Here is a 144179-nt window from a genome sequence, read left to right on the forward strand (position 1 = left end):
TGGTATTGCTAATTGCAAATTATGATGTACTTAACGAGAAATGGATAAAGGCTACTTACTTGCGATCATATCTATATATTATGCAAAAATTAATTATGCATAGGCAATTAGTAACAATCTTTATCTTTAACTTATCTTAGGTCTTTATCTAGCCCTAGAATGTGATTTTGTTGTATAATGAACCTTTACTTTTGCTTTTTGAAAGGTTATTTGAAATATTTATTTTAGAGGGTTGTTATATTCTAGGGCATTTTCAAAGAACGAATTCAGGAAATAGATCATATAACCATAATACATAATGCAATTTTATAAGCTGTGAAGTTCTCACTTATCACAGTATTTTTTATTACGGAATTTTATTTTTTAAATTTCATCTAGTTTATAAGAGCCAGAATAGCGTCAAAATCCATTTCCGGGAATGCAATTTCCTAAAATTTTCCGGCGAGCGCGGCCCCATCATGAGCCCCAACTGAGGGCCACAAATCACCCCTCACCGCCCCTGATTCACGTCAACGGATCACGTCAATCATTAACGTTGATTGTGTCCCGATCGTGTCTACATCTACATGTACGGGGTACCGTGCAAGCCGGCGTGTGTGGCACGGCGTGATTCCACGCCTGGCATGCCGCTCTGATCCTAGTCTTGATCACAAACGAGCTCGCTTGCCGAACACAGGCCAAGCGCTCAGGACAACGACACGCGGTCAGGCAAGAACCTAGGAGAGTACTAAGGACACGAAGATGCCATAACCATGGATATAATTTGGATGCATTCCATAGGCTTCTGGGTTAACTACTAATTTCCCGTGCGGATGTTTACCGTGAGAACCTGTGATCTCCCGATAAGTTCACCAATGGAATTAAATTAATGATAACGGACATGCAGTGGCTTAACATCATTGGCAGAGCTCCTTTTCCTTTACTGCCATTTAGCTGCCGGCCTACCAATTACATCACATTTTTGTATGTTTTTCCGCGGAAGTAATGCTTTTTTCGCATCGCTAAGGATAAAAAACTATGAGTAGGCAGGCGTCAAACAATCAGTTGGTACGTCATTGGTAGTTTTTTTGAAATCTAAAAATATCGCGTCCACTTGCCTTTCTTATCCCAGCCTTTCATCTTAAAGCAGAGCCGAAAAAAAACAGCTACAAAAATTTTTAGCGTATTAGTTTGCTACAGTTCAACGTGTCTTAGAAAATTTCCGGGGGGGAGGGACAGCTCCCATGCTTCAGCAGGGGTCCTCGTCATGGGTCACCGGGATCGCGGGACACAAACACGCTGCCGTTCCGCCTTGAGCGAGCTGCCGCCGCCGCGAGGCAAGGGTTGACCCGGGCGGCTTTCTCGGCGACCCCGAGGGGAGGGAGGGGCTATCTGCTCCGCTCCACCACTATCTCATTGTCACTCTCCGAGGCTGTCACTCCCCCCCTCCCCACATCCACTTCCCTTATCACCCCATGGCGGCCTTTCGCCACCGCCCTTGCTTTTTCGGCGCGATACGCCTCGACTACATCCGAAGCTGTGTGTGCATTTTTCCTTTCGATCGCAAGGAGCAGTAGCGGAATATCAACTAACAATCTCCGTTTCTTCTAGTAATGTTTATAAAATTTTAGGCTGGGTGCATATGTACGTAATTAAACCCGCATTACAGCATAACGTATTTGTATTCCCTTCGAGAACCTGTAATCTCCCGGTAAGTTAACCAATGGAATTAAATTAGTGATAATGGACATTCAGTGGCTTAACATCATAGGCAAAGCTCCTTTTCCTTTATTGCTATTTGGCTGCCGGCCAACCAATTACATCACATTAGTTTATGTTTTCCCCCGGAAGCAATAATTTTTTCGCGTCGCTAAGGATAAAAAACCATGAGTAGGCAGGCGTCAAACAATCAGTTGGTCACCATTATCATCCTCGTCACTGGTCATTTATTGTCTTTCGCATCTTCCTTTACCTGCTCCATATATTTTATTAAAGGTGTCCCTTTTCATTCCATATCGTCTACTTATCCTTCATCTTCATCAGTCTATAATATCTCAAGATAAGGCCAGTTAGGTTGTTTTGCCTTCCCATCAAAATTTTAACGAGTCTTCTCTTCCATCTTTCTCTTCTCATGACTTCCTCATAACCTTCTTGGTCGATCCATTTGATTCTCATCATTATTATTTTGCACCACAGTTTGAAAGCCTCCACCCTTGATTTACCAGTTTGTGCAGTTCTTCCGCAGTTTGTGCCCATGTATAACTTCCGGTGGAGGATCGTACTCTATAGTTGTAAGCTCTGACAGTGGCGTCACTAGGAAGATGCTATGGGATGGTCTTGGGGGGGGGGGGGGGTCCATATTACGGGAGATCGGGGAAAAGTTTTGAAAAATGGCATGCCTGGAAATACATTTTACATCATTTTGGCACTAAAAATTTAACTTTAAGAAAATGCAGTTATAACATGTCAAAGCTAGACCATAGTTTTAAATATTTTTTTAATTCTCGGAGGCCCCAATAGTTGCACCACTAAGCTCTGATACATTGTTTCCTTATTTTAATGCTTAAATTTACCGCTGTAGGTAGATCTTTCGTTTGGTGGAATGCTCTATCGCCTGGGCCATTCTAATAACTGTTTCTTTCTCGCTTCTTCCATCACTCGCTATTCTGATTCCCAAGTAAGAGAATTCATTCGCCTATTCAGGTTTCAGTAGACTCAGGTTTAATTTGGCGCATATTTTTTTTTAAGACGGAAGAAATGTTTCCTTTCAAAATAAAAAAAAGTATATCAGTTACTTTAATTATAATTCAAACATGTAATAATTCGATAACCATTATCAATGTTCAACGAAAAAGTTTAATCGCGAACTTATGTATCGACTCCATTAGTAATAACGCTCACAACCTTTGCGAAAGTATTTATTTTCCGGAGAAGAAATTTAATTTTTGAACAAGAGCATATAAATCCCATCTGAATGCAGAATTTTTCTATTACCTATTTGTGTTCCATAGTACTTACAAATTGCATTTAAGGACTCGTTGAAGTTAAGATCTTATGGTAAATATAAGAGGTCCCTCCACCCGCTAATTCGGCAAAATTATTGAAGTTAGCTCCCCTATCACCTTCTTAAATACCGAACATTCTGTGTGAATCATCCTGAGTAATTACTACTTAGAGCCAATGTTGAGAAATTTTGGTGAATAGACTTAGGAACGGTTGAGTAATAAGTTAATGAAAATTTTAAATGCTTAATGGGCTTCTTATCCCTCCGATTTTTTAGCAATTAGAATAGAAGTTGGTAAATGCCAAAATAAACGGCGATTCCCTGTAATGCTTCATTATATCATCGCGAAATAGGCCAGCGATTACTCTTAATGTCTCAAATGATAAAATGCTGGTTTTTTGTTTCTTTATCGTGGTTTTTCTGGATAAAGGAAAACGGAAGTAACGCCTTTCCAAGAAAAAGCCAGAGGCGCTACAGGAAAATCTGGGAGTTCGGTAGTACTATTTTCCGTACAAGAAGGAAGTGGCGGACGGCATAGTAATTATTTATTAGTGGATAGGTGCAAATTAGGGAATTCCACATATGGAAATAGTCGGTACTTATGCATATGAAGGGGTAGAGCTTTTGTAGTTTATATGCTGAAAGTGGGCGTTTGCAGAAGTTTCATTCAGAGGGCTTGCGCGAATCCTTCACATCGTCTTAAAATTTTAAATTCAATATTCGCTGTTTCAAAAACGGAAAAATAACATTAATATCGATCAGAAAATTAATTTTATCTTTTTTTTGTTAGCACTTTCATGTTTTTCATCAAATTTGGAGTTAAATTACATCGGAAATATTATTTAGCACCTACTGATTATTATTAATCAAAATATATTCTCATGAGTGTAAAATCAATTTTTCCTGCCATTTGCGGAAATCTAAGCCAGTGAACATGCCAGAAAAGCCGAAAATCACTCCATACGATCATCAGTTGTTGACTTGCACCTATTAATACTAACGCCGTAAGTAACAGGGGTATAAACTGTCTTGGAGATCCTAGACTCATTTGTCAGACGTGCCAAATTAGCCTGAATGCCTCCGTAAGGAGGCTCGGGGAATCTGCCAATGCACGTGAAAAAGTCTTATGCATGGTACGGCTTATTACTCCGTGGCAAAAAAAACAATTTAACCAAGGTTATTCACCGAGTGAATGTGGACATCCCATTTTAAATCGTTTAAAAAATCTAATACCACCCAAAAAATATAGCAGGGGTATGAGGTTCTCTCCGTTAAACAAACATCGGCGCCGACTATGTGCGAATAAAGAGGGTTTTTTCATTGCCGCGAGACGTTCGAATTTCCACTCGCTCAGCTCCGCGCATGCGCAGTGATCCCCTCCCTTAAGTCCCTCGCGAGAACCCCCTGCCCGCCCTCGCGTGCCCAGGGCGTCGTCGAGGGCCGGCTGGACGTGTTTCGGGGAATCGCCGCCGGCCGCGCCACAGTCGCCGTCGTCCACACCCCCTTCTTCCAGCCCCTCCCCTTCGCCTCCCCTCTCCGCTCACACCACGTTCTCCCTCGCTCTCTCTCTATTCAATTCTCGTCCCCTCTCTCTATCTCTCTTTGCTTCCCTCTCTCTCGGGGGCGCTCAGTGTCCCTCTGGCCGCGCGACCAGCACGCAACGCTGAAGCCACGACGACTCTCTATGCCCGCCGCACCACCCTCTCCCGGCAGAGGACCCACGCCGTCGCATTTCACCTGTGGCCCCGGGAATTGACCACGCTCCGACGCTGGGACTAGCAGTGAATCGTCCAGCTGAGATATCTCCTCTCCAAATACGAATCTGCTGCGGGGTTTCGCTCACCTCCCTCCTGGAAAATAACCTTCAAGCACGATATGATACCTCGATCGCTCCGCAAGGAATCGTAGAGCTTATTTGATGCGGCGTGGACAGTGCAGTTGACTGTGATTTATATCGGCGAAAGCCATTTCCCGCACACGCCAGGACCCTCCCCCAATCGCCAATACTGTAGTGTGTGCCCAGTGATTTGATCAAGTGAGTGTTGATCCGAGAGTTGACCGAGGGCTCCCGTCTTCTTTGCCGGCCGAGGACGCGGGGGATCGCCCGGTCAGCCGTCGCCCTCGCCGCCGGCCTCCTCCTCCTTCCGAAGACCTCCCCGGCGGAGGGCCGGGCGGCCGCCGCCGCCGGGTGCTGGATCGGCCGAGGGGACGCAGCGAGTGGGGCGGGGGGCCGTGGGGGGGCTGTGGGGGCGTCGTGGGGTTGGGTGGGGCGGGGGCGGGTGTGGGGGGCCGAGGCGTGTCCCTTGACGCGCCCCCCGCCTCTCTGATGGGCGTGTGCGCCGAGAACGAGGCTCCGCTCCGCCACTGCGGTATGCCGTGGGTGAGTGTATGCGCGACCCGCAGATCTTCTTCCTCCCGTCTTTGCATGGAATGTCTCCCTCTGCACCCATCCCCCCCGCTCCCCGGAACTGCCCGCACCCGCGCCCTTCAACTCCCATCACTTAACCCCCTCCCACATCCACCCCATCCCCTTGAAACGGTGCCGGACAATAATGCTGATAAAAGATTATAGGTTAATCTGAGTATGCAGAGACCAGCCGCGGTGGAAACTATACAGAGTCACCCGCAATGCACAAATTGTGCGGAAATGAAAACTGAGATGAAAAAAAATCATTCGCCTTTACCAGGCTTCGAACCCGTATCTCTCGATTGCCGGTCGAGTGCTTTTGCTAGTTTAGATTCAGAGTACAACAATGAGATTTTTAGATAGTAATGCGGTACTGTGCCGCGCACTATTATATATGAGTTTGAATTATGACGTTGATCGCTGGCTATTGACGGTGAATGGGAATTCTGTTCTTCCGTTTTTCCTTTCTTCCTAGTGGGAAGAACCATTACTGGCGTCGACGAATGTTTATTCCACCAAATCGAGAGAGCCATGGCGTGACTATCCGCTTCTATAGCTTGAGTTCTTTGTAAGTCGAAACCATTCCTAATGGATCGAAATGGTCATCACTGTTAAGAAATTGTTGCGATGCAGCTCCACTCCATCCTCATGTCTTTTCACACTTACGTCTTTCTTCTCTTTCGCATTCTCTATTACCTGTTCCATGTGTTGTATTCGTGGTCATCCTCGCCATTCTTCCCATCTACCTACTCCTCAAAAATTGCTTTCATTTTCCAGCATGTCTCAAATTATGGCCTGTTAGGTTACGCTGTAATCATATTAAAGTTTTCGCGAGGGTTCTCTTCTCACCCACTCTTCATCAGACTTCTTCATTACTTTCTCGGTCGAAGGGGATTGAACTTTGAGTTGTACTGAAAATCCGTACGAAGTTTTACCGGCGTAAATAACAGCAAGGAATATATTTCTGGTTTACAGTTTTATTCTTTTCGGATTGCATTTCTGTCATTGTTTCGAGGAATGTCTCTTTATCATCTTCAGAACATGATGAATGGAACCTTCTGAAAAAGTGCGGTGCGGCGAACCCGTAGAGACTTCCTAGGATAAGCAATCTGAAGGCCATCAGGGGTATAGAAACGTAATGTTGTCATTGAAATGGCTATCGAATTCGCGAACATAACTGCCGGCAGTGGAAGGACTGTACTATGTACAAACGTAGATATAGAGAAAGAAATAATTCTCTCCAAGAGATGTCTCGGGATTGTATGAGGAAAAAGTTTACTCTGGAAGGAAAACTTTTTCTTCGATTAATTTGGTGACACTTCGGTCGTACCGGTCAATCTAGGGAAACATTATATTTTGCGATGTTTATTTATAACTTACGACGGCGCATTCAAGATTGACAAGCGATGCAAATGTTAAACGAATACCTGAAATATACTGTACGAGCATATCAAGAAATTTTTTTGTCGTTTCTACCCGTATTACACTTGCATAGATTGCCTTGGATTCATATGTTGCTCCTCTTCTCGCAACCTGATCTTGCTCTTCGACACTCAGTATTTATATTTCTTAACTTCATCGTTGCTCAATCACTTAGGATGGTCATTTTTCGAAATTTGATACATGCAGGCTTTTTTTTCAATTCTAGATCATTTTTAGTTGTTTTGAAGTAAAAAAATGTTACACATTTACAAATGACTAGGAGATAAGACGTTTTCTTTGCCAAAAATATGATGAATTATAGAAATTGATTTTCGCGCTGTTCTCTTTGGTTTACACCGAATTCAGTCTTCAATTACCGGTACTTGGTTGCGTCCACGATGAAGAGGAATTCTAAACGGTAACTGTTGTGATCTCGGTTCTGTAGTGAAAGATAATATAGATTTCAACAGAAAATCTTGGCTATTACCAAATAAGTGGCTTAGTTGTAAATAAGCGTTCATTATGTCTCATTGATTGTATAATATTTTTGTCTGGTGAAAGGCCAGTGTTGCGCGTTTCTTTTCACGTTTTTGAAAATATAATGAATGCGGAATCCTTGAAAATATTTTTGAGAATTTGAATTGGCAAGTGACGTAAGAGCTTTTTCATATACATGGGTGATGGGTCGCCGCTGTTTACGGCATCGGGGGAGATGATATTTCGTTGCAGTCGTATCACGAGTTCACAAGGGCGTTGGGTACTTTCTTAGGGTTAAATTTGATAATGCTTGTGATAGCTAGTCCCAAATCGTGAAAATGAGGCTTAATGAACACTGTAAATGAATATAGCATATTAATGAAGTAACGTGTACCTACCTTGTGAAAGGTGTTTCTTATCACACTTGCTAGAAGTGCGATTTTACCTGGTTGAACTCAGTAATCGCTTTGAAGTGCTAGATATATTAAGTATCAGTATTCTAAATAGTTTAATAACGGCTCTTTTATTTAAATTACTGTTCGTGTGAGCCAAGGTTGAGTTTGAATGTATGTAAAATCCACATTCATATGGGTCGTACATAGCATTTTGGGAGAAATTATTCATAGGGTTGCTCATTGAAAGTGATAGTAGATAAAGCAACCCCATCGGGTTGAATTGTCAGCGTTAAATTCTATTAACTTTGGCATACTTTTCGTGGTTTCATTCCCGGGAAAACTCGATGAGAGGTTCAAGTGTTATCGAAATCAGACGTGTGCGCGCAGCACAAGTTTCCGACCAACGGGAAGCGAAATATTTTCGTATCGAGGTTCATATATCTGGTCGTCATCCAGCAAAGGTCACGAGCTCTCATATCACAGTCAGTGACTGCTGCTTTCCCTAAAATATTCGAGGCGGGTTCAGCGCAACGTATTATTATTTTAGGAAACATTTTTTTATGAAAGAAATGTAGTAGCAATATTAAGAGATGGGATAGTGAAGGTTTACTCGCCTAGTTTATGTCAATAAGATCCTTGATTCATGGGATATTAAATAAGTCAATACCATTCTGGTTATATCCTTAAAATTCAGCGGATATTAAATTCCGGATTACGGGGTGGTGGGTGAAAAACATTTTTAGCCCCAAATCTGAGAATTTAAATGAGGCTCTGGTCAGAATATTTCCTTGTAGTCAATAAATTGGATTTGTAGTTTGTCAGTTTCAACCGTCGTCAATGAGGGATGAATCTGTGAATGAATTTCTAATACCATGAAATATGAAGATCGAAGAAGAAGAGAGATAAATTTCAGTGGTGGAATGGAAATCATTGGTGGCATGTTAAAATTATTTTTGTAAGATGTCAGAAATGGAATTTCGACAGCCTTTTTTACACCCGAAATTACCGGAAAAGAAACCTTTTCGTCGATTTTTGGCGACTCATTTCATTTTGATTCGTAGTAAACATTCAAATTCAGAACCTCGCGGAAGGGTCGAAAGATCACACATTCACGTTCAGCATAACATGCAGTGAGAATCTTTGGGATCACAATCCTGTAACTACTAATAAAACGATAAAAGTCCTTAACGTTTACCACAGAATGGAAGAAGTGTTGAGTTTAAGTCCAGCCCGTGCGATGTGTTTTAGTGGCTTGAAATATTGGGTGAGAAAGGGTGATGGTCTTGGAGCGAGAGAGATGGCATAAGGTGAGCCGGCATCTCCCCAGAAAACGCTCTTCGGAACTGACTTGATGAGTTGGATTACGGACTGGCGGAACAGTCGTGTGATACTCCTTTGCGGAGTCACTCTTCTATGACGCATCGCAGACATGAGGTCTAATTTAATGAAAAATGCTTGTGTCGTACAATTCAATTTTAAAAATAGCTAATGAGGCCAACTAAATCCTATCCGCGTGAATCACTTAAAATTATTAAGGAACAAGAAAAAGTTTTTTTTGTAGTGAAATTAGCGGAAATTGATCGAAACTTCTCAGAAGAATCCCATATCAGTTTGTGGTCCATAGTTATATTAGTTCCTTCAAGGGTGAAGGAAACAGTTCCTTACTTTTAAATAATAATCTATGCTTTCTAAGAATCTCACTCATTTTCCTCCTCCTTATCCCTATCCCATTTTGGCACCTCGAGGAAGTAAGGGTTTCCCCCTCTTAAGCTATCTGACAAACTTCTCAGAAAAGATTAGGCATCTCAGCGAAATTAGAAGTCATTGGCCACGCAGGAAACTGCCATCTATGGAAAGGGTTGATGTACTTTGTGAACTGGGAGATCTCCTCTTTTAATTTTGAAATGATTGCTGGGAAACTATGTTTCGGGTTACCAAAGCCGCAAAAAGCGCATCTAAATTCATCGTACCGGAATGTAACTGCACTTTAGATCATTATCATCAGTTAATGGCATTGAACTGGAGTTGTAAGCGTGATTTTACTGGATTTAAATTGCCGTGAATCTATCGTCAACAAAGGACCGCGTGGCATCTTGGAAGCACCATAAAAATTCTCCATATCATAAGTGTAACCTAAGTAGATCGCAAAGAGTGTTTGAGGGAGAAACGGAGCAATGTAAAAAATAATACACGATAATAAACCACGATATTAAATTCTGAAAGAGTTTAAGTGGAGGAGAAACCAAATTTTGCCACGTAATATTGATGGTCAACACTGGGTTATGTGCGCGTGTTATGAAATCTTTCTACCCGATATTTCAACTTTTCTCTGTGGTGATGCTCCTTGCCACTGTTGAGATGGCTATGTTCGAAATTTTGTTCTCTTCAGCGAGGCACATCCTGTCCCTCTGTTCATGGGTACTTCACTCCTTCGAGCATTAACGCCGCGCCCGACACTGTGGGCGCGCGCTGCCAATGCCTTGCGGTATCGTCCGCCGTCGAAGCCGGGAGGCGCCGCTGAGAGGTCGCCGCTTCCACCGCATGAATCACAATTCCTCGCTCTTGATCCGAAGACCTAGGAAGGTTAAACGTGCTCTTGACGAAGGTCTTACGTTGATTTCTGCTGAAGAGTTCGCGTATTTTAAGCAGTTTTTAAGGTAATTACGTTTTATTTATTGAAAGAAAAATAGGTAAAAATCGTAATTGATTTTATAGATGTTAAGCTTTCACAAGCAGGGGACAGAAATTTACCGAGTCACCCGTAGGTAGACGCGAAGTGTGTAAAATTCTTTTAGGAATAAATCACTTCATGTTACGTGAGATTATAAAGAAGGCAAAACCGCTGTGAAGTACGAAATAGTGCTGTATTATTTTCTTCGTAGTTACCGATTATATATACCTAATTTTTAGTTACGGTGATTCCACATATATTTTGAGACATTTTATAATGTAAATTAACTCTTTTAATTTTCCACTAAACTGCGATTTGAAACCTATTTGCGGAAAATTTTATACGGACATCGTAAATAAATAATTATTTTCGACCATAATTTAAATGTTATTTGCATATAGTTAATCGCTATCAATGTTAACGCGATTGAAATAATGAAATTTAGCGTTTTATTTATTCGTGAGCGGAATTCTGTTGCTGTTAAGTGTAGAGAGCAACTTTGGGAAAAAATTCATTCAAGGAAATTATGAAGTCGTGGAATAAGTATAGTTGAGAAGGGTTATGCATAAAAAGTTGTATTGCTCAATGAAATGGCCCAGAGAGCACACTGGTAATTATTAAATGCAAAGGGGTATCTAGTTCATATGGAATTCACTCATTGATGCCTTCGAAATGTATAAAAAAAATTCTCCGTGTGAGCTTCCCTTATCATCACACCAACCGTAAAATTTTCATCTTCTTTTGAATTCTAAAATGTTTATTGGATGAATATCAGGCTTGGATTCTGTAGTAATGCAGAAATACTTCAACATATTACTAACTCTTTGTAATTTTATGATGCGATGAAACCTTTCGTGTTACGTTGAGCTAAGCTTATCTTGCCTAATAATTATTGTATTAAAATTGACAGCAGCTCATGTTATGCTTTTAAAAGAACTGCTCCATTTAAAATATTTCATTTTTCGTTGAAATTACAATCATGAGCCAGCATTTTATTCATTATGATGACTCCTCAAATCATAACTCTTCAGTATTGCTACATACCCTTGCCTTGTGTGTCATATGATCTTCATGTCTTCAACTTCTTCGCATAGTACGAAAAATCGCATGCTTTATTCCATTTCCCTGACGTTAGTGAAGTTACACTTGGACGTGCGAGGCCAGTTTCTCGAAGATCCCAGATGTGAGGAGGCCTAATCAAATAATGAATTTAAGTCCAATATGAAGATCCCTCGTTTACTCAAGCACTTGGTTGTCTACATAAATTATTTTCTGGTTGTCAACCGGGTGAATGGCTCCATTTCCTGAAGACGGTGGCAGAGTGAGCTGTCGAAACGTCGAGGGATTTATCCATATTATCTACCGAGAAAAATTAAAATATTTAAACTTGATAGTCAATAAATGACTGATACAGAGGGTTTACTTCCGAAATGTCAAGTTTCGGAATTAGGTCCAGGAGTAGACAACATCATATTGAAAGAAACACATGCAATTTTCCACGATTATAAAGTTTTACTCCCGACCTAGTGTTCGAAGCTACTCCATATCTCCAAGGTACAAAATAGTTGTTAATAGGTACTATTTTATACCTTGAAGATGATGTAGTAACATCGAACCCCAGGTCGGGAGTAATAGTCTAAAATCGTGGAAAATTGGAAGTGTTTCTTTCAATATGGAAAAATTCCATTCCATCACGCCAAGTTCTTCTGCTTATAGGCAGCATGAGGCTGAGACTGTGTTCTCCACAATTCTCACATCCGAGATGGCTTTTCATATTGCAACCCCGTTCCATTCTTTTTCCTCCTCGTCCACTTCTCTCCCTCTCTTCGCATCCCCGCGAGTGCTCTCCTATCCTCTTCCGCCGTCCACTCTTCTTCCTCTCATGCTCCCACCTTCTCCATCATGCACCCCTCTGCACAGCCCCCGGCTCTCCCCTGCCTTCCCTCTTTCGCATCCATTTCATCAGTCACATCCGAACTCGCGCACGACTCATCACGAACCTATTTAACTATTATTTTCATCATTTATTTAATTTTTCCAACGATCCTCGCACAAAACATTTGCTAAAAATTTTCTTTTTTGGATTAAAACACTCGATAAACACGAAAACTGCTTTTCTTGTTAAAAGTGCACGAACTTACATAGTTGTTTGACGTTTTTCTTTTCATTTGTGCAATCGCTCACTCTTATTACCTTCTTGTTAGTGACTCTTCTCTCTTCCTCCTTGTGCATGTCTTCACTCCATTCTCTTCTCCCTTTCGAGTCCACTTTCCTCCACCAATAATATTAAAACTCATGCAGGAATCATCACTGGCCCATCTCGTTTCTGTTTGTGAATCCTTCATTATTTTAAAGTTTTCAATGTAATTATTTTCAAGAATTTTAGGTAATATTTCTCTTTTGAATGAAAACACACTTACTAAATATGGAAACTGTTATAATCCTTCATACTACTTATTTGTTTCACCTTATGTTTCTAATCATGACGTCCAATAAATTCACTGTTACTAAACATCTGTTTCCAATTTTCATGGGAAAAGTGGAAAATGTGAATTAGTTACTTCCTCCTCCAGCATTCCTCAAACACTATACACACCAACGGTTGTCCCATCAAGTGCAGTATTTTGATGATGTAAGTGGATATACAAACCGAGGTTTTCGGGCGCCGCGCATAAATGGGATGCCAACCATCCAACATTCGATAGTGTTAATATGATCATTCATGCTATTTTGTTGTTTAAATTTCAGTTCTTATCTTGTATGCTGCTTCACAGCTCACTGCCTACACATTTAGAGCTTCTGTATATTTCTCCGTCACATCATGCCGGCAGCAACGGCAGTTTAAGTTATACCCTTGCTCTCAAACTTAATGTTAGCTCGCTCGAGACGTAGTTGAAAAGAATACCATCATGAAAATCGATGCACGTAATTTTGAAGAAAAGTAAAAGAGAATCTAATCGTCCTAAATGCGGCCTGTGAAAGAAATATTATAGTTATGTAATTATTATGGCAATTACCTAATTGCCTCCGTATAATTATCTGAAATTGAATAAAGAAGTACATGCAGAATAGACTTGGTCCTGTAAAGACCTCAAACGGATTTAAATTAAAGGCGAATTGAAAATAGATTATTATACAAATTATGTGAAATATTATGTGCAGAATAAGTTAATGATCAGGTAGACGCGTACTTTTCCTTCTTTCAAAAAGCAAGATTCACATTTTAAAAATGCAGTAGTTATCCGTCTCGCCTTATCATCAAGAGTAAGTTCCTTGCTCTGGGGTAAGTTTGAGACAGGCTTGTTTCAGCTAATTGATTGGGATAGCCTTTCATGTACAAATTCACAATCGAAAGTTGTGCCTACACTCATTAATTTCATTATGATGGTTTACAATTAAACTCCCTAGCTATATAAATCAAATGAGAAGAAATCATATTACGTAATCAGCGATAATAATGTTTTCGCGTGCAATTATCCTGGTCTCTTTTGCATGAAATTTGCATTACTTGGTACAACCTACTTATAAGAGTAGCGGAGTTACTCATCTTCTCCCATTTAATTCTGCTTGTTATTCCTCCGATTTCATCCCTCATTTCGCTGGTGGTAACATCCCCAACTGAGATGTCGCGAGTTCGAATCCTGCCCGGCTTGATTTACCAGGGCAGGGGTGTATTTGATTTTCAAACAAGTTAGTAACGAGAGAGACCTATCTAGTCCTAAATTCGCTTATAATAAAGACTAAATTATTATTATAATTATTACTACCCCGAAGTTCCGATCACGCAAGGAGTGCGTGGATGTGAGGCGGTGGATGCCTGGCCACTCCATCGGGAGCTTGCGGGCGCGGCCCCGCCCGCCGGCCCCAGTACAATCTGCCGGCGGCGGGGCGCCCGCGAAACGCCTTTGGGGGAATCGCGCGTGGCGGCTGCCGGGACGGGCTGCTTCACCGCGGCGGGATCAAGACTCGACGGCCAGCGCCTCGTGGTCGCGCATGCGAAGGTTTTTCAACGAACCGGGCCGGCCGGGTTGGTGCGGTGGCCAGAGTGTTGGCTGCCCACCCGTAGTTCAGTCCGTAGCCCAGGTTCAAACCCTGGCGGAGATTTTTCAGAGATTACCCGATCCCTATTTGAGTGATTTCTGTAGGGCACCTTAAGTCAAGTACCCCGTCCGTAGAACGGGACATTAACCCGTAGTTCCTCAATTTTTTCTTAAACGCATCCGTTGTCATGCATTGTAGTCTTTCTTTGTTGTACGTGATTTTTCCTATGAATATGCAAACTTTAGTTCAGAATGCTCTGTGAAGGACTCGGAAGAGATTACTTAGGCTGGTGTGGTGGCTATAGAATTAGCTTCCAACCCCGTGCGCCCGGGTTCTAATCCCGGCAGTAGCAGACTTTTTTTCAGAGATCACCCGTTACTTGATTCAGTGCTTCGTTGAGGGCATTTCAAACACAGCACTCCGTCCGTCCTAAGAGGCGTTGTGCCGTTGGTCCCTTTGGCGCCTTGCGCTAAGAGCTGGCTAATGCCGACTCCGGATTACACTCCAAACTTCGTAACCTATTCATCCCTATGGCGCATTTGACCTTTGTTCTCGGTCGCCTCTTCGAAACACCATTGTTCCATACGAAGCGTGTGCCCCAAACGAAACTTACGCCTAGAAAACATGTTGGTTAATATTTTCACTTTGAATGGTTTATGTTGCAGTCACATGCTATAGTTACAATGATGATCCCTACAATCACAAAAAATAATAGACACTAGTTATTTTGTGCGCTGAAATGCTTTCCTATTCAAACTTTCCGTCGTACGTCGTATGCTAATGATAAGACACGAACTCATCACCGACTGGTGGATTTGTTCCTCACAACGCACCTTAGTTGTTTTTATCTGATGACCTACGTTGTCACGCATGAACAACAATTTATAAATTGGCGTGATAATGAATTCACCTAGGCTGGCTATTAAACTACTGTTTTCGACTCTGCGAGCCAATGCGCGTGTGACTAGAACTTAGATGGCGGCGTAGCAAAGCGCTCGACTATAAAGCAAAGGTCGTGGTTTCGTGTCTCGTCGGAGTCGATCAGGATTGCACAGTTTCTTAGCACAGTTTAGCACTTCCTTTCCAAGATGAAATTTTTCAAGATTTTAATGTAGCAATTGACCAAATAACCTGAAATTGGTTATAAATGAAAGAGATCAGGATTCGCTGGGATCCATTGAGGTTTCTCTCGCATTGTTGCTACGATTTCCAATTAATTGGAATTCCATTTATGCTCTCGGCTCCCTCAAACTTTTCTTAGTACGGAGGTGTAATAACTGGCAATTTAAGTAACGGAAAAAACTGATGAGCATTGATCAAGCGATTTTTCTTCTTCTTCTTCTCAACGAAGAGGTTTGAATGGAATTTATAATCAATTCAATGCTTTCGCTGGCTGCCAATGCGTGAAACTAAATAGAACGAAATCCAGTTATGCCGTGCATGCATTGGCGGATTTAGTGGGGGGCACGTCCCCCCCCAGACGCTTAATAAATTGACAAGATTTTTAATAGGGCTGTCATTACATTCGTTGTATTTTGTGTATTACTGAGCTTCTGTACACAATATTTATAACATTCATATTGAAATTAAGAGAACATTTCGTACAGTAATTGTTGCATGTTGTTTATAATCTTAAATATGAGACGACTGACTGACTTTGCCTGACTGACCCTTGTTCCCCCCACACCCAGAAAAAATCCTGGATCCGCCCTTGCGTGCATGTATAGTTGTAATTTCGTTGAACGTCGATTTTGTTTATTGTTTCGCAACTTTAATATTTCTGAAGCCGTGTTTCCTCTATCCATTGAAGGCTAAACTTTCGTAGCGAGGAAAAATATTTGATTGATTAGAAAGGGGTTAACCCAGCATGTGATATGAAAAAGAGGAATCTTATCTTGACTTGGTCAAAAAAAATAAATAAACATCAAGTATTGATCGAGTGCTTTTATTTTTATATTTTGTGAAAGTATCGTGATAATGCGAATGAGAAAGTTACGTTTTACTGTGATCCCGAAAATGTGAACGCTGCTAGTATAACCTAAAAATGACCATTTCACGGTCGGATATCCATTTTGTTCCTATGCTTACATTTTCTATGCGTTGCTGGATATTTTTTGTTAGTAATGAGGCATTTTCCTACTGTTAATAATTTTGACTCATGCGCTTAAAAGGTGGTGCCGGAGGATGAAAACTTGAGAGTAGAATTCGTACCATGGAAATATTTTGTTTGAAGCATTTGCTGCCAAGAGGAAAATATTTGATAGTCCGAAGGGCAAAAGTGTAAATAATAAAAATTTGATATTCATGATTTCCTTGCGTGATAAGACGTTTCCCTCTTCATTATCTCACTGATCTCATCCTTATGCCTGGTCGAGATCTCATCACCAAGCGATTTTGTCTCTCACTAGGTTACCCCAATCGTTGCTCTTTTGTTAAAAGCCATGAATTGGGAAACGCTCTTTCCACAGAAACGTAAAGGATTGTTGGGAAGTGTACCAATGCCCTTTTATTGTTTGCACTTGGGACCAGGTTCTCCCTTGGTTGGATGGTCATGTATAGGCGGTGTTGGCTTCAGGGTTCCAAGACAGATTATAAATTGGCATTGAGGGCGATTGACCTAAGAGGTGGTATGAGATTATTTTTACAGCTAAGTATTACTACACCGTGGATGTTAAAATGTTTTTGAAAACTTTCCGATGCTTTTAAATGCATAAAAGTGGGGACACTAGATGTCAAAGGCTTTATGTTCAGGCCCCTCAGTTACCTTCCCATATCCGTTTATGATTTCTTGGTTAGATAGGCTTAATCACTCTGATCCGCCCCATTCTCCATACTTTGCTATGGTGTAACTACTGTCAATTTCCGGATGAAAATGAAATGTTGACCTTAAATTGAATTATTTGGATACGAAAGGCATCACAATTACGAAACGTTGAATCAAGTACATGTATAAAACACGTTTGATTGTGTGACGGTAAAAATTGAAGAATATGTATTGGAGGACCAGGCATACTGCTTTTTCTCGGATTTAATGGAGCACTTATAAGTTTTCCAAATGTTCTCCCGTATTGGAAAGGCTAGCATGTTCATGCAGGCAATGTGGAATGATGTTATGCAAATGGAACAATATTTTGCTGGAAATGAGGTCGTTTCTATCATTTGGTGAATTTGGTATCCCTTCGTGATTTTGGAGGAATGGTAAAACCTTTTTTGAATACATTATATTAGCGTAGGGGTCGCTAAGACTCCCGTTTAACTATCATCATCATAGGTCAACAATTCTATGATTATTTTTGCCGCAGTTCTCCTTTACCCTGTCCTTTCTGCTAAAATTTTCATAGTGAAGTATTAATTCTCTTTTATATCCTTTACAACCTGTCCTGTGTAATTCATTCGAGGCCTTCCTTTGCTCTCCTTCCTTTCCACCTGTCCTTCTACCAGTGCTTTCAGCAGGCCAGCATCTCACATAATGTGGCCGACTAAGTTGTCCCGTCCTTATCTTATGGTTTTGAGAAGACTTCTTTTTTCTCCCACACTTCTTAGCACTTCCTCATCAATTACTCTGTCCATCCATTTTATCTTCGTCATTATTCGGTTGGACCACATTTCGATTACTTCCAATCTTGTCTTCTCTGCAGCCGTCAATGTCTAATCCTCGCTCCCATTGAGAAACATGCTCCGTGCGTAACATCTGATGAATTACTTCCCCACTTCTATAATTGTATTTTCTGCGTTGAGAAGATTCTTCTTTTTGTGGAATGTCCTCTTTGCCAGTACTATTTTGCTGGCTATTTCTTTCTTGATGCGTCCATCGTTGATTATTTGGCTTCCCAAGTAACAAAACTCTTGAAGATTTAGTATTCCTTTTTAATATGCGGAATGAAAATATCTCTCAACTAGGGATGGTCGGATCAGATACCTCGGATCCAAATATCCGCGGATATTGCCCTTCATCGGATGCATCGGATCCAAAGTCGCGAAAGACATCGGATCTGGATCCGAAGTATTAAATAATAGCTTCAGTGAATGCAACGCCCCATTAGGGTGGAAAGAGTTCCGAATCTCTCTTCGAATGCGCCGTCGCATGCGATTCTTGTCCTACTCATGAACCGTTTTGTTTGAAAGCTCTCGCAGAGGTTACGCAGGAGAATTTCAGCCGTGGAAAATAAAAAAGGCAAAATACGACTGGTACATAGTGTGACTCTTCCCAAGAGATTGAACAATCATCGGGGGAATCTCAGCGTCAGGAATTTGGAAATGCATTTGGATCCGAAAATATCCGATCCGAAAGATCCGGCTCCGAAAATCAAAGATCCGATCCGAATCCGAAAAAATACTGGATCCGTCCATCCCTACTCTCAACCCATTGGTGTACCGGTGCATGTTGCTTTCATGCAGTGTTCATTGCGGCTTGCGTGATGCTCATCGTGTATTAGAAGCGCTCTTTTCGACTCAAAATGCCGTATGCGTAAACATACGCTTCTCTCTTATCGCAGAAGCCGGACGCTGCTGGCGTGAAAAAAAAGGAATTCCACATTATCTTCGTGGAGAACGTTTTGGCACAAAAACACTCGCTTTTCAAGGAACGGTCTCCCTGGAAATATTAATCAAAAACTTGAATGCCTCTCCAGCATGAAAAAAATTATTCTGCCAGTGAAAAAAAAACAACGTTACCAATGGGTAACTACGCGGAACTGAACTGACCAACCAAATTACCTCCTTTTAATTTTTTAAGTTAGTTTAACATACAGTGACGAGGATGCATGCGTCTAATTAATGAATTAGAAGCCTTCTAAATGGAATCTCGAGTTCTCACATTTCAAGCCGAAGATTATACGTGAGTTTTTTTTTGGTGTTGACACGGTTGTTGTTCTACATTAATTGTCCTGAAAGATTTCTCATGAAAAAATGGAGTGTATCGTCTGAAGCCATTTTTCCAAAGATTGCATCTCTCTTCTCAATTCCTTATTGCAGATATAGCGGTTTAATCTCCGCGTAACTCTTCCATTTAACGATGCTCACGATCATTTTTCTCGAGATAAACTCGGCAGTCCTCCGTAATTATTTTCATTCATTCTTCGCTCCACCATTGTTTCAACGAGGCTATTACTACCAAGAATGTGTTAATTGCTTTTTTACTTCTATAATCATCAGTCGTCCTTCCTTTCATCAACTCTCCATCAAGTGAATTTTATTTCCTGCTCTTGATCGGACTTCTTCATTAGCAATTCTCTCCACCACCATGATCTTCATCATCAGCCTTCGCTGACATAATTCTTTGGTCCTCCCATGCTATCGTGAATGTAATGCAGTGGGATGAAACGTTTTGATGAAACCCTTATCCAACTTACAAGCATTTGATCCATTCGCTGTGATGGACTCTCATTCAATTGATTTTTTTCTGCATGTAGATGTTTCGTTCACTCTTCTTTTGTTCAGCCTTGTTTCCCACGTATCTTGTTGAGATTTAACTTCAGTTTTTTGTGATTTTTGCACTCAATGAGAGTACGTCAGTTTGTCTGTCACAGTGTGAATGATTAACCATTTTTATTTCATTAAAGTAGTTAAGTAATGCGGAACGACTATCACTAAAATGTGATTTTATTTTTGCATATTAGGTATTTACAATATTTTATTAACTATATATCTCTGTTTTAAGTTGTAATTAGAGATGCTTTTACTGAAAGCACGAAAAATTCATTTCGTGAGCTGCTTTAAACGGTTGATGAAGTTTCGATCAACATTTAATGGGATAAGTAGAGGAATATATTAAAATCATTGCTTACTTACCTGAGGATTTAATTTTAATCGCGATTCAAATGAGAGACATGAAACATAATTTTCCTTCATTATTAAATATATGTAAGTAAACACCTTGCGAATGAAGAATTTAATTCTTTTATCGTGAAAAAGATGAACAGCTGATGCTTATCTAGCACTAATTTTCATGTCTCCAAACAACCGCATTGTATTTAAATTGCATTTACTTCTAGCATGCTGTCTTTACTCTCCGTTATAATTCCTCGCAAGAACTCAGCGAGCAGAGTCGCAAACAATGATGCACAATATGATTCTGGGGTGGAAAATATTTAATCACCTTTCATCATTTCCTCGAACCTGGAGTTAATTTTACTCCTGTTTATTCATTTGGAGATCTAAACGGTGCCAACCTTACCGGAACACATTTTCTTTTTCTTCATATGGTTAATAATAATTATGGATTTGAATGTTTGGAGCAGTTTATGGATAACTTATTCAAAGATATTAGTGATAAATCTTCGAACGTCTTTCTGAAAACTGCTTGGTGGACGCACATGCATTAACCAGCGAGGAATTCCGTTGGGCTGTTCGATATATTTTCATGAAGTAATGATTTTATAGTGGTTCATTTTATGACTACCAATTGTATACATTTTTTTCCTGGTCTCTGGTCACATAAGAACAATCCGGAGGCGTTATATGGGATTACACTTGGGGCTCAAGAGGTGGTTCGCGATATAAATTTAGAACATTCCGGGCATGTACTTTGAAATAGAATTTCCACGATAGGAAATTGATGCAATAGCATTCTCTGTGAACTCTTATTTAGTTCCCTTCACGATCTTGACAGCTTTTATGCCTCAATTGCTCAGGAGTTTATCATCGTAGTCATAGCACATGTACGTTGGCGCTTTTATCGTATTGCCGGTGTACATACATTCTGGAGTAAGCTCTGTTCTCATATCCCTGTTATTGAAATAGTCCATGGCTGCATCAATGCCGTAATAAATGATAATTATAGTAAATCATGAAAACGGAGTTGAATATGATGCGGATATAGAAATTCCCCGTGAATCAAAGTGGCAATTACCAGCCACCGAACCGTAAGGCTTTCGATTTTCACACATGATTGAGATTATCCGCATGGTATCGTGACAGATTGCATTCTTTTTTATGTGGAAAACGTCGCGGAAAGATTTTTATATTTCTAGCCAGGAAATCCGAGGCCCATCCTCAGTGCCCTTTTCAGAATATTGTTTTAGTCCTTGGAAAAATGTGTGGCAATTTTTATAATGTAGCTGAAATTTGCCTAAATCCTCGCTTTATTTTTTGATTGACCGAAAATGGTCCTTAAAAAAAGTTATTAATCTGCGCCCAGTTTTCATGCCACTAATGAAGAATAAAAATCATCATTTTGGTAGGCAGCAGTAGGTACTAATATTCAGTGCCCTCATATATAGGCTCTGCTTGCCGAAACCAAGTTCCGTGTTTTTGAGTTCTAATAATGACAAAATTTAAAATTAATAGTGGAATTTTATATGTTTATATTTCTGAGTAAGCTTAATGAAGCTACCGATTTTCCTCCATAGTGGATGCAGATGAAAATACTACTACTACAGTAAAAATTCATTCTTCACTAGAGTTAGTAATGGATGACACAGATGAAATAGAGGATGTAGATATGCATGTTCAGTGTTTATACAAATTTGGATTATCTGGAATAAGGGAAATTGTATAAAATCGCGCATGGCCTTATTTATTTCTGCTAATGTTTCATTATTTTCTAGGACTGCCGTGGATGCTGATGGAAATTAAATGCTTTGGGTGGATATATCGTGTCAGGTGTTTGAAACCGAATATTTGATTTAATATCAGTTTTTTTTTCTTTGTCGTATTTGTCTTCTGGATTACCATCGAAACCAATTCTCTCATTGACAGATTTCACCACGTTTATTTATCCCGTTTACAATTCCATTCCTAAATTTCCGTCTGTTATTCGCAGCACTAAGCAACTTCAGATAACTTATTCCATAAAACACCTCTTTTCTTGTTTTATCTTGAGATCATTCTAGTCACTCACCCATCTGTAAAAATCCCATCCCAATCCCAATGCAGGATCCAATTCGGGAGTTTCTTATTGTTTTTCCTGCCTTTTAATAGTGTTCTTACAGAGGATACATTATGTCAGATGTTATTTACTGCCAGAAATATCCCACTCTTCTAGTAGTGCGCTGATTACTGTGATATACAGGGTGATTCAAAAAGAATTTGGAAGCAGGTTGGGTTTGTTCGCTGGTTCCTGCACTGATTTCTCATTGTTGCCGATGCCTTCAGTACTGATGGTTCTACCTGGACGGTTGGTACTTGTCGGGTGTTGGTAATGGATGACTGCTCTGAGGGTCTGCCCTTTCTTCCTACTAGTTCCTGTTAGTTGTGGTATTCTTTTTGAATCACCCTGTATAACGGCGCTGAATTTTATCCTTTGGTCATATTCCTACTCTCAATCTTAGGTTCTATTCAGCTAGCAAAATTTGAAGACAAACTATTATTACTACAAACAACTATTAGTATTACAAAACTTTGACTTAATCTTAAATGTAATCTAGTGTGTAGAATTGATCTAATAATTGTAATATGGATGGATATATGGAGGAAATAGTGAATTTAGGGAATTTTATATAATTAAGGAGTTTCCAATGGTGTCCGTCAGGGTGAGGGTGATACTTGGTACTGAAGTTTCAGTGGCGTTGCCCACCGTTGCATAGAGACTGAATGGCTAACCTCGCCATGGAAGCGTCGGTAACTCATCTCTGAAATTAGCTAGTCATGAAAAAATTGCCAGATTTTTATATACATTTTCATTTTTGGTTTCAGAGTTCTTCTTTGATTGTAGTGGTAGGAAATCTACTTAATAAAAAAGAAGAAAGAATATTTGGTGAAATAATTTTCCCTAGATTTTTTGTTATTTAATTATAAAGACTCCTATACCATTGGTGATATTAATATTTATTCATTTTCACAGTTCATGAAGTGATAGTCTTAAGTGTAGATACTAAACGTCTCATCGCTGTCAATCTTCATGAAATAGTATGGACCATTTGCATAAGGAATGGTACTACCTGAATCTTGATTTTGTGATTATAGTGAATTCGATTTTCCTCCCAAGCACAGAATTAAAAGATGAAGGAGCGTTGAAATTAATTCGAGACATTGTTTTAGTTTAATATCAATTAGCAATGATTAAAAGGTGTGTTACCACATAGCGGAGTGAAATTTTTTGTATAAAGATGCCTTACTCTATTTACTTTTTTCATTCAAAATGGAAATACAGCAATCGAACAGTTCAATTGATAATACGTAATTCAAGCTTAATTATCCTCTATGAGGAAATATTTCTTGTATGAATTATTGGTGGCAATCACTTGAAATTGCATTCCAGAATATTTCACGGTTTTTAATGATGAGGTATGGTTTGAGTGTGTTTTTAACATTACCATGTGTTTTTAACTAAGAAATCAAGCAAATGGGGCTGGTGAAAATACATCGCCCGTTATACTGCAAGTGATATATTAGATGATCGATTGGGAAATGACAGACATTAGGTGCTTTTAGTGTTTTTCTAGTGTGCATTCACAATAACTCAAGCCAGCATGTCTTAAAGTCCCGTCATTTGTTAGACATTTTTATGTGATACCTATTGGAGGGGAAACTTCAGATCAATAGATAGCCACTTACCGGCTGGCCTGCGGGTTGCCTAGGACTTAAAAAAAAAAAAAACGCCAGCCTCTTTCATGGTATCTGATTGCACCATTTCACGAGCGCGCGCGCGTGTCAGTATCTGTAAACGCGGTCGCCTATCAGGTTTTCCATATCCCTTTGAATAGATCAATCGGGTTTGTGACCAAGAAGTCGGCCATGAACACTCGCAACTGGAAGTTTTTAATGTCAATATTGAAGAATGTTTTTCGAACTGTTATGCATCGAGTGATCGATATCTTTGAATGCGACCAAATTCCCGCGGCGTCCAAGCGTTCTGCGTGTTTTTTGCCTCCTTAGCATCGGTGCGAGTTTTCATTTTATTGTTCCACAGTCCGCGATACATTTAGATCATATTATCAATAACTCCTCCTCCTCATTACTCGCGTTCAGAAGCGGTTCCGGTAATAAAATGTTCACTACAAACCAGGCAGTTGACGATATGATAATTTTTTATGCGCATTTGTATGTGTTGTGTGTCATTTAAGCTAGCTGAGGCTTAAAAATTAAAAATTGAAAACATAATTTTGGAGCTTATTTTTCTATCGATAGTGAAAAAAATGTTATTCGCATACTTAGTAAATTATTTTTTAAATTCCTATTCTTTCATATTTTTATCATTACTTGCTATTTTTTACTTTTTGTTGCAAGTAGAATTTTTTAATATGATTTTTACATTTCTTTGTTTTTTTTTCATTTTTCATTTACGATCTACATATTCAACAAATTACATTATTATTTTAACTAAAAGATATAGAAAGGCATATGACAAACACATAGAAGAGTTACTCGGTGAGGTTGAAAGTATGTTGTTTGAACAGTGGAGGTCATAATTCCAAATAACTGTAAGTGGTGAATTATTGGTTGCCGCAAGCCTGGATTTAAATTTATTGACTTGTTTAGTAATGAACTGATTTACTGAACTCACATTCTACGTATTTTCAGGGCTGCTATCATTACTCACATCGCACGAAACATTCTGCTCTGGGTGGATATGGGATTTTTTGCATTTATTCCCTTTCCAATTTACGCTCAGTCTTAAGATAACAAGTTAGTTTGCATGGTATGGAGTATGAACATATCATGTATTTTATTTCATAACAATTATCATAGAGTCGGAGAGCAATTTAGGGTTAGGTTCATTTCGATATAATCTTCTCTATCACTTGATACAATCCCGGTTGCTATGAAAAGTTGATTATGATAGTGACAGTGTGTACTGCCGAAACCTAGGTCGGGATTAAAAACTCTTGTGGAACATACAAAAGTGTATTTCATTATGTTTCCTGCGAACAAGTTCCACCAAATATCGCCATCCAACCTTAAGCTGATCAAATATGCAGCTGTTGAGCTAGTCTTTGGCTGGCACTTAGCGCAGTTGTATGTTATGTCATCATAATTAACGAGATGAAAGGAATGAATCGCCTAAAGAAGTAAAAAAAACCCATTTTTCAAACTCTGTTTCATCGACGAGCTCGCATGAACGGCAATAAAATCCACAGATCAACTCTTTCATTGAGTGAAATAATAAAGTTGCTAACATTGGCCTCTAAATAAGCAAGCAATAATGTCATTCAAATGTAGGCGTTTTCTCACAATGTACAATGGTGACTATTGTTATGATAATCACTCCGGCATTTATGATTTATTATGCTACCGTAATCAGGCAATTCAAAGAGCTTTCTACGTTTATCCTCCAATTATCATGGTTGCCGCAACTTAACGACTCAAATGAATCCAAACCTTGAATTATTATTGTATCGACCATCATTTGAAAAGAGAATTTAATCTTCATCTTAGTCTCCTGCGGTCTGCCTGTGGGAAAAATAAGTTTTTTTTTCCACATCAGCTACTGGTGCATTGGTTCAGGTCGGTATATTGTAAAAAAGTTTGCTATTAATCATTCGAACGGAGTTCTTAGCGTGAGATTCCAGTACCCACATGTCATTGGCGTCATTAATAATAATATAAAAGCGGATCCTGGTGAGGATGGTGCTAGAATTTGCTTGGGGTTATGTTGATTTTGATTTAACGGAAAAATTAGCGTGAAATTTAGGATTGCGAAGTGTTGCATTCAATTTTTTCTTGCGCTTCCCAACCGTGTTTTGTTAGTTCTAACTTTGAATATCGAAAGAAGACGTGTCGAAATGAAAGCTGACGTGAATTTCATGGGAAATTTTTCGTGAAACTTACCAATGTAGGCGTCAAATGGGACTGCATAGAGGAGGCCCAATTCCATCCCTTAGAAGGCTGATTTGTGTTGCCACTTCGGTCGCATTTTAATCGTTTTCCAAAAACGTCCGCGGCGCGGTGATGAGTGCAATGCGATCCACTTTTTTCCTGTATTCTGCAATGTAATGTTTGCCATTGTGGAGAATGGCATTGAAAAGTAATGAATTTGATAGATCACATCATTTTGTACATAAAATTTCGGTTAATACCCGTAATTATGCCTTATTTACCAGTGAAACTCGGATCAATTTGTCCATCAGCGACACGATTGGCGAATTTTGTGAATCCATTTCAATGCGCGGTGGGTGATAACACATTTATAGGTCGACTTGAGGATCCTCTCTTTCGTAATATTCGTGCGGAGAATAGTGGAATGAGACAGCTCAGAATGAAAATTAAACTTGAATATAATATGAAATTGAGAAATGAACTCCGTAAAGGAAATCGATGCTGCTAAGAAACCGCCCAACTCAATTTCTGTGCCTTTTGTGCCGCAGTTTACGGCAATAGTTCTGCAGGAGAATGAAAGATGGCGTCCAGTCCAAGATAATTGTTTTTGAACGTTCCAATGCTGTGAAACTAATTTTATCGTTAATCCTTATTTATATTCATTGATAGTTTGTGTATAAACTGGCCTTTCCTCTCATTGCCACAAAAATTTTCTGTTTGTCTCCAAGCCTTGCCTGTAACGCTTCATGAAACGACCCGAAGTGTACAAGATCCAACCCTATATATATATATGAGTATTTATTAAAGAGATCTAAACCTACCTCTCTCTCAAAATTTACTGATAATTCGAAAACTTGGGTAAAACAAGTCACTACTATTTTATTTTATGACTAAGTAATAATGCTTTGTTCCGAGCTGCATTTTTAGGCATGGGGCATCATGGTTTCTGTGCGTTGGACATGATAGAGTAGATAATAGCAATGAAAGAACGTGAGCGACAGTATAATTGAGTTAGCTTACCCCCTTTCATTACGCTTAACATTCCGTTTCCCTGGAGTTTGCTCGCAGGGTATTACGTAGATGTAGGTGAAACATTTTAATGAAAACGGGACATGGGTTGAGATGAAACAAGAAATTTTTGAGCCACGTAGCAGCATTGATTCCTCGGATATTTCTGCATTGAATTACCACAAGGGTTGCCTAAATGCCGTTTTTATTGTGACCGCATCATTAATATGAGAATTTAAAAAAATGAAATAGCACATTTTATGAAATCTTCATATTCTTATACGATGAATGATAAGTGAAATTCGTTAATATCCGATCAAAACATGTCTAAACAATTGTGTATAAAATGCATTTAAATAGATTTTGGAGGGAAATTACATTTTCAGATGAAAGGGTCCCGTGGGGGATGAAATGCGACTATCTAATTTCTTTAGGACACGAGGCCACTCTGAATGCGGCACTTTGAAAATGAGTCGTAAGGGATTTGGAAAATTAAGCGGCAGAAGCCGCAGGGGCATCTTCGGGGAGCGTGTCGTGTTGTCGCCCGAGATGGAGGTTGGAAGGAAGGACGGAAGGGTTCGCGGAGGAAGTGAAGGTTCGAGTGACGGCCATCGCACGCAACACTCTGCGACGAGAGCCTCCACAAAGCGTCGAGCTCGATTGGAGATATATGCTGGTGGGGGTGCTACAGTGAGGAAACACCACTCCAATTAACTGTCTCCGCTAAACAGACGCGTGAGCGAATATCAATGATGCATTCCTAAATGGAGTCTTCTCATAGCTTTTGCATCATAACAACTAGCGTTATCGACTCTGAGGAGAAATACATTAGCTCCCGAAGTATTTATTTTACATGGTGACCAAGGAGCCTACTGGCTGGAAAAATTAGATAGGATTACCTACCGTGTAGTTATATTTGCACCGGATTTAGATTTAATTTATTCGCCGGCTTACGTGACAAGCAAGACCGTAGACATAAAATAATTCATGAGGGGGAATGTTCATTTGGAGGTGACAAACATCATCACTGGTCCGTAGCAATCCTAAGATTGGCTTGTTGTTGCTCTCCAATTTAAGCTTTGTCTTCAATGACAGACAGTGAAAGTGTGAAAAAATACAGAATTACAGTAACTAGCGTGTATAATGGCGCTTGAAAATGCAGGTAAGTACTCGAGCTGCCTGGCAGGTACTCGAATACCCATGCATTCATGTGGGTACCTTAGAACCCAAACGAATACATAATTGCCCCTGCAAATAGGTACCTCCCGACTTGAGACAGATAATTTAGTATCTCTGTGAACTCCCAACTGCATCGATTAATAAACCACAGGCGTCTAGACGAATAGTGCCGCTTACCCATGCATTCGTCTGGCTACTCAAATACCCCAACGTATGAATTGGATACCGAGTTCCTGGATGGGAACCTGCTCTATTACCGAGCACTCGACTACCATCTGGTGACTCGAATAGCTATACTCCAATCCATTTGAAATGTTTCTAGAGTTCTCTACTCTACTCTGACCGAAGTGGCCAAGAGGAAAAGGAAATTCGGTAGGAGAGGCGAACCGCGGCGCCAACCCTGCTTCGTCGCCGCCTCTTCTCACCCGACCGTTCTTCGGAGTCGCCATTCTCGTTCGCACGAGCGTCGTTCGGCCGTAGTCGGCTCCAGAGCCTCATCTCTCCGCGATGGCCGCCTTCGTGGCCCGGCGAGGGAGAGGGGCTGTGCAAAGCGCGGAGGCTGGACTGAGGGGCCTCCGTTCAAGCCTAGGTGATCTCGACCGCCGCGATGCAACTGCCGGTGACCGACGAACTTCAGCGGCTATAGGCCTCGCTCCATATCTTACGTATTTCAGTAACTTCGTGGTGGTGGAAACTCCTGGGGCTCCATCAGTTATTAAATAAAACATACCGCAAAGGATCTTCGGCGGCGCTGCCCTAAGAATAAAGAAAACGGTGATTATGACTTATTGAAACCGTTAAAACAGAAATTTCTTTGTTCCAAAACACTGATATAAAGTCCGTGGTACGATAAAAGTGAAATAATGCATTTGTTTCGAGCCATGGGTCCCAGGGTTGGCTTCGGGGCTTTGGAATTATGTGCACGAATATTTTACGTCGACTATGCCATTCTCATCATCAAAATTAGCATTGGGGATGTATGTGGCAAGGGAAGCTAGTTTGTACAAATGGACGCCTCAGTAACGTAGCTGTTGAAAATACCTACTCGGTAGAAACTCGAGTGATCCTGCTCTGAGTCCAACTCAACGGTGATGAATACGATTAATTCTTACTATAGGAAGTTTTCACTCTGAAATGCACGCGTCAGGGCGAATTCCTCAGTGTCTACCTTCATTAGGTTTACGGTTTTCTTCCGAAACGTTATGAAGTTTGTTCCTGTACTCCCTCAGAGTCCATTTCTATCTTTGTTGATGATTTTAGCCTGTTGCCCGAGTGAATTAGGATCAGTTATGTTTATCTCCAAATCCTAGTCGGTTACAAATTAGCATTGGGGATGTATGTGGCAAGGGAAGCTAGTTTGTATACTTCCGGGTAGAAATGAGTTTGCAATGATTTAAATCCAATGAATTTTTGCACAATTATTGTTTTTATTTCATATTTTATCTCATCAGCTGTAGTTTGGCTGGTACGTCGTATCCCCTAAAATGCAAACTCGTTATAATGTTACCGGTTAAGCTACCTTTTTAAATCTGTAACAAATTGCCCTACTGTAAATTGTCCAATGGTTTTCAGAAAGAAAAATCAGAAATGATTATTTAATTGTTCAAAGGTATCTCGTGGAAAAAATTGGAATTAATGTAAGGGTTGCAGTTAGACATTTCAATCGCAGCCGCATATATAAAGTAAAAATACATCTTCAGCTATTGGCAAATGTTGGTGAGTACCGCCTAATTTTTTCCAACTACAGCACTGCTCATCAGTAAAGTTTACATATATCTGTAGTAGAGCCCTGTGGTGGGGGAGGATTAATGAAATAAATGAACAAATGGCATCTTCAATTGGCTGAATATTTTTTGTCTTCTTACACACGAAGTAGTTAAAAGACAAATTCTCTCCAAAACACAATTCAAATCGTCGTTTGAGTGGTTTTCGATGTCATTTTGTGGGGTTAAGGTTCAGAAGATAAGAGTTGACACGCACAATGTAAGTCGGGACAAGCAGCGTCGGTAACAATCGTAGAAATCGATCAAGTGTGTGATTGTTTGAAACAGAGTGCATCGTAATAAAAATATGGAGTTAAGAAAAACTTATATCTAGTAAGTACATTTTAAAAAAAATCAACACCTGAAAGGCAATGAATGGAAAGAAGATTTGTATTTTTTTGAAAAAATTGTATTCGCTAATAGATTCTTCGTCTTAAATGATGTATCGACGACCAGTTTCGGAATGCGTTAGTGAGAGTGATCAGGAAAACCAGTATCAATGTTGCGCACGTGACGATATGCTCATCACCTTCAAGACATCACGACTGCCTCGAATCGGAACATCTTAATCACAACGACCTCACTTATGAGTGGAAGATACGCTTGGCAAACTAATGTTGTCTTGGTCGAATAAATTCAAATATTCATATCGGAAGAGGACCATTCACGTGCTCCACAGAAATTATCTTTCGCCTAGTTCGTCACTGTTGGCCTTGTAAAAATCCATTACATTTTTTTAAAAGTATTAATTAATTTTAAAACGAATTTCGCTTCTTTTGGAATCAAAGTTTTTAATATATCAACTTATTCGTGAATGCAAGAGATTATCTTAAAATTCAGTTTAGAAATGTATGCTGTTAGGAAAATTTGGCTTTTGGAGTGTAGTGCCTGGAGTGCAACCATAGGTTGATCATAGTTTGAGGTGATTTCGATTCTGCAATAATTTTCTTCATTACTGAGTTTTCGAATTTGTTTATAGTTGATGATTATTGAGATTTCTGGGTCAATTATTCATCCTAATGTTTTCCACTAGGTATAGAAACGACAAAATATCTGTGCGTATTTCAATATAAATCTTCATTCATGCCGAAATTCAGCAGTCAATTTTCAAGCAGTGAAGATGGCATAAAAAGTTTGAACTCATCTTTTAATATACTCGTCGATAGAATTTTTGTATGAGTGCATCAGTTCCTAGGAAATTAAATTCCTTTGGAAAGACAATTGCTGCTAGGAGAAAGCTTTTGATCAAGTGCCAGGGCTATGTATTACGCACTGACGTTTCTCGCTGACGACCTATCTTTGGTCTGAACAGAGGTTTTTATCGATTAATTATTTATTAATTTATTTGATATTTCTGGCTTACCTTTTTTTTCGAAATCAACCTGTCGTCAATTCCATTGTATTTTCTCGCGAATTTAAAGTTCATTTTCCGTTTCATTTTCATATTTCCCTTTTTTTATCTCACCATTAAATGATATATGCTTTCTGGACGCTCTCAACCTCACATCCTCACGCGGAGTTATCAGATGAAGCCGGAAACGATTTTCGTCCGCCAATTACGTCACTGTTGGTTCGTGAGCGTCAGGAACGCTGCCTTGGACGGCTCTTACTGTTTTCCTCCGCGTCCGTCATCCTAAGCCCCTATTTTGGCCGCTCTACGAAAGTTTTAGTTCCGCACCAAAGTCTCCGAGCCCTTATCACATCACTAATCCGTCTCACATTATGATGGATGCGAACTCGCACGCCGTTCGCTTGTGAAAATTGACGAAAATCAAGTCCAACCGAAAATTTCCCTTATCTAACATCGCACGCTTTATTCGCATATTTGCATGAATATGCCTAATTCCTGTTTTTATTGCGTCAGAGACTGGGAACTTAGTTATTAGGCTATGATCCTATTTCCTTTACATGGCTTTGGCCACGCATGGGTGCCTTTAAACATGCGTTTACGCCGCTGTTCTTAGCGATGGCCATCGCTGTGTCAGCCAAAGGGTGAGGGCAAAAGTTGTTTCCTTCCGTTATCCCATGTTCATAGGGGGCGAATTGACTAGTTGTGCATCTCGGTTGACCTCCGAGGACGTCGAAGGGGATATCTTGAAATCAGTAGAATTTAAAATTAACTTGTGTGAATCGTCGACCATAAATATATATTTATAGTTAACTACAAGAGTCAGAAAAATGTATACCTTACATATTATTGTGATAGTTTGTGGTTATTGCCAAACATTGATGTCATTTGTGCTTAAAAGAAGAGTTCCTTGACTTTTAGTAGCAGATCACGTAAGTGAATGGCTCAGCAAAATATTCGCACAGTAATGGCTATAAAAACTTTTAAACATCATATTTTTCATTTTAAGAGTAGGATGTCAGTTTTAAATTTGAAGGTAGCTAAAGCCTTTCCGAGATATGTATTAGCTCCAAATCTTACGATTGAAATAGCACTTTCCCGGTTTAATGCTGCATATAGCGTTATTTTTTGCTATTAATCTCGATGAGGATTCGCTGTTTATCTTATAGGTACCTAGAGTGAATAATTTTATGATTCCGTTGATGTTAAGTAATGTCATAAGTACATCAAGATAATTCTTACCCAGGGAATGAACGATTTTTCCTCTACGCATAACATTTCGGGCAATTTGGCCTCGTCGAGGCATTTCCATGTTCGAGGAATCTAAACTGTTCCAAGAAGCGGTCATCATACCTTTCAACCCTTCCTGTCTCACACGTGGAACCATACTTCCGGGCCTTCATCAGCATACCAATTTTCCCATTCCCCCTTAATTAATACCCGAACACGTAATGGAAACAGCCGCATCTCCGCTCGGAGAGATAAAGAGATTCGCAACGCCCCTAATCCCTAATCTGAGCGTCGGAGGGTAGGCAAAGGGGTCATATGAATTTATTACGCGAGCACTTTGTCACTGGGCGCTCGTAGTGAGTAATTACGGCGAGATTCCCACGATTAGAACGAGGGGAGGGGGAGAGAGTGTGGAAACCGCAGTCTCTCTCTTTCTCTCTCTCGGGAAATATAAACCGAGACATCGGCGGTGTATTTTAAGAAAGAGTGTGGTTTCCAGTTCCGCGCGGCCGCTGAGCTGGGAGCGCCCGCCCCGCCGCGCCGCGGGCTGTTGCCGCCAGGGACGCCGCTCTCGTGGGCCCAAGGGCTTCAACCGTTTAACGGCCTCGTGGGTCCCCTCCCCTCCCCTCTCCTCTCTTCCCCCTATCTCGCAGAGCGCAGGCGCGCTTTGGAGTGGTGGGGCGGATAATGCACCGTTGGGGTGCTTCTCTCACTCTCTTAGAGATTTGACGGTAAGAGCGGGTTTTTCGGGACCCCCGCGGTTTTGGGGTACCCACCCCTTTTCTCCCATTCTTGGGAGAGAGATCCCTGTACCGATTGTTTAGCTAGACATTCATGGGAGCGGAAATTGAGGAGTTTAATTTTATGAAAATGAAATTCGGACCCCCTTTTTTTGAACGCCCTCACGTGCTGTGTTTAGGGGGGCTTTTCGGATATTTCTTCGCTCCGGGTCCTTCAGTAATCATGGCAGTGCGGAAGGAGTCATTCGCGGGCCTGCGGGAGGGAGATTTATTTTTTTTCGCTCTGATCATTGTGCGAACAGTCGGAAGGATATCTCATCGCATCGAGGTGTGAGGGAATCGTACGCATTTCCAATTTGCAGACCTGAGTCGTGGATCGAAGAAGGGATTTTGTGATAATTTCTTTTTGCACCAGTATATCTGCGAACAGCCGTAAAGGGTATCCTATCATATGTAGTTACAACAAAGTCGTACCAATATTTGACTGAAATTCGGTTGTTCTTCATTATTTAACGCTTAATACCTAGGTTTATCTAGCCGAAAATCGTTTTATCCTGAAGAGTATCAAATTCATGACACAAATTGTTATTTAGAGATAGATTATTTTATTCTAATTGGGAAACGACTATTATCGGCTGTCGAAGTGATATTGCTGCCTAGAAAGGACGCCTTTGGAAAAAAATGGCTGTTCGAAAATTGGGGAAATGGGGGAAGTTAATATTTTTTTTAAAATTCCCGTTGTTTGTGGGATCATTTATAATGAAAAATATCTCAATTTAATTCCGTAAAATTTGTTTAGCACTGCAATTTAAAGTTAGGTGGAAGGTGAACCATGTGGAAATGGCGTGTTGAGATTGTCGATTTACGTGACGCCATTTCTGTCATCACTTCGGCCGGACAGATAGGAAATAGACCGTGTGGAGCCATAGCAACGATGAAATAAATGACATCGCGGGCAAAGGGAATGCTTTTCGCATGAAGTCGACCTTCTACTGTTTATTATACCAACGCTAATAGTTGAATTAATGTACTTATTGATTCTACTGATACGAATTAACTGAGTTGCCTTAATTTTGGTTACCTAATCTCAATATTTATACAATAATATTTTATATTATTTCATGAAAATTCCCCAATGGTGTTCATCCTTCAGTTTTCTTTCTCCCCATACATGCTTTGACAGCAGCCTTTCTTCAACCCTACGAGAGAGACGCTCTTTATTTAAGAATTATTCCGCCACCTTTCGAAGGCCGGTAGGGTATTCACGATACCGGGGTACGTATCCCACTCTGAAATGGAAGAATCTGGTGACACGCGTTGATTTTGCGTGATATTTCCTCGCCCAAAATCATACCAAATTCCAGATAGTCATTGTACACCATGAGTCACGCATAAATATTTTTAATGATATTAAATAGTACGATTTTTATAAATATTAGCATGCTAAGGAGGGAGTAAATCCAGTTAAAATTTAAAAATAAACTGTGGAAGAGGTAATGAACCAGTTAGTAAGATGATTATTATGCTTTTTCAACGATTATCATAAATCCATCTCAATATTTCAATCTAAAAATATAAAATGAAACCATACACGCAGAAATAAAAATGCTGACGTTTATGAAAACAGTTAAACGAAATGTCATTTACATATTTGGCGGCGTAGTGATATGATAATAATAGAGGTTGCTGTAAAGATCAAAATAATACATGTCAGAAAGTATAAGAACCGCTCCAGGAGCATTGGCATAGCTTGGAGGTATCCAAACGCCGCTCGCTAGAGTTGTGTCATTCAACTAACAATAAGAAGAGAGAGCTGGTATTTTTCAGTAATTTGTGAAATATCTTGGAGACGGATTGTGTCGCGGAAATCGTAATCACAACAAAGGGTGCAAACGGAGTATGAGATGGATCAGAAGTAACGGATAGTCTGTTGTTTGCTTCTTATGAGTGGATAAAGCCGTCGGAACACGCGCCGCATAAACTATCACAATAAAAACAGCAAGTCGAGATAATTTCGCATGAGATAAACTCTGGTTGGCCTTTCCTTGATAAGGGACCAATTACGGCTCAGTCTTTTACAGCGATAAGATACCATTGAGGAAATTATACAATCGGTGAAGCAGGTGCCTCATAAAAGAAGAACTTCGTAACGCGGTCAGCTAATGTAATCACACTCAATCTCTAGGCTGAGTATATGTAACTATTCGTGCACCAAATAACTGTTTGTGATTTAGCATTATTCCATGACCAAATAGTTTTAGAGCAGTCTTTTCTTAGAGTGTAGGTGTATTAGTACCCTAATTTATCGGGCATTCATGTATTTAATCACAGAAAATTACACTTAAGTCTACTTCCATAATATATGCCGCAAAAGTATTCCACTGGCTTAAAAATGTACACATATTGAGAGTTAGTGGACACGTCGTGTCTTGTGATCCCTGTTGTTCCGCTTGTTTGTGGACTTCAGTTATAACTTTTTTCATTTACACCCTGAGTGTCTGTGTATCGAAAATGTATCGGTACTACATACATTTTGAGAAATACGCACCATCCCGGCAATTACCCCTACGTTTTCTGTTTTTTCTTCAAAGGAGACTGTGGCAATGATGGACAAATGGTATTCATTCTCTGATACCCCGCGAATCGCAACGGTTGAGACATAAAAATCAATGGAAATTGTCGATAGAGATGTAAATCAAAGAGATACTCTCTCCTTAGGTTCTTTTTATATTTCTCAATTCATCACCAAGAACAACAATGGATATCAGCACTTAAATTTACAATTGAGGCTTGAGCGGAATTAGCGACGAAAAATTCTTAAACTTATATAAAGGGGCTACTTTACTGAAAGGACGAATCAATTAGTAAGCACGTTTAGCATTTATGCTTGATTTATTTAAAAGTTATATTTATTGAACGTCTCGAAGCTTCTTGAAGCTCGAAGAAAAATGTTCCAGCCGCAGTCCCCTCCATTGTTATTGTTGAGTTCCGCGCAGACTTGGCAACGCAGCATTCGTATACTTCGGCACGTTTTATTAATGTCCATATATAATTTATACCACATACATATAAAGTAATATCAGATCATAGAGAAATTACAAATAAATTAAAAAGTGTTTCTATGAGTTTTATTTCTTGTTTCGGGGTAAACTGTGGGACAAGATAATGTTTAAACATTTTCGTCTATTGAGGACAAAATTTTCGTTCAAAAACATTCAAAAGCCATTTTATTGATCTACATAAATGTTTACAACTTATTGTGGAAGATGAATGCTGTAGACGCAGTAGTTTTCCCTAGGTTGAGATACAAAGTTCATGAAGTTGACAAAACAGCCAATTTTACGGTGCGCGGAGTCACTTATTGCAGTGGTGTGTCTACATTTTTGATTTTTTCATAAAACAAAAAATACATTGGAATTAAGAATAAAATTGTCTTTAAAATAACGCATTATTCATTATTTTAGCATGCGTACAAGCCCAAATAAAATTTGCAAAGTACGGCGGCACATCATTTTGACGCCGACAATAGAGTGGTAATTAGTAGAGGACAGACGGGTAGCACCGTCTTCGGCACTTGGGAAATTTAAACATCGATGAGCCCGGAAAGAAAAATTTTGCACATGTCAAAATAAAGTATATAAGCATTTTTTTCATTACTCAACCATGACAGGTCACTGAGCTGCCCTTGAATGATTTATCTTGGTATCTAAATGGTCATAAATAGCGTGCCATTCCGTGTTAAGTATCGTTGTACCCTTTACACATTTTCTAGCCGTCGAAAGAGATGTTATTCCACTTTCCATGACTTTTAGAATCCAATTAACGTCATACGGATCATAAGGCAATCGCCATACTTGAGTTCCGGAAACAGAGCAGCACATATATCCCAGAGAAATCATCAAGTGGTCAGTGAACTCGTTTTCGTCTGTCAGAGCGATTCCACTCGAGAACGTTAATCGCTAATTGAGACTTAGTAATTACTTTCCTTTCATTACCGTAAGCATCGGTAATCATGTCATTGTATTGTGGAATGGTCGCCATTTGGAGTGCCTCAGCATCGTTTTCCTCGCTGACACGTTGCGTGGCCTCATCAAATGCCCAAAACCTCAATTTTAATGAACAAGTTTAGCGTCACGGTATTTAAGGTTCATTAAAACTATTCCTATTAGTTCATCAAAACAAATTGTCTTAATTGTTTTCAAGAGCCTAAGCAATTTGAATTCAGTGAGAGTTGTGATTAAGAGTGAGAAAGTTATAGTTAATCGCGAGTTTTAAAGCTTCCTTGAATAATTACATCGCTAAGCAGCAGACAAACAGAAAGCCTGGGCGAAAGAAATGTCTAATATCTTGAAGTGAATGGTGCTATTTGTGAAAATGTTAGCTTTTCATAAATTTCATATGTCGATTAAGCAGCCTATATCTTCTCCAGCCATTCTATTCTCCTTCTCATTCCTAGCTCTCTCCTCTATACTGCACGTATCGTCTAATGAAATCCATATACCAGCCCTAAACTGCTATGGTTTTACCAGAATTAAATAGAAAGATTATGTAAATCATCTATTGAATGTCGAGCTGTCATTACCTAAAAAAAGTATATGCTTAGATATAATTCATCGCCCACATGTAACTTAATACCCTGAGAGCCACCTCTGGAAAACACCATGAAGGTGATTCATGATTTTCTACGTTCTTGAAGGATTGTATTAAAGAATTGCACTCGGGCATATGGCCAGGCCTACAGATTCATTTTAATTAGAAAAATTCATTGAACATAGAGGTGGCTCTTAGTGCACCATGTAAGAGTAGATAAATTCAGAATATTATATTGAAATCAGGCTAGCGTAAACCAGCGATTTCACTGAAGCAACGACGCCTTCTCCTACGTACAGAGACGAAAGGTAAAGATACCAGCGACGCGACGTAGGGAAAGAGTGGAAAGTAAAGAGGTTGACACCTAGACTGAAAAATCAATTACGGATTAAAGAGAAAACCAATGTGTGACAGGCCGTAGTGATAGGTTAAGTATCCCTTAGTAGCTAAGTGTCCCATGTTAACCTACCAGTGGTGGAATACCTAAAGGAATAGTAAAATGGTAACTTTCATGACATCGATATTCTTAATCTTTTGTTGTAAACTCGGAAGGACAAGGATAGGTGACTGATGTCAGTCTTTCCGCTGACATTTTGAGGTAATTGCTCCCCAAATTCATTCCACTGTAGTTCCTCCGAGCAATTAGTCTCGGGTAGCCGGCAGTGGCACGGATCGTATGGTATACCGAGGAGGTGGGTATCCTGGAGGTAATGGAGAGGAAAGAGAAGGCATTCGGTGTAAGGGAGCCAATGAGCCTCCACCAATCGCACTTATCGTTTCTGTGAGAATTCATGTACATATTAACGCGCAAGCCACCTCTATAGTCGTGTGGAGATTTTATATTTTATATTATGGCCGTTTTACACGGGGCACGTACTTGCACAATCTGACGTGTGTACGAAGGCGCAGTCAAAATTGCGTCGTGCAAAGCGGTGAATTGCTTGAACACATGCGGGAATGCGTGGACGTGAGATGGCAAAATATCCCCTGTTCAAATTTCGTTCATGCATTCGCGCAATTCCACGCTATTTTAGAAATTAATGCAGCTCTAACCTGCGCAATTCCGTGCCCCGTGTAAAACAGCCTTTAGAGAGGCCAAATATGTATTAGGTGCGCAAGCCATATAGGTGTGAGGACACCAGCCGTTGACATGAAAATGGAGATCCTACTACGAAGTTCCGCCTACCATTTTTTAAGGTCTTTCATTTTTATGGGAAAAACTAATGCCTATACTTATCTGTTCGGAAAAACATCTCCCTTAATTTATCGTTTCTATCGGACCTGGAATTAATATTATGTTCCCTATTCTGCTCTTTTTTATGATCATACAATCTCGCTGCTTATTCAACGTGTGGCCGGACGAGTGCGAACTATTACCTCTCTTCCACTTCTTCGCCAGAAAATCTTCCCCCTACACGCTTGGTGAATCCTAACTTCTTCAGGGCTCTGTCAAATATTTTTCTTAAGTGCGTTCCCCACGATAGGTTCGGAACTCCCACATACTTCACTTCTGTCGCATTTATATTAAAACCACCTGCTATAAAGTTGTATTAGGGCGGTTTCCTAATTTTTTTATTGCCTAAATCGAAAGATTATTACTCCTGGAATACGTATTTCACGCTTTTAGATTATTAAATGACGACATCTATTTTTCGCGATTAAATGAAAAGTGAACACTTTCAAGCGCGCGAAAGCGCGACGGCTAAGTATGAATGCTGGGAAAAGCCCGTGTGACGTCTGGCTGTTGCTGTTTGAGGCCACCTAGGTGCGAGGCTATGAACGCCACTACGATGCAGGCTGCTTGCTGCCGATCATGGCGGTAGCGTAGAGTACCCTGCTCGCAGGTAGCGCTTGGCTTAAATAAAGGTTATTAATACCCTATCAAACAAAGGATACTTTCTGACTGTCGGCAATTTTAATAGGTGATTATTAAAAGATGTTTCCCTGAGCTCTGTGCCTCATGCATGCGTTGGTAATCTCAGACGATGTAAAACTCCTATCTACTCGTATAGCATCTAGGTCCCTGTGAAGTCACGTGGTGTGGCATCGCATGGGCGCCAATCTGGCCTTTTTCAAATGAGGTTAAAATCGACCATTGACGTACGTGTAAACTGGGATTTCTAAAACCAAACAATTTGTATATTATGAATACACTAATGGTGGGTAACGAATTACAATCAATGCCTTTCGTTTTCTTTGATGAAGGAGACTACCCTATTGTGGAAGGGCCTTTGCCGCCGCCTCGAGTTCCCGAAACAGTCCCTGCCCCCAAATGTCCTCTAGGCCCCTCCGATATCACCCGTTAAACGCGGTCGCCCTATCCGGGCCCTTGTCCTCAAGGATTTCCCCTCCCCCATTTTCCTTTGGCACCAGTCTCCCAGTCTGAGCCGTGTCAGCATCATCATTTCTGCGGAAGTCGGCAAAGTCGAGTCTCACGCACCGCAAGTGGCGCTAATGACGGACATTAAGCGTGGCGACGCCCGATTACGCCGAGTGGCTGAGTTCTCCGTCTCTTTCTTCGTGCGAATTTCAATTTGGCTCATTCCGTACTTAAGTAATTAAATGGGTACTGCTCTAACGGAATATTCTGCCGATTGGGGACGTGGTCGGAGCGAGGAGTGATGGATTGGTGGGATTTTATTTCTCCTTGGTGAATTACCTTTTGTGGGTGTTCATTATATACGAAGTTTCCGATACGCATTTTGAGTCGCCATATTATAAGTACCACCAAGGGGAAAACTATAAATTAATCAGTGCTTAAAATTCAGCAAATTTGTGCTAAAATAATTTTTAAAATATATTAAATTAGCGCTTTTTTCCATTAGTCCAAAAGAAAGGACTGCAATTTCTCCTGAAATTCTCTGTACATATTGTTTGGTTAACTTAATGTTGTTCATTGATGAATTTAATTAGGGTATTAATGTATTTTTAACTATAAACAAAATTGGTTAGATGATTTCAGCTAGGTACGTAAGAATTAAATTTGCAATACTTGCAAAAAAATCAGTTTTTCTTTATTCAGTATCATAAAAAAGTAAAGAATTCATGTACCTAAGTGATATATTAGTTGTAAAATTTCAAACATATCGCTTTTAAAATCTCGCAAGTTTTGATATGTTTCTTTTCATTATGGTTATGTTTCTTTTCATTATGGTTATATTACTACACGCAGAAGGTTTTAATGATCAGCGGCAGCGAAACAATGACCGATTGAAATAACTTCGGGTGTGGGAAGTCTTATTGAATTTTCCTCCAACTTCCCTTTTTTTTAAGTACTTGCATGAAGTTACACCAGCTGATTAAATGTGCGATTAATATTTAGATGGATACTCTATCAAATATTCTAAACTAAATGTCCTGATATCGAAATGAAATCCATGAAAATCGTGATAAATAATAGTGAGTAAAATTACGGCGAAGGCAATGTCGGTCATGCCCTCTACTTTTACTGGTGGTTCTTTCGCATTTACATGTTTTTGGTGACTCTGCTTCGCCACCAAGACGGCAATTGTAACTTTATCACCTCAAACCAACATACGCGGACGCCGCACCCGAAAATGCAGAGAAAAAACGAAGAGCAAATTTGCCGGCCTCGGTGGCGGCGGAGTTAAGTCCTTCCACACAAGTGGTCGAGGGTTCGAGTTCCGCCTGGGAACTATGCCCTTATCCCTGGCATGAATGTTCGTGTGCGTTTGATTTTTCAGTTGAAAATCTGGATATGTAAGGACAATGCTCTTTTCTGTGGTACAGGAATGCATAAAATTAAATTGATAAATATTAATGTAATTTTCTCCGTAAAGCCTGTTGCTCTCCATTTCCGCGCCATGGTTATTATTTAAAAATTTATTTATTATTTTATAATGTTACCTATTTTCGTAAAGTAGTTCCAATTTCCGTCACTGTAATTCATTCGATTGAGTTTCCGACTGATTCCCAAAGAATCGATTGAAATCATTTAAGACACTCGAGGGTGTCCAGCTTTAATTTCGAAGTGATCTCGGCGTGCAAACAAAAGGCAATCGGCCATTTCCGAGAGGGAGTTCCGTGCGTCCCGCGACCTTGGCGGAAGATACGCCGTGTGCTCCCTCCTAAGAGTTAATTGTCCGTCGGCACTCCGTCAGACAAATCGCCCAATTACAGGCACGCGTCGCTAATGGGATCGGAAGGTGTCGAAACGGGCGCTCTCGACGGAGCGAGCGGCACGCGAAGCGGACTGGACGACCAAGTTCACTGGGAACGCCGCGTGGAGTGGAGTGTCGCATGCCATTAGGAGAAGGGTGGTCTATGAGAGGGAGCCTTCAACCTTGGACTCCGGAAGTGTCGCTTTCATTTTCAAGTGCTCGTAGGCAGCCAACTTCGATTGAACGTTCTCATCAACATATTATTAGCTATTTATTCATGATTAAAACGACCCTCACAAAAAGAATATGAAAGTTATCTGTCAGAGACAAGTTTGAATTAAGATATCGGATGCTTAGGTGTTGATTCTCATATCAAGGCTGTGGACAAATGTTCATTTATTAGTAAAACAGCTATGCGAAGCGACCTAGGTGTTTGTTATGAATTTTGGCAGAGATTTGAGTTCTTTGCGTGACAAGAATATTGTCGTCATAACTTTTAAGAGTCAATTGGTTGTTGAGGTCATTTGGGAGTGCAGGTAACAGTTCCATTTATCCAGCGTCCATATAGTATATTGACGTTTTATGGCGGACTGCCATGAAGCAATGTATCCATCTGCTCCCTTTGCATGCATAAGTATGCAGATTGCAGTGTGACCCAAATGAAAAAGCGTGAATCATTTCAAGTTTCACCGAAATAAAAGTGACTTTTCGTAAATAATGTTATTTTAAATTACGATTTGTTTTAAGGAGACCCTTTGCGTCAGCATCTTGTTTTTGAAGTCATAAACACAATCGAGATAACTGCAATAAACCCAACGTCACTTAAACAATGGATTTGAATATGATGATCATGGAAGAAGTATTTCAGGAGAACCCCTGTGACTATTTAATTAGATTTCTCAAAGTCTTATTTCGGCCATTTAAGACATTAGATACATAGCTATTTAGGATTTAATTCGTATTATATTCGTTGTTTTTCTCATGTTTATAACAGTTAGTATAATTAAATATCTACGAAATTAAATCCTAATTACATCATAATGGGTACGTATTTGAGTTCCCTTCGAGATCTCGAACTTCCGATTATTTCACTAAGGTAATTAACTTCCTTTAATGCTACATTATTGCTTCCCCATTGCATAACATTATTGTATGTTTGTTCCTTGAAGGCAATAACTTTTTCACATCGATAAAGATAAAAACTATGCATAGTCAGGTGCCACGCAATCAGTTTGTCTACGTCATCATTACTGGTCAACAAACCTAACATTGGTTTGACGCATCTCTCCCCTCAATTCTCCTGTTAGCTTAACTTTTACACTCTAGCAAGGTGAAATTATGGGTCCTTTGAGAACCAAGAAAATGATTATTACTCCCAACCTTAGGAGTAAGGATAAAAAAAATCGGATGTGTAGTTTGCACCCTCTTCGGTAAACTCATTTACTCATCATACGTATCACGTGACGTGAAAAATTTAATCGCCAATGAGACCGAGGTATGTGGGAACCCTAGGAATGACGTCACGCGCCCTCTACGCCGTTTTACTCGGTCCTCGTAATTGCACAAGCTGACGCGTGTACGAAAGCGGAGTCAAAATTGTGTCCATTAAAACTGTGAATTGATGGAACGCATGTGAGAATGCATGGACATGAGATGGCAAAATAGCCCCTGCTCTACTGTCGTTCGTGGACTCGCACAATTCCACGCCACAATGAGGAAATAATGCATTTCTAGCCTGCGCAATCACGTGCCCCGTGTAAAAAGGCTTATACACTGAGGTACGAAAAAGCGGCGCATTTGAACGCGTGTTTTATTAAGAGAAGGAGTGGCAACCTTCCACCAGAGGGGCAAGAGTTTGGATGACGCGTGAAACTCTGCCCACCGAAGGAGTTGTTGTGGACTCGAGGAGAACTCTGGGCGCGAACAAGCGTATACAATCTCGGACAGCTTCAGGGGATGGTTCGTAGGAAGGAGGAAGTGGGAGCACCCTGCAGGTTGTCGTGTAAGAACGCCTTTTCCGATTCTCACTTCCGGCGAACCGCCACCGAGGCGCTGCTGATAAGCGAGGGAAGGAGGGGGGGGGGTGCTATTGAGCGGTGGAAGGGGTTTAAGGGAATGGAGGGGGGTTTGTTTATGTGAGGCGAGGTTGGAAAGGCACGCCACGTCCAGCGACTCGCGTAGCTACGGCCGAATTCCTAAATAGGTTATTTCGGCATATCAGACGTGTTTCATTTTCGCTAGTTTTCGGAATTTGCGTCACGTTTTGACATGCAATCCGTTCAGTAATAACATTCTTATGAAGACCACACTATGCCGCTATAATTATGATGCACGTGCATGAAAAACTAGTACATTTTTGAAAAAAAAAACAGAGGCTTATTTAGCTGCTCAATATTATGCATCGGCGGCAGATAAAATGTTGGAAAGGTGGAGAGCTTTAGAAAGACGCTTTTGATGGAATGTAGAAAGATTATACGCGGCTTTTGAACTGTCGCGTCGCCGCGAAGCGTCGAAATAATTACGGCTGATAACGATTTGATGGGGTTTATATTATCATTATTTGGTTCTAATCACTAAAGGAGAATGCAGAAAAATTTCATTTTTTATTGGAATCCCTTGGATCCGCTGACCGCAACTTGTATGGATAGAGTTTCTAATAGGTATCGATTTTCTCGGTGAGTATAAATAGCATATTTACTATTTATTTCCTAATATAAATTTTGTATTATTAACTGCTAAGCATTTAGCCCATCAATGGGCCCGGGAATTCCTCGAACGCTTCGCATAGTTGTTTTTGGGCGCTGGGATAGTTTAAACAACTAAAGGCGAACGAGAAATTCGTTCAGGAGGATATTCCCCGAAGAATGCACGGAAACGGCTAATTTATGCAAATAAAATTCTCGACGTGAGTCACGCTTGAATTTATCAATGGAAGTTTCAACGATCATTTCCCCAAATTGTATATGAAGGCATGTTTGACCACACATTTCCTTTACGCGAACACCACCTCAGATCACATGCTGTGGCAATGGCTGCGGATCATTTTCTCACAAATAAGTCACAAAACTCCCCCACGTTTCTTACCACAACGAAAGAGTAAACTCCTCTCTTGTTCGTTCTAAGATGCCCACCAAGTCCAAGGCAGACGCGCAGGTGTTCCCAGCATTCGTATTATCTCCTATGTTATGATCATTTCACAGGTCCCATTCGTGTTCGACGCGACTTTTCCGCAAAAGTGTCGCGAGAAGCTCATTATTTAAGGACAGTCAAGGTGCTAGGGAGGGAGTATGGAGGAGGGGAGGGGGACAGCGGTTCCTTTTCACGAGAAAGTGCGCGGTCGGAGCAAAGGAGAGGGCGTGCGCTAGCCTGTCTCAAGTGACCGCTCGCATGTATATATTCCTCTCCCCTCCTCGTCCGACCTCGCACCCGGCACTGCCGACCGCCGCTGCCGCCGGCCGGAGCCAGCCCCCTCGGCCCTCCGGCGGCTCTCAGGTGGGCGTGGCAAGGTCTTCCATCTCGGTGCTAATGTCACGGGCCCCGTCGGGGGGCGTGCACGACGATGCTGGAAGAGAAGGGACTTGTTGAGCGCGACCGCATGTTGGGAAGAGGGAGAAAGAAGGCCCTGACGTGAATTTGAGAATGTGGGATGTTTACATTGGGCGCTGGCTCTTTGAACGTGCCCCGTCCCGAGAGTAAATTACACAGATGGGCAGGAGGGTGGCAAAGATGATATAGTTTACACTGTCACGAGTTGCAAGTTTTTTGCGGATCAGCTGACCAATGCTCCTCCTATATTTCGTCCTAATGTTACCACAGGCTCGAAGAATGTTCGTAAACATAGATATGACTCCAGATATTGCTGGTGGATGTAATTTAGCAATTCACGGTATTAGATCAAGAAACCGTGCATTTAAATGTGCAATTAATACTTGCGTATCATTCGCCTCTTCCAAAAATTTGGATATGTTTATTATAGTCGACGATTATGTTAGGAAAAAACATTCATAAACGCAATTATAAAAGTTAAATTGGCATCCCCCTTTTTCTTAACTCGATCTCCGAACAGAATAGTAAATGTTACTTATCCCGCCACTTAATGTATTCTTAATATTATCATAACCATAGGGCTGCGAATTTCATGTAAGCCTCTCGGTACCTAAGTGAAAGATATTTAACCCTTAAGGTGCGGGAACGTTTTGATACGTTTTGCACGCTGACTGCGGCATTTACCCAAAAAATATTATTGCTACTTCGATATCTTGCACTTGGGCACTTTCCCTAACCATTAGAATCACTAAGGGGCTTAACTCTATAAAACCATCCCTCGTGACAGGGGATGCCTCCTGCATAGGGTGTCCTCTGCACTGACTTGCGGCTAAAATCGTGCACTCCCGCAGCCCAAGGGTTAAGTACAACAGAATTGTGATAAATAATAACTATTAAGTAATGATTTTCAAAACATATATTTAGGCATGTATCCTAATTTTTCAATTGTCTCCTTCATTTACCTTTCAATCATTTCATTTTTTTAATTTCACGTCACTTAATTCTGCATTATTAACTGCGAAGTATTTGGCACAAAATGTATTCAGACAGAAAATAATTTTTGACAGAAAATCATACCGATACTCAGTTGTTTTGTTTGTAAATAGAACAAACAAGAAAGTTTTATGACGGATGGCGCATCCCGGAATAAGGTTTCCCTTAGCAAAAAACTGGGCATCCTCATCACGGCGGCAACCGAAGAGGGACTTCCTCGTCCAACACAGACCCCAGGGGGGGAGGGGGGGATCCGCACATGCGAGACATCTCCCACCGCGCGCCTGCCCCCTTCCCCGGACCCCGTAACTCGAGACGGTACTCGCCCGCCCATACTAGGGCGGCGGTACACTCACTGACTGACGGAGTAGGAGTGCCCTCGCCCAAGGGGACTACACAAGAGAGGTTGCCGCTACGGTCGCTTTATAATCGGCTTTCACAAATGTCCACACGACAAGAGATGAGTGCACAGCCCACGGATATAACAAAAGAGGATCCACAAGTCTGCCTCTAAATGTGTCGTCAACCACCGCGCATGTAAAGAGGTTTACTAAAGCCGCCACTCGCGTCGCTGACGGACAACTTGATCCGAGTTTCACGAGGAAATAAGGTATAATTAGGGGTGTTCACCGAAATGTATATATACGATGATGTGATCGATAAAATTCATAATGTATCCTGGATATTCCTCGTAATTGCAAACATTATACTGCAAAATATTGGAAAAAAGTGGATCGAATTGCACTCATCACCGTGCTGTGGATATTTTTGAAAACTGATTAAAATGCGATCGAAGTGACAACAGAAATCAGCCTTCTTTAGGATGGAATTTGGCTTGCTCTTGGTAGTCCCCGTGGCAAAGCCATTCGCGGATCCAGAGAGAGGCTGATGGCCCTTGTGGATTCCCCAGGGGATAGCTCTCACCTGGAGTATCCAATTTTCTCTAGATAAAATGGTTATTTGTGTAAATATTTATTTTAAAAACTTAATTCTTTAGAAAATTAGTAATGAGGCAACCTTAAACTGTTGTTACAAGCTTCGATTCCATCAAAATGTCCGTCACATCCCAGACCCTCGTTATTGCTTGGAGGTTATCATAGAGCGATCCATTTTTTCCCAATATTATGCAGTACAGTATTCGCGATTGCGAGGAATAACTTTGAAAAGTTTTAAATTGAGATATGAAGAGTATAAATTTTTGGTTAACAGCCCTGATTGTAGCTTATTTCTTTGTTAATATTTGTAATTTCTGTTGTGTTCTCACATATTGAAATAAATACTTTCAATTTTCCACGAATCTAAAATATATACGACCTTGGATTCAACATAATAGAAATACAAAGTACAAATTTTGTATCTTGGATGTGATGTAGTAAAATTGTAAACTAAGTCGTAATAAATTTTATAATCGTGGAAAATTGAAAGTTATTATTTCAATATGGAAAAATTCCACTCCTTCAAACTTTTGCTTTCGGATTAGTATGATTTTTCACATGGTACGTCTTTAAAGCTGATGCTTTGTCACCGTTGGTTGGCGGCCAAATAATTTTATTCATGTATCCACTCAGTTACATTACTTCCATATGTGATGTTTTATTTAGACGGTACATCCTTTTAAAAATGAAGTGTTAATATATCTCAGTTGAAGTCTTGTTATTCATTTACACCTATAGCCTGTGTCTTCCAACGGGAACATAAGTTCGCGTCGAAAAAAAAGAAAAATATAAGCAGAAACTCGGATCGCTTTGCCGGTCAGCGACGCCTGTGGCGACTTTTGTAATCCCATTCAAATGCGCGTTGGGTGACAGCACTCGTGGAGAGGGGGACTTAAGGATCCTCCCATGTGCCCTCGCCAAGGAAGTGTGCACGACCTTCTGTGTTCTACTTCGTGGAACGCCGTGGGCGTGCTCGGGGCGCGTTTCGTGCGTTCCTCGGATTTGCTTCATTGGGTTCCGGCCGAAAAAAACCACGTGCACGCCAATGTGTGCCGTAATAATGATCGATTCTTCGAAACTTCTTTTTCTCGACCGCTTTTCTGACGCACCCCTCCCCTTCTCGACCGGTCGTATTTCGTCTTTTTGCTTTCTGTCATATGCTACTCCATGACTTTTTTTCATTAAGTTCCAACCATTAAACAAAAACACAAAAATGGCATTTCTGGCGAGCTGGAGGAAAACAGTCAATTTTCAAATGTCTATATAATTTGGAAAATAGTGAGACTAACTTGTTGAAAATTTTATTTACGAGCGAAATCATATTATTGTCACTATTTTTTGAGGAAAAAGTTTGAAACTGAATGAGAAACGCAGTAAAAATTTCAAAGTTGTTAAAAAAATCACAAAACTGTGTTGAACTGTTTGACAGGTCTTTATGCAGCCATGAAAAGTACTACAAGAACAAATTTTAGCGGGGTGTGCAGCACTTTTAAATGATAGTAGGTGGGCTCATTTAATACTTTACATTCCTTCATTAACGACCAGAAATAAGTACTTAAAACGTTCAATTTTACATTGTTATTTGCGAGAATCTTGCTTGGGTTTCATCAGGATTTCTTCACGCAGATGCGAGTGTGAGTTGTAAGCCGTGCGTAGTTCACTTTGTCCATTCTCTGGGGGCATTTAGAGGAATTTAATGGCCATTGCGTGATCTTTATATTGATTGATTTGAATTTCCCCTCTCAATCTCCCCTGCTGTGGTGGAAATTTTACAAAATTTTCCTTTGCTTTAAATTATGAAAAATCAATTGCCTCTTGTTTTCTTGGATATTCACTATTATTTATACCACTACTTTTTTTACATAACGCAACCCTGGTTTCGATGGGTTATCATCATCTTCAGGCGTAAATTATGATGTATTTATCTTATTTTGTTACGACGTTACCTAACGGAGGAAGAGATGAATTTAAAAATGGACGCCAGAATAGGGGAAAAGAACGGGTAAAGATATTCGTGTATCAGAGTGCTGTCCTGGCTTTCAATAATTTTTAAAATTGCCAAATGCTCTCAATAAAAATACCAAAAGAGTCGAGTGCTCACGGCGATCGTTGCATAATTTTAAAATATTCATTTTATAAATTTCAGAAATTACCATTAATTAGTTACCATTAATTATTTACCATTAATTTTGATTGAATTTTTTTCAATCAAAATTAATGGTAACTAGGTGTGGCAATACCTTAGTAACTCAACATCAATAAATATGTATACAAAGTTAAGAGGTATGTCAAAATTCTTTGTGTATTCTATTCTGTTCTTATATATATATGTGTATACTTTAAATTATATTAATGTATCAAAAAACGTGATCGTAACATTTTTATGTAAAAATATTGTATATCGTTGTTATCTTTGTATTTTATATTGTTCATGTTTTCACTTTCATAGCCCTGAGGATGATTTTACATAAATCGAAACGTTGGCTATAACTTGGTTTCATTAGACCTAAACTCCAAGAAACATCATAAAAACTTAAATAGAATCAATTTTTTTCATGTATTTCAGGCCTAGCGATGTTTTTTAAGCTTGAACGAGTTCATATTCTACATCTTTATGGACACCTTTTTTGAGATTAGAACTTCTGCGAATGCATGAACCAAATTAAAACCGGATACTTTTTTCGATCATTCATTCCACTTGTTAGCTTATCACACTTGTAGTTTTCGCGTTCATTCTCGCTGTCTCATTTTCGTGTTTATATATCGTTTGAGCGAACCTGAGTACGCAATACAATAGTTAGCATTTAATGCTTCGAGAATTCAATATTTATTTAGAGGTAGTTATGTAAACCAATAGTACTATTTGGCAGCAATTATTTTTCTTCCTCGTTTCCCATTCTTTTCACTAATCAGATAATATATCCTATCAATTAATTTATTAGCGTTATTTTTTTCAAATTTTGGTGCACGAACTGCATATATATGGGCATGGCTTACATCAAGGGGAGAATCGATACGTCTCATGTTTTGGAAGAAACTTATTTTGTACCCTTTACAGTTTTTTCACTGAAATAACTAGGTGTTGTTTTTTCTCAAATTTCGAAACCACCAGCAGCTGCATTGATAAAGAAACTCGAGTCTCGGTAAGGTTGACTCAATGGTTTTTATGTACCTTTTTATTTCAGCACGAAGATTTTCAAGTCGATTTTTGCGAAAATCCTCATGTTTCATTTGATATTCTCTTGTTAATTGTATCCGACATGCCCGTACTACGTCTGTCGGTATTGGCGTACCTAAAGGGTCTCCCTAATCCCACTATTAAAGAATGGTTATCCATCTGAAAAGAGTTCTCTTTGATATTAAAAAAAATAATTCTCTAATTAAAGTGGAAACCCATGTCCCTGTGTCAAATTCAGCTCTGGCGTTTGAAATAAAGTCTCCCTGCAATGCGAGGGAGAAAGCCTACGGAAGTAATTCGGTGGATAGTAATGGCCGCTTGCGGTCGAATAAATGAAACGTACTCTATTTTCTTATTTTGTTAAATTTCTGATTGAGTTTCATGCTTTTAAATTCCAAAAAGGCTGCGATATATGCAGGAATGACGTCAAACAGAAAAAATATATATCGATGGACATTTATTTTTATGAAAATTCCTTCAAGTTAATAAGTTATTAATAAAATGTTTCATTTCGATATCCTTAGTAAATATTCGAGCTCAACAATTCCTGCGTATTTATTCGATGAAATTCGGGCCGCAGGGATCTATAATTGAAGGATAAGTTATAAGATTAAAAATAAATACCATTTACTCCTTGCCGGCGTTTTGGTGTGCAAATTACACCATCTTCACGATCAGCATGTCAATTCACAAAATTATGGATAAGTAACATAAAGGAATATCAACGTTTTTACCTTATAAATCGTTACCTACAGGTAACATAAAGGAATATCAACGTTTTTACCTTATAAATCGTTACCTACAGGTCATAGCAAATTACAATTAAGAATTACCTTAGATTAGCTAGGGTTTTATCTCAGATTTTTTTCGGGAGTAATTTAGGCATTCAGTGGGAAATGAAGCCCTCATGTGTGTAGACGCAAGTATGCAGCCGATACCAGCAGACTTTGTATGGGAATTTTGGTTACAATTAACAAGAGAATGTACATGAAATACGAGGATTTTCGCAAAATTCGGGATTAATTTGTTCGGGCTGAAATAACAAGGCACACACAATCCGTTGAGTCAATATGTAGCCATCATTGCACTTGCAAGCACAGACTGCTCTACTGTGGGGAGTGGTTAGGAGGGAGGGGGTTTTGAGTTTGCTATATCCCTCTCGCTGTCCCCCTCCCTCTCCCTGCTTCTTGAGTAGTGGAAGGGGGATTTGGCGGCATCGGAGTGGTTTGAAGTGCGGCGCCTCTCGGAGATGGCGCCGGGGGCGTTCGAAGCGCCGCCACCGGCGCCCGACGAAAACTCGTTCAAAAGGGACGGATGCGGTCCGCGGAAAGGGGTTGTGCGGAGAGCGAGGGAGCGGGAGGGAGGGTGGGGGTAGTGGCAGGAGGTGAAGGGGTGAAGTTGCGTGGGGAGTGCTCCCAGCGTCGGCGGCGGCGGGCAGATTAACGGCGCGAACAGACTCGCTTTTGTTTTCCTCGAGGGCGAATGTCAGTTTGCTTGTTTTCCGTGAGTTGGGTACTCTTTCCTTCTTTTTTTTTGTGCGCTCAATCAAATTCGCGTTCGAGTGAACGTCGTCCACACTGTCAGTCACTCACTCTAGAGTAAGGGTCGCTCGCTCTCTTTTCCCTCTGGCGTCCCTAGCTGGGCGTAAACACGATGACTCTCGCGATTAATGTTGTCCGGTGAGACTTGGAGTTCTCATTTCGTACGCATTACATGATTCAAGAAAAAAAAACGAAATTTATTTTTGATAACACTAATTTCAGTAGTCATTGCTTGATGAAGCCGGCAGCGAGGTCGGCAATAGGTCTAATAAAGTAATTAAGTACAGCGAAACGAAAAAAATATGGAGGTGTATAAAAAGCTTTGAAAAATAAAAAAAACTGAAATGAATATAATCCATGCATGCTTGTAGAATTTTATTCCCCGAGATCAGCCTCCACCTAATGACATCTGAAAAATAAGCGGAATAATATTTGCCGTGTGATAACACAGGAAGACTTTAGTGTGTTAACTCTTTATCTGGATTCCCACCGGGTTAATTTATTCATAGTAGCCTACGTTTCAAGCTCCGACTCGTCCTGAGGATGAGCCCCCAGTCAGAGCCTGAAACGTTGACTATTATGGATAAATGAACCCGGTGGGAATCCCGAAAAGATTTTATCTACATTATTCGCCGGGAAGGCAACAAATCATATTTCACAGGAAGACTTTAGCTGAATAAAAATGTTGACGGTAAAAATTTAACTGGTCCAGTAACTGAACAACAAACTCTTGATTTTAGAGCGGTTCTTGCGTTCAATTTTTTTCCGTAGATATCTCTAGATTTTTCTGGTCAAAGATATTTAATTGCATTGGCTTAAAGTTTTGTTCACCTGGAGTGACCACGAGCAGAGAGGGATAGGAGAAAGGGTCGGAATGCTATAGGGCGGAATAGGTACGCCGTTAAAGTTTTTGGGTTGAGGATTTTTGTAAATGTTCGGAAGGTAACGGAAAAATATTTATAATCCGGTGAAACGAGCTATTATTATTACTAGTATCCACAAGTACTGGTCAGGAGACATGGAGAACATTAACCGGCGGAAAACCCGAGAAACTTTTCTCCACCTGATACGCTGGGAAAACCATTAGTAGTACTTTCTATTGGCTAGTTTAAGGCTGAATCGCACGATCATTTTTTTCGTCCTTTCCGAGTGATAGCTAATGTGATCACTAGACTGATGGCAGAAAAATGACCGTTTCACGCGATCATTTTCAACGATGGCTTCAGGAATGTGAATTTTATCCCTTATTCCATCACTCGTCACCTCCCATCTGCCGTCGCCAAAACCATCACTGGAACCATCTTTCAGCCAATTTGAACGCACAGCCGGTAACAACGGCTGTGGTGCCTAATTTGGCGGGACTCGAACCCTTGACCTAAGGTTCTTTCAGGCGAAGACTTCATGCCACTGCAACCGAAGCCGGCAGAATAAAGAGGTTCCACCGTAAGTTTTCCTGGACATCACACAATTACTTATACCACTTATTTTTTACAGAGCGCGACCCGGGTTTCAATTGATTATCATCATCTTCAGGCGCAAATTATGATATGTTTTAATAATAATAATAATTGTGTGATATCCAGGAAAACTTATAATGGAATGCCACAAAGTAAATCAAGAGTTAGTTAATTTTTTTAGGTTCCACCGTGATTCTTTTGCCAGTTTAGGTGGCCTGCCAAACCGAGAGTCGTGGGTTCGAGCCTCGCCTGCAGTTGCGTAACCATGCGGGGATGAGGGGATGTATCCCACTCTCCAAAGCCTCATAAAAATCAAAAAATTATCCAAAAATCTTGTCTGGATTTGATGTGTAGTAACTGCATCTGCTTAAAATTAAATTTTAAGTGCCGAAATGATGTAAAAAGCATTTTCAGGCACTTTTCAAAAATTTTCCTGAACTCCCCGTTTCCCGGGGGGGTATCCCCCACTAACCCTCTCTAATCCCCCCCCAAAGCCCCCTCATTCCCCCCTAAAACATATTCCTAGTTACGCCACTGCTCGCCTGGATTGGTGGTAACAATATAATTCTTCTGTGGACTTCGTAACCTTTTGCACTGCTGCGAAATTTAGGCTACAGGTCAGGAAACTTGAGTTTTGAGATGTCGTGGGGTGATACGGCGAGGGCAGGGGAGACGGAAGTGCCTTTGGGGTGCGGGCAGTGATAGACGGGAGGGGGGAGAGGCACGGTTTTCGTTTATCTCCCTCGCTTCACGACGTACTCTCCCGAGGAAGTTGTGGTGTGGAAGTGCACGGATATCTGGGAGGCGGTGCTGTAGTTTGAGAGACAGACTCCTCGGTTGTCAACCAACCCTCTAAAGGGAGAGACGAGCTACGTGATCGTACGTAGCAGAGGCAGATGGTGAAAGTACCCACTTAATCTGAATTGCCCTTAAAAGAAGTTAAGGCTAATAAATCTGAGCGGAAATAAATATGACTATTATACTATTGGTATACCATGTTTATCGGTAGGAAAATAAATGCTAATACGTGGAGAAAAAGGAATAGGACGCGTTCCAATATTAACGAAAATAATAAAAATTTTACGCACGTCAATGAAAGAGAGAATAATTCACAAAGAATGAAATTTAAGTTACTTGCACGGCCAAGTTATGATTATAATGACAAGTATATTTGATGTTTGCAACAAGAATGGTTTCGGGAAAATGTTCGGGATAAGAGATAACATTTAGAATTTTTGTCTTCGCTAAAGAAGTAAGAGAATGGGATGAATCATTTTATGGTAGTAATTGATAAATCATTGTTGTTCTTTGTATACCATATAGAGTGTTTCAAAAATAATATACGTATAACGAAGTATTATTTTGTCCAAACTATGCATCGTTGCGTCTCTGTTGTTTCCAAGGTTGCTCGAAGAAAACTTCATTTTTCATGAAGACGGGGCACCCTCTCACTGGAGTCATTTATTGCGTGAATATCTGAATGAAACTACCGAACCGTTGTATCGGGTCGTCAAGGAGCTGGCCACTTAGCATCTCTCAGCTTGGCTCCACGGTCACTGGATTGGACACCCTCCTGAGTTCTCCCTGTGGGGTTTCGTTAAAGACAACGTTAATGTTGCACCACTCGTACAAGAGGTTGAAAGAGGTGAAGAAAGGATTCGTACTGCCAAAACATCAGTGACGAAGGACATGCTTGCCCGAGTATGGGAGGAATTTGATCGTGGATGTTATATTGTGCGTGTCGCTGTGTCGGCGGGTGGATGTATCGCCTTTTGCATCTTTAGTGTCGCTCATGGAGGATATATTGAGCATCTGTAATCTGAACTTGAGAGTTTCGTAAATAATTGTGAGAATTTTCATATTCGTATGCCTTAAAGTTTAATTAATATCTGCATTCGAAATACGTATGTTCTTTTTGAAACATCCTGTATTTACTTACGTAGGCATCTTATTTGAATGACTTCATTGCAAGAGATGATAATAATGATTAATATTTAATGACATAAAAGCAGAAGTACGTTCGTAAGGTAATATTTATCTGGGTATAGAAGTTATCCGCTTATGATTAGCTTGAGGAGACTTGATGCAATAAATACGAAAGAAATTTTAAAGGGATAGCATTTGGTATCGATAGAAATATGCGAGGGGAAAATTAAATCTAAACAACTCCAAATGAGAAGTGTTTAAGAAAGAGTCAATAGAATTGCTTTCACATACTTCAAAAGGAACGTTAATAACGAGGAGTGAGGGGTTCAGAAAACTGGAAGATGACTCGTCTTCCTGGATGGAAAAATATGCAAAATATGCCATGGATTAATAAAACCGTGGTGATATTTCATATCTTAAATCATATTTCATTTTAAACGGTTCCAGATAAAATTACAAAAATTTATCGATGTGTTTAGGGCGATTCGTCAATAACTTTCAGTGAGAATTTATTAGAACATTACTTAATTAAGCAGCTTTAACCGTGACTTGAAGTGTTTAATTTTACCGCACCAGATGAAATGGACGATTTTCGCTCGATATTTTTTTTTCCAAGAAATAACCTTTGACGGAGAGAGATTTTCAGTTTTGCAAATTCATTTAATTTTCTACCATACATCGATGCATTTAATTTTCACACTATTTTCTTTTGCATTTGCAATGTGCGATTTGCAATCCATTTAATTTTCACATAATTTTCTACGTGTGTATTCATGATTGGTGAGGGGCCAGTAACATTTCATAACTAATTTAGATCAGGTCATTGCCTGAAGATGGGATATGTTGCCTCTAGGTGCAGCGGGTGGAGGTATCGCCTCTTGCATCTCTCAGGAATTGTCCGTAGTGCCGATATATCAACTCACATAAAATATGTGTTTGAATTTTCATGAGACTGCAATTATAACATATACTTTTCACAAAACGCTAAATTTTTATTAAATATTGTCACCAAGTTCAACGTGAGTTATTGAAAAAATCCGACATCCGATATGTTGCTAAACAGCTGCACAATTTTTTAAAGGTGCTACATTTTTTTTAATTGCATATCCTAGCATTTTTCCCCTGTACCTTAGGAACTAGGTAAGCACTAAAAGACAAACTGAGACTGAGACAAACGAGACTGAGTTAGTAGAAACTCTGAATATTTGGTTCTCACTTTCGAAGTTACCACAATAATAATTGTCAAAAAAGTAAATTGTAAGAACTATCTAGTCCTAAATTCGCTTGTAATAATGACCACATTATTAGTATTTGCAACTCTGTTTGAGAGTAGCATGTGTTAGCATCGTCTATACGCACCTAATTTCCTTTATTCTTGCTTGATTATCACCAAGACGGAACGATTTGATGAATAAACGTTACGTCAAAGATTATCGGTATTTGCACACCCTTTGATATCGCTCAGCAAACTCCAAGTCAAAGAAATAAAGGAAGGACTTTGGCGGGTTATGCTGTGCTGTCTGTTTCTCTTGTGCGAGGATAGGGGGCGCGGTGGTGGGTGCTCTGGCGCCTCGCCATCGACCGACCCCGCGAAAAGGGGGGTGCCGAGGGGAGTGAAAGGGGGGCGATGATGCTGCGAGACGGCGGAGGGGGCGTGGCCTGCGGGCCGGGCGACCAATGGGGAGCCTCCCTTCCTTCCCCCCCTCCTTCGATTGAATCTGGCGGGAGGGAGGGTGGGTGAGCCGACCCCTTCCCTCCCCACACGCACGGTCCAGGCCAGCAGACACCCCCTCGCTCCGCCGTTAGCCCACAACCCCCATCTATCTCTGTTGCAATTGTTGTGTGTGCTGGAGGGACGCGGAGGAATGGGTGCTGAGGTAGCTGCTCTCTTTCTCTTTCCCTCTGTCCATTGTTCGCGCCAACGTTCGCTGGTTCGTCGGAAAGGTTTTCCAAACAGTGGTCGGGGGATTTATAAGGAACCTGAATCCCCTCTACTCCAGTTAGGCGGTGGGGAGGTGAAAAGGGTGCGGACTCGGAAGGGTTCAGGGTTTTTTCGGAAAGGGTTAAAAGACCACAAAGAGGGTTGGGTAGGATTTCAGTTTTTTTTATTATTATCCTGGTCATGCATCGGCATGTTTAGAGGACTCCGCTCTTAATTGGCCCAAACCTTTACGTTGATCCCCCTTCTTATCGCGTTTCTTTTTTACAATTTTCACCCTGCATTCCCTGCCCTTCCACACGTATGGTACAACCTGCAAACCGTCCTATTCCACCCTTGCGGGTGGCAATAAGAGAAAGACATATGCCTGTGTGGTTCCACCCCTTTTCTCGCTTTGAATGGAACCACGGAACGGTTCATTCGAAGGCAACACCATTGTTCCCAGTGCACGTATCTCTCTGCGCGCGTGAGCTGGTTGCATTTTCAGGATTCTCCCTCCCTCTCGCAGACTGTCGCACATGAATATCGGCACCCAACTCCACCTCCGTCTTCCTTTCGCGTTCTCTCCTGGCCTAGCCAATGACACGCCTCCACTCGGCTGAGCAGCGTGAGGGGCTGTGGCTAGGCATTCAATTGTCGAGCCGTCGTTGCCACTCGAGGCTTTGTTGATCCACCCGGTGAGCGAGAGCAGAACATGATAAATATGCGATTCCAGCGCTCTGCCGCCGGTCTATGTTACCAGTTGATCAATCCTTTGCTATACTCACCCCCAAGGATAACTCTAGAACATTGCATCTTTGGCTTGTCTAAATATTCATGCAAATTTCAGGGTATTTTAACGTACTTGGGTATTGTCTAATAAATAAAAGCACTTAAAATATTTTTAATTTTATTTATAAACGAAAATAAAACACATTATTACAAAATTGCCTGTGTCGTAGCCAAGGGCGTTTAGGCGCGCGTGCGGTGACATCTGTTCCGTGCGCCCTGGATTCGAGTCCCAGTGGATTCTTATTTTTGACGGCAAGGGGGGGTGGTTAAGTCTGGTAAAGTTGAGAGGGTCCTCCCTCAAATAAATTTAAAATTAGGCGAATGTTACGGCTTTCTGAGAGATATTTGATTCATCCTAACACTATTATGTAAGTATCATTAATGCAATTAAGTAAAATGGATTAAACTTTAAAAAAGTGGGGATTATATCCCCAAACCCCTCGCTGCGCCACTGTTAACAGCAGCCATATCAAAAACCTGGAAAAATACTGAAATAACCTTATAAGTATGTTGTTACAATCCTGGGAACGGTTTCCAGACATCAGTGTGCTATTGCGGTTCCTTCGCTTTAGGGTGGCTATTACAACCCATACCCTGCCTCACTTCGAAGCACCGCAAGCTCACGCACCTATATTTTTATCCGTAGCGGGTGGTTTTTCACGTAATCCTTAATCGGTTAATAATTAAATTTTTTTGTGAAAATATTCTTTTACGCTTAATAATAGTAAGTTTAACTTAAATTTTATTACATATTATTTTATACGTCCCAGTCCGACTGCATTTTTACCCTCTGATTTCTGGCTTTTCCATTCACCACAGCACCGTTGTCCACGTCCTTTTTCAGGTTAATTATCCTACAACTGCCCATCGTAGTTGTTTCGGTGATTGCCTTTTTTAACAATGTGGTCAAAATTCGTAAACATCCTCAAATGTTACGGAATTGTGCTTCGTTTTATAAAATCGACATACCGAAGTGTTTGGACGAAAGATGCAAGTGATCAGAAAGGAAGACCGTTGAAGACACTTAAAAAAAACGGTGAAGTCACGACGACCTGATTATTTCCACTCCCTGAAGGATGTAGAAGAATGTCCCGTCATACCGAATTGTGAACTCAACCATGTGTTCTTATCGCATTCTTTCCAATCCTATGAATTCATTTGTTTACACTATGTGAATGTTGATTAACCATTAAAGAGAGCAAGTGTCTCCCGAGACGAATTTCCCGTTTTGGAAAAATAATAAATTTATACTATTTACTCGTCTGCAAAACATATTATTTGTTTGAATAAAACCACACGTTGAGAATTAGTTTTATTCCTTAGTTATTTTTTCTGACCATCGGCAGCACCAATCATAGTCACATTTACGTAAGAGTTAAAGCTGATCTTAAGAGTTAACCATTGGTGTATTATCGAAGCGGCTGTATTATTTATCATAAAAACTCAAAAGTATCCATCTCCTTTCTTCTTTATAGAGACCTGCTCACTTTCCGCTCTCTTTATGTCAGTTTTTGGCATTTGGCAGCTGCAATAACTGTCCTTGTGCTGTGGTATCATTTCGTTTGGGAAAACTATGGAAAAGAATGAAGACCTGTCTGAATTGCTATTGTTAGCTTATAACAAGTTTCATCTAAAATGGAAAACTGCATACTTTTTGCCAATGAATGCGGAAAATTTCAGTCCACTCCGTATTGTATGACCTAGCACTGTCTAAGCGTGTAGCGTAGCAGGACCGGAATGGTTAAATTTAGATGTTCAAATTTTATTACTTCCGTCGACAATATAATCTGTAAAATCTCTGAATAAAAAAAACGAAATGAATCGAATGTCAATTTAATCGAAATCGAATCGGTTGCACGGAGCATTAATAGGTACAGTCTCATAAACTGCCTCAATGTGCACATTTTGGTTTGAAAAGTCTAGATTTTATGGAAGACGTTCGTTGGGAAAACTATTTGCGTGGAAAGAATAGGACAACGGTGAATCGCGTGTCGAGTTTGGAATGTGCAATGCCTCGCTGCGTGTCTTTTGACTATGATCACGAGTGTAACGTGGGGAGAAGGAGCTTTAGACCATAAAATTACGTGAGGAAACTTGCGTTTTATTTTTATTGCTAAGTAATTTCTCGTGTATTTGTGGCTTGGCTAAAATAATTCCCTCACTTTCTCCTGGAAATACATGCGACTTCTATTTTTCGAGGCATCATTGTTTGGGATTTATGTGTTGGCACTAGGGTCGCTATGGTGGAACTGTTTTATCATCTATTGATGTATTGCAATCAAACTTCCCCTTTCTTTTATGCAGCATCATTAAAGTGCTATATAGAAGTAGTAAATTGCCTTTCATTCAGCGGTAGATGTTATTGAGGTTGTTTCTGCGGAAAGTATGTAAGCTGTGAACCGAATATTTCACTCAGCCTCGTCTTTCCTCTACGCGAACTTGCTTTACCGATACGTCATGCTCTGCGAGATCATTTCTTGATTACCGCGTGAATGAAAAGTAACTATTTTTATTCCCATGTGCGACACATTGATCAAACTGTTAACTAACTATTTTCCAGTTTTGCCTCGCGTTTTTTCTGCGGCAAGCTTGACGTGTGTTAATCCTCGGTAGGCCACTTTTTCATGGAGAAATTATCTCGTAAGTACGTAAATTAGTTGGTCGTGGTCCGGATAGGATTTCTCATTTTTCAGATACAAATCGCAATCCAAGCTTTAAAAAAAGCACGTAGGTTACAACACGCAGCGTTACCCAGAAACAGTATTTTACAGTTTTCTGCAAGTTTGCGTGTGTCGCTATCGTGACATCGGACCTAATGATGTTTTTTAAAATCACCAAATTCATGTAATATTCTTGAAACATTCTAGTGTCTGCTCTTCGTATTGAATTATACGTCTAGTATCGTTAAAAAAATAGAATCAACTTTGTATTTTTAGGAATTTGCATTGTCATTCTTTAATTAATAAATACTTAGAGAGCAATACGTACATGTCTATGCGCACAGAAAATGCTGTAATCAGAGCTAGGGTTTGATGTCGCAAATAAAATATTGTTGTCATATATTCAGAACAATTCAATCATCTTACAAATAGAAATTAGATTCCTAATTATACTATTAGGACTATTAAAGCGATGTCCAGTATAACTCGATTGGTTAATAGAGGCACTATACGTTTATTGATTGATTGCAGCGCTAAAGTTGACTAAAACTGATGGAAAATTTCACAATGGAATGATTCTCTCTAACTCTATAGAATATCAAATTGATCTAATTTTTCCTTTTAGTATTAGAGCATGCCAAATGTGAAGGTGGAATTTTTAATCTGCATATCGGTTGTTAAAGATGTATCTCTGTTGTAATATTGGCTAATAGTTAAACTTGGTATTTCTTTTGAGTCAATTATTGCTCGTAGAAATTTATGAACGTTTTCTCTCGCTCTTTCGTTGCAGCAGCATCATCACCGTGGCAACAGAAACCCGGGGCCAGACGAAGAGGACGAAGAGTGCCGCCCCCACCACTTGGGGGCCCCGCAGGCCTTCCGCCCCCCATCGCCCTCCATACCCGCCCTCTCCCCCGCCTCCTCCTCCATGGGCGACTCCGACCTGGGGCCAGGCGGAGGCGGGGGCTGCCCCGCGGACTTCGGCGGGGGCGCCAACAGCGACCCGCCGAGCACGCCCCCATCGGACCAGGACGAGAGCGACTTGGCGGCATTCGACCGCCACCACGCCCACCCCTTCTCCCGCTTCGGCCCCCGCAACCCCTCCCCCTCCTCCGCCGCGCACCACTCCCCCTCCTCCTCCTCGCCCATGCACCATCCGAGGCACCACCACGTGTACCACCACGGAATAACCGCGCACCAGCAGCAGGGGGGGCCCTTCGACCACTGCCCCCAGGCCGACTCCGCCCCCCTCATGCCCCCGGCCTCCGCCTCCCTCCACTCCCCCGACGCCATCCACGGCGCCAAACAGCACCGCCAAGGAGGGTCCCCTGCCAATCACCACCATCACCACCACCACCATTATCGAGGAGCCTCCGCCGTGGGGGGACACCAAGGCGGTTCTCCGCTCCCTCCTGCCGCGCAGCCGCTCGCGAGGAGCGCGGGTGCCGTGGGGTGTTCTCCGACTCGGTGCACGCCGGAGGGCGGCTCGCCCGGGGCGAAGCGGGAGTCGTGGGGTAAGGAGGAGGACGCGGGGGCGTGCGCTGGATGCGGTCGCCGCATCCTGGACCGCTATTACCTGATGGCGGTGGAGCGGCGGTGGCACGCGGCGTGTCTGCAGTGCAGTCTGTGCTGGAGGACGCTCGAAGGAGACGTGACGTGCTACTCCAAGGACGGCCGCATCTACTGCAAGAGGGACTACTACATGTAAGTACAATCCATCTCGTAACCCCCACTCGAAGGCTATTCCGAGAATTTTTTTATTTCGCCGAAGTCGAAAAGATTTAAACAGTTAAGATATGCGGTTTTGTAAAGAATCGCGGGCATGGAAAAAAATCAGGACGTGTATAACTGCTTCTTGGATTTTGATAAAGTATCTGAATGGGTGGAGTGGGTATTGTTCATGAAGATTGCTCAGAAAATACGCGTAGATTTGAGGGATAGGCGACTCATTTGTAATATGCTTATGGCCCACACTGCATAAGTGAGGGAAGCGTACGGAGAAACTGGGTGGGAAAGCATTGGCTTAGGAGTGAGGCAAAGCTGTCACATTCGCCTTTGCTTTTTAACTTAGGCTGAGGAGATGTTAAGGGAGGCGCGGGATGAATTTGACTCTGGAGTTTAGGTGGGATATAGATGTTAAAAACAATGAGGTTCGCATACGATCAGGTGTTGAATAAACAGTTAGGAAGTGGGCTGTATGCTGTGATTGATGCGTTGGACAAGCGCTGAGAGAAGTATGGGATGAGGATTCATCATAAGAAGACCAAGGTTATGCGGTTTTGTAATGCCTCACGAACTAGAAATGTGAGGCACAAGATAAATGTAGGTGAGAAGAAAATTGAGCAGGTAGAAAAATTGGACAATTAGGACAAACATAAGAGGAAAACCGTTACAGCAGTGACGAAATTAAAAATAGATTTGTGTTAGGAAATGAGACATTCAAGAACAGGAAGGAATCGGAGGATTGTTATACAAGAGTTTAAAGAAAAGGCTTGTGAGCACTCTTTATCTGGAGTGCAACGTTTTACGGTGCGGAAACATGGACTCTTAGGAAGGAGGACGAGACAAGACTGGAGGCGTTTGAGGTATGGGAATGGAAAAGAATGGAAGAGGTGAAGTGGACGGGGAAAAGGAGGAGCGGCGAAGTATAGAATGCAAGAGATTACGGCTTACTGTGGATTGAAGGGAGGAGTCCATGATCTCCAGCCTGGGTCCCTCACGCCACTCATATAATGAAATGTAAAAAGTAAACTAGAAAATTTACGCTCTCGCAAGGTTTGGGCTTTTGGGCCAGAGCCTCCCCACCCCGTTTTTTTCAAAGACGGTGGCTACACGCGATACGTCTCTTTAGGATACCACTGGCCCCGGGGCATCTATCCTATGACACTCTATTTTTCGACATAGCTTCGTTTCATTATGTCTGCCTAAGACCAACGATGAATTTAACTTTCAGAATCATGCAGACGAAATACATGGTCGACATAATGAAATGTATGATTCCCCGTTGTGTTCGAATTGATGACAAAATATCAATGTGGGCAACCTGTATACCTCCCAAACACCCCCGGAAGCAAAATTCTGGCTACGTTTCTCCACCTAAGTTTAGTACGTTATCAGAACACTTTCACACGCCTTAGAAAAAAATATGAAGGGTAAACTAAGGAAAGAGCGCAAGAAAAGCATTTGTGGTCAATTCACCGCTGGCATCACAGTGGGTATGCGGTTTACCCCGGTCACTCTTTTGTTAATACGTGGCTAAATAATTAAATGAAATTGAAATGTCTCCTTGACGTTGAAATCTTGGTTGAGAATAAAATTCACTGAAAGACATCTATTATTTTTACCTTCCTGAGTCAAAGAGTTTCGGGTGTCTTGAGAACTGTCGGAAAATAGTCGAAACTTGTGACATTTGGGACCCATTTTCAGGATTCCGAATGAGCCGTTGAAAACAGGCTTAAAGTCATTCAATATTAAATTAGGGTGCTGGTTTTTCGCGAGAACTATGACTTTAAAAATTCCAGCGATTGGAATATTTTCCTTCGTTCGTTCCACTCCCGCTGGCTGCTTTTTGTCGAGGCCAAAAAACCGGCGTCAGTTGGTAAAGGTATGTACTGACTTGCTTGATAGTGTGAACCAAGTCTCGTTGATGGATGGGAGCACTAAAGTGCTCTGCAAATGATTTATTTCATCGTTAAAGTTATTTTTAGGCTATATTAATTTGTATCTGGGGGAGTGGGTGCCTATGATTGTACAGTTGTTTATTGTGCGGAAAATCCACAGAAAAAATAATCCCGGCATACTTAAATTAATCAAGAGACACCGCCTCTAATTGTAAGTGTTCAAAGTTCGGCCTTTGCTCTCCAGCTTTAGCGCTGTGCGCATGATTTGGACTGCTTGTGGCATCATATGCTCAGCAGTCCATACCACCTTGCCCGCTATAGTCCTCAAATTTCCACAGGGAAGAAAGACACCTCGGTAGCTTAACTGACTTAAATCAGTTGTTTATTGTCGGGATCCTTGATGTAAAGAACATTGCGAACTGTTTTCGGGGTTTGCGGAAATGAATAAAGGAAGTGACGAACTCCTACTATAATCATTGGCCATTCTCATTAAATTAATGTTGTGGATGAATATTTTCTTCCCCTAAAGTTAATAATCACACGAAATAAAACGGTACCGCTTTATGTGGAGGGATGAATCACGTCTCGGTCTCCTGAATTATCTTCTAGTGAATATCAAAGGGTCATCGCAGTGCGGATCGACAATTGATAATACCCAACGCAGGCTATGCAGGCTAATCCATAAAAAGACTAAGTCATTGAGATGTCCCCAGTCGGCCGAAGAAATACCTAAGCATTAGCAATAAATGATAATGCCCATTAGCTTCCGTATGAATTCTTAGGTCTTTACTCCGATCGTGACCGGTCGGGCAACGACTTTTCTAAGGCCCCAGTGATTGCACCGAAATAAAAAACAACGAAGGCACGGAAAAGTGCATTCGGCTTATGCTCCTCGCTTCATTTAAAGCCGCGCCGGTTATCTTTCACGAACTGGACGGCGGAAGGCGGCGGCAGCAGTCTTGGACCGAGCAAACAAAGGGCACACGCATGGGCGGCTGACTTCCCATATTCCGCTCCGTCTCAGGAAGATGGAGGTTCCTCACATCAACAACAACAATGCGGAGAGACGATAGAGGGATTTTCAAAGTCCCATAATCGCACGACGGCTGCGAGTGGAATGCGGCAATCAAAAGGCGCCGACAGACAGTCGAATGGGACTTCCCACACCCCTCCTACCCTCTCTCTCTCTCTCTCAATAATAAAAATGACGAGGTAGAACGGCCGAGTCACCTTCCTTTCAACATAACCGAACGAGCAGGGATGCTCCGCGCGCCCACAATGTGGAGTCACGGCGCAATTAATCACTCTCCATCACTTCCCCCCCCCCCTCTCTCTCCTCCCACAACATTCCCCCTCCTCCCCCTACCACTCCCCTCTCCTCCCACAACAGCACTCTCAATAAAGCACGAGATGCTTGGAAGTATCCCGATCGTCCACGTACGTTTGATGCATTGTCCGCACGTGGTGATTATATTGCAGTTCCTGGATGGCATCGCAACTCTGATATTGATGATGTTGCGAGCGAAGAATTTTAAAATAGTCTGCAGAGTGTTTTTGAATGAATGAGAACAGAGTAAATGGATGCTGGGTCAGGGCACTACCCTGTCGTATCTCATGAGAAAAGCTCATTTCAACAATGTAAGACGATAATGAACACGCTTGTTGAAATGTAAGGATAATTTTGAATGAAGACTATATTTTGCAATCTTAACATTTCCTCACCACGTATTACCGTATTCTTTAAATCTTCTGTGGAAAATCTGTACATTTATCTGATATTTCTCTTACGAAGCATCTTGTATTGCACCTGTGTTTCAATGAGCCATACAATCCAGCCGGAGACTATTGCGATCTTCCACGTATGCTTGGTGCATTGGCTGAACTCACTGATTACAGTGCAATTCTTGGATAAAATTGCAGTACGGATATTATCACTGTAAATAATGAATTTAACAAGTTTCGGAGGCTGTTAGTATGAATGAAATGGATGGACGTGGAGTCGTGATAATACCTACCTTACATTTCAAATGATGCGAGCTTGGTTCAACCGTACACGGCGGTAATGCAGTGGTTCACTCACATTTTCGGAATGTTTTTTTTTACTATTGAAATAAATGCTTGTTACATTACTTGAATGACAAATTGTGGAAAAGTGCACGTATATTTTTTCTTATCATGATAGACTTCCACTAAGAGACGCCTGAAGTTGTCCATCTGAAAAGCTACCCTTTTTCAGTCGTTTAGTCGTGTTTGCAACACGCGAAAACAAGTGTTGTAAAATTTAATGCAGGTAATCCATGAAATTTATTTGAGAATTCCTTTTCAACCCATTAAGCATTGCATCTATTTCACAATTTGCCACGCAATCAAGCCGTGGAACTTTATGATCATTCACGCGCGCTTGATGTATCGCCAAACCTCAGTGATTCCATTGCTTCACTCTCGGCGACTTAAATGTAACCGGAGCCATAAGTAATACATTTGGTATTTGTCTTTATTTGCCTTTGTCTGTTGAGAGTGAATATAAGTTATAGGTGTGGGATCTTTGGTATAGTACTTGGATAACTTTGCGACTCGGGCACAACTAGGTGATAAATTAAAAAATATCAGAAGACAGTTGGAATGAATAAAAATGTTGGCCTTAGAAGCGGAGTCACAGAAGTAACGGCTTAGCTTTACCCTGTAAGGCAGTGACACATTCATTGTCATCGTTATGAGGTATGTTGCGAAGGGAAGCTAGGGAATGCTAATACTGTATTCTGTATTTTGTACAAGGCTCGGTATGTCATCTTCTCCGTACCTACAATGCAAGCTGTGGGTGTGGAGTATTGAAAGAGTATAACAGAAGGGCACTCAAAAGCACATAGTGAATAATATGCGTAATGAACATTGGAGGCGTTGATAGTTTAAAATTTAAGTTGTAAGTCATATTTATATGGTGTGGAGCAGTCATTACGTCCACGTACTTGTATTATAGTACGGCGTGTATTTTCAACATAGGAGCTGGACCGCCGCTAGTTTGAAATATTTGAAAGTTTAAAAATTTTCTTAAAATACATTGAAAAGTATTCACGTCATTTTATTTTTGTAATAGTAAGTAAAAAGTGTTTAAATTATAAAATGAAAATCCTCACCAATTCTGAGATGGATTATTTGAAAAGAGTCAAGAAACAATTTTAAACATAAAAATCAAACAAAAACAGGAGGGGAAAATTGTAATTTTTTTCATTTTGGCCTTATGCAAAGTACTGTCTTTAAAATAAGCAATACATTATTGCTCTACAGAAATTTGGTGGTGAAAAAGAAGGTAATATACGAATAAAAGGCATGATGTTTTGGGAAAAATGCGAAAAAAAATAAAATGAATATGAAGCACACAAATTATTTTTTTCACTTAACGGTCTCGGGGTATATAGATTTTGGTGGATGTAGAATCACACGGAAAATTTCATCAAAATTTGAGACCCTAATGGAAAAGCTTTTGTTTTAAGTTGAGGCGGAATGACCTATTTCAATATAAACATTTAGTGAAACATCTGATTTACAAGAGGCAATTTTATTTCGCTGCGTAATTTAGTTCTAGCTATTTAATTCTACTATTATCTTAATTAATTTCTCAGTTTGTATGTATAAATCATTTTCAAATTTGCGAATTTTCAGCTGAATAGCGTGGAGTAGGAAAATAGAAAATGTAAACGGACTAACTTCATTGAGACCTTTTTTGCAACAGAGATAATTAGTTTATTGTCATATCTTCAATACCACGAGAGATTGAAATGAATTCATAACATAGAGTCAAATATCAATCCTAATTATTTTTTCACGTGATAACCATAATTTCTCTGGTCAGTTCCTCAAAAGACTATAAAAATTAGAAAAAGGAATAACTAGTGTAGAATAATACTTTTTAGAAGCACACAAATTTCAATTCACGCTCACAACACGGAACTTAAGTTGTAAAAGATATTTAAAATATCACATATATTTGATTTATTACATGTAAATTTTTCTCGCGCGGCGTGCCATCTTCTTTAGTGGTAATAAATACCGTAAGATCGCAACAAATGTATGTGGATGTGATAACTGCTCCAGACCAAAGTGATATGACCTACATCTAGAATTTTAACTTATCAATATCCAAGATAAGTCTTGGACTCCAGTAATATGTCTATGAACTTTGATTTTGACTGTGGTATTCTTTCTACTGGCGCATTTCGGTCGCCAATGGATGCAAAATAACGGATAATTAATATTCAAGGGTGTATTCGATCAGTTACAGTTCTATATTTAGTATGTTATTAATTTCATACTATTAAATATAATCATTACTATATTTTCTACTCTTTCATCTAAAAGTAAATCAACCTAACTAGCAAGTGGCATAATTGAGATACAATATGGTCTCAATTCATAGTGTGGAGATGTATTACAGGTGCAAAAACTTTCTCACTCATCAGAAAAAAGTGTCGTTTTTCTTGTGGCCGGCTTCTCTTTCGATACAAAACGGTGTATCTTCATTGTAATTGATCATTTTCTAATTAATTTTTGATTTGTTAGGATTTAATAGGGACTCGGAATAAAGGCTGATTTCATTTTATAATCATTTCATTAATTTTCTTTTCGAAACTCCTTCCTTCCGTTCTTGGAATCGACAAGGAAATCCCGTGCATTCTCCGTTAGTTTCGAAGAATTACGATTTGGTGATAGGCCTTAGCAGGAAATACTCCACGATAATTAATGTGATGTAAGTATGCAGGATTTTTCCTACAATGCTTGCTCTTAACTTGAAATTATTTCCTAACAGTTGTTGCTGATTGATACTACAATTCCCATTCGTAAAAGGCAATAAGAATAGAATTGAAGTAAAAACGCGTGTTGTATTGTAGTTCTTGGGTAAAATGATACAAATAATGAATATATTTAATATTTAAAAAAAATTGAATTAATACCTATGTTTTCGACATGAGATAACATTTTTATGCTTCTAAAAAGTATTTTTATCTACCCGTGAATTCCATTTTTTAGTCTTTTTTTATCTTTTGAGGAACCGACTATAGGAATTATAGCAATCACATCGGGAAATGATATGGAGGATATTTAACACAATATCATGAATTTATTTCAATACCTCTTTGCAATGAAGATAAAACTTTGCAAAAAATACAATCTCCCTATTGCAAATGTTCGTTGCTGAATGACTACCGGGTGTTTCCTAGCTTTTCCAATTCGCTGTAGATATTTTCCTGAATAATTGATTTTTGTGAATCTTGAAACAGAGTCGATGACGTTGAACATTGACTTCAGAAGCACTTGTGGACTTTTCCGAGTGACATAAGGAAGTCTGAGGTATCATTCTGTGGATGACCACCCTTATGTTCTTCTCTATAAGCATTAAGGGAAGGACGCCCCGTATTTTCATTGGCCCATGTAGGTCATTCCTGTTTGTCCCAAGCTCAATTCATATTTAATTAATAATTTTTTATGACAGTGCTTGAGTCCAATCCGGCTGAAGTAGTTTTCATCGCAGCATTTGATGGAAGAACCCGTGATTCCTTTTTTCATATTACGATAGCAGAGCCTGGAAATGAATCTGGACAGTTACAAAAAAGTTGGGATAGCATTTTGTGTGTTGGAGGAGCATCAGTGCTATCCATTTTTTCATCGTTAGTATAATTCAAGAACAAGGAATTATGCTGATTTGGAGACGTTTTGAATATTATCAATACATTTTTAGTTTTAAATAAGAACCTCCATTTTTAAGGGCTAATTTTAGTCCTCCCGGACGTTTTAATGTCAAAATCTCCTTAATTACGGCAATTAAAGCCTTTTATTGATAATGGTGTAATTGCCGTGTTTTTTTATTGAGTATCTTCATCCGTTTGTTCACCAGAGTTTTACACTGGGGTTATTCTGTATGCGATCTAGGCGGCACAAGGAATCAGCAGGTTATATATCTGCACATAAACCCCATTGATCGTTGATGGCTTTGGCGTATTAATCCAATGTAAGATGCTAGCTAAAAAAGTAAAATGGCAATTACACCCTTATTAATTATAAATCTTCAATAATGATGAATAAATCAATTAATTATCGTTGTATTTGAAAATATTTGGATGCTTCATGTGTGTATTCGTATGTCGGAGACTTTAACGACCGTTGATGCCGAGCATTTAGGCGTTAAGGGGAACCAATTGCTTCATGTTTAATTTTTACGTTTTTTTAAATGAAATATTGCATTTTTTGTTTTTATTTCAATTTATAATCTGGCTAAACAAATTCTTGCCCGCCCCCTGAGTGCGAGCTATATGTAAAGTGTGACAGCCGAAGAAGTGTTGGCGCGCATATCTCCTTCCCGTGGGAAATGCCGCCGGTGGCGATCCTTTGAACTAATCGGATGTTGTTCTCTGTGATTTAATTCGAAAACGCTGAAAAACACACACGCACACGCGTGGGGCGCCGTTATTTGTGCCGAGGGTCCATCTTTTGGGGGTGGGGTGGTCTCTTCGTTTCGATGACCACGGGCCGTCGTCGGCGGCCCCCCTGGGGTGAGGCAGTAGGGTAGGGATTATAGTGGGTGGGGACGGGGGGGGCAGATAGGGAGGGGAGAGAGGGGGGGGCGGAGGATTGCTTCCTCTGAACGTCGGCGCTGATTGATTTCCATTGGGAACGCGATGGAAGTGCGTGCGTGTTCGTGCGTGCGTACGTGAGTACGGTTTACATTTACCGACACGTGAAGTAGGGGCGGCGTGGTCAGTCGCGATCCCAAACTTGAGATCTCATGTATTTGATTTCGTGGCGCGGGTTCGTCCGAGGTTCGATCCCCGTTAATCTCTGTGTGATGAAGAAAGAAGATCAGAATAGAGTGATGGCTACTAGTAGTGAGCTTAATGTGGTCGCGTGTAGGCATTCGATTTTTTGGGACGTGAGGCCTCAACAGATAGCGCTTCTAGTTTTACACGGTTCATCGACCGGTAGTACTTTTCCTTCTTCCTTATTATGTAAAAATAAAGCTTTGAAAATATCAAAGCATTTTCAATTAATCTTTGCCAACATGTGCATAGGTGTGAATGTTTGTCGGGCTTCCCACCGCGTTAGGCACTACATATCTGCCGACGTTTCGATGAAAGTGTATTTCGTCGAAATGTCGGCAGAAATGGAGAGCCTGGCACAGTGGAATCTCCAAGAGAAGCTCCAAGAAGCTCAGTGGAAGCACAGCCACCATTCGTCGGGAATTAATAAAATCCGTCTTACCATATGCCTTTTCAATATGTTTAACCCCTCCGTGACTGTGCGGGGTAACTCTCTTACCCCCAATTATGTTAATTTTGTATTTTTATTTTATTTTGTCCCCTTGATATTTTTTATTTGAGCTCAACCACTTTGTCGTTATTTAGGCGACGGATGCGTATTTTTTACACTTAATTTGTTTTTGAAAACTTCAATTTTTATTGGGAGGGGGTAACTGAGTTATCCCAAACAGCTGTTGGCGGAAAAAATATAAAACCTGTATGTTATATGAGTGCAGAGATCAAAGTTGAATGCAATAAATTTTACTATATTATTGCTTCAATAGAGCCAATATTCATGGTGGCACCTTTTGTACTGGTTTTTTAATAACATGTTAATAAATATACAGGTAAAATGCAAAATATGATATATTCCTGCCGCTTTGCACAAAATGAGTGTAGTAACCTAAATTTAGCGGACAATGTATTTATGAATTATACAAAAAAAGATATTACATCATTAAAAAAGAACCGAAGTTTTGATTTATAGGAAGCACTTAAATACAACATATAATTTATGAAATATAAAGGTGGTACCTGAGATACCCCACACAGTCGTTCGCGTAGGTTTTCTAGGCACAGACACGGAAGGGTCAAAGAAAATACTTAGAACTTTCCATACAGCTTTTTTTGAATATCCCGATCAATTTCAACAAAAATATGTAATTCTCAAGGGGGAGAGGGCTAAAAAAGTGTAGCCTTTAACCATTAGTTTAACATGTACGTGGATCTCAGGCATGAATATTTTACATCTATGAAAATAATGAGGTAACATTTTCCATTTTGCGGTTCAGGAAAATGTTGATCAAGGTTAACCTTCCTTCTACACCCTGTAGGTAATTTCAAGATGATAGGGTAATGTAAATTAAAACTTGCTGGAAAATGTCAACAGAAAAATCTTTGTGTAAAATTGGAAGCAACTTTTAATTTGTAGTACTTTCGAATTTCTCGGCATTAAGTCAGAATCGGTTCAAAATAGTGAGTTTTGAGGGTTTCTGAGGGATATTTAATCCTTACACTATTCTATAAGTAATATTAATTTATCTATGTGATGGCGTAAATTTTTAGTGAGTCATACGTCCTAAGTTTATATGCTACGTATAAATTGAGTTTTCCTTCTAATTATGTTGTTTTGAACACGGGCGCAGCTAAGAATTAAGGCTAGGGAGGTTTTTAGGAGCAACTAATTCGGGGGGGGACCCGGAGGAATGGAATACTTGCCAGGGTAAGCGGGAGGTGGTGGGGGCCCTCTCCCAATATTTAAGATAAATGGTTCAAAGTAGTGAGTTTTGAGGCTTTCTGAAGGATATTTTTAATTAAACCTTAGACTATTCTATAAGTAATGTTGATCCAATTAAGTAAAATGGATTAAACGTAAACACTTCTGCGAGCTCTGGGGGGGGGGGGGGGTGGTTATCCTCCAAAACCCACCCTAGCTGCGCCACTGGGTAGATGTCCTCCAAGGACCGAACGTATTGTTTCCATGGTCTCCGGATTTTTCTCCTGTAATCTGGGGCCGACCTACTCATATCGATGCGAAGGATCTCTTAAGTCTTTTTTATTACTTTTTAATTTGAAGATTTTTCTATCAAGTATTAATATTTCTCGAGCTTAAAGTAAATTTAGTGACATGGGGGTTGTTCGTTTTGTAGTTTTCCTCAAAACCTTGGTGTAACTTGGAAATCAAAATAGTGGTTGCTTAGTTACATTTTTTATGACACCATCAGCTTACTGAAAATAGATAAAAATTTGGTTGACAACAATTGGTTTCCATGATTTTATTCGGTAAAGTGAATCGTTTTGTCGATATTTTGAGGCTGTAATGCCGTCAGTTTGTGTATTAAGTTGGTGAATAACTCTTTGATGGACTGAGGATCTAAATGGCTCATAAAACCCACATTGTAAAGTAGATGGGTCAGCTCTTCTGCTTCCTCGATTTCTGTTTTCTCTGGTGAATCGTGATTTAAGATACCCTGTCATCTGGCTGATTTGCGCTCCTGACCTGCTGTTAATAAATCTGGTATTTAATCACCAACTTAACCATGCGCTCATATTAACGATAAGAGCCCTTTGGAGTCGCACCAAGTGCGTATGTTACTGAAATTGTGTTTGTGAGGGCCTTCTTTATCTTGATAGGATAACATATCCATTGGGTGAGAAGACAAATACACCCTTCAGCCTTATATACGATATTGCAACTCTTGGGATGCTTTCAACTATCCTCGCTAACTGAAGACTGCCGCGCAGTCACGATCAAGCTTCTTGAAGCCCCGCTGCGCTGGATGACCGCAAGGAGGCGCGGGGAGCGCTCTCTGTTCATCAAAAAGCAATCCCCACGAGAAAATAAAAAAAGATCGGCTAGCAGGAAAATGAAAATTGAAATTTATATTTCTGCCTGGTTTTCAGCGTGCGATGAGATTTCATCTCATGATGAATATGCCCTTTTCCCCAATGAATTTTCTATTTACTCAGTAAATAATTTAGCTATCTTAACCAGTTGGCGGAGTAACGTCCTCGCCTTCTAATGCTGGGATCATGGGTTCCAACCCCGAATGATTGGAGCCTGGCGTGCTAATGTGATGGGTCGCACCTGTTGGGATTTTAGAGGAATATGAACCTAGGGACTCATTTTGGGAGGAAATAAATGTCTACGTGTGTATCTTTTTGCTTGGAAAGTATTTGAAAGCTTTTCCTTTACCTTCGAAGAATTATTCTGATTATTTAACTGATAAGTGGACATGCTCAAATTGTTATCGCCACGTATTTGTTCGAGTGTAATGACACATTCTCGGTTCTTTGACCTGGGAATTTATTTCTCTCTTCGTGTCAACCAGAGTTCGCGAGTAGATTTCATGTGCTCCTTTTCATTATTTGTCGTGCCGCAGGCTCCTTCAGTAGCCGTCCCAGGTGACCCAGCCAGTTGTCAGTACAATAATTTTGATGCGAATTTTTCTGTGTTTTATGAGTAATGCGTAGTCTGTGTTAGCAGAAAAATCAACCATTGGAAACATTTATTAAAACATTTTTATAGCGATTGCATCCAGATGTTTTTTCAGATAGCAAATATATTTTTTAAATACATATTATTTTATTTTTTTGTATTAATTCTTGATTTTTGATCATTTTTTATTTTATGTTTTTTTAATGATTCAAGTATGATAAATACATTCATCAATTGACAGTATCAAAACTAGAAGATTTTATTCTCGGTTTAAGAGTATATATAATGATGCAGGATAATCGTGCGGTGGAACAACTATATGAACTATTAATGCGTGTCTTTTTCCACGCTATTGATATCATCGATTGGCTATCAAGAGTGCTTTTGCCTTTGACAATCAAAAGTGAACGTTGTGGCCATGTGGATTAGGGGCTTCGCTCCATATCCAAGGGTTCTAGGTTTATTCTAATAAAAAAGTGAGCATTACCAAAATAATATCCTCGCAATATGAAGTGGCTTGGGAAAAGAATGTAGGTGGCACTAACCTATTCTGAATTTTAGAAAGTATCACTTCTGTGAGTTAGTATGGGTTGAGCTTAACCTGTGCTATTTAAGTTAATCCCCAAGTTCACATGAATTGCTGTACAAAAGCATTGCACTGGACCGGGAATCTAACCTCAGTCCTTTGGCTTACCGGGCCAATGCGAAAACCATCACGCTATCCAGGTTCCTGATTATACCGAGGCTCATGGTTCTAGACGTTAAGACCCTCGAGTTGGAATATTGAGTGACAGAGTGCGTCGGCTGGGTGTAGAAGATGGTCACCTTTTATTGCCATAGGAAATGACCAGCGATAGTAGAAGCGGTAGTGTTCCAAGTATTGATATAATATATTTTATAACTCTTTCTAGTAGGTATGTCTATCTACCTCTAAACTTAAGATCCAATGTAAGATAAGTGGTTTTTTAAATCATTATATTTATGCTAGTGTCTTCAACAGTTCAATGGGAAACTGATAGTTTATCTTACGTTTCCAGTACCGCAGTTATTTCTCGGAATATTCGAGGCCCTTTACCTATATGCTTAAATTCGATCTGCTTAGGAAGCCCATTTCGGGCCACGGATCATCGCTTTTCGCAGTTACGAGGCAAAGGGAACTATACTTTTCGGCTCTGCCCTCCTGTACTCCACATTATCCTCCGTTCACCTGCCCCAAGACCCTACGGCATCTATCTACCGGACCGCAGGGATGGGGTTGGTTTGTGGGGGTGATTTTGGGGGTGGGAAGAGGTCCCGGTGGATGCTCGCACGAAATCCTTTTCTCTTCCTCTTCCTCTCGCCGGGCACACCGCGGAGTAGAAAAATCATTTACGGCCCTCTGTCACGGCGCAAGATATAAGCGTTTAATTAAACGCCGCGAAAAGCTAATCTCCGTCCGGAGAATAGGGGGATGGGTGGGGGAGACCTCAGTGGGGTCCCGGGCTCGCGGGCCGAGCCGTAAATCCAGCCGCCGTCGCCGTCCGACCTTCCTTGCGCCGCCGGACCTCTTCAAACCCCAACCCACTCGCTGCCGCCGCGACGAAATATAGTATATAGTGAACCTCACAAACAAACACACTCGCACAGAGCAGGATGGATGAGGAGAACACAGCCTCTCCTCCGATGGCAGCGCCACTCGAGGGGCAGCGGTCGTGTCGGAAACTCGTATCCGACCATTCGGTACACCCTCTCGTTCTATCTCCGTTTTCTCTTCTCCTTCTCTAACTTTCCTTCTGGTCTGTCCTGCGCGCTGGACCGAACGGGAAGGTCCAGCTGTGATCGAGACGGGAACCGCTCTTTCGTGATAAAAATCGATGGTAAACGATCTTGTTCATTTTTGCGCCGGCTCACACGGAATATAGCCCGTGTGTGTGAATGAATTATTTTCAATCCGATTCGGTACTTACAAGGAAGGTGATCCTTGGATCAGATTAAGCCAGGTGTCATCTCGTTACTTCGCTGGTTCTTGGGCGGATATAGATGGATTAGGGGCTGGTGCATAGGTGCTACGAAAAATGTATAATACAGTCGGCCGCTCATGCTATCTTAATTGGGGTGGGGTCGTAAATGAACAAAAAATACAATTTCTAATGATTTCTACATGCAAAAAGTGTGTTTATCCTCTTTACCTCTTCAGTAACGCGTTCGTATTAAGTTTAAAGCAATTATTAATGAAGATAACACGAGTCATATTGTGGTTCTCTTGGGGTATGGTTGGTGAAATTTCCTTGTTGTCTAGGTTCCTATGCCAGATGCAGTACTATGAAAGTCCTATAATGTCACCATTGGTCGTAGATTAAAAAATAAATATTTATAAAATTTTCACCGTGCAAAATTTTTTTCTGGATTAATTTTTCATAGCGAGACGTGATGGTGATACTAGTGGTAGTGTTACAAGTACTTTCTACCTCTAATATCGATCTATCTATCTCTCACTTACAAACCAGTGGAAGATAAGTGACTTTTTAACATTACGTTAGACTAATATTAATATCATACTATCGTGAACAGTTTTAATGGGAGCTAATATTTTTTCTTAGATTTCCAGTGCGACACGTAATTCATCTCGGGACATCGGAGGTCCTTTCGATTTATATATATTTCTACTGATGATTATTTGTAAATTTCCAAATATTGATGGCAGTTCTAACAACACGTATCTCAAATTCGGCCAGTTTGAGACAGGTGTCTTAAACAAAGTTTAGTAACATTAAAAAATAAAAAACAATCAAAGAACCACTCTTAATTTGCAAATGAATCCTTCTTTTTCAGTTTTATGAACTTTTGGTTTTAAATACAATGTGCGATTAAAAGAAATTAATCGCTTTTTTGCTCTCCTGAAAAGTTGCTATTTTTGAGATACGTGTTGTCAAAACTTAGCCGTCGATATGTAGCTCTGGAAGTGAAATCATTCTATGGCCTTAATAATGGTATACTTGCAGTGGCGCAGACTCCATGGGGCTTGAGAGGGCCCGAGCTCCCTCACAATTCCCTATGGGTGTGAGGAAAAATGTGTCAGGCTTGTCGATTTTCCCCGGAGTGTCCAGATATCGAGATTCGAATTATCAGGGTTCTAATGTTGATCATACGACTCTTCTAAAATGCTTAAAAAACTTAAAACTCACTACTTATATAATTTCCCGGGGCAAGATCCCCGGTTTGGACCCCTCCAATATTTTTTGTAAGTTGACATCCCTGTATACTTAATAGACCAAGTCGGCCAATGACTCTGCGATGTAGATGATTTCTGACTTTAGGGTATTATGTTCATATCCGGAGATCAGTGTTCACGGGCGATTCCACGTGTCGCATACTGACCATCACAATGCGTTTTTGTACTTTTTAGAACACTCCTTGCGTGAACGGACCGACATACTAAAAATTTTCTATTTACAAGTTGCTACAAAATTGTGAGACATTTAACTTGGGTTAATAAAATACTGTGTCTTCAAAATAACAGGACTGACGTTACTTCAAATTCAGTGTCACGGACTGACAACAATGAAACGAAACTTTCAGGGCAGAGTAAAACGTTTAAAGTTTTACACCGAAACAAAGAGTGATTCAGAGTTTCAGTAAGGTACATCTCAGAACTCCAAAGGTGAATTCGCACATTTCGAAATTTGAATAAATTACTTATGTAAATTGCTAAAAAAATAAGGGTAAAAAATTTATTTAAATCATGAAGACAGCTGTAATTTTAATGGGTACCAATATGGATTTATTCCTGGACTTTTGAAAAGGCTTAAGAAATATTTTATCATCCCACGGATAAACAATTGTTTCACGTGTAATTATTTCCGCTAAATAAATTTTGTCTAACATTATTTCAATCTCTTCTTTTGTCATTTTGGAACAAATTTTTTCCCATCGGATTAGTTGATACATGGAAAGGGTAGAACGCTATGGCGATTCGCACCATAACCCGGATGGGTGTTCGTAAGAGCTCTCGGAGAATGAATGAAATTCTTGGAAAAAAATTATGTGCAACTGCGGTCGTTGCCTGTAGGATCTAAATTCATTATTCAAGCAAATATATGTGCTCCCTCAGTGCATGAACTTGAGTTACGGACCAAATTTCCTCGCTTTATTAATATGCCGCGGCTCCCGGTGGAATTCCTGTTCTATTTTTTTTACGAGCAAGCGCACATATATCGCGGTCCCAGAGCAGCCGGCATTCCGAGCTCAACCCTTTTCGTCTCCTCCTCCTCCCTCCCAATGAAACATACACACTCCGCTCTGGAATGGAGAGATGCCGCCACCGTCCGGCAGACGAGTCACCCGCGAAGCCCGCTACCGGAACATCCGCTCGAACTAGTGCTCGGCCACGCCATTTGCGCCTTCTTTTGTTGTAGTTTGCATGTTATCGCCGCCGCCGCCGCCGCGTGGCGGTTTTTCCCCCCTCTGCTCCCGCACTGAGTGAGGAGTGGCCGCAGCCAAGAAGGGAGGACCCCCTCCCGCCACGCAGCGAGACACTGCTCTGCCGTCGCATAAATCGCGACCCCGCTGCGCTGATCCGGGAGACACGCCGTCTGAAACCGGTGCGGAATCAAATGCCCCGACCTCCTCTCTTTCTCTCTCTCTCTCTCTGCTGCCCCATTCGATCCCGGGCGCAGCTGCTGCTGTGCTCCTGCTTGGACACCCACGCCTCTCTAACCTCCCTACCCCGACAACCTCGAAGCATCATCGGTCCTCCGCATCTTTAGCATCCTGAAATACTCGTGCTTAGCGTGCAGGAGCCAACCAAATGTGCACACTTTATGGTGGTTGCTCCGTGAAATTACATGCTACTCTTCTCGCCCTCCGGTAACCAAGACGTCGAAGGAAAAGAATCCTACTGTCTCCTTTATCACCTAATTAAAAAGTAACACGATATCGATTCAGAGAATGAGTGAAACATGTGGAGAGATTGGTTTTATACCTGATTTACGAGCCAATCACTGAAAAAACTAGTTCTCTTCGATAGAGCTCTCAGATGTTGGATTTAAGACAACTGCTTGGCACCTTAGTATGTGCTACAGTTTGTGAAACATCTGCTACAGCATTCGTTCTCTTGCTTTTTTATATTTGATGAACAAAAGCACATTCATCCCGAATTTGATACTCGCGGTTCTCGCCCGACGCCAGATACTGTCGTATACTCTGGTATCAAGGTAGATTTTCTTTCCCACACCTCGACATCGTGAAATTGGACGTTTACTCATTGGAAGTGATCATATGCGTTGATTTTGAGAGTTCTAATCCTCAATACAGACGTATTCTCTTCTTCAATTAGTAGATAATGCGGTATCGAATTCTTTTAAGTGCAAGAAGCGCATGTAGAAATTATTTTTTTATACCGTATTATGGGCGTAGTTATGTTTCATTAATTTCCTTGCCCTATCCATTCAATACATAAATATTTATGCCATTCTGGTCTCCATACTGTATATAATAGCATTTTGATGAGTCATGAACCATGGGCTGGGTCAGCAGCTCTTAGCTTGCGATATGCAGTTGAGTTGAAAACAGAGTAAGCATCTATAGCATGTATATTGAGAATCGTTATCTTCTATTTGAAAAAAAATAACTACTGGATTCGAAATGCATTTCTGCATTTAAAAATGGCTTAGTTTAACGATCATGCCGATCTTTGGAACTTTTATTTTTCTTTACTCCAAGTGTCCCCTCAATTTGTTCCATAATCAGTGAATCCATCCTAAGTGGCTCTCTTCAGGAATTTAAAATCGATTGAAAGAAAATCGCCCTTATACAATTGCGTTAAATATCCATCAGGTTTTATGTATCTGTCGTATCACGGAATTCTATTCTTGATTTTTTACTTATTCATAATACAGTGGAACTTGGTTATAACGTCATCAAAGGGACCAAAAGATTTTTAACGTTATATCCGAGTGACGTTATAAATAACAGCCTTAAATCTAAGTGAAAGGGCAAAGTAAAAACGCAAATTTTCTGCCATAAGTATACAACACTGTTTATTGAAATCTACTCGTACATTGGAATATGTATAATAAAAAACGTTAATATTAAAAATATTATTTACAATTAAATATTTTATAGCCTAATAAGAGTTGCATCCCGTCACCAGCTCAACGTCCAGCCTGTGACCTGTTTTTTCTTTTGATGTTTCCACACTTGGTTTCTATGAACTTTGGGACATAATACAATCAAACTATCACTTTTGCAACCTAAAATTCTAAAATGTTTGACGCTATACCCGAGTGTCGCAATATTTGTTGACGATATAAACGGGTTTTCGTACAACATAAAATGTTCAATTTTGGCTGGTCTGTATAAAATGTGACGTTAAACCCGAGTTGACGTTACAGCGGATGCCGTTATAACCAAGTTCCACTGTATTTAATATTTTCTGAGTTTTAAAACATTTTTTAAATTATAATAATGTCTGTTATGATAACAGGTGTGTCCAATTACGGTCATTATAATATCATTTGGACGACTCATTTAAAAACACCCATACTCAGGTGGGACTTGAACCCGTGACCTTTGGTGTGGCAGGTGAGGACTTATCTTTATGTACCATTTCACGTGAAAAATGGGTATTCCATTCAGCATCGCAAAAACAGGCAGATGCGAGCAAGCATCTTCAAAAGTTATGGATCACATAGGCAAATAACCAGGGCCAAAGAATATTGTGCTTTTTATTCCACGAAAGTAATGCCACCGCAACACCATCTGCTTAAAATAATAAGATTTTCGAAGAAAAATGGGATCGTGCGTGCCTCTGTAAAAAGATTAATATTTGGGCCACGTTATCCCAGTAAAGGATATCATTTACGTAAATAAAACGGCATATAAGTCGATAATTGGTTACTAAGTTAGAATATTTACGCCAAGTTTCAAGTCTCTATCTTAAAAAAAAATCCATTTTGGACCTTTTCCCGATTTTTTCCAATTTCGGACCACTGTGCAACTGATTGTAAAGGGCAATATACGAAAAATAAAATTGGCGAAAGAGCCCATTGTATTGTGGATGAAGGTTATTAGAATAACAGTATTTCAAATTCATGAACCTATTTGTCTACTGATTATCTTTGGTATCATTGTACGGAGTGTTTACAAAGTGTTCTGGCAGTATCCCCACTTAATGGACTATCCCCTTCAATTCATAATAAGGCCTACTGCCATTTATTACATCTAAAAAGCACACTCTCTCTTCCTCTTTTACCCTGCATTCTCCTCCCTAAAACTGTTTTCAGCGTCCCCTCCTCGCTCCGTACTCACTCAAATCAAACCTTCTGTCTCGTCCGTATTTCAGGTAGATGCTGCCTCTCCTCATCCAGCCCTTTGCAAAACCTCCTCCTCTCCGTCCACTTCACCTTATCCATTCTTCTCCTCAGCTACAAGTTAAAAGCCACCAGTATCATCTCGTTCTTATTCCTTAGTGTCCAAATTTCCACACCGTAAAGCGCTAGACTACGGAACGGGCTGTTCTCTAGCCTTTTCTTTAACAGGGTTCCCACTCAACCGTGAAAACCATGAAACCGTGAATAAGCCGTGAATTACTTCTATCGTGAAAAAAACTTTGAAAAAGCCGTGAATTTCGTCATATAACCTAAAAAATCTCTCAAGCTTCATTTTAGAACTACGATTGAAAGAGCAAAAGAAAAATTGAAATGTCGATCATGTTTCAAGGTCAGTCATGCGCAGGCACTGTCCACGAATATATCTGCACACGCATTTTCTAAGCGCAATAGGGTAGTTTCCTTCATCAAAGAAAACAAAAGGCATTGATGGCGATTCGTTACCCACCATTAGTGTATTCATAATACACAAATTATTTGGTTTTTGAAATACCGGTTTAGACGAATGGCAAGGGTCAAATTTTATCCTCATTTGAAAAAGGCCAGATTGGCGCCCATGCGATTCCACTCCACGTGACGTCACAGGGACCTAGTTTCTACACGAGAGGATAGGAGTTATGCATCGTCAGAGGCTACCAATGCATGCATGAGTCACAGAGCTCAGGGAAACATGTCTTAATAATCACCTATTAAAACTGGCTAAGGTCGGAAAGTTTTCTTCGCTTGATAAGGTATTAATAAACCTTTTTTAAGCCATGCGCTACCTGACAGGAAGGTACTCAGCTACCCGTTAGCATCCTGCGTCCTATCAGCGCTCAGAGCCTCGATCAAGGTCACCTACCAGGCGGGAGGGGGAACCAGAAATGCGTCGTACGGACTTTTTCCCTTCATTCCTACTTACGCGTCGCGTTTTCGCGCGCTTGAAATTTTTCACTTTTCATTTGATCGCGAAAAATAGATATCGTCATTTAAAAATCTAAAAGCGTGAAATACGTACTCCAGGAGTAATAATCTTTCGATTTAGGCAATAAAAAAATGATAGGAAACCACCCTATTGTTGGTTCGTGTGCCGTGATGACACATTGACCTTAAGCCTGTACCGAAGACGGAAGACCGGTAACCAAAGTGTTCATTAACCCTGGCGAAAATTCAGACACTTCTTAATTTCCCTGGCACCCTGGTCCCTCCATTTTTCCGCTCTCAAACTGAAGCCGGAGCTGAATTTTGCTAGCGACGTCAGGAGAAGTAGCACTTTCATTGCTGCGTTTGCATACACTGCGTCTGTCGCGTTTTTAAAATTTATCAGTTAACCTGCGGCCGATGATCGTTACGCGATGAATATTTCTGCCTAAAATAGTTTATCTAAAAACTGTGAATTTTAAGACATCTAGACCGTGAAAACCTGGAAAAAACCGTGAATTTTATATTTCAGTTTGGGTGGGAACCATGTTTATACTCTTACGAACTCATACGTTACTATCCTCTCATCAGCTCTATCCTAAATACGAACGTCTTATTTGGTAACGCAAATGTATGTGCTTCTGATATCTTTACTGCTGTATCCGCTTTCCACTGAAGTGGTAACCAAATAAAGTATTTTGCATCAAAAAAGATTCTCAACAAAAGGAATGGTGCCACAATCGATGTCGTAAAATTTTCAACTTCATTTCACGACGGTGGAATGTTGCAGAGGTTATTTTACCTTCGCTTTGGTAATAACCCGTAAGCCTTTGATAAGCCCCTTGAATTATATCTATGAACATGTATTCCATACTTATTGCCCTAACCAAGTGTTAATTTAATAAAAAGAAGCTTTCTTCACTTTGGGGTAGACATTTACAACTGTTTTCCAATAATTATCAAAGAAAGAAAACCATCCATACCTTCTATAAGAGGGTGAAACTCAAGATATTTACCTGCAAAAAGATTGTAAGGGATGTTTCATAGAGGCGTTTTTGCAAATCATACTCCTTTTAATTTTGTAAATAAATGTCTATTCATTTTTTCCTCCACACATTGTTCTATATTTCTTATTACACTACATTTCATCGAAAAACCATCATGTTACTAAACATTCTCTGCAATATTACGATTTTTTCCAAAGGTGATGCAATCAACAGGCAAAAGTGCCTAAAGCTCTGGCCTTTGTTTTTAATCTAGGTTGTTGTATAACTTTTTTCATATTACGTTGTATCATAAATTGAAGGAAACTTTTTTTTTGACTCTTTGTACTCTTTCTCGTCCGCAGGTTGTTCGGGGTGAAGCGGTGCGCTCGCTGCCATGACACCATCACGGCGTCCGAGTTGGTGATGCGTGCCCGTGACCTAGTCTTCCACCTGCGCTGCTTCACGTGCTTCGCGTGCGGCACGGCGCTCTCCAAGGGCGACCACTTCGCCATGCGCCACGCCTCCGTCTTCTGCAGACTGCACCTCGCCTCCGCAGCGGCAGCGGGGCCCCACGACGCGCACCCCCACCTCCAGCGGGGGCGGGGGCCCGGAGGGGGCGGGGGCGGAGGGTCTCCGGAGGGCCACGCCGCGGACCCCCAGCCTCCCCCGCCTCCGCCCTCCTCGGCCCCCTCCGTCATGCCCCCGGGGGGCAGCCCCACCACCGGGGGCGGCGTAGCGGCCGCCCCCGCACACCACCCCCACCACATGCACCACCAGCACCACCACCACCCGTCCCCCACCCCCCCGGAGGCGGCGGACTTCTCGGCCCGCCCCCGGTTCCGCGCCTCGACCCCGCCGCCCCCGCTCATCCCCATAGCAATGCCCTCCGCCCCCGGGGGCATGATGCCGCACCACCCGGGCGAGGCGGGCCCGCCGCCACCGCCGCCCGCCGAGGTGCCGCTGTTCAACGGGGGTGCGGTGAGTCGGCAGAAGGGCCGGCCGCGGAAGAGGAAGCCCAAGACTGACCTGGAGTCGATGACGGCCAATTTGGGTGAGCACGCCATCCACTCTTCATTTCATGCCTGCAACCACTCGCTGATCAATATTATTTATGCCATATCTTTTATGACTTGCGGTACGATGAGCAGAAGTTCTTGGAATTAGTTAAATGAAGCATTTGCAATATTTCTAGTGTTGTAATAAATCTTGTGGTTGTTTTGTTATTTGGTTGCTCGTCATGAAGTCGTACCATTTCCTGGTGCAATCTACCTTATTCATCACAATCATCGTGTTTCCTTTGCCTGCCTTTTCAATAATTAAATTGTTCTCACTCAGTTGCCTTCCAATAGATCATGTCTGGGGAACTAAAGTCCATTAAGTCTAGAGTCCGAAGTCCGGAAGACGACCGAAAAGAGAACATTCTAATCATTGAAAAGGCAGACTAAGGAAACACGATAGTAGTGATGAATAAGGAAGAAAACATCGAGCAAATCCCGTGGAAATAATTTAATTTTTCATCGAACTAACAACTTAACGCCAAATTCACCAAACATTGGTTGTTACTCATGTTCGTTCGTGGGAAGACCTAAAACGTCTTGTGAACACGTATGTTTACGCGCTTTACTCGCAGCTCATAACATTGCCATTTTACGATGATTTGCGCTGTCGTAGGAGCCCAAATCGAGAGAAGTACCTGTAGATAATCTTTTTGGCAGCAACATCTAGTTACTTTATTACAACCTAGGGAGAACGTGAATAATTATGTGTCGAGTTCGCGAGTAATTGTAACTGATTACATGTATAGGTACTTTTTTGGTACTCTACCCATCTCTGCGTTAGATGCAGGTCCAAACTTTATTTTCTTCATATTCACGTTATGGCAAGGCTTTCTATTATCGCAGTCCAATCTGCGGAGAAACCTACTATTGTACGCATTCATTTAATACTCAAGTCATTTTTATTTGTTTATCGCGAAGCGTTCTGTGGAGTGGCTACTGATACAGGTGCCCAAAACCTATCTAACGCATTCCCTATTACCAATGTCATTAATGTCATTGCAAGTGGGAGGGGTTCAAAAGCTTGGGTGACTAAATACTTAGGAAATATGGTTTTTAGTTACCGCAATATCTCCAATGGAATCCCTCGGACAGTATTGTTTTAGTTTTGTCCTTCCTCGTGGCCTATCTGTGAGGAGCTTAGAGATTTTTTTTTAATATGTGCGGTTTTGCATTGAAATTCGCAGGTGCGTTTGATAGCCAAAGATGAGAGATTACTTAAGTTCCTGCTCTCCGAATATTTCAATTATTTATTCAGCGCGATTTTTATATTTGTGAAACGTGCTATAAATTACTGTATAAACCAGACATAAACACAAATTATCTTGCTGTATGACATATTTAAATGCAATCGTGAGGATATCCTAAGAAAAAACCGTCATTTTACCGATTTCTAATAATATCCTCTCAAGAAAAACAACTGATGATATTGACCGATAAGGAGTGGTAAAATAACCATAATAACTATTGTAATCACCGAATTAACTTTTAAATGTGACCGAGAGGGAAAAATCTGGAAACTATATTATTTCACATGTGAACTCAATTTACGTCAATAGTTATTCATTTTATTCATCAATTAGTGCGTCTATGTTTTTCACCGTCATGCAAATGCAAGAAAACGTGAATGGCTATAGCTACATATATAAATGGAGCAAGCATCTCAAGCTCCTTATCATCTATCTTTTAATCATCCTAATGAATATTTAGGAAGGTTTAAATGTGCGAGAGCCTTTCATAACATCTTTCCCGATAAAAGCTTTCCCCGCACCGCCCTTTGCTTGTAGCGAACAAGTCGCGGGGCGTCAAGGACCTCTCGCCAGCGGCCTTATCCACTGCAGAGGGGTTGGGACTTATTCGGCGGCCTTCTGTCCTCTTTCCTTCCCTCGAATCGCTGAGGCTGAGGTAGGGATTGAGCTGGAGGAGCGTCAGATGAGCAGTGTTGATAAAAGTATCGGGAAAAAGTAACTGGGTTCAATTACAGTAACTTTGTAAAAGTAATCAATTACGAGTGAAAATTACTGATTTGAATAGTAATCAGTAAAATTAAAGTTAAAATTGCAATTACTTCTTATGGGATTGTCCACTTAGAGACCACCTGGCCACTGTCGATTACTGCAGTAAAAATGTGGAATAATTGAGCAATGGAAATTTCTACTTGTAACTTCACTTGCGATGCATGCGATTATAACTGGTGTAACAAAATAAGGGGTGTCGTATATTATACCCATCATAAGTAGGCTACAACATAAGAGTGACTAAACCTAAACAAGCAAAATTATGGTACTCAGGGACTCGGATGTTATTTGCAGGCCTAGCTAAATCACTAAAGTAATCCTTGATTACGAGCAGGTAACGATTACAACGAACGTAACGATTCCTGTTTCACCGTAAGGAGCAAAGATGCAATTATAGAAGAGGATGTCTGTCCGCTATGCATTTCCTTAACGGCTGCACGGACTGCAACCAAAACTAGTACACAGGAACATCACCTACTCAAGAACCCCTAAGTGCTACTTTCGGTTGCGTCCGACGCGTCCTTTTCTCATTACTGTTTGTTACGTCACGTCACACAACTTCAGCAGTTGGAAATCCTGCTGGGTAAACACTTTTTGACACGCTCAAAGAGAAAACTTAAAAATTATATATGATCATGAAATCCAAGTTTCCCATTTTTGTGGGTACTATCCTTGCCGAGCAACGCTAGATGGCCTGCTAGCTACAATTATTAATCAATTTTTTAAAAGTAATGGTTGCAATTAAAATATTACTTCAAAAGTAATAGCTACAGCAATCTGATTCTTTTTATTCGATTACTTATGCCTCTTTCAGATTACGATTGTCCGAGCGATCGTCCTAACGATAGTTGGCCGAACTAGCAGAGTGAATGGATGTCCTGACAATAGTTACCGTAGTTCCGAACATTGCCACTTTACGATGGTTAGGCACTGGGAGACCGGAAAAGGAAGCGACAAGAGAAAGATGAAAAGTTCGTGAAGCTCTATTTTTTTCATGAATTTTTCCAAGCAAGGAAAAATATGGGCGGAAGAAAAATTAGTCTTTAAATACACGTTTAACAGAGTAATATCTTGGCCCTGCATACCTCAACAGCTTTGCTAACCGTCAATTTCTCGTTCACTTTAGATGTCAGCCCTAGAGAGCAGCACAAGTTTTTAACCATCGTTGTGTGAATGCACGATAGTTCTAACGATTGCTGGAACAATCGTAGTCTGAACGAGGCATTACTAATACTGAACATGGTGGTGGTGGGAGGAGGCGTTAAGAGCACCTTTGAAGTTGCGTAGCGGCGGTCGGCCGTCATCGTTTTGTCATCATGGCGGCGGCGCGAAAGCGGCGAGTCACGAGTAGGGGGTGGGGGAGGGGTTGCCCCGAGGCGGGAGAGAGAGAGGTTGAGGTGGAAATGAAGACGTCCTCCTCACTACGGCGAGGGACCCTTGGATTATAAAAAAAAGAAGACTCGGTTTTGTGTTTAATGTCCTGGGGGATTATGAGCGTGAAATGGCTGAGATAAATGACGGTGGTATTCTACGACTGAAAAAGACCTGGCATTTAATGGATTTAAGATTTCGCCAAACTCATGTTTTGAACTGGGTTGTTTCACACCTAAATTAAGTATTCACCTTCATTCTTTTGTGTTCATGGGGATTATTTTTGGCTTGCCTTCAAGCAGCAGTAACGTTTGTAATTAATATTTTTTATCAGAGATATTTATATGGTCTCTCTTATTATTATCCGTATTCAAACTTTGTCATCACGTGCAATTTAGTATATGGAATTTATTTTTCAACCCCTAATTATGTTGTTTCTGTGAACATACCCTGTTATTAGAGGTTTTTGGGAAGGGAGTTCATATTTGGTACTTCCACGGACAGTGCGTTCTGATAATTCATTCTATTTTTGTGCATATTTCGACTTGAATATTATTTGAGAATGATTCACAGTAACGTTAAAATCGCTTTGTATGGCGGACTGTGTGATTATGTGAGTATCACCGAGAAACGATATTTGCATAAAAATTTAAAGCTTTATCCAAAAACTTATTTTTCTTAGCCAGCATTGATCATTTAGGTTTGAACTGTTGCCTCTATACGTAACTCCGATTGATATATATTATCTCAAATATAACTTACTTTCATATAAGTATTTGCGTAAAATACTCTCACTCCTATTTTCGAGGAAGGGAATTTTTTAATCGGCATTAATAGTTCATATTGTTGCTGAAGTATCTTTCTTTGTGCCATCGTTGTATTCAGTATGGAAATTCTTTTTAGAATAAGAAAAAGGGATCTTGGACATAAAAATAGGGGGATATAAGAAAGAGGGGCGTTTATAACTGAACAATTCCACTCAGAATTGTCGTTGGGTATGCTATTCTCATGGGCTTCATCACGCATCGGCTGACCGTAGCACTTTCATGGGACAGTAGCCATTCGGAAGTCACCGAGCTTAAAAATTGAATCAGTTCCTTTCATCCTTAATATCCGTTCCATCGGGAACAGGGTCGTGGAGGGTCACGAGATAGGAAGAAGGGCGGAAGATAGGAGTGAGTACCTTCCCATGGCTCCCTATTAACTACTGTGCGAAGCTGGTATCTCATTGTTCGCCTCAACTGCCGTGTCCGGCTCACATTATCGACGCCGGTGGACGTCCAGGTGGGATGGATCGAGAGGGGGAGGGGGGCATTGGCTCAGTGGGTGGGGTAGGGGTTATGAGAGGGAGCGACAAAGGGTGGGGAGGTCCAATCTCGCCCTCGAATCATCATCCTCTGCCGCTCTCTTCTCAGCCTTCTTCTCCCTTCCTCCCATCCCTATCAATTGGGGTGGCGCTGGAGCTCGCAGAAGGCACGTAGCCACATTCACTTCGGTGGTGTGCCTGTTACCTTTATTATATTTTGTTGTTACTACGAACGCATCGGAGAACCATACGTATCATTACGTCAGCTATATATTTCATGTGCACTGTGATAGAATTCTAATTCATCGTTGATTACTGGCAGGCGTTATTATTTTTTTAAATTCAATCGGATTTCTCTTCTCCAATTTGACGTGATTTTGCTGTAGATTTTTGTTTTAGATTTAACCTTTCTATAAAATGTATGAATGCTTAAAATTTAATGGCTGTTGATGAAGAGATCCTAGATAAAATGAATTGTTTTTATTTTCTTCAGGAGTTGAAAACCCCTTAAATTCGTATTCTTTGTGCATGAGGCGCGATGGATCAAATGATAATATAGATTTTAAAAAAATACTAATTACTATTGGAATTTTAATTGAGTGGGTGTTTTGAACGGTGAATTTGTGTCGAAGACAGCTGATGATTGCCATGATTTTCCTCCATCCATTGATCCATCCTAACGAATGGCTGAAAGAGGGAGTAGGAAAGACGTTATGTAGTATCCTCTCGTTTAAATCAAATTCCATCTCCCACATTTATAGCGATTGGCACGGAAACCGCGAAGAGAGAGAATAGGTGAGGAACAGGCAGCAGCAAGCGTTGGCGTTTGACACCGGCAGAACGATCTGCGATTGCGTCCGTACTTGTTGGAAATCCGCGATTGAACTATCGAGTTCCCGCGGCGGCGGCGGATGTGAGGCTTATTCCTTTATCTTCTTCATCCTCGACGAGGCTTTCCTTTTGAATGGGAATGCCGGAGGAAGGGATCCAGATGTACCTCGTCACGATTATTAAAGTCTCGTTTTACGAAACAGAGTTCTTCTCCACGGGAGTGCTAGGGGAAAATCAAATGTGTTTCGTTTTCTAATCAACATTATGGCTTGGTTTCAAAAGTTTTTGGGGAGCGTGGTAGTAGGTCGAACGCTTGGCTGCTGATCACGGCGTCCCGAGTTCACATCCGGGGTGAAACCTTCGGGCATACCCTACCCAAACCCTCAGGTAATGAGAAATTAAAAAGCAGGAGGAATTTCCACAATTTTTAAATTTAATAGTACTACCGGTTTCACTTTAGCATCATCAGGTGACTGATGATGCTGTAAAGCGAAACCGGTAGTACTATTAAATTTAAAAATTGTGGAAATTGCTTCTCCTTTTTCATTTTTCATTATGTCACGTTTCCACTCCATCTCGCCTGAAACCTCAGATTATACCCTCAGGTGAAGTGAGGTGGCCCAGGGAAAGGAACTGCCCCCCTACCCTATATGTGTATAGTTCACTAGCCTGCGGCTTAGTTCGAGGCGAGCTCTCCCATCGCCTATCCACATCAACCTGCGGGTTGAGTGACTGTTCGAGTTGAGCTCGCAAGTGGCTCGCAACCTCATCTTAAATATTGTCCATTGAATTAAAACCTCCTTCGTCGCTTAATGCGCACGTAAATTGGATTATTCCGCTCGGATAGCCCAAGTCAATCCTGGGACCTGCCGTCGATGGGCCAAGATAGATATCCCATCTCCGGTGCGATGGCTCGCGTGTCCCCAAAGGACCCGCCGAGGGATGTTGGTGCGAATGAGGGGCGTGGAGAGGGGAGGGGTCGGCTTTATATTGCCGATGATGATGGCCAGCGTGTTTTGTGTGTTTATTATATGAGCGCCCGGAGGAGGGTTGGGATCCCCCTACTCCTTGAGTGTCCCTTTATTGTTATACCCACTCTACACCCCTTTGCTCTCCGAGTGCGTACGAACACGGATGAGAGGGAGAGAGAGAGAGGGAGTCAAGAGTTAGAAGCGCCCTCTCTGAAGGACGGAGAGAGATAACATCTCGAGCCGGCCAACCGGCCTAGCACCCCCTTTCCTCTCTCTCTCCTCTGAATGGTGTGGGGCGGGGGGGGGGGGGGGGAAGGGTAATAAGAGGTAGGGGAAGGGTTGGAGAGGGTCCTTTTGGAAAGGGCTGCTGCTGCAAAGGGTGGGATGGGGAGGAGTGGAAGATGCGTCGCCGAGATACGCCGCGGCGTGGCGCTCTTATTCCGCGCGAGGTTCTGTTCGTGTTAGTGTGTGTGTGTGTGTGTTGCAAGGTGCATCGCTCGCCTTTCCTGGAAGAGAGGCACGCCGGCTGGGGGGTTGTTAGAAAGAGCAGAGGCGGGGGTGTTTGTGTCAGTGGGGAGGACGCGATACGCCGGGAGGCGAGTGGCGTGGGAGTCTCGTCCCTTTTGAAAAAGAAGGCCCTCGAGTTTGCGGCTCAAAATAAATACTCTTGGTTTGATTCATAAAAAAGTTTAGTCGTCATAGAAGTCATCCGTATTGATTTGAAATTAAAACTATGGTATACAACATGTAGACATTTTAATCCATATGTTTTTATGCAAATTTGTAATCCGATATTTCATTTATACAATTGCGCAGCGAGATTGGTTTTAGGAAATAAAAACCCCCCAGAACTCGGAGAAATTTTAAAATTTAAACCATTTACTTAACTTGATAAATGTTACTTGTAGAATAGTGCAAGGATTAATAAAGTATCCCTCAGCCGTAAAACTCACCATTTCAAACCACTTATCATAAAAATTTTCTGAAGGAGGTCACCCGTATTCCATAACCCCCCATTATTAGTTGCTCCTAAAATCCCCCCTGGCCTTAATTCCTAGCTGCGCGCAAGCATTTATGAGCCCTTTAAAATGATCAAAAAGAGAAGAAGAAGCCTTAGCATCGAGCCCCCCATGCTTTTCTGATGGTGCAGACGTTTTTTGAACCGTTGAGCTTCCGTAGGCTTCATCTTGGGCGAACATAAAGCCTATGGATTTATTCGGGATGAGCTCTACCATAACCTATTGACATAAATCTTTTGGTGTAGCCACTGAGTGAGAATTTAGGTATTATATGCTCATGCTCACTCTTATAATGGCCACAGTGAATGCTCTGTCGTAGAAATATTTTGAGATAGAAGTCCTTTATCGGTTAAGAGTGAAGGTGAAAGAAATGCCGTCTGATGCAGTGGCCGTCTATTTAGACCTTATTGCCATCCTTCCACTAGGTACCGTAAGTCTGAGAGTGTGACGGACAGTAAAAATTAAAATATTATTCGCTCAACACACACATTAATTTTCATTGACTAAGGCCGAATTCAAATCCAATTATACCACTTAAGTAGATACTATGTACTAATTCAAGTAAATCTTCTTCAAGGCGTTGTAACAAACCGAAACGTACGCTAACTTTCAAAAGTCGGTCCACATACCCAGCGCAGCCGTCTCCGTTATTTTCCGAAGTCGACCTTCGCGTATTGCTTACGCATTCCATGTCCTCTGAGGATCAATTTGACTTGATCGGGTTGTGAAAATGGTGCAACTTGACCGCTTTAACCTTTGCCAAGAGCCCAAAGCACGATTACAGAGGTAGGAAGGCCCCGTGAACCCTCCCCCCCTCACGGCCAAACAATTCTGCGATCGAAGAAAGTGGACAAGAATTTAAGGTTGTTCCGGCGAGTAACCCGTCGCGATAGGAAGAGAGAGGAATATCTTAGTCGTTTGGTACACTTATACAACACATACACTACAAATAAAATTTTCGGGGCATTTCGAACGTAACACTCCATTATTTTTTCTCCAAATCGTATTTTGAAAAATATGTAAATATATACGCCAATGTCAATTTTTCGTTTGCGTCCCGGTTACCATCCGTGCTCGCGTTCACCTTTATCGGGGGCGATGAAGAGCTATAAACAAAAAAAACGCCTGGTGTGACGTTGCGATAAAGGTTACACATACTAACACTATTATAAATTAACCGCTGTGCGGGAACGTAAACGAATGTGTAAAATTCAACCAAAACATTATATATCTAGTCGAAAACTTTGGAAGCTGAAGAATACACTACAAGCCGTATATTACCCTTGTTGTCTAACGTCGCTACATCGCGACGTGTCTTCAACCACTGTCAGGCCACATAAGAGAGAGCTAAATATTCAAGAAGAGTCGGTGAAGCCTGAACAGATCTTCACTGTGGGTGGATGGAACCGCGGCTGAGGGAATTCGTGTGACGGACGTCGATTTGATTATGCCACCTCACGCGGCAGAACAAGAGCCTGAATATCTTTCGACCCCCCTCACGCGAAAGATTCCACCCTTGTGTTTTTTTGGAAGATAACTTCAGATATGGGTGGTGATAAAAAGAAATATAGAGAAATTTGGATATTCTTCTTTTCAATTTCCATTCGAATGGTTGGATAAAAAAGTGACTGAACATAACATTCGAAATGAAAAAAAATTTTCTTTATTTTACTGATGATGAGTGACCATATTTCTTCACCGTGCAGATGGAAGAGGCTTAGAAGGTGTGTGTAGCGTTACCTATCAGGAGCAGTGATGGATAAAAGATGGATGGATGGATAAATTTGAAGAAAAAAAATGCAATCAGATTTAATTACACTGGCAAATTTGTAATTAATCAAAAATTATTACTTGAAAAAGTATTCAAAAGGATTACAATTAATTTTAATTTTGATCCTGTGCATGGGTGTATACAGTGGTGGCCAGGAGGGGGCAGCTGCTCCTCCCCCCTCCCCACCCCCCCGAGGAAGCAAAGATCGCAAAAGTCCTAAAGGAAAATCAGGACCGGATTGAAAAGAAAGTTTTCAACAAATTTTCTTTAGACCCACGAAAAATGATATTAGTATAGGACATCTAACTAAAATAAATATTTTTTCCAGCAAATAATTTTATAAACTAATAAAACGCTGTTTTAATTTTCTTACAGTGTTAGTTCCATTCACCTTTTCCATGCTAAAATGTTATTACTTGAACGGCCATGGCTCGCTACCCCCCTAGTTTTTATCCTGGGTACGCCCTTGCTTAAGTACATGATGCAGTCGCTGTCAATATTATCTCAAGCAAGAAGTAGTAACCTGAAAACCAGCATTTTAATTGTTATTTACTCGCATTGCCTAAAATAGTAATTAATATGTTTGATTTGGTACTCTAGGCATAAATAAATATGTTATACTAAAGATAAAACTGTTATACTCCTATGTTATACGGCGTGCATCTTATATACAGGTGTAAATAAGATGCACACAGAATGTAGCAGGAACTTCGTTTTTGATATCAGCGCGCGTGGAATTCAAATTTTCACTTTTGATTTCTAAAAATGTAACGATTACTCGCACGAGTTTTGTAGTAGGTTACTTAAATAAATTACCTTAAAAATATTAATTTAATGTTACCAAATTTGTATTGTTAATCAATAATTCGATTACTTTTACTTCGCTAAATCCAATCACTGATCGTGAGACGATAGCGTTTGTACACAGCTGGCGGCTGCATTCCCGTTGAAGGTAGGCGTCCGTGTGATCAAGAATTCGTGATCGTCGAGAGTGGATAGAGGAGGGGTGGGGATTTCCGGTCGAACGGGATTGGGTGGAGGGAGGGGGGTGTGGGCGGGAAGGAAGAGGGGGGTGAAGTCGATGCTGACGAGAGGCGTTGCCGTAAAACGATCGCCATCTCCTGGGGAATGAATCCGTGGAGGCGACGCGTATTCCAGCCACCCACCCACAATAAACCCCAATCATCCCAAACTTGCGTCCCTGCTCGTCTAAGCTTTTCTTCCCTCCCTTGGGAAATCCGCGGTGCCAGTAGCGGTGAGCGCTAGCTCCGTTCGGGGCCAGCTTATTTGCGCGATCATTTCCCACGAATATGACAAAAGAGGATCTAGACGTGGCGTCACCCCCGTCGCGCATTTAACAAGAAGCGTAAAGATCACGAGAATATTCGTTTTCCCTGAGCCATACCTAAAGGACGGATATCGAGAATTCTCTTTTGTACTGCTGACTACTTTTACTTTGCCAATTTCTTTTAATTATTTATGTTTTGCTTATACGTATCGAGCGACTATCATCGATAGGTAATATAACTTTGCATTTGCTGTACCCTTTTTAGAGTGTCTGCAGTAGTATTTAAAAAAAATAGAGTTATGTTTTCTAAGTTGCATCTTTCTCGCATTCGCATCACACCAAAAAAGGATTACAAATATCATACCTAAGTAGGTACAAAATATTCCATTGAACATTATTGAAAAATTATGAAGCAATGTCACTATAAAGAGAAGAAGTAAAAAAGTGTTTATAGGAGCGTTCAAATAACTATTTACTCTGTTTAAATAACTACCGGAACGGTACGTGGGATTTAAACGTGCTTTTTCACTCTCCGCTCCGAATCCCACGGAGAAATAAGCCATATCAGTTATCCGTCAAGTTACAAGCCATATCGATATCCGTCCTTATGTTGCTTACAAACAATAATATACCGGAATGTGTTATAAATAAAATTCATAACTTTTCCATGCTATTCCTCGGAATTTCAAACGTTATGATAAAATAATTGGGAAAAAAGTGAATCGCTCAACACACACCGCCGCACTGCGGACATTTTGGAAAACCGATTAAAAGGCGACCTGTATTTCTCTTTTCTTTGTGATTCAGGGACAAGGGCTATTGATGGCATCCACAATGTGCTCTCAGCTCCATCTCTTCCACTCCTTATGCCTTATTACATAGGAGTTTGGTGATACATACTTCCATCCATAAACCCACGCTATTCTTTCGGAGAATCTGCTCTGGACGAGCATTCTCAAGTTCAATTCAATGCAATTTTCTTTATTGCCGTGGACCTTTCCGGGCTTTGAGACATCATAAACGTAATAGTGCAATTTACAGTAAAAAATAATTATGACCAAAATTACAACCAAAGAAAACAGGAGTAAATTGTGCGAAGAAAGAAGAAAAAATAAAAATACCAATATCATTGCTGAAAATAAAAACATTTTCAAGGCCTAAGAAAAATGCATAATATCAAAGAAAAAAGAGTAAAAAATTGATTTTAAAAGGCAGCATTTCGGAAAAAACATTACTAAAAGTAACGAAGGAGTACATAGTAAAAATACAAGATTAAAGACCATCCTTAACAAAAATTACAGTAGCAGTATATACTTATGTAGGGAACTCCCAGATCTTTTTATGGTGTTAATCGAGTAATTCTATCTTGAATGATGCTGTGGACGTCAGTGTTCTGATTTGAGTCCGTATTCCATTTTATCTATCCTCCATTGCTTTGAAACATTTATCGAAATTTGAGGTCCTCTGTCGGGGAATATTAAGATCAAGGAGGTGGTTCCGGGTTGAAATAGTGTGAAAATCTATCTTGTAGAAAAAATCTGTCGGCAACGTAAGCATAGTTACCAGTGTGCGATATTTTAAATTTATACAAAGGACTTTAAATTAAGGTTCAGAGCTCCGTTATTATTAGCGCTAAAAATTTTGTTTTAAAGTTCTTTACGCACAGAAAAAACGAAGAATTCATTTCAAAGTATAAAAAATTGTAGCATGCAACAGAATATATTATTGTACAAACCAGTGGTAATAGAACCACTTCGCAACGGATTCCTGCGGTGAGGATGATCGTAAAGTAGTGGGAGGGTTGGAATTAATTGTCGAGGAGTGGCTCCAAAGTCTCGCTAAGCTGGGTCTCAGGCCGGGCCTGAATGCATCCCACATTTGCTACCTCAACGGTCACTTTCCTTCCCTCGTGTCGGCTAGAGCCGCCTTCCAGTTGTTTGCATCGAAAAATCCCTAACAGCTATACCCGACGTCAGGTCCTCTGTGTATGAAAATGCCCGTCGGCTCCACCCGACTAGAACGTGAACTAGGCCACTCAATGAGATGGTCGGTCGACGTCAAACCTTGTGCAAGACCAGAATCGCTGGAATATATTGAAAGTGGACCCCACCCTCCATAGATTCATGTTCCCTACCTCTCCATCTGCTCGAAGCCGCGTCCTGCGTCGCTAACAGGCCAGAATGCATCATCGAAACGGTAATGTTTCATGAAAACATTTCGTTCCTTCGATTGCCTCGCTGTGCAACCTAAAGGTTGGTTTGACTAGAGTTAACCGGGACTGGTACGTGAGTTTCACTATATTGGGGCATTTACGTTCCCTGGGTCATTTCGCTTTTCGAGGATTGTTGCAATGGGAGTCAGAATGGGCTTTACCCTGGATCTGAAACTTGGACCCTTTAATTAACAACCAATTGCTCTACCCAGTAAGCAACCTCGCTCCCCTTTCATTGACAGTGAAGCTGGATATATGTGGTGTATTGCACACTGCCTAATTGTTTACTTGAATAGAATGACTTTGATCAATTTTTTAATCGTCAAATTTGTTTTTTTTATTTAGTTTATCATAAAATTTGAAATAGTTCAAAATATAGATCACAATGTTCAATTTAAGCCTGTTTCGGTTTTTTTGGAGAGTATTTTTTTGTATTTATTATAAAAAATTCAGTTGAAAGCTTTAATTTTAAATCTTGGCCTCTAGTTGTCGAAAAAATCGAACATCATAGCGGCATCAGGTCCCTAGTGAAGAGGAACCTAGAATACCTGTGAACAGGACGCGTTTGCTTGCTTCTTGTGTTTTGAAAAAGCATTTGATAGAGTTTTATGGTGGAAGTTAATGATTATTCTCTTAAGAAAATGGGTGTAAAATGGAGGGATAGGCGACTGATTCGTAACCTAAATATGGCCCAGACTGCACAAGTGAGGGTAACGGATGGGAGATTTTGGGTGGGCAAGCTCTGGCGGAGGAGTAAGGCAAGATGTCTACTATAGGTGTTGCTTTCTTTATGTGTAAACTAAGGATATAAGGTAAGAGAGGCGTGGGAAGCTGGAGTAAATCATGGGGGATATATATTTAAATCGGTAATGCTCGCGGATGATCAGGCGTTGATTATCCAGTCATTGAGAGGGCTGCAGGCTCCAGTAGATGCGTTAGATAAGCGTTGCGAGGAGACGGGCGTGAGGATCAATCACAAGAAGACCGAGGTTTTTGTATAACACCTTTCAAACTCGGATTTTTGGTGGGAGCACTTAGACCTATTCCCACAGACCTATCATTGATTGTATTGCCTGCTGATGTTCTCCACGTAGTAATCACCATCATGTAATAAGCTCCCACTTCTTTTAAAACGGTCGCGTTTACAAGCACTATGATTAGTCGGGCTTTCTCAATCCAGCGGGGATAGCTTTCACACACAATAGTTAGGTTCGCGACCCCTCTTTACGCGGCTCAAAGGTCGTACAAATTCAGCGGACGACTCGTCGCCGAAGTCAGCGAGAGGCGGGGAGGAGGGTGAGGGGAGGCGTGAGAATAATGCGATGGACGGGGAGGCGGAAGTGTTTTTGAGGTTCATTGACGCGGGTGTAGGGGGAGGGGGAAGAAAGGAGGTTAAAGGGTGAGGGGGAGGGGCGCACGGGTGTGTCCTTTGTCCCTGCCTTCTCGTTGGAGGGAGGGGCAGTGGCTTTTATGGCTGTCATTTTGTGGGGGATGGGGGGTTGTAAGCCGTGTTGTGTCGTTCGCCGACGAACAGGGTGTGAGACTAGCCCCTGGGGCCCTGCTGGAGGCCCATGCCCCCCCTCTGGGGACACACGCTGCACCCCGCGGGGTGGGGTTTTTGGGTTTGTGTTCTCCAGGGAAAGAGGGGTTTACGTGCAAGTGACTCTATCCATGAGACGGGAGGGTTGTTCTCGAGTTGCCGCATGCAGGGATCAAGTGACCGTATCTGATTAGGGAATGTATATCTGGCGATTGAATCGACCTCACGCACCAACCCAGCCTCTCTCGAGCGATCGGGACCAAGGGGGTTGCTATTCCCCTCCCCCCAATGCAGCAGCGGTGGAGGTTTCGATATCACTCGAAGAATATGTCATGCCTGTAGCCCGTAAACGCCTAAAAATATGATTTTGGGTGATCCTTATTGATATTTGTCACACACACTGTACATACAAAACTTTTCACAACTGTAACGCAACCAATCGTCAAGATAGCATATCATTTTCAATTTAGGAAACTATTGTTCTACTAGCACTTTGACATCCTCAGCCCATCGTTGAAGAATAGCCGGGCTAAGGCTGTGGCCCATCGGTAGGCGAGTAAATGCGTAGGTTTTGTTTTTCACTTTGATACCATAGAACCGCCAGTGAAGGTGATGCACTTGCAATTGGTAAAATGCACTCTTAAGATCTAATTTAGACAAGTAAGAGTTCAAGGGTATTTTGGCTAGGGCTTGACCCGGGCCCAATAAGGATCATATAAAATATGATGACACAACTTGCATTTAATTTAAAGTATGAATAAAAATTATTTTGCAAAAAATTTCCATTTTATTCATAAAATTTGTCATGGATTGCCAATTATAATCGATGATATTAAAAGTTTCGGGTGTTGTGAAACTATAAATATTGTTTTTTTTGGAGTGTAACCATTTTTAAATTAAAAATATTGAAATAAGTACAGGGTTTTTTTTACTAGAATATTGATATTTCTATTAAAAGTATATCTGAAGTTCTTTCAAGAATAATCTCTTTGCGAAATACTTATATTCTCAATAAATAGTTAATTTAGGAGTTAAACGTCTTTTCCGAAGAAGGCTGGGTGAAGCAGCAATAGATACATTTAAAATTTATATAATTTTACATTGATAAACGATTGTAATACCAAGAGGTTTTTTTACGAATTCGAAGTTTCGCACGGGGCTGACGCCACCATCATATGGATGTTTTTCTTGCCTCTTCCTCATGTCCTATGAAGGATATCCAGATTGTTGGTAACGGCTGGTTTACTGAAAAATAACAATAAATATAAATAATTTGGACTAACAATAAAATTAGCTTCACCACTTCGGCGGGTTCAAAGAAAAGTAATACCCTGAACTGGACGCCATCTTAAACTCCCCTGCTGAACTACAACAGCAGATATCCGCACATGAGGTATTGAAATTCAGTTTCATAGTTTCTTGGTCTCATCCATCTGGACTTCAATTCGCCATTCCACTTTATATCCAAGTCACTTTTCATTCTGAGATTTATTATTCCGCAATTAAGGTTAGGACTCGATTCCACTATCACGGTCGCAAAAAAACGGTTCCAAAGCGCATTAAAAATTGAATGCTGCACGTCGCGTCCCAAAGTTTCACGCTTATTTTCCAGTAGATTCAAAATCAAACCAAATCCCGCTCTGATTTTCGTGCTAATTTCACATACCCCGCGCTAATTTTGCCTCTTAACGCCGTCATTGCCGCATGGGTTCCGGACACCCCTAGTAATCAGTACAGCTGATTTTTCTATAAACCGGGCTCAAAACGGTTGCGGAGGTTCTCCCATTCAAGCATTCCCCTCCCCACCTCAGCCCTATTCCCACGGGTGTGCTGATCGGCGAGGGAAGAGAGGGTGGCAAGTCCTTGCGGGTGGTTTTTCGGGGCTCGAAAGGGTGAACGCCCCTGCACCACTACAAGTTGCCTGCCTCTCCCCCACACTCTATAGAGACACGGATTGATTCGTCACGTGGGGCCCGAGTGGATTTGCGGCCTGAGCTCTTCATCATCATCATCGTCTTCCCCTCGGAGCATATGCTCCCCCGCGAGCGCGCGCCTTCCCCTTCACTTGTCTCTCCCCCATTGAAAGAGACGTGTACAAGGGGGTGAGGGGTGGGGGGATACGCTCCCAGCGGGGAACTGTTAGGGCTTTTAATGCCGCGGATCGGAAGGGGGGTTGTTCATTGAAAGGGAGGGCTTTGGTGCTGTGGCCTATGCACGTGGCCCGTGGACATTCACTGCGAGCCACGGGTATATTCCCTCGAGCAGGAAATCCCCGAACTACGCCAAAATGTTCCGCCAGGGGTGAGAATGGGGAAGGAAATATGCGGCCGGAATATTGTTAGCGCGCAGCGAGATTTATTGCAATGAAGTAATGCTTGTTAGTCTGTGGTCCGCGTCCATCTGGAACCGATAAAGCCACCGAAATGTCTTCTTCGTATGACAGGAGTTTTTTTGCTATTAATCTTGCCGTATATATGGGATACGAAAATGCATTCTTTTCGTGTTGGAACCGTTTTCTTGCGTGTTCTTTTGTGTCTCCTCCGCTTGGATGTCTGAATTCCTTACACATGGGGAAATGAAAACCTTATTTTTACTCGTTTTTTCATTACTTGCTTCATCTATTTGTCTGTTTCATCGTATTGATATTCAACCTTCACTTCCCACTGTCGGATCGGTTTGAATGTTTGCACTTTTTACTTGCTTCTGATAAAAATACAATATCCAGCTATCAGACATTTGAAAATTTGTTCCATTTGGCTTTCTTTAATTAACTTAATTTCCATTAACAAAATTTTCTCAATGAATGGCGTTAACAGCTCTCGCTTAATCGATTACATGTTTCACAAAAAAAGTAGAAAAAGTAAAATGAAAAAGATTTAAAAAAGCTTTTTCCAAAAACAGTATAAAATACACTAAAACGTAAAAAAAAGCTTCTCATCACTTTGGAAATAAACTGTGAATTCCAATGTTACCTACTCAGCACCCACGCTTTAGTCGCCCAGTGATCAGAGGCTTTTTTTTTACCTGCTTGAAATGCTTTTTTGCTTGCTTGGGTTGAAAAAGCTTGTTTATTTCCTTTTCATTTTATTTTTATTTCTACTTGCGTGAGAAATTTTTTAAAAAAGTTGACATGATCCTGACAATTGGGTCAAATTTTCTTCGCTCTGAGATACAGGATGACAACCTGAAACTTTTCATTATTTCATTGAATACGCTCGAAGAAATAACGATATGAATTTTTATTAGGAACCAAAAATAATGTATTCAACGGTGTTTGGCGAGATGTTGTGGAACATATTGCAGTTATAAATGAAAGTGAAAATACTCTGTGAATGTCCACAGTATTTATTCAAGTACGACGCGTTTCAGCGATTCATCGCTATCATCAGGTACAAAATCAGATTTTGTACCTGTTGTGTTTTTTCACTTTCATTTATAACCAAATATAATATTTCCTTTAAAATAATATTACTTAATAATATTCTCTTTTCCATGAGGATGTGCGAAATTTTTCGAGATGTATTAACATTGCTGGATGTGCTTAAATTTGACGACCTGTTTCTTGAGCTCTGAATTTTCACTAGATACCCAGTTTTGAGTCGTTGAATATTTGTGGCAATTGAGAATATCTGACTATGGTAGATTTTCTTCCCGGCCTCTGTGACGTATTATTTTTTCTATTTTATTTTTATGAAGCTTAAGTCACAGTGTTTCTTAATCTGTTCGAGAAGCGGAATGGATTTACTTTTTATTAATACTCCTATTCTGTTTTGGTGCATCAACTTTGGTAATAAATCAGCATCCCGATTTCTATGCTCAAGAATGGTATTGAATTTAGTTAAACCATATGATCATGCCATGAGTACCAAAACTATTGACCAGTCCTGCAAAAAATTTAGCATGCTGTCTTACTGGGCTTAAGCTTTACTTCTTTCTCATATCTCATTAGTTTTCATTGTCAGCTTAGAATTTTCTCATTCATTTAATTTTATATTTGTTAATTTTACGATTATAACTCAGTATTCTTTTTCGTATCACCCATGAGTTAATTTTTACTCAATATTTCCTCAACACAGTGTAATTTTTAGCTAATTTTTGTGTTTTAAAATAGTAAGGAAGACTTTGGAGGCTATTTGACGAGGAGGAAGTTCTAGTAACTTTTCAACAATTGCCTATTTTTCCGAGAATTCAAGGTGAATTACTTAAAATGTTGTATACGTCCTCTAAATGGGCAGAATACTCAATAATGACGTCAATTAAACGTGAGAGATATAGAGAAGACTCATGATTTAGAAAAGGGTAGGGAGTAGACTGTATTTGTCAAAACAGTATCGTGTCCCTCTATCACAGTGGGTACATTTTATGCCGTGGCATGAGAAAAAAGTAATAAATAAAAATTTAAATTCTATTTAAATGTAGATTAACTAGAAAGTAAAAAAATTACGAATAAACTTCAATATGGTAGTAATTTCAGGTTAGTCATTAAGTGCAGTAAACGAACTTAAAGAGTGAAAAGAATATTCTCGCGCATATCCGTTTGTTCCGAAAGACGTTGGATGAAATGACTTCATTAAGCCATAAGAATGAATTATAACTTCGATCTAGAGTGTTTTCGAACCACGTTTGAGCTCATCAACGTCAAAAGATCATAAATAACTTTTATTACCTAATCGTTGTTTTATTGTTGTTACCAGTGAGTTTTGTGTTAAAAACAAAGGAAAAAGACTTAGAGGAGTTGACCTTTTTAATTTTGGTTATCTATCGCAATTCTTTCAGCGTAACCTACCAAGGAAAGTATTAACAGGATGATTATCATTTGTAAATTTGAATTTTATTGCTCTAGAACGGTATTTAAAGCTTTTTATGGGAGAACTTAAAATATGAAATGTGAGTTTTTGAGGTTGTATCGCTCGTTTTTTGTCTCGTTTTTTTTTGGTCTATTAATTTTATGTGGTTATTTCTTTCAAAAGACGTTGACTATTTTTTTAGTCTACTCCCACTGATCATAAATATATTACCGAGAAAATAATGAGATAAAGTATTTATGTTTAATATTTATGCAAATACTGATAATTATCTGCTCAGATCTCCCTAATACAATTCAAAATGATAGACAGTGTTTTAAACATAGCCCGTCACTGTCATGCAAACCTGTAACACCGCGGTATCTTCCGGCTTGACTCATGATCTTAGCCATGATTATCCTTTCATTATCCTGCTGAAAGATTTTTACTCGCATTTCGGCGTTCTTAGTCTTCATTTAGTTTCATAGTCTTATTTACAATCATTCTAGCATAGGCTTATAGTATCAATAGCCTAAAGTGTACAAATCGCTAATGGTAGGCTATGGAAACCCAGCTTACAGCTTTCACTTGAGCGTATTTACATTAAAACCAATACAATAGTATCAGTACAAAAAATAAATTCCTATGGGCTACCTTTATTCAAAGGTATTGATAGTCTTCAATGGATTAGGATGTTACAAAATAGACTGAAAATGTTATATTTAGATCAACGTAGACTATAGGCCTAGCGTGCGTCATCATAAATGTCGAAATCTCGTATTCCATAGTTTGATCCAAATCTTCATTCCTTTCAGATCTCAACACGGACCCATACCTCGACGTGGGCTACGTGGGCAGGGGTCCGGAGGCCCTTAGTCCGGGGCCCGTGATGGGCCAGCACATGGGAGGGCCCCAGCAGCAGCGCACAAAGAGGATGCGGACGTCTTTCAAGCACCACCAGCTGCGCACCATGAAGTCCTACTTTGCCATCAACCACAACCCGGACGCCAAGGATCTCAAGCAGCTCTCGCAAAAGACCGGTCTTCCCAAGCGGGTCCTACAGGTTGGTCCATCAAATTAATCAATACTTTAATTTAAATGGTGGATTAAAATAATCAAGTCGTATCCAATCATTCCAGTTTCAATCCACAAATTTCCTGAATGGATTCTCCCAAAAACATTGGTAAACAAGATCATTTTACACATATCGCAATTAATGGAAAGAATTCAATAAATAGAAATCAAAGAAAAAAGTTACGACAAAAAAGAAGCAATAGTCCTCGTTGAGTCATTTGCTCCTCTCTAGTGTAAAAAGTTAGAATTTTTATAGGATAGATTTGGAAATATATTGGCATCGGGATAATGGAATGTTGATGGTAATGTAATAAATGGTTGATAATAGTCATACAAAGCCATTGTAAAGAAGGGGTACTTGAAGATGCGACATGTTTCACATCTTAAACGGTTGCAGGGAGGGGGCTGTGGTTTAATTGATATATATTGGTTGTGGACAATGGTTTAGTTTGTTTTAAAGATACTGGCCAGATTTTGTGGTTTTTTAAAGACGAGTGACGGGCATCACGGGAAAAATCTGGAAGTGGTTGTGTTGTCCGAGAGGACGGGGTAAAGGCCCTTAGTGTACTACGCATAACGTCCACGCCTGGAGTAAAGGTCGTGCATAGGGAAAGAGACTGTAAGGAATTGTCCCCGCCTTGTTGTTTCGGGACTTGTTTTTTTTGTTCGGAATTTGTGACGAAGGAGGGATTCCAGGTAATCCCTTCTCTGGAGGCCACGGTGTGGATTTGAAATAAATCTATTCATGCAGTCCGGATTGTTGCATATTCTGTGGCCACGGATGGATAGAGAGAAAGGGAGGGAGCGTTTGGTATTTGCCGGATAACAGCTATTGTAGTGCAGTTTATTAGTGCTTTTTATGAGTACATAAGTGTTAAAGTTACTATTAGCGAGAAAAATGTCCACATCAAGGAATGTGACGCGAGTGGAGGAAGAATAGGATGTGAAGTTTACGGAGGAAAACGAGTTGAGGGAGGAGATGAAAGTGATCAAAGAATCCATGCCATGTGGCCTCAGAAGGAAGATGTCGTCAATGTATCTCACCCAGATTAAACTAATTGTAAGTGTTATTTTGCGAAGTGACGTATTTTAAATTATAAATAATAGCAGCCTTTACTGTCTTAAGCTTCTTTTATCGGATAGGAAGCCAAGATTCATAATGCCGAGGAAAGTGACCGTAGGGGTCACCTACTCTGCAGGAGAATACCGTACCGCGTGGTGCATAACCATCAGGCGAAGGCATTCCAATGTGATACGTTCTACGTGCTGAGTAGTGCCGGCATATGGAAGAACTGCGTAGAAAAAACGTTTCGGAAATAAAATTTCGTCTTGAATTCTTCTTTGAAGTTTCATAGATACAGTTTTCAATTAGACTATCCAAATTCGTTTAAAATGCATAGATGAATTTATAAATTTATCTGTGAATTCCGTATGAATTTCAGGTTTATCATTATGTTGAAACGTTACCCCACAAAAATCTGCCGGGGAAATTTCAATTTGTTATAAAAAATTATTATGCGTAAAAAAACAATTAATTTTATGTTCCTCGTGAATTTTCAAACAGTCAACGTCAAATTCCCTCGTTGTGATATTTATTCAATGAAATTTCTTTCATATTTCCAAGGGACCGTACTAGTCACGTGGTTAGAACTCGGAGACGGGTCTTCGCCTCCTTTCGTGCTAGTTCATCAAAATCTTCCTCTCCTCGTCATCCGCCGAACGTGTCTCTGCTCTGTAGTGGTAATGCTGGTGGCCGAATAGTAACTACTCGTTATATCTGTACTCGTTATTCGCTCGAATCCAAGCCAATGGTTACTTAAGTGGACCGTTTGGAATTGAATAAATGTAAATTTGATCTCTTGATTCACAAGATTTTGCTAAAAGGGTAGCATGGTCTTAATAAAGAAGCATTTCATCTGAGGCAATGAAAAATTATTTCTCCGAAATAATATGATTCAATTTAAATAATGTTTTTATGGGATGTATAAAATATTGAAAAGTATTAATAAATAATGAAACATCAAAATTTTACAAAAGGTAAAGTTAATTTGGTCACTGGTTGTGAAAGATTAACGACGAAGAAGAGATAGTAAAACTAGGTTATTTAAAAAATAATGGATTGTAAAATGAATAATATGTGCCACGTCAAAACTAGGCTGTACCAGTTGTATGTCGTGCCAGTATTAAATTTATGTGGGACTATATAGTTTTTTACTATTCATTATGTGAAGCTTATACCATGAACGAGACAACGAATTAGGTTATTAAAAACAAAAAAGAATGTAAACCTGCCAACTACTCGTAAGTAGCGGTTACTTCGCGAGAAAAAAGACGAGTGTTACCGATGTACGAAAAGTACGTGAAAAGCCCATCACTAGGTGATAGTCATTTGTCTTGTGTGCAGCGTTGCGTCACCTGTCCTCCACCAGCATCCTCGAACCGCTCCTACCCTTCATCCTCTTTACCAATTAGAGGGTGAGGTTAGGCAACTGTTTTCGTACAGGGGCGGAGTAGGAATGACGGGGGCTGTCTCGTCCGGAAGGGGAGGCAGCACACCGTGGGCGGGAAGTGCCTCGCTTAACGCCTCGCGACGCTCATTTATTTATCTGACGTCGTCGGCGTGAGAGAGAGTGGGGGACTCGGGAGGTGGTGGCGGCGACACGGCTGGGGTCGCGCCGCGCGGGGATATAATTGAATTTGGCACGAGGGTCGCCGCTCTCTCGACTGACGAGGCGAAGCAAAGGGGAGGGCCCCACAGGTTTATTTACAGAGTCGGGACGCAGGCCTCAAATTTGAGGCGGTAGAGAGAGAGGCTTTTTTTTTTTTACCTTTCCGGCCGCAAGGTGGGAAACGGTTCATTTATTCGTCGCTGTCTCTCTTCGACCGCACTTCATCCTAAAGCCTCGCACACAACAGCTTAACGTAGCGTAACTTGGCTTACCGTCGAGCAGTGTAGAGTAGTGACATGATAGGGGATAGGGGGTGGAGAACCCTGGTAAATGCATTAATCCCTCGGATTTCTTATACAACGTTGTCACTTGTACGTGAATCGTCAGGAATCGCTAGTAAAAATCCTCTCTGTCGATATCAATTTGAGGGGTGCGTTGGACCCTTGCCTTTTTATGCATTTTGTTCATCACTGACCAGTGTGTACAGAAAATAACGTGAGTTTTTGTTTTTCGGAAAAAAATATTTATCTGTCTCCATTAATGTTGTCGCCTTCAAGTTTGCTCATGCGAACATTTGCCAGCGCTTCTTCCGATCCTACAAACACTCCTTGAACTCGATCTTTAGGGTAGCCTTTAGCTCTGTCAGCGAATTATTTTACTGTCATCTGTGCGTGTAAAATGACTACTCTAAAAAGGACTCTCTTCTTAAATAAGAAGAAGTCATACGTAATCATGTCTGGCGAATACGGAGGCTCAGGCATCGTTACTGTATCATTTTTGGTAAAAATTCACAAAGGAGCGATGAAGGGTGAGCCGAAAATCACCGTGCTCATAAAAATCGTCTAGCCTTAGCGGCTGCCTCAGCCAATGTAAAAAATAAATAGAGCCAAAATATAATAAATGAACTTTGACAAACGCACTCTACAAACTCTAAACCTGTAGAATTTAAACATTCCCATTATTTTCGGAACACACATCGTAGATGTTTGCATGACTGACTTGGCAAGCTGGTCCTTCACCCTTCTTTGAACCCTTTCTACTGTCATGGGACAACTCTTGCTGGTTGTACTGTATTCTGAAGAAGACTAATCAATGACAGTTTCCTTCAATCACGGCATAAACCCGTTGGAACTCAAAACAAAGGAATGCTAGCCATCGCACTTAGGAGAGGTGTGCTGGTTGGAGGCACTTGCACAGTGGGATGAAATGGAAGAACGGCGGAAAAAAGTGCTTTTTCTGAAGTCATGATTTTGACTACATATGATCACAATCCCATAAACTAAGACCGGGATTTCATGTTTACCTTTTTGAAACTAATTTTATTGATATTTTACACCACGGTATGAAACCTTAATGACAGAATGCGCTCGGTTGCTTCTGTAAGATGCATATCGGCGACAAACCTATGGCAGTTATCATCGTCGAAATCGTTATAATGGCAGTCGTCATCATGACTTTCTACCCGGAAATTGATCGTCAAAGAGTCGAAATGTGGGTCATTTCAAGAAAAAGTTTGGGGGAAAATTGCTACTCCTAAATGATTTTATTATTATCTTATGTTTGAGCCTTAGTGGAATTTTCATAGTCACAACCAGAGAAAGATTTTGTGAAAGTATTAGCATTATTTGAATAAAAATTCAGTGAAATTTAACAAATTTTTACCTTTACCAAAAAATTATTCACTGATGCATTTCAAACATGCGAAAGATACATTTTATCATACTGATGGTCTTTTTTACTTTCTCCCTCTTTAGGTTTGGTTCCAGAACGCACGGGCCAAGTGGCGTCGAATGATGCTCAAGCAGGACTCTTCGTCCAAGTGCGGCGGCGGAGGCCCGCACGGCGACTCGCCCGCGGACAAGGGCTCCTCCTCCGGCTCCCTCCTCATGCACGGGGCCCCGGGCCCGCCCTCGCCCCCGTTCGCCCGCCCCGCCCCCTCCTCGCCCTCCGCCCTCCTCCCCACCGCCCCCGACATGGACCAGCGGCCGCGCGGAGGCTTCTTGGCGGCCGCCGCCGCTGCCGCCTCCGACTGCACCTGACCCCCGCCACTGCCCGCCCCCGCCGCCTACGGGCCGTGGTGGGGCGCCGCAGAGTGATATCGTTGCATCGGAACAGGCTCTGCACGTCCGATCGCCGTGAAATCCCATTGCCGATCACAGTGCTCCGTGTTATATTCTTTAAAGTGACAGTTGGGTGCGAAAAACGAGACTCCTGTTATCAAGTGACGACAGCAGTATATGTGTCGAGAGCGATGCAAGACTCTCTGAAGTGTCTATACAGGTTGTGTCGGCATGCGCATCGCATGCAATCATAATGTGTTCCATAAACGATGGTGTTTTTATTAAAACCTTTGCCAAAAATTTGTATTTTTATTTCTTTTTAGCAATTTTTTGTATTTTTTTATTTTATCGCTCAGCTGATCCCAAAAGGATAAGTTCCTTGATGCGGTTTACCGGACGATATTTCGGGAATAACTTTTTGACAATAGGTGGCTGGGCTCGATTGCATTAGAATACAATGGCTTTGTCTGTAACAGCATTCTCAGCCTTCGTCTCATTATTGCAACATCTGGATGAATTCTATCAAAAGTAACAAAATTTTTTATGCAATATCTCTTTAGTAATTTTGATCATTTTTATATGTTAGATTAGGAATAATAAAAACGTTGGTTAAAGAATCTCACCATGCAAATGCCATAATAGTCATATGAAGCCATTGCAAAGAGGACGTACTGCATATATTTTGTTTCATGCGTGAAATAAAATACATTCAATACGAAGGAGACACAAATTTAGCTCCTACCATTGATCAATTATTTCCTGAGTAGAGGCAGACGACCTCTTTTTCAGGGTTTGGAATCAGCGGCCACAATCTAATAATCATCTCTCGTTATTATCTGGCTGGCAGTTGTATTTTTATTCAAATGGTGAATGCAACTAATCCATTAGCGCCTAATCATTTCAGTGTCGATCCACGATTTTGGAGCAAAAAAATTGCGCAAATGAATCCGATTATCGCGCGTATCTCTGGGGGACTGCTCTTACGACTTCCGTTGCCCACGTTCACATTTGTCTCAAATTTTCCGTTTGAAGGAGTTCCGTTCAAGTGTTTGAATGCCTCCAGCTAATCCCCGCAGCGGGTGTTGTCCCTTGCTTGACAGAGGTGGCGGAGGGTATGCGGAAAAGGATTGGATCGGCAAGTATCTGCTCTGTTATCCGCAATGAGTTTCATTGCCCAATATGACCACGGATTCCAATTCTTAGTTGGGTGCGCTGCTTATGCACTTCTCCTCGTTTTTTTCTCCCTTCCCCCCCCTCCGCTCTCATTACACCTCCCGTATTCTGCGCAATCAGATGACATAAGCTTTTGCTAGGACCGTAGTATAGCCACTGTATTGGTTGCAATGGCACCGTGCGTGTGCTGAGGTCTACTCTTCCTGCGTTTCCACTGCCCTGGCTGTATTCTGCACGGCCACCCGTCATTTGCGGACCTCAGTGGCACAGGAAGCCATGACAACTGTCTTGTTTGAAGAGCTGGCAGCGGAATTATTTTCGTTACATCAAGTATACGGTAAGGAAGGCATTTATTTTGGCGGGCTAAACAGAATATTTATGAATATTATTTTGGATATTATGATAAGTTAATCTTGACAGTAATGGGTCGTTCGCGATTGATCCATTCAAAATGATTGATTCATCGAGTGAATCAATCGAAAGACATGAATCATCGAGCAAATACAAGGCGATCAACGATCAATTTGACTTCTGTTTTCATCAACTCAAACATCACGACTACCGATTTAGCCAGAAAGTAATTTTAAATTCCTGGTTTGGACGATTTGCTGCTAGAATCGTATTTAATTGTATGAGTCTCAATTTATATATTGGTTAAATCAGCCTTCCTAGTTTCAAGAAAAGTTTAAATATATGTCGTCAGAAGATTTCTTTATTTGAACCCATAAATCCATTCCAGATTAATCCTTTATCTCCACCGACTTTCAAATTTCTTCAAAGAAACCGTTACCCAGTTAATTGGGGTGATCGGCTATCAATTAATCCACTCATCGGAGTCCTTTGATTATTTACTATTTATGAGTCTCTATTGACCACGAAGTAAGCCATTCTCGCTGAGTGATGAGCTTACGATTCTTTCCATTCAATGATTCACCGAGAATCGGAAGACCGAAGCGATTGATTCAATTGATTGCACCATCAAAGTGACTTGATTTATGAAGTTCAAATCTTGGCATAGAACGACTTTGCATATGCATAGCCATTGATTCTGTTGTTTGGATTCTTTCCTATTGTGGAATGTGCAGCATTGATAGAAATAAATATATTTACTTTTATTTTTAATGACACATTCGCGGTTTTGAACATTTGGAGCAATTTCTTTATGAAATGATGTTGGATTAGCCCGTGATAAACTTTTAACCGAATTCTTCAGTTGTGTGCAGACACCGCGACAATTGTATAGGAAAATTCATATGTCTCAATCGGAAAATTTTATTCAGAGAGTAGATGATTCAAGTAGGAACAGTAAATACTGGGTAGTATGTCGGTACAATCTTAATATGTATGTACAATCAATCACTACAATTCACAACGTGATAGCAGCAAAGATTGTCTTTCTACTACTCAATTTCCAACCAACCCAAGAATCCAAATATTATCATCTAGAGTGTAAACAGGAAACATAATGAAGACACACTTTTGTATGTTCCTGGGAGTTTTAATTACCGACCCAGGTTTCGACAGTACCCTATGTCATTATCAAGGTGAATTTACACAATTGTACAAATTTGTGTAAATTCACCTTGATAATGACATAGTGTACTGTCGAAACCTGGGTCGGTAATTAAAACTCCTGTGGAACATACAAAAGTGTGTCTTCATTATGTTTCCTGTCACCAAGTTCCACCAAGTATCGCCTTCCAGCCTTAAGTAGAATGTAAAAGTTTCTATTATCTCACTAACGATTTTGGACATAAGGAGAAAGGCTTATGTACAACAGCGGCGCATACATCGACGCAATTTTCCGACGACGAGCGCGTTTCGCGTTGGTAAAATAAATATAAGTAATACACAGGACCTTCATGTCTTGATTATGTGCCCCATGTCCACTGGGAGTCAATTTGACTTGATCGGGTTGTGCCATTGGTGCAACTTCACCAATTTACCCTTGCCAAGAGCCTCAAGCATGACTTCAGAAGTAGAAAGGCCCCGTGACTCCTCTTCCACTGCAAAACATTTCCCCTTCGAAGAAAGCAGTGAAGTTGTTTGGTGTTCCTACGATTTACCCGTTGAGCGAGGAAGAGAGAAACATCCAAGTCGTTCTAATGTGGCTGGTAGACCAATAAATAAAGCACAAATGATATAAGCGTAATATACAATATAATTTTCAGCGCATTTAGAAAAAGTTCTGCGCAAAAAAATACAGAAGTAATTTACAGCGCATTTCGAAGATAGTCCTCGAGAATTTTTTCTCCATATTGTCCTGCGCAAAATACGTGGTAAATATTCGCACGAATGTAAATATTATTATCGTTAGCCATACGGTTGCAATCCCTGCTCGTGCTCAGCTGTGTCGGCATTATTTAATTTATCGTTTGATGAGACAAATAGAAAACTGTGACATTGTAAAAATCCCTAGAAAAAATCTTTAGGAAAAATAAATGCGCCTATGAGGGTGTCGTACAAGTATCTATAATAATTATTTTAAAAGTAGGTCGAAGTGTCGATATTTGGTTGCCATGGGCTTGAGATATTTTCTAGAAGATAATGGGCAACTAATGGAACTCTCATTCGGACAGAAATTCGAGATTCTCGTCTCTACCTGAAAAGTGCGTTGTGATGCAATACGTCTAGGTGTTTTAGAAGACCAGCCAAGGTAATTGTGCCAGAGTGGGACTAACTAATGGGGAACCGATTCTGGGCCTCGTGGCCCTGCTTCGGGAGTTGGGGAGAAAAGTGAGAAGTATAGGGGTAGTTATGAATGCCTCGACAAAAACTTCAGTGGATGGTGAAAGCAAGACAAACTAGCCCTTTATGGCACAGAGGCTTAAGGCAATACCCAAAGTTTGAGCTTATGTTAGTATATTAAGTGGTTGTTCGCGCATGTCGTGGGGACCGAATTTAAAAAGTGACTCTACTATCGTTTTCAATAACATAGAGATACCCTACTTAATTGATGGGGCCGGATCACTGAAAAATTGGAAGGTTGGCTCTTGTATTCTTAACCTTCACGCCACCAAGAGCCGCCGAGGATGGACGCGGTCGCGACTGAGCTATTGAAGCTGGGATCCCCTGGGGGAAAAAACCCTAGCGGATGGAATGCACTGAGGAAACTCCCGCCCCTGCACACGTTCACCCGTCGAAGTGTTTTCTTCCGGGCTCAGTGGCGAGGTTTTTCCTCTCCTTATATTCATATTAGGACTCACCTATTATGTCTCACTAATTCGTGACTGCGTAGCCGTGTATGTCTATTTTGTACGCGGTAGTTGCGGTACTTTTTTATTTTTTAAAAGAGGCAATCTTTAAAGTAACACAGTATATACAGTTGACTGAATAAAAAATTAATGCCATTTTTTTTAAGGACAAGATTTATTAAAATAATTACTCTATCAACGCAAAGGCTTAAAGTCAAAGGATGTAGCTTACACTGAGTGCCAACCCTCCAAGTATTCACCGACCCGGCCCAATCAATAAAATGGAACATAAGGGTGTTTACATATTATTGAAAACGATGATACATATATCGTACGGGGAAAAAACTCTTGTCATGAGAATAGCAAAGGGCAGCATATAAGAAAATATTCTCTTAGGCCCATCAGATTTGGAAACTTGAACGTGAAGATTTCCTTTGCGTCAAGTTAAAAGGCATGCCGGTGACTGTTGAATATGCTATTCTCATATATGTGCGTTAATGCTCACCTTGTAAACTCTCTCACCCTTTGAAAGCGTTATGACCTCTCGTTTGCTTACTCTCCATCATCTCATGGCCTCGTCAAAACAGCTGCTCACTCAAAGAATCGTTTACGATCTCCCGATGAAAAGAATAACCCATCCGTGAATTGCCTTCGCCGACCGCCGAGCCTTCTCAGCAAAAGAAAAGGAGATCTAACGGAACTGGTGAGGATTTTCGTGCATTTAACTGCGGTATAATAACGGCCCGTTACGACTCGAAATCTTAACGTCGGCCCCATTGGGATGGTACGTTTCTTAAAAGTACCTGAATCATGACTTTATGCCTGCTCCTGTAGATTTATTTACGCGGCCAGAACGGAGCACAAACTTCGTAAATAAGAAAAATGATTTTGCGATTTATTGAGGAATAGATTACTAAAAAAAATCTCGGGATCGCCGCCAGGTCAGGAACTGCATTACTGCCGTTGTTTCGTTGTCCGATTTGGGCTATGAGTGAGCGCCCTCGTAGCTCTGAGGACAATGGCCGAGTCAGACATTGAAACGTCTTATAGTGGGTGGAAATCAAAAAAACATTGACAAAACCCTAAATTTTCATTATTTTTTTGGAAAGGAGAAATGGTAGTCTGATGGTATAATATCTGAGGATAAGGAACTTTGGCTATTTGAGTATTTGATTAATATACGTATGTTATGTAACACATTGATTAAATTCCTATCCTTACTGAATGGGATATTGTGCAGCGCTTTTAATACTTATAGAATGGTACCTATTTTACTGTCTCTGCCACATTGTTTAAGATAGGACCCTGATTGGTTTATAGCAGAAATAATTTCCCCCACATTGTTTAAGAGTGGCCCCATTGTTTAAGAGAGGTTTATAGCAGAAATAATTTCAGATTCGGATTTAGGAGGCAATAATCTTTTACATTGGAAAAATATCGTGGACCTATGTTAAATAATAAGGGATATATTAGTTTTGATAATCTTTTCCTTATTTCCGCCCACTGTGCGGTGGCAATAATGCAATTCCTGACCCGGAGGTGATCCCGAAAACTCTTCACGCAGTTCGTCAATATGATTTTCCTGGCAGAAATTGACGTTGTAGTCAAATTTAAAATGAAGTACTTAGTGTATCGTTTTTCCGGAGCCAAATGTTCAGTCAACATTACATTAAAAATTTAACTACGAGATACTTTAAGAGATTGAGTCTATAGAACGCATCACCATTTTTTGTTTTTTTTTACGAGTGGGTATGCATGTACGTACTAATAAAACTAGCGCCGTCCTATTCAAGTTCTTCCTGGAGGGGAGGGGTCGCCATCTGGGATATTTTTCAAACCAATATTTAAATGGTAGACATGTATAAATGATTTACGAAGTGACCGCTTTTAATTTCCTAAAATAATTTCATGAAGTTATAGCCATTAAAAAAAAACCAAAAATGGTCTCCCTTGGTAGCTAGCAGAAAAAAATCAATTTTATGATGTCTATCATTTGGAAAATAGTGAGAATAACATGTTAAAATTTTTATTTTGGAGCGATATCTTATCTCACCTATTACTCTCACTATTTGGTAAGGTTTAAATAGACTAAGAAGCGCAATATAATTTTCAAAACTGTAAAAAAATCACCCAATTGTATGAAATTTCTTTTACAGCCATAAAATAGCTAAAAACAAATATCAGTTGTATGATTAGCACCGAGTAAGTATATTCCTCCCCCTAATCTCGCGTTAGCGAAGCTGGCACGTAGTAAATTTTGACAATGCCAATAAGAAATATACAATCAGATACAGTAATTTTTATAACTTTGTAACTGTTGCATTTATAATATCTGTGTTGTTCTTTTAGCTTGAGCCGTTAATACGATAGTATTTTTCTTAGTCATTATTTTCCTTAACTGCGTCAAAGCAATTTTAGGACTTGCCCACAGAAATTATAAAATCCTTGACAAAGAGCTCGATCATAAATTCCTCAGAAAAAAATACTACTGAAGTCAAGTAATGATATTTTCTCAACTTGGAGGTGTTAATATCTTGAATGCTGCCTCGCAAATTAATTGAAAATCACGTAAAGCTGTGTGAGAGCAACGCACCGATACTGTTTTATTGCCGAGGATTCTGTTCTGAAGTGAAGTTATCTATTTTTTTGAATACGTCCTTATCGAATTTCAACGGTCTGGGTGCCCCTGGTTCTTTGCAGTCCCAATGTTTGAATCTCTTGCCTACAAGTAAGCGGCAACTTGCCTCTTTTTTGTTTTAACGCTATGGGAGATGTTGGGAAATCTTTAGCTTCTGTTGCAACACGTCTCTCCCGCCCATCTGCCGAATTATTTCACTGAATATCGATTTGCGGGTCCAACTAAACTATTACGATTGGTTATATTTCATTTTATATCGCATGTGATCAGAGTATACTGATGAAGACAGTCTTGGGTTCATCTCTATCATTTTAGGGTCCAAATCACTTTCCATTTATAAGTAAATAGAGGAATGGATTGAAAATCTCTTTAAATAATTAATAGAGGTGTCACTCGTGCAGTTCAAAGAAAATCACGGCATGTTTAAAAACACAAAATATTTCACTTCTTCAAATACACCTAATTATTGACATACATTGAACCAAGTATGCAATTTTTTCCTTACTCATGCCCCGAATGTGGAAAGATGTTTAGATTTTAGAGATTGTTGAAATGAGGAGTGAGTATGCGACTATATAAGAAACTGTGTCCGTTTAATGAATTAACGCAAGCCCGAAAAAGGAACCTCGTATTGTCTAATGGTGTTTTACCCCAAAATATTGTATCATTATGCCACTAACATTCCATGATAGCTCATTTCATAATAAATTTCTGGGAAGGACGCAGGATTAATTTTGTTGCCTTGTCAAAAATTCGATCATAATACTAAAGAAATCGTAAAAAATCTACGTAAATAATGCTAAAAATTGTACGCCTATTACTCGATAAATGTTTTGCGGAACGTATTTATTGAATAGTTTAAAACTAATAATGATGAAGAAAAAAATAAATAAATAAAAAAAATTTTATTTTTAGACAAAATTGGGTAAAAACTCATAAAATAAAGAATTCCTGAAAACTTGAGTAATAAACCTTTTTGTTGAGGATAGAGTGTAGATCCTAAATCTATTGCAAATATATTTTGCCATCTAGTAATACAGAAAGTTTAGGAATGGCACCTCTCGAGAAATGATTTGCGACATTAGGCCTTTATGGATCCACATCAGAACGCATAATAATCTTGCAAGCAAGATTGGAATCATTACGTGGTGCCAGATATATCTGTGCGTGCTTAGAGGCCTTCAGGGGTCCGGCACATTTCGCATCCGAAAGGGTCTAACATGTTTTTCCGCCGAAATGTTCTCCATCTCCCTCTAACTCTCAACATCGTATAGCGTTTGAACTCTACTCCGTGTGGCACCTCTCCATCATCATCTCCATCTTCATCGCGGTCGTGGTTTTATTGCCGCCGCCTTCACGTTCTGTGTGCGTGTGGTCGTTTGAACGCGCGCCCCGAACCCGCCGCACAATTGACCGGAACACTTTATTCCCTCTTCCAACTCGGCTGCTTTTTTTATTACGAGAGCGGAATGTTCGTGCCTTTTCGGCCTCTCTCTCTCTCCGTCAACATCATCTCCCAACCCTTTTGCCGGACACCCTCCAGTAAACCTCCCTCCCTCTCTTTTGCACTTCCCGCGAAATCTCCGAGACACGAAAGGGAGAGAGAGAGTGAAAAAAAATGACTATCGCACTACGCCGCGCCGCGGGGTGCGATCGTCATTTTTTCCAGCGAGTCTGGAGAGAGAGAGAGAGGAGTGTACCGAAAAGGGATGAAAGAGAGGGTGCTGTGCGTGCATTTGGGAGAATATGGAAGGGGGGGGTAGGGGTGGGGGTTGGTTCGCTCGAAGGACGTAAATGAGTGCCATAAAACGAATGGTTCCCGCCGCATTCCACCCCCCCCCCTCCCACCTCCCCTCCATTCCCTCCCCCCTCTTCCCCCTCCCCTTATTTCCTCGCCACATTTACTCCCCCACCCAGCGCACTTCCTTCCACAGCCTATTTAAATCACTCCGCCCATTCACTTTGTCTGCCACCGAGGCGCGCTCTATAACCACCCACCCCTTTCGCATCTCCCTCCTTTCGTTTCGGCCGCGAAAGAAACCACTCCTTCACAGGGGGAGGCAGAGCTAACACGAGAGAGACCAGTCTCCCTTCCTCGTTGCGCGCGTGATGCTCTTCGTTTTATGCGCACCTAGTCCTCGCGAAAGCTTAAGGTCAATGCAAAATTGACGATGTTTTGGCTGGAAAAAATGTATTTTCTCACCTCGGTCGTTACAGATGGAAGGTTAGATCCGATGCGCTGCATCATCATCATCATCATAAGCCATCACTCCTTAGATCGTTTTTACGAAGTTCTCCATTCCGCTCTCCCATCCGCAAGACTTTTCATAGCGACGTATTTCTTCTCTTTTACATCTTCTATAACCTGTTCCATTTAATTCGTTTGGGGCCGTCCATTGTCCCTTCCTCTTGTCCTTCTAGCATTGTTTTCATTAGGCCATCATACCTCATAATGTGGCCAACTAAGTTGTCCCATCTTCTACTTAGGGTTTTTAGAAGGCTTTTTTATTCTCTCACTCTTCTTAGCACTTCCTCATTACTTACTCGGTCGATCCATCTTTGTCTTCGTCATTTTTCAGTTGCACCACATTTTGAATGCTTCCACTCTTGACTTCTCTGCTGCTGCCAACGTCCAAGCCTCGCTTCCATAGAGAAATATGATCCATCTGTAGCGTATGATGAATACTTGCCTTACTTAAATGCATTTATTCTCTGCTGTAATTTGATTCTTCTTTTTGAGGAAAGTCCTCTTCGCCTTCCTCTACTGATTACTCCTTTCTTGTTTCGTCCATCGTTGATAATTCGGCTTCCTGGGAAACAAAACTCTTTCACCTCTTCAATATATTGTTTTCCTAGTTTATTTCGTGGGCATATGTTTACGATTTTCGTTACTAACTTTGAAAATTCGTCATTTACATGAGAGAAAGAATTACCCTCTCTCTCGACCGGTACTATTTTGTCTTTCTTTTCGCGACTACTTACTCGTTTAAAACTTCTTAGAAAACTTAAATATCATCTCCAGATTTCGAGAGAAGACAGAAAAGAATGCCGTGAATTTTTGTTTGCATCCCTCACTCACATCATCTATCAACCCTTTTGCCAGACCCTCTAGTTAGTAAGTAAACTGATTGCAGTACATATACATCTATAAAAATAACGAGGATAATTTTCAAATTTGAGATAAGGCAAATGTTGACCAGACGTTACTCTGTATAAAATGAGAATTTCATTATGGTATTTTGGGTTATAAAAACGCAATATGTCCCTAATAAAAGGTCAAGCGGTAGTGATGCCTCCTCTTAACGATGTATTTTGACGGACTCCGGCCATTTGCCACAGTGAGGCGAAGAGAGGACCTAGCCCGTTTCTTCCTGAGAGCTTACTGCCCAATCCATGTTCCACGAGTCGCATAGTTCAACTTGGTTCAGCATTCCATTTAGTTACTTGCTATTCTGACGGCCATGTACTCACTCCGTTCCTTTCTCTAGAGTGACGGTTATTGCTCATGATCATAACAGGGAGTAATGTTTGAAAACTACATAGCCCTTCTCCATCTCCATCTCGTAGCCTATGGAGAGATGGCTCATCAGTCCCAAAATCTGGCTAATACGTATGATATTTGTTTTCACTGCCCATCATACAAATGTCAAGGATGGATATCATCGCCTGATATCCCCTGGGTCACCTCGCACTTTGAGGATTTTCTTTGCGGGTCACCGAAGGCTTCGACCAGGAATTGAACCCGGGACCCCTTGACCGCCATGCGCTCTACCCACCTATCTAAAATAAAGTGAAGAAATAATTGAAGACCATTTTGACGAAATATCGATGTTCACGCCGGGGCGGATAAAGAACAGGATAAAATATTCAAGTTTGACGAAAAGTATAAAAAAGAATTTTATTTTTAGTGGCGATTTTTTCTAAAAATTGTCACTTGAAACAAATAGCGCAGATAAATTATTTTAAAAATTTGCCCTAGTTGATTTTTTATTTCATTATTCAATTTCAAAAGCATTTTCATGCATTTATATTTTTCATCTGAAATTGCGAGCTCTTAAATAGAATATCTGGATATGAATTTCGAGCGTCACATATTTTAAATAATAAATAAAATGAGCAGCTCTGTTTCAGTATAAACTTATTTGGCATCAAAAGGTGACATCTGAGGACATCTTAAGGGTGAAAAAATGATTTCAACATAAACTGTTAAAAATAGTTAATGGCAACTGTTTTAAACAGTTAATTTGCGTATAGATGAATACGCAGATTCTGTTTTTTAGTATCCCATCGGAATAGCTTTCTTTAACATCTGAGGTAACCGAAAACATTAAAGAGATATATATGATGATTGAACACATGCGTTTTAAAGCATGTAAAAGCGAAGGAATGGGCGCATTTTTTTAATGGGTGTGATATATGCTAGTATGAAAGCTGAGGTTTAGAACACGGACGAGAGAAAAACTTTGAACACTGGTGTTTTATATATCCTGGTTGAAATTATTTTTTCATACGCCATAAATGCATGAAGGCTAGTTCATCTCATTCGTGCAGGTACACCAAGGTTTTAAAATCACAGTTTAGTAGCAGGTAAATTTGCTTCCTATATGGCTGAAAAGTATTTTCACCATGATTAGTATGGGAAGGGACTATCAATAGAAACTACCCAAAGTTTAACTCCTTAAATTACTATGGCGCCGTACGAAGAATTATTCAACACGTCTATTTTTACCTTGCGGGAAAGTTTTATTTTTCCTTGACGATGGAACGATGGTTACAGTAATTGATAATTGAGATAATAATGTAGGGTGCCCACTTAACATAAATTTTGTTCTTTATATCCATGTGAGGTGAGCATTTTATCTCGGAAAGCCATTACCGGTTCAAAAATAAATCGGGGACTGCCCGTATCTGAATGGCTCTGGAATATATCCTATAAAATGCGTAAACTGCGGCAAGTGAGAGTGATGAAGAAAGCTAAAAAGATGGAGCTCGGCATATTTCATTGGAGTTGGCAATGCCGAGACACCTCGGGTCTTTTTTTATCTCTGGCAGCGATCCTCGCGTTTGAACGTATAAAAGTCACGCAGCAGTCGGGTTAATGTGCCGTGTAATTTTGATGAACACCAAACTTACTACGGGGAAATGGACAGAAACTGATGGATTCGAAAAAGGATGAGAGATTATCGGCAAGAAGAAAATTTTGATACAATAGATAAACTATTTTACGATATCGTTGCAGTATATTATCATATAGCGCCGATAATTAATAAGAACGTATATATTTCTAATTAATTTTTTGCGATTTAGTTTACCAGGAGAGCGTGATCCGTCAAATTTTTATTCTTAATATATCCAGACGATTTTAATGTAAACGAAGGGATTCAAGAGCAATCAAGACAAGATGTTCGCAGTCATGACGAATAGCATGACGTCATATCCATTCGGAAAAGCTTGTTCAATGAGTCTTGAACGGAATTCGACGAGAATTTGACAGTGTGAAACCACCTTTAGTGTGAATGATTACCCTTACTTCTGATATGGATATTATTTGATTCTGTGTATATTGAAGGATTTGGTATATTTTTTTACGTGTGGAAGAAAATTCTAATCCACGCAATTTATTCAAATTTGGCCGATTTATTTAATTTTATCGTATTAAATCAAGGCTCACTATACTTCTTCAATCTTATTTTCGCACTCAATTAATTATTTCTCAGAAAAGCGTAAGCGTCTCTCATAAAAACGCAAAAAATTTCTGTTCTCATAAATAGAGGTGGAAGAATTCAACCCATTGTTAATCCTCTTTTTTTCTCCTTAGTCAAGGTGACGCACTCCAAGAGAAATGTCGTTTTAACTCTAGCAAATCTTCATGCCATTATGGGTGGAAAATAATTTTCTCAAACTGTTAAAAGTAATGAATAGTGAATTAATTTTTAAGTGAAACGTATAAAATATCATTTCTGCCGCTTAGAACTCGAGTTAGATGGTGTTAACAAATGGGATGACGCAGGTTAAAAATTAAAATACGCTTAAACTTCTCATTAAGCAGGGAGATTGTGGCGGCCGATAATTTGTTGAAATCCATCATCACTGGAAAGTAATTAAACTCGACAAAATGTCACTCAATATTCCACTCAATTGCATTTCGGAAAATACTGAATGAAATTTTTAATATATTAAGATGTTTACTTACTTTTCTGTGGCTTTTAAGTTAGACAATCGATCTTTTGGGGATCAAAGTCAGAGAAATTAGTACAAGGAATCACTTATCGATAAAATGATTGATTTTTTGATAATAGTTCAGAATTTAGGTGACCATAAAAATATATAAAACATTTTTGCCTTTTACTGCTTCAATTTTTTAGCTAAAAACGACGATTAGCCTTCCCTGAGAGTTTACGACCATCAGAGGTCGCGAGGCATTGGGGTTTCCTGATGAAAATGCGCTGCAGTTGATTTCTAATATACCTTTTTCGAATTATGTGATCCCATCGAGATAGGTGTTGGTCCCATTCTGATATTGACCTGAATTTGTCGAGGGAATTTGCTGCTGATAACTGTAGACGTAAATTTTCGCAGTATGATGGCCGTTCTCGAGATGGAGACAATTAATCATAAAATTTTGATTACATTGTAAGTCGTATACTGTAAAATATTTGGTGCATTAGCGATATTTACTGCGTTAAATTTTATTGAGGTCGTTAATTGAAGCGTTGTCAGAAAGTCAAGGCAGTAAGTCAGAAAAGATCGAAATTTTGATTTTTCACGGAGAAGGTAGTACATGGACATGCCAATAGCATGGACAAGGTAGAAAGTCAATTGGTACAATATATATGTTGCTACGGTTGACAAGTTTGTGCATTAATATAAGCTGCAAAATGTTGGCTATCTTTCTTTCATCTCCTTTAAAAGTCACATTTAGTGACTTACTAACTTTTCCATGCCAATGCTTCAATTGACGATTAAAATATATTTTTATGTAATCGCAATATTTCAAATGTGCAGAGAACCAGGATATATATCTTATATATAAGATATATATCCAAAGGCCCTCTGTTATGTAACAAGCTAAGAGTATTCGCATAATGATCGAATATCGTAGACCTTATTTGAAGAAATTATGCGTGGCATGTATGATTCGATTCTCGATCCATCCACCTCCTGGATTCTATAAATGAGTAGATTCTATCCCCTCCAGTCTTTTTTTATCGATAAATAAGATGACTAACGAAAAATATCGACATTAGGCACGATCACGGTGATCCGACACGTGTACTATAGTTGTGGCATGACCGAATTTCAAAAACGCCGGATTTTTTGGAAAGGCGCTGGAAACAATAAAAAAATCCAGAATTATTTTTTGCATAAATTTAGGAAATGAATTTAGACTTTTTCATTAGCCGTTTCTGCAAACTCAACAATGCTCTCGCCCGCACGTGTTAATTTCTTTGCGTAACTTCGTTTGCTCTTCCGAAAACGTCGTATAATTTATATGAGAATAGAACGGGCAAACACCTACACAAAAAATAAAGAATTTTTTTTTAATGTTAAGAAAACCCTCCATTCAAACTGGCAAAGGTATTTTAGCAGATAGGAGAAGATCGGTGACCCCGGCACCGAATTACTGGAAGTGTTGGATGTCAGCAAGCCGGATTAAGGAGGTTATGCTGTATGTTATCTTAAGAGAGATCCTTGGTTATCATAAGAGAAATAAACCACGTGACTCTCTCGTGTTATGATGCGCATCTATTTCGGTCGTGGCTCAACGAAAAGTATATTGAGAACAATATGAAAGGTTTGAATTTTTGAGGTCCTTGCACTAACTTAACTCACATTGAGAATTTTTTACACTCTCAATCGCGGTAGTTTATGCGAAAGCATTATATGTGCTTATTTATACTACACCAACCCTGATTAATAGCCTAAATATGCAAAAATCTTGAATTCATTTTAAAGGACATTATCTAATAAGTGAAGTAAATTTATTGATTTTATTATCAGCAAAACAAAAAAAAATCGAAATCGAAATTACAGGTCATAAATGATAACTAAGTTGTACATTAACTGTATTGTGTAAACGTCCTAGGTGTATCCATACGGTATACCACGCTCAATTTTAAAATTTACTTCTTGATTCACGGCTAAAGTTTTTTTTAACACCATTCGTTGTATTTTTGTTTCGCAGAGAGTATATATTTAGGTGGTTCGCTGTAATAAAACAATAAAAAAACGGAGCAGTCGTGGGACTGGCCGACAGAAGTGAAAACTGAAATAATTATTATCCATTTATTTTTTATATAGATTTCATATAATTAAAGACCTAATTTTTCCAGTAATACTAATTTTCCAACAAAAATTGAAATTATCTTTTCAGCAAACTGTTTATTATTAAATAAATATTAAAAATACGATGTGTATGAATAGAAAGTAACATCATTTATATATTAAAGTATAATATGCTTTTATTTCTTTTATTTAATATGCTTTAAACCTATAATTGTTCACTATGCACATAAAAGAAACTGCCTTAAATTGTACTGACCTGTATTTTTATAGCGTGTACACTCTTCTGCACGTTCATGCACGAGCTCTTTATCTTTAATGAACTTATACAATATACACTATGGATTTTTATTTTCAATTTTAATATTTTTAAAACAAAAAGACTTTAACAGTCTATATATTAACAATGTATTAACAAAGTGTATATATTGATCTCTATTAACAGTCTACAAAATAATACGCACTGTATAGAAAAAGTACATATGTACAGTATAGAACTAGAAGCAGACAGATGCAAGTATTCAATATGTAAAAGTATAGTGGTGACGCAACCTATACCATTGTATACACTGTACATATGTATATCTCGCTGTAGCGGTGTCGGGTCGGTGACGCTCGCGTGAATTCTATGCTTTTTCCCCATCCTGTAAAAGTGCTTAACGCCGCTAAAGAAGTTTTCACTAAAAAAAAACATGTTCAGTTACATGGATTGTTAAAGACCTAAGCCGTGGCATGTCTGGACCGTGTTCGATGAGGCAGGCCTTAAATTCTATGGAGTAGTGAACTCCAGCCTCTTTATCCCGTGCTGTGATGCGCGTCAAATTCAGCGTTGGCTCAACGGAACGTACATTGAGAACAATAAGAAGGTAATTGGTTTGGGAGGCCTAATCTAACACGCTAATTTCGGCGGCAGCACTCCGAGAATTATATTTAGAGCTAAATTATAAATTCCGAGTGAATGTCAAATACCTCATAAGTAAATCCCGTAAGTATGGAATTGGCAGAAAAGATAATAAAGTGGTAACACCACATATGTTGGGCAGACATAAATATAGTTCATGATTTCACTTAAAAGATCATTTAAAGTGCTTCAATAACAAGGACCAGACATCACTTTTTGGAAAACACCTCCTTGAAGCCAAACATACCTGTGATTTTTTCACAGAAATTTTGCGGATTATATTTTATTTTACTGCACCCAACGGACTGAAAATAGATATTCTGGAACAAATTGAAATTTAAAGATTCGTCTTCGACCCTAACACAACCCTCTGCGACGAATACCTATTACAACAATCCTCCCCCACCTTTATGAGTAAAAAAATGAAACCAAAATTAAAAGAAGTCCTATGGCAACACTACCTAACAAATCCTAATATTGAACCAGACACGTTCTTTTCTAAATATTTAAAAAAAATAATTTTATTTCATGCGATAAATTTGCTAAATTCTAAGTCATGTTATTTTGTTTTCTTTTATTTATTTATTAAAAAAACATGCGTTACTAGGAGCAGAAAATAATGCAGCAAAAACAAACTGGAATTCTGCCATGTAAATATATACTAGAAGATGCGCTTAGCGGCGAAACATTTCGTATAGATATTAAGGTTAATCGGAAAAGTACTCATATATATATATATGTGATATCTCTAACCCTGCCGCGTGAACGGCGGTGAAATATACAAGAATTGCCTTGAGAAAAATTTCCCCTGGACCGGGAATCGTACCACGGGCCTTTCGGCTTTCCGAGCCACTGCGCAGACCACTACGCTATCCAGGTTCTTTAATTCTCATTATATTGCAATGCTCCGTGGTTCGATTCCCGGTCCAGGGAATTTTTTCTCATGGCAATTCTTGTACTCTAATATATAATTACGAATATTCGGAGAGAAAGATGAAGAAGGGAAGGGGTCTAATTGGAGACCTTTTCCTCTGCGGAGGATGAGGAGAGGAGATCAGAGCGCTGTTTGTGGTCGCGGGAGGGAGAGATCCAAAGCGAGCGGCTCCTCCTCTCTTGAGTGCACGCCGCCACAGCTGTCCCCACTATCCGTCTCCGCGTTTTCGTAGTGGAGGGGGAGGAAGGTGGTCGGGGGGGGGGGGGGAGGAAGAGTGAGTTTGGAGGGCGTCACGGGACGGTGAGCGGGTGATTTGAGGGCTGAGGGGGGAAGGCGGAGAGGAGGAGGAGTTTTAGCGCCCTCGGAAGAAGAAACAGAAGACGGAAGAAGCAAGGGGACCAAGTAAAAGACGGCCCTCATTCCATCTTATGGGAGGTTGATTTCTGTTGCCACTTCGGTCGATATTTAATCGAATCTTTTAATTCTAAATTCCGATCTGGATAAGCGGAATCAAGCCTCTCTGTCCTTATTTTATTAATAAATAAAATGAGCGGCGAAATCGACCGCGATAGATAATCTTAAATACCGTTTGACACTTTCCAATTTGTTGCCCAATAAATTTGCGTGCGATATTGTTTAAAATATTGGGCGTTACGTACCGTAGGTCAAGTATCAACATTTGCATCAATATTGGCCGAAATAGTGTTCTAATGTCCCGCTAGAGAACGCCATTGTATTTCGACGATTTTACGTTGCATAAGAATTCGTGTGATTTGCACTCTTAAATTAATTACGAAACAGTATCTTTCGTCCTCATTTATTAAAGTTCAAGCGAATTTTCGAAAGAAAACAATGTTTTACAGTCAAACCAGATTTTTTGCAAAGAGCTTCTTGTTTTGGCCACTAGGAGTCAACAAAACTGACTTCTGATTGGAGATTGGCCGCGAGAAAATAGAACCTGTTCTGAATTCCAAATAGGATGAGAAATTGTGTCCAATATTGTGAAAAGGATATTATTGGACTAGAAATTGGTGTGTGTCAGTTGGACCACAATCCAATATCCAATGGATTGGCCAATAAATTCGGAAGTGTCATGCGGGCTTAAGAAAGATTCTTAGGGTTCCATGCCGAGAGCCACTTCATTTTCGGCGGCGGTTCTCCGGAAAGTACAAGAAGACCGAAATTCAAAATTCGGAGTAAATGGCAAAGACCAGATTATTAGGTCCTTTAAGTATGGAATTTGCTGACTAAATTGTAATTGTGGTAACCCATCATATGTTAAGCAGATATAAATTTAGCAGCGATGAGCGATCCACTTTTTCCAATATTTAACATCATAGTATTTGGAATTGCAGTGAAATAGCATTGAAAAGTTAGGAGTTTGATAGATCATAGCACCAGAATTAAATACTGGTTATGATCCCTGATTATGTACCTATATTAACAATCCTGATTATATATATTTTATGCCTCCGCTGTATTCGGATCGCTTTGCCCGTAAGCGACGCTATCGGAGACTTTTGTAATCCCAATTTTTACTCGTGGTGGGTGATTACACATCTGGAGGCCGACTGGAGAAGATCCTCCTTTGTAATATTCGGGGAAGGAAGGATGCTGGTTCCTCTTGCGGCGGCGGGAGTGTTGGCTTTGAGGGCAAGGTGGAGAGGGAAAGGGCGAGAGGAGACTTCGTGAGTTATATCGCGCCCCGCGCCGACAACGCCCCCTTCCCCAACGCCCCGCGTGAGACGGAGTGCGTGTTTGTGTTGTTTCGAGGCCGTGTTTTCGGTATCGGGTGCGTGGAGGCCTCTCGCCGTGTTTTTTTGAGGCTTTGGAAAGTGGTGGTTTAGGCCACCACTGGGAGATTGGGAGGGGGGTGAGGGGGCAGGGTCCAGCGCCCTTAGCAGTACCTACCCTCCCACCCGACGTTATTAGGAATCCTGCGGTGCGCCGCGGTGCTTAAAATGGGATGTTTGACTTTTGGGTCTCCCTCGACCGCTCGCTCCCGCAAATCATATACGCACTCCTACCGCTCTCTCCTCTCCGTGGCTGCCCCTCCTCCCTTCACCTCTCATCCTCACCGCTCCCACAGTTAATCGATCCCCTCCCGAACTCAAGCGCACCTTCGTGGGGATGTTAAGAGGGCGCATCACTTCCCCTCGACCAATCTGGTATCCTAATTAACATCCGTGTCCGGCGATATCTTGTGGAAATGTTTTATACCCATGAGAATAAACCAAAAATAGTAAACTTCCACACGATTTTATTTACCGGCCATTTTATTTAATAAGTACCGACCCGGTTTCGACACGTAGTTAAACTTAACTTACTAATGGAAAGTCGTTGACTTTTCACTAGTAAGTAAAGTTAAAAAAAGTTCAATAAATTTTATTTAATTTTGATGAGTTCCTAATTTTTCCTTTCGGGCTCATTGATGTTTAAATTTCCCACGTCACGTGATGCACATTTTTCGGTACATGTGTTTACCTAAAAGACTGTTAGCTACCCGCCATTTACTAATCTTTGCTCCAATTTCACTCCTGCACATAGAATCGAGTGTCCCAAAGGGGGGAGGGAGATGGACTACCCCGAATGCAACTACGTCATCACCTCATTATGTGAAAAACGTAGACTATTCATATTCTTAATTTTGTCATGATCATCCTCATGGGCTACCTCAGCTACATTTCAGTGGAAATCTCATCCATAAAAATCTTTAACGCTTAAATGGTAAATAGGAATCAGGATAGTAAAACTAATCGAAATGCAGATAATTCACGTTAAAATTCGTCCTATTCAGCGGAAGATACCCAGCCGTAAAAATGTATTTCCTTGCCTGGCCCTGTTCACTAAAACTTCATAAGTACAATATACATGCGAGAGTTCTTTAAAAAAAGTATTTAAAGTTAGGTATAGTAGTAATCAAGTTAAAATCTATATTTTGAGCAAAACTTTATCAAATAATACAATTTATGATTACCTCAGCAGTGTCTGTTAGGGTTTTTCGTCCCTGCAACCTCTAAATTCCGAAAGAATCACCGTAGATATAGAGACCGATCCATCAGCAATGCGACTCGATGCGCGAGATGAGAATTGTTGATGGTCGCGAGTGAGAGGCAAGGGAAGAGGGGGGGGGTGGGAGGTGGATGGAGTCAATCGGTCGGAAATGCGTCGGAAAAGTGTTGCAGGAGGAGCAGGGGGTGGGGTGGGGTGGAGGGGGTTGAAGGCCATATGGCGAGCACACAAGCGCACGCACGAGAGAGGTCCGCTCACGATAAATTACCGCGTCGTTCGGAGGTCTCCTCAAAGGCGGGCGTGTCACACACCAATCCGTGGGAAGAGGCGACGGGCCGAGTTCTCCGGGGACCATGGGAAAAGGAAAAGGGGGATGGAGCGGCTAAATCAAGTGCATCGGTAGGAATGCTTAATTGCGAGTCGCAAGGCATGCCGGGATTGGGGTCGGAATAATTCGTCTTGAGGGATTGAAACAAGAAGACTCTTAAAAACAAAATGCGTGGCCGTGTCGCGGTGAGGGAAAGTGGCTGCCTGAAAAGGGAATTTCAGTGAGACAGAACGAATTCACATCGCGAAAAAAAACTTCCACTTCTCGTGCACACGTGGCACCTCGGCGGTGGAAAGACTAAAATATTTGAGAGCATAGGTCAAAAAAAGAAAGGAAAATTCTACACATTTAATTTTCACTATTTTACCAGATTTTCTCTTTAATTTTTAAATATAGATACCTGTTTTTTGAATTCCAAAATGAAATTATTTTGGTCAAACATCTCTAGTCAAAAAATAACATTGCCCAGCAAGCCCCAAGGTTTGAACCTAGTGCCGGGACACCACTTTGCAGTATGAGATGGGACACATTCGTACAAATTTGCCGAGGGTGTTTAGTTGGAGCATGAAGGCACTAGGTGCATCACTAATTGTTGTGGTGAACCAGATGAATCATCGATTAAATACCTGAAATTACACGTCATATTAAAATAATTGCAGTATATTATATGTACTTCCTTACTAGCTGTAGCAAAAATATTTTGTCTTAAGTTATAGCGTGTTTATGTTTTGGGTTGGACTTGTACCTATTGCAGTAGTTTCAAATGAGAGTGCGCACATGCACAAATTCATGATGGTAATAAATTTTCCTCTCCAAATATTTTTTCGCAAGCAGAGTAGTGCCTAAAAAGTCAGTACTTGGAAGGAACTTCTACTCCAAGGGGTCAGCTTGTGAGGTGACTCGTGAGCCTGAGGTAGTGCTTTAAGATTCAAATTCTTTTGGTGCTACTCCACGATCACCAATAATTGCACCACGCGATTAACATCACATAGGTGTAAGAGGATGGATACCGAAATTTCACGTCAGGAAACAACAAAAAAACCTCGTAGCGAACTGAATCTGACCTATCCACGGCTCCCTTTCAAACATTTTTTCACGAGTCATATACTGAAACGCAAGGCCACTTTCAGTGACAATTGCGTCTTGAAAGATGACAAATTTTTAGACAAAGAATTTCATTACAGATGCATGAATGCCAGCCGCCAAACTAACCTGTTCTAATTTTTATGAGACAAGGACGGATGATTTAATAAATCCGGATATAGTTAATGTGACTTTTGCAGAACGCCTTTCTTAGTTAGCAAGTGCCTTTTGACCGGTGCACCGTCAGACACACCGTTTCTCGAACTTTTACAAAATTCGTTAACTGGGCCCCAGGGTGAAAGAAACAAGTTGATGATCCCAATTGACTAATTTAGGACAATTTATTACGAATTTGAAGAAGAATAAATTGGTAAATATGTAAATGTTAGTAGGTACGAGATCGGAATGGGAGGCTGCTTCGAACCAAACTTCTGATTGTCGACTTAAGACAATGATGATGATAATAATAATTAAGATGATGTGAACGTATAATCCAATCGCCTTTCTTACTTTATGATATTCCTTAATTGTACCCAAGGATGAAAGAGATAAGTGGACCGTGCTGATTGAGTAATTTAGGACAAGTTATTATGAAGATACTGGTTCATAGGACTCATTGAAGTGGTGAAGGCCCGTGTCGTCTCGCTTCGCGATATTTTGCGAACTGCGGTACCGAACACCGCCGGTCCTCGAATAGAGCTCCCTCGCTGATTGAAGTAGTACCTTAAGATTAAAATCTTTTTGATGCCACTCCAATATCAACAATAATTGCACCACGCAATAAACACAACATTAGTGTACGAAGATGGAAGAAGACCAATATATCGCGTAAATTAGAACAGGTTATAAGCGATTTTAATTTCTCTTGGTGAATACTACCGACGAATTCTTCTCGGGTTATCAACCGCGTTAGCTCAGTCCTAATGGCCGGCGTTTCGGAAGATGGCTTGTATCCCATCTCCAAGGCCGTGTTACTTATTGACAGTCTCATTGTGAAATTGGGCTTTCAATGAATAACACGGCCTTGAAAATGGAGACAAGTCGTCTTCCGAAACGTCGGCTTATACGACAGAATTAACCTGGTTGAGAACCCGAGAAAAATTCGTTAGTAGAACAGGTAAATTTGGCGACTCACATTCATGCATCAGTAATGACGTTCTTCGTCAAAAATTTTCACCTCTCCTCGATGCAATCTTCAGCGAACGTGTCCATGTGCTTCAGAGTACGATTCGCGAGAGTTCCCGCGCCGATCTCTCGCGGCGAGGGCGCCATCACTTCCCCGATACTTCCAGACTCCGCCGCCAGGGCAACCCCGCGGGCCATCGGTCCCGTGGATTCTGCGCGCATGTCATCCCTTTCGGAGAGAGGAATGCGGAATCGAGCGATAGGGGGAGGGGTGCCTTCGGGGGTGGGTGGGAGGGAGAGACGCACATGCGCAGCACATGGCCACGGCGGCGCCCCTCCGCCCCCGACCCCAAGGCGGAAATCCTCACCCCACCCACCCCCGGAGGCGGAGGGAGGGGAGGGGGCCTCCTCGGGGGCGAAGAGCATCCACTTCCCTCCCCACCCACCCCCGACCGACCTTTGACCTGGGCCCATCCTCTCCTCCTATACCTCTCCGAGAGGCAAGTCTTGGAGAGCACACGATCGCAGCCTCAGCCTCTCCCCCTTAGGGGGGAAGCACGGTTGAAGGGGGGAGAACTGGGGCGGGGGGGGGGCTCTTCTCTCTCGGAGGCGTAATTGGGACGCTGCCGCCGCCCTAATGATGTGCAGAACTCGAGCGGGGGAGGGAGGTGAGAGGGGGTGAGGGAGAGGGGAGGGTGGAGAGGGGAGGTACAGTCGAGAGTGAGAGTGGGAATAATAGGGGGGGGTTGCGAGGGAGACGCGAATATTTTTCGGAAGGGGATGGATGGAAACACAGGATTTGAGCACGGACGGATTTACACTGCGTCTGGGCATTTTTCGATAATATGCGACGTTCAATTTATTGGTTTCCGTTTTTTATTTTTTCCGCCGGTCACAAGTCATCATTAGCATTCGATGCAATAATCTGTTACGGCGTGAAACTAATCCCGGTAACACGAGGAGTGGAAGGAAACACATGTTGGATGGAGGTCTGTGCCAATTAATGCTTTGTATTATTTGATGTATGGTTCCCCAATTCTAAAGCATAACGCACCGAATCGGGCAATTCCTAATCTCTTTCCGTAAATGCGACATTATCGCTCCTCTTCGGAATGTAAATAGAATCAATTCTGCGAGTAACTAGGTTCTCGGTCGCAATGCCACACATGATCAGGCTTTTGAGAAATTTGAGAAAATTGGGGTAAATATTTTCCAACCTAATTTTTATCCTTGGAGTACATTTAAACAAAAAGTATCACTTTAATTAATACAACTCCCAATATACGCATACAACTCATCTGGTTATTATACCCCCAGCAAGTTACCAGTATTTCTCTTACAAATGTATGGATATCGAAAATTTTATTTTCCTGATTGTTCTTATCTACCTTCGAGGCTACCATCGAGAAAATTTCAGGATTCAATCACGATTAATTAATTAATGCGTGATATTTTATAGGGATATGTCACCATTTCCGGAAAGATTAGGTAACATTGCTTCTGGCGCTATGCTAGACGAATTTTGCACTGGCATAAATTTTTTTCATGTTAAAAGAGAATAATTAAAAAAATTGTTGGTGGAAATTAACTACTATGAAACAAAAATATGCACTCGAATAAATTTATTGAATATCTAAAACGATATAGATAAACATGAACTATTGGGAAGTTTGCCAGAGCCGATAACAGTGGATAAAGTCTTCATATACCAATATATAGAGATGAGCTGGGCCGTGTAGCGCTGATCCTATTTTTTTTATCAGAATATTGCATATTATAATCTTGTCCAAGATATACATCTACCAAAATTACATGAGCACTGGATTATAATGGGTGGCAAAATGTACAATTTCAACGAATAGGTAAATAAAACTTGTTGTTTAAAGTTACTCGTTTCATATTACATTAAAAAAACACTAAAAAACAGCTTCTTAATAAATGTCAGATACATTGAACAGTTTCTTATACGCATCCTTCATTATTACAAATCCATCTTTGCATTGAGATTCCGATTTTGTTTACTGATTTTCCTTAGCATCTTCCCTGGAAAATTGTGATGCTAAACACATAGTTTAGCCGTTTCAAAAACTTGATGTTTGATAATTTTTGCAAAAGATTTCTTTAAAAATAGATGGTGAAGTTAGAGATATAACACGATGGTAATAAATTCATTTTCCATTTTGCTCTATCATTCTTATTCTGAATTTTTTTATTGAAGACTCTTGGCCAATTATTACTCAACACAGCATTGTTTTGTTTTGCAAGCAATACACAGCATAACTGATATGTTCAATCATACAGCAATAAAAATGTCTCTTTTGATTTATAAGATCAACCATTACGGAGGACTGAATATCGGACCATTACAGAATATTTGCTCATTATGCTTATACGTGATAGAGTCTTATGTAAACGGTAATATGTGCGTTTATTTATCACAAAAAATCTGTGGTACTATATTATGCTGAATAATTTTTTCCATGAGATGATCTTAACTTTTGGCAACTTTCTAGCTTCTAAGCTTGTGAAACAATTTCCTTACGTAATGGCACTATATGAAATCTCTTATTTTTACATTAAGTCCTCTAATTATATAAAACTTATATAATTATACGATCATATTTAATGAATCTCCTATCACATATATATCTCTACTGTAATTTTACTCAGCGAGCGCCCACTTAAATTTTTAAAGTAAATCTCAATGAATTGAAGAAAACATTATTTGCATATATGAATGGGTAATCCTATTGAAGGCAATCATTTCCATGGCTAGAGGCTCTGTGGTTGTCTCCGTGAAGCAGGCGCCATCTTAAAGACGTATTGATTTCTCAGGAGCGGAAGAAAGGAGGGAGGATTAGGTGTAGAGGGGGGGGGGGGAGCGGTTGAGGGGTGCCCCCAGCCACACCCTCCCGCCCCCGGCGGCGGGGCCCGCCACCCCCTTACTCCCCCCCCGCAAAAGGACCAGTTAACCTCCTGGCGGATTATTCGAGAAGAGCCAGGAGTTGGTTTAGTGCCCTAATTACGGGCGAATACGAGGGGCGGGGGCGGGAAATTTTACCTCCTCGAATGAAAAGAAAGTATGAGCCCGCTTTGGTCTTATGAAATTCATCAGGGAAGTACAATAAGGTTCATTAATCCTTATTGATTTAAGTGAGATAAAACAAAATTTTTCTAAGATCTGTCATCTGCGAGGGCTGTTGATTATTCAACTTCCTATTGGTCATGAGTAGGAGTCAAAGTGGTTGATAATCAATTATTTCATGGATAAATATATTAGGTGAACTTTTGATTACTCTCCGGTATGATCGCCTCGGCTATTGAGGTTTAAGTTGTGTCTGAGGAAAAGGTTTTCAATAGCTTCTTCATAGAACGTCCGCCAGTGAATTTCAATAATTTTACGGTTGTTCTGGAGCTCATTTTACGTTCGGAAATGATTCCGTTCTTTCCACCACTCATTGCAACGAAAAGATGGAAGTCAAGCGGTGGTAGATTGGGATTACACGGACGGCGAGTGAAAATGTCCGATTGAAAAAGCTCAAGGAGCAGTTGAGCTGCAGTGGCGCGTGGAGGACGGGCATTTTCATGGATCAGAATACTTCCAGAAGTCAGCATGTCTCTACTTCAGGTTTGAATAGCTCTGCGAAATCGGAATTCTTCTAACTGAACAGCTGCATTTATCGCTGCCTCCAAATACGTGAAATCATAAATAAACGCACCTCTTTGGTCCCAAAACACGGTACCGTAACCTTTTGATTGTTGAAAGAAAAGACTGAATTTTCTTGGTTTGATTGGTGATTTTTATCGCACCCATTTTTGTCATTTTTGCTGTGTTTCAGGTGTGTGTGTTGCTGTGTTTGTTTTGTATTGAATCCGTCCAATCTCTAACAACATGTAAAACACGGTCTCTGACGTTACTTTGCGGAACTGTTTCTTGTTAAAAATATAAATACTTTGTTATATTCCTAATTTTATTTCAAATGATACGACCCAGGTTTCTGCATATCATTCTATCCTCAGACCTGATGACAGCATGATATGCAGAAGCCCGGGTAATAGCATTTGAAATAAAGTGTTGAATGTAGCAAAGTATTTTTATTTTTTACTCTAACAACAGTTGGTTATTTCTTAATCAAAATTTTTCTTTTATCGCCAGTAAGGTCAATACATGTCAATGTTGAAGCCATTCCGCGAGTTTTATGTTTTTTACTCCGCTGTACAAACTTCAGGTGGAAGAATCAAATGAGGCGAATTTGTTAATGAGACCGCTACTCGCCTAAAACTGACAACTTACTCTCGCAAATGACTGACAATGAGCGTGTGGTTCGGAGGACGTCCAGTTGCCCTCTGCGCGTAGCATCCGCCTTTTGTTTGCATGGCGATTTTGCTGAACGATCGTAGGTTAAATAAAAAATAATCCCTCGTACACACTATATATATCGTTACACTTCCCCCGCAGGCCGCCTCAATAGGCGTGAGACTGGAGTCATTCATTCATGTTCCATCCCTATGATCCTTAACTAACATATGCAGCCTATTGGCATCTACCTAAAGTAGTAAAAGCATTTTCCTTGTGATTTGAAGTTTCGCATCATCCAGTGGTAACTAAGAAGGGTAGTATGCTAAGGACTCCATCAAATGTTAAAAGTATTTTTTATACTTTGTAATGAGAGAAGAGTTTCGAGAGAAAGTGTATCGAATTGGTTTATGATAGGATTTCATTTTCAATCAGCAGTTCGAATACCGTACAGTAAGACACTACCATTTTTTTCCAGGGTTGCGATTGATAGCATTCAAAATTATAGGTTTGATGTGAATTATGTTTATTTAGGTATTCAGAAAGTATTGATGCAAATAGCCGGCACTGATTCTGTTAATTATTTTGGATTCAGAACATTATGCACTATATGCTTCTGGTAAGGTGACGATGCATGAAAAAATTAAGTAACTTTATACATAATATATGACATCCGTAAGTCAAAAAACTTTTTCTCCCATCCAATCTCTGTAAAAGATTATTTTTGAATACAAGTAGCCTATAGGCTAGGCCTGGTGATTAAAAATAATTGCATGAAAACCTCCCATATATAAGCAAAGGAATGGAATATACAACTTTAGGATTCAACAAAAATACATTAATTGGAATAATATACTACTTACAAATGCAATTATAAAAATAGCCCAATTTCCAGCGTTCTCTAATAAATCACGATGACATCAACAAAGAGTCGAGGAACACTTACTCTTAAAACATTTAATATTCACAGGAAAGATCTTGAAAATTTATTTAGGTAGGTCGTTCCTCAAATTCATTCCTCAATGCAGGAAGGATTATTTTCTAAAGGTCCGTTTTCTGCTTCCTGAACTTAATTTTGAATTCGTGGTCGGTCTTTTCTGTGTAACAGGGCGAATCCGCAGCTAAATAACTTCCAACACCGCTCTTTTATAAACGCTTTGTGGACCCCACATCACCTATGCATGGTTCTCCTTCAATTACGCAATCAAACTTATTTATTCGCTGTGATGGCGATGGATGGTCCATTGAAACGTTGATGTACAACGACTTAAATTCGTGAAAATCCCGATAAATTCATACACAAGTAGTTCGGAATGAATTACGTCATATTTTAAGTAGATTTCAACTCACTAAATTCCATAAGAACTTACTGTTTTAGGTAACCCAGTGTCTTTTTTTTAATTTTTGTGGTGCGTCTTAAGTTTGGATGTAGAAGTCTCTGCAGGCCCAGGGTTTTGTTGATGATTGCTGGTTGTCTGGGAGTTGTTTATTTTGTTGGGAGGATTGTTGAGGGAGACGCCATTGGTGGAATGGGAGAGGAGTGGTGTTGTTGCTGATTGTAGAGCGGTGTAAGCTGAGTTTGAAAAATAAAATTGATTTTAAAAACTTTGCAAGAGTACTCTTTGTCTCTGGACGGCTGACAAATTAGCAAGGACCCCAAGATGTGCCCGCTTCGTGGAGTGACTCGTCGTTCCACGTCGCGTGAGCCCGACAGTGCAACAAATAACTAGTTTTGCGAAATTTAAGCTTAAATGCGTTTATTTAGCTTTGTATCTGGATGTGAGGCGTTGCTGCTCCTCTTAGGCCGCCAGCATCTTTGTTGGGCATCCTCTTCTTCTCCTGGTCCATGGTGAGGGTGAGGGGTGGAGGTTGGAGGAGGTAGGCGTGGCTTTTGGCGGAGGAAGTGACGTGCGTGATGGATGCTTGGGGTCCCTGCCGCACCGCCGCGGATACACGCTCCAACTGCTTTCCAGGGATCGGCCTCTTCTCCTTTGCGGCCTCCGCCGACACGGATGATTTGCCTTGTCTTGTGCGCTTCTCTCGCGTGCTTTATGCGTCTGCCGAGCTCACTTGCATTTCGGAGAGGGGATTTCGAAGGGAGAAGGGGTCTGGTGCGGTTCGCAAGGCGTCTTTTTATTTTCAATCGTGCGCGGCACCTTTTTTCCTCTTCCCGCATTTCCCCTCCCCGCACGTCTCTTGATGGGGGATCACCGACGCCTAAATTTTCCAATCCTCCTCCCTCCCTCGGACAGTGGCAATGTTTCAAATTTTTGGGTAGATAGGATAATTGGTCGGTCCGGGATTATTTGTAATCGACAACCTGAATGCCTGGGCAGTGAAATGTGGCCTCATTTACGCGTGCTTCCAAAATATTATTTGTTATTATCCCGGCTCAGGTAGATTCTTTGTAACTGATGACGCTATTGGACTGAGTAAAAATATCACCGTGGCTAATACTTCATAAGTTTGAAAGTCTCAGGAATAATGATTTCCACTATTCAGTTCACTCGAAAATATAATATTTTTTAATATTTTTTTTGGGAACGTAGGTACGCAATATCTTATGATTTTAATAGAATACTTATTGTTTTCTTTTAATTGTTTGGAGGGAGGCATTTTTTGGAGTCTTAACGTTTTTGAACTAGGGGCAAGAAGAGGGGGCGGATTTCTCGAGCACGGGTTTGTGGGCCCCTGAGTGCGCAGCCCGTCATTCTTCTTCGTAACCTGGGGAGAAAGAAAGAATACAAATGCTCGAATGAGTTTCCGGTGGAAAAAATTTTTCTCCGCTTGCTTACACTTTTGTCTGCCACCATCTGATAGTTATTCTCGTCAAGTCTTTGGATTGATCTAGATGCGTGTAAGAATAGCAGTTTTTTCGCGTTTTATGCCTACAAACTGGAAAGAGTAAAGATGACTATCTTCTTTGGGGAATAAGACAGTCATCTTTACTCTATTTGAGTAAAGATTATGATAGCTTGAATGCAAACTATACGATTTACACATGCCATTCAATAGAGAGAAAAAAATATGTAATAAGAGAAATGAAAGTTGCAGTATTTACCACAGTGAAATGTTTCTTTTTTTCGGGCTGCCACTTCAAATTATTGAAAAGGATTGGGCGTTGGTGTGACGAGCCAGAGCTTTAATTGTGAGAGCGGCGGTAACTTCTACCTAAACAGTATGGCCACCCATCATGATTAGCGATGAGGACATATTGGAAGACGTCATAAGTTTTATAAAAAAACACTTGCATTTCGAACTCTTGTTTGACTTAACGACTGTTGAAGCCTGAAAGAGAGTTGTGGCTCCTATGAACTTGGCGTCTCCTATGGTAACCGTCCTTGGAGCAAGGACGATTGCCATGGCCGAGAGAGCGGAATAAGATGGTAGCCATACATAATAATCCATGAAAATCCGTGGATTACTGGTCATCTGCAGTGACGAAGGCATCATTTTGATGTGTTTTGGTAAAACATGAGCTCAACCAAATCAAGTTAAATGATGAGAGCGAGGAGTAAGGGAATAGTACAAAGAAAGTGCGGAAGGAGAGAGTATTTTAAGATCTTGTGAGGGGACGAAGAAAGAGCGTCCAGCATATTTTAAGGGTGTAAACCAGAGAAGCTACAATATTCCAATTAATCGACCAGAAGCTAGCAGCAGATGGCCCTAATAGTTTGGAGAAGCCAAAGAAGTCGTTTAACAGTGATAACCCTGTCAGAATCAGTAACCAGTGGTCATCAATGATGGGTGCCATAAGTTACCACTCTCGGGAAATATTGACTGAGAAGCACCCACATACAGCTATAATAGATATCTTTAAGAGCGACACGGAGAACAGAATATTAGAGCCCCACTATATTTCCAGGTCCGACAGAAGTGATTCATTAAGAGAGGTATTTAGCCGAACGGATAGATATGGGAATTCGTTTTTCCCCCGAACCTTAAAGGACTTTAATAAATGCTAATCGTAATTTTGCATTTCCTTTTTGTGTGTAAACGCCTGGTGTCCTAACATCCCCTGCCACACGCTTTTCAGGCTGATTTCGGGTTAGTATGTAGATGTACAGTCTTGGTACCAGAAATCATACCTGTAATTTTGTGCATGCCAAACTTACGAATACGCTAAACCCGTGCTTTATCCAATAGTATGAGCATATTCCTCTCATTATATTTTCAGTCAAGAGTTCAGTTCATAGCCATATTAATTCTCTTGCAGTGAAACTTTTTTCCACCAAGAACCTCTTATACATGTGCAGATATTTTAGTTGGTGTATTCTTTTGTGTGGACGCATTGTACACAATTTATAAGCAAGCTATGCAGGTAGATTTGCAGGAAATATAAAATATCAGGTACCTTTCTCAAAAGTTAGCAAATGTGCACATGTATCAGCAGCACAATTACCTCATATGCAAACATAGCCATTGAATTTTCTATCATCGGATTCACCATAAACATGAAATATCATCGTAAATACACACCGCATCACACCGATTGAGGAAAGTTAAAGATTAATGAGGCATTTTTTCATTCGCAGCGAACAGAAAAATATTCGGCTACATGAAATCACATTGAAATTAGTTGAGTTAAATTCGGAACATATGATGTTATAGAAATTAAAATAATAAAAAAGTATTTTTCGGAGGAAATATAAAATTACTGAAAATAATATAACGGTTCCGATGATATGGAAAATTTTGTGTATGGAAAATTGTGATTAAAAAAATGAATATGATTAATAGTGATTTTGCGGACTATGGCCTCTTCGTGAGCTGTGCTTGCGGGAAATTACTACCGCAGATTGGTGCCGTAATTTCTTTTCATGAGGTTTTTGCGGTAGTCTGGTACACAAACTATTTCCTCTGTAGGGAAGGGAGCCTTCATCTCGATTTCATGCATGCCTTATTAAAAAACGGTATAGTCGCTACCAACCGTGGCAATAGTGGACTTCGTATCCTTGGGAACTGTGGTCGCCTGTTATTTTATACTTCCTGCAAATCTAATTCCAAAGCATGCTTAGAGAGAGTTCTTTTGGCTTAATTTTTTCTTCGCGTGCCTTAAAAATATTTCTTCCGCTTTAGAGGACAAGCATTATCTCCTTATCAAATGCGAAGTCATCCTTTTCCGGGATTTCTTCAAAGGAGTTCAAGGTTTATTTTACAGCCTTTCCTGACCTTCCGAGGCGCCTACCAAGTTAGGTGACAAGGTTACCATTCAGATTTTGTTCACATAACGGTCTAAATTCTCATTTATCTTTGATTCTTGTTTTATACTGGCAACGAAGTACGCAAGTAGTTCATTCTCATTCGAAACTTCATTTGTAATTGATCTGTGTTAGTCTCACTCGTTTATTCGTATCGTAATTACCTAATATTACAAAAACATGGTTTTTATTAAATTAATATACCACTCCTTCGAGAAAATTTTTATGGTAAAGACCATAAAAACCAATCAAACAAAAGCAATTCGTCAAAAGAAAATATTCTTTTACAAATACATTATATTATTACGAAGGAAGTCCTTTTTCTCTAACACATAACCTATCGAGTGTAAATAGACATTCATATTTTGAAAATGTCACGAAAATTATTTTATTTCCTTCGTTATTTGATGGAATCTTCTTAAAAGTCCAGCTATTGAGCACAGCAGCACAATAACCTCAAATAGAAACATAGGTATGCCGCCCTAATTACATTATTATATGGTTTGGTTTTTATCGTTCTGGATTTATTATTTTATAGTTTCATCGAGTTTGTATTTTATATTGGTAGTTTTTCATTGTTTCTATGAAAGTTATTGTTTAATATAATGAAGCAGGCATTCGGTTTTTTTTACGACAATAGAGTGCACATCACATTGAATTTGGTGTTCTTATTTCGTTTTTTTATTTTAATTAAGTTTTAAGTAACCCTTATAGCAATAAAAACGTCTTATATCGGATTCACCATAGACACGGAATATGTTCCGAAATAATGTTCCGAATCACACCAATGATGGAAATGATGGAAGTGGAATGGAAGATTTGTGAGACAATTTTCCGTTCGCAGCAAATCAACCGCGACGGGTCATGTTTTTTACGCGTGTATCATTTCATGATCAGTTACCGAAATAAATATTCCATTAAAAACGACTGTAAATATTATGTGCTCTATAAAACTTTGTCTCAGCTATTTACGGCCTTCTAAAGGATATAAATCCGTTTTGATATTCCTTATACGAACAGTTGAAGCAGTTAGTGTTTATATTCGATGTGGGAATCATTCAATCAAAGAAGATTCATTTTCCCATGGTGTTAATATTTTAATTTTTCTCTCAGTATGGTAAGTATGAGTTCGTCATTATCAGCATGGAGCAATTAGGCCCGAAGTTTTTTTCCGAGGTCTTACAAGCCTTTTAATAAGAGATTTTTCATGTCAGTTATGGATATCAAGTCCTTAAAATGATTGAATTTGTAAAATTTCTCTGGCAGTTGAATCTTTTAATGGTATTTCCAAAGAGAATTTTTGCATTAGGTCTTTGAACTGGGTCTCAATTATTTTGAGGACAAGAAAATTCAACGTTTTGCTTTTTTCAAATCTCTCGGGTTGCTTCACTGTATGTACTAGGAATTATATGGTCATCCTTTGTTTCTTTTTGCTCAGTTGATAATACTGTGCTTATTTGGTAACAATCAATGAATGCATGCAAAAATTAGCAGTATCTTATATCGAATCCGATTTATTACTTTTTCAGGCTTTCCATGCTTCTCTACCTCTTCAATACATCAATACTTTGACCAAATTCTAACACGAGAATAAGTTATCATATCGTGGTATTTGAATCATTGCTCAAATTAATTTCAGATTTACGATCTGTTCTCCTTTCGAAATGATATCTCACGTTATGATCGATAGCATATTATGCATCTCATGTTTTTTTATTGCTTCAAATGCATTTTGCCAGTGTTCCTTTGCCTCTTTTGTGCTCTTAAGATATTAAAAATCGTGTTTCATCATTGATGGTAATTATTTACGCATGTAACGATGACTAACAAGATGATGGGTGTCGGAATTTCTGCTCTATGAACTGAATTCTTTGGCGCCCAAGTTTGAATTACTAAGCAAGCCTTCATTTCTGATGTAGTGGC

General features: G+C 40.4%; 1 protein-coding gene across 2 annotated transcripts; it reads left to right on the forward strand.

Moving 5' to 3' along the window:
* The first annotated feature begins 5273 nt into the window (after window positions 1-5273).
* On the forward strand, window positions 5274-110387 carry LOC124157625. Of its 2 annotated transcripts, none has more exons than XM_046532509.1 (5): window positions 5274-5363; window positions 61809-62722; window positions 84481-85169; window positions 105100-105347; window positions 109782-110387. In XM_046532509.1, the coding sequence occupies exons 1-5, from the start codon at window positions 5310-5312 to the stop codon at window positions 110064-110066; spliced, it is 2190 nt and encodes a 729-aa protein (XP_046388465.1). In that variant the 5' UTR covers window positions 5274-5309; the 3' UTR covers window positions 110067-110387. The 2 variants fall into 2 exon arrangements, with proteins under 2 accessions (XP_046388465.1, XP_046388476.1); XM_046532520.1 differs by having other exon boundaries at window positions 61812-62722.
* Window positions 110388-144179: the final 33792 nt, after the last annotated feature.

This window comes from Ischnura elegans, chromosome 1, assembly GCF_921293095.1.
Source record: "Ischnura elegans chromosome 1, ioIscEleg1.1, whole genome shotgun sequence".
NCBI classification, from domain to species: domain Eukaryota; kingdom Metazoa; phylum Arthropoda; class Insecta; order Odonata; family Coenagrionidae; genus Ischnura; species Ischnura elegans.

What these genes read in the sequence shown, in the direction of transcription:
- LOC124157625 (XM_046532509.1), top strand. Translation starts at nt 5,310, where the DNA reads ATGGGCGTGTGCGCCGAGAACGAGGCTCCGCTCCGCCACTGCGGTATG. An exon ending in GTCGATGACGGCCAATTTGG is followed by an intron (nt 85,170 to 105,099) that starts GTGAGCACGCCA and finishes CATTCCTTTCAG; the next exon opens with ATCTCAACACGGACCCATAC. An exon ending in TTCCCAAGCGGGTCCTACAG is followed by an intron (nt 105,348 to 109,781) that starts GTTGGTCCATCA and finishes CTCCCTCTTTAG; the next exon opens with GTTTGGTTCCAGAACGCACG.